Source organism: Martes martes, assembly GCF_963455335.1.
Source record: "Martes martes genome assembly, chromosome: 4".
Taxonomy (NCBI): Eukaryota; Metazoa; Chordata; class Mammalia; order Carnivora; family Mustelidae; genus Martes; species Martes martes.
Genome location: NC_137891.1, coordinates 157,987,574 through 158,099,146, shown reverse-complemented (window position 1 = coordinate 158,099,146; position 111,573 = coordinate 157,987,574). Strand labels below are relative to the sequence as shown.

The following is a 111,573-nucleotide window of genomic DNA, read 5'->3' as shown; positions in this document are numbered from 1 at the left end:
ATACCACATGATCTCAATTATATGTGGAGTCTAAAAAAACAAAACAAATGAACAAACAAAAAAAGAAACTCATAAATCTAGAGAACAAACTAGTGGTTGCCAAGCCCCCACACTTGGGCAAAATCGGTGAAGATTAAGAGGTACAAGAGGTTATAAACTTCCAGTTACACAATAAATAAATCCCAGGGATGAAAACAGCATAAGGAATATAGTCACTAATACCATACTAACTTTGTGTGGTGACAGATGGTGACTGTCAGATGGCTATGTTGTACACCTGAAACTAATATGATATATGTCAACTACACTTCAATGAAAAATTTTTTAAAAGAAGAAAAACCCTTCTGTCTAACAATGTGTCAATGGGCTCTCACCCGAACCCCCAGTTTTGGTCTGTTCTCACTGCAGAGGGCCGCCCTTGGCCATGGGGTCATCTTGAGTCTAAATCAGTGTCTCTTCAAGTAGGGCTGCCATATTGGAAGCCAGGGAGCTCCAGGCCACAGGCGCCCCCACCCCAGGCCCGCACTAAAGCCTCTTCTGTCCCCCAGGCCTATGTGAACATGTCGCTGTTTGAGAACTTCACTTACGCGGGCATCGACGCCACAGCCGAGGAGGCCTGAGCGGCTGTCAGGCCAGAACCAGGCTCTGCGGGCCAGAGCAAACTCTACTCTCCAACCTGTGCCTTCTGATCCTTGCGGCCTCTGGCCTAAGCTGCCTCGAGGAATTTTTTTTTTTTTCTTAACTTAAGAAAAGAGGGGATCCGGGCCACCTGGCTGGCTCTGTTGGTTGAGCATCCAACTCTTGGTTTCGGCTCAGGTCGTGATCTCAGGGTCATAAGATCGAATCCCACATCGGGCTCCATGCTCTGCGTGGAGTCTGCTTCTCCCTCTTCCTCTGCTCCTCCCCCCTCACCTCTCTCTCTCTCTCAAATAAGTAAATAAATAAATAAATAAAATCTTAAAAGAAAAAAAAAAAGAGGGGATCCGGGGGGGTGGGCTTAGGGGACTCGGGTCCTCACCCTTTGCTATTGCCCCCACGCCTTCTGCATCTACTCCTAGAGTGACTCTTCCCATTTCTCCTTCTAGTTCAGCTGCTCCAGGTTTGTACCCTCTTCTGCAACTCCCCACACTCAAGCCCTCTTCAGCTCCTCCACCCAAGCCAGCGCCCACACCACTAACATTCCCACTACTCCCCACTTTTGGCTTTATCATCCAAAAAAAATAAATGTTATGAGAAGCTCCATCCAATGTATTCCTTTCACTGTCAGCCAATCCCAAGGAAAAGTTGAACCAAAGAGGGACTGGATTTTCCAAGAAAAGAAACAGTGTCCCCAGTGACCCAGTCGTAAGCTCAAGCCTCTGTTGGGGTTGGCTCTCCATGCCGGGGATGTTCTGGAAGACCCAGTTTACACAGACACCACCACCTACCTCCCTGTTCTATGAGAGGTCCAGTTTCCTGTGGTCTCCTCCCTGTTCTCCAGCCCTGGTCACCAGCAGCTCTCCCTACATCTCTGCGTAACTGCCAGTCCAGGGGTCCGCTCTGTCCAAACAGTCCATGCCAGGATCAGCAATAGCCTGACCTCACTCAGACTGACGCCTCAGCTCCAGACAGATTCTGGCCTGTCTTGAGCTCCCGCTTCTCCTAATGTCTCTAGGTAGCCTGGCTTGGGAGCCACCTTACTGGCTGGCCTGTGGGCCCCCAAGGAGGAAGACAGAGGTCACTTCTGACTTCAGCCAGCTACGGCGGAATCCTTCACCTTTCCCAGGACCTATCTCAGTGTTCTGGGAGGTGCTCCTGTCCTGAACATTAGTCCCCTATCACTACCTCAGGCTGTGTGGCTGTCCTCAGACTTCTCTCCCACCCGTCCTTAAGAAACAAGGCTTGTCTTGCTTCACACATTTCTTCAGTGAATCAGATGGAATCAAAGAAGGTATAACACAGTATGGTTTTGTAATAACATGGATTCCGGAATCACATGGATCCATGTCCAAGTTCCTGCTATATCATTTACCGTCTGTGTGACCTTGATCAAGTCACTTAACCGGTCTGAGCTTCAGTTTTCTCCTCTGCAAAATGGGGATCATAATGGCTACTTCACTGTTGTTAGCACTAAATGAGATCACACAGGCAGGGGCCGAGCGGAACCTGGTACCTAGTGGGTGCTGTGTAAGTATCAGCTGATAGTATCTACAAACGCACGGAGTTTGGAGGGAGTGGTGATTATCAGAATCTGTATTCCAAAGAGACTGGAATGGTTGGAGTGTGGGGCTGAATTTAAGGAGAAATGAACTGGAGTAATGGGGAGGTTATGTAGGACAGGGGAGATAGAATTTGCTAGAATGAAATTTCAGATCAACTACAGGGATATTTGGACGTCCGAGATGTGGAAACTAAAAATTTGTCTTTGGAGGCCGGGCGCCTGGGTGGCTCAGTCGATTAGGCACCCGGCTCTTGGTTTCAGCTCAAGTCATGATCTCAGGAGTCATGAGATCAAGCCCCAGCTTGGGGTCCACACTCAGCACAGAGTCTGCTTGTCCCTCTCCCTCTGCTCCTCTCCTTGCTCTCTCTCTCTCAAATAAATAAAATATTTAAAAAACAAAACATAAAACATACCATTTGTGGGGAAAAAAACACTTTGGAATACATTTAACGAAGAGCGCAAAACTCGTACCCTGAGGACTATAAGACACCACTGGAAGAAATTAAAGCAGGACTAAATAAATGGACAAGACTCTCGTGTTCATGATTTGGAAAACTTCCCATTATTAAGATGATGATGCTACCCAAAGTGATCCACAGACACAATGAAATCCTTATCAGAATCTCAACTGGCTTCTTAGTAGAAAGTGACAAGTCAATTCTAAAATCCATCTAAGGGCGCCCGGGTGGCTCAGTCAGTTAAGTGACTCCCTTCAGTTCAGGTCATGATCCCAGGGTCCTGGGATCGAGTCCTGCATTGGGCTTCCTGCCCCAGAGGGAGCCTGCCTCTGCCTCTGCCTCTGTCTTTGCCTCTGCCTTCCTCCCTCTGTCTCTATCTCTCATGAATAAATAAATAATAAATCTTTAAAAAGATAATAAAATCCATATAGAATAGCAAGGAACCCGGAATAACCAAAACAATCTTGAAAAAGAATGACAAAGTTGCAGGACCCAGACTTCTGAATTTCAAAATTAACTACAAAGCAACAAATGTCTAATAAATGAATAGAATAGAATCTACGGTCCAGCAGTAAACCCATGTGTCTAAAGTCAACTGATTTTTTTTATTTATTTATTTGAAAGACAGAGATCACCAGTAGGCAGAGAGGCAGGCAGAGAGAGAGGGGGATGCAGTCTCCCTGCTGAGCAGAGAGCCCAATGCAGGGCTCGATCCCAGGACCCTGAGATCATGACCTGAGCTGAAGGCAGAGGCTTTAACCCACTGAGCCACCCAGGCACCCCAGGTCTTTGATTTTTAACAAAGACACCAGCACCATTCAATGGGAAAAGAATGGTCCTCAGCAAATGATGCTGGAACAACTGAATAACCACATGCAAAAGGATGAAGCTGGACTTTTACCCAAACACTATGTATGGAATCAACTCAATATGGATCAAAGGCCTAAATGTAAGAGCCAAAACTATAAAACCCTTAAAAGAAAAACACAGATTTCATGACATCAGATTTGGTAATGGAATCTATGGACAACAAAAGAACAAGTAACAAAATAAAAAAATCGATAAAATAGACGTCATCAGAATAGAAAACTTGTACATCCAAGGAGACTATCAAGAAGGTGAAAAGAAAACCTACAAAATGGGGGAAATGTTTGCAAATCATGTATCTGATCAGGGACTGTGTCCAGAATATATTAAGTAGATTTACAACTCAATAATAAAGAGACAACCCAATTTTTAGCCAAGCAAAGGATTTGAAGAGCTTGTTCTCCAAAGAACCCCTCAAACAGCCAATAAGCTCATGAAAAGATGTTTGACATGATTAATCATCGGGGAAATGCAAATCAAAACCACAAGGAGATACAAATTCTCACCCCCTGGGGATGGGTATGATCAATAAGTCAGATAATAACAAATGTTGGCAAGGAGAAATCAGAACCCTCATACACTACCGGTGGGAATGTAAAACTGTGTAACCTGTTCAGAAAATAATCTGACAGTTCATCGATTAAACATAAGTTTCCACAAGAGTTCCCGTAAGACCCAACAGTTCCATTCCTACGTATCTACCCAAGAGACATCAAAACGTACGTCCACGTAAAAACTTTTACACGGAAGTTTATAGAAATGTCGTTCGTAATGTCAAAACATGGAAACATGGAAAGAATTCAAATGCTGAATGATAGATAAACGAAATGTGGTCTGCGCACACAACGGAGTATTATTCCGTCATTAAAAGGGAGTAAAGTACTGATCTGTGCCACTACGGACATGGACCTTGGGATACCAGGCCAAGTGAAAGAAGCCAGTCACAAAAGACCACCTATTGCATCTGCTTGTATTTCATTTATACGAAATGTCCAGAATAGGCCCATCTGTAGAGAGAAAAGTAGATTGCGAGTCTGTAGAAGAAAATTGTGTTTTGTGTGTCAGTTTCAATGTCCCGCAGCCTTGCTGAACTCAGTTATGAGTTCTCAGTGGTTCCTTGGGGCTGGGAGGAAGATGAGGGGTAGGGGCGGATAGGAGGGCAAGAGCTGAAAGTTTCAGATTTCTTTCTGAGGCGATAAAAAAAGATCTAGAATTGACTGTGGCTGCCCATATCTGTGAATACTAAATTCACAATTTAAGTGGGTGGCTGGTGTGGCACGTGAATTATATATATCTCCTTATAAGTGTTAGAGAAAGAAGGCGTGAACGCAGGGAGATCAGCCCCAGGTCTGGGCTAAGGGCCGGCTCCGAGGGTCCCCGTCCCCAGCAGAAGATGCCCACTTTTCCACTCTGGGCTCGTAGCAGCCAGAGACTTGCTACAGACAAGGCAGCAGACAGTAGGTACAGAGCACCTAGAGTTTCAGCGTCGGTAGTCCCATGCCTGTCTAGCTTCATTCCTCCCCACTTTTAGATTCTACTGCCCAGGGGACAGCCTGGGTTGGGCAGGGGTAGAGCAAGAGACCAGCCCTGCCCACTTGTTTCTAGAGAAAAGGTGGAAAAGGGAAAGAGGAAAGGCCAAAGCACACCTCTCCAAGGCCCATTAGGCAGAAGACTGGGGAAGGCGACCCTGAGCACGTTATCCAAGGGGCCTCACTGCAGCCCGTCCTGGCCACAAAAACGGAACCCCCGCCAGTCAGCCCTGAGTCATTCCCTCTCGGCCCCCCAAGGAAGGGGTGATTTCCTGCCTGGCCTCTGGCTGGCTCAGGCTCCTCCCATGGACTCTGCATCCTCTTATCTCACCCCAGGCCCTCTCCCAGGGCGGCAGACCAGCCAGCGTGGGACTGTCCTGGGCTGGTCCCCCTGTTTCCTCAGCAGGAAACATGGATTCAGGGGTCAAAGAGAGCCCAGCAGCTGAGTAAGAACAGTTCAGGGGCCCGGCTGGCTCTCGGAGGACGGAGGACAGAGGCCTGACCGGATCGGGTCCCTGCAGCTCTCCTGCTGGGGGCCACTACTGGACGCATCTTGGTGGTCCTTTTCCCATTTACTTGAAGCAGGCCTCTCTTGATGCTTGTCTTGAACTCAGCCTCCTACTGTGGGAGAGACACAGCAGGCCCTGTGCCGGGCGCATACCGTTGAGTGAATAAAAAGGACGGAACAGTAAGAGGTGTCTATGTAGTGGTTAAAAGAGCAGGCTTTGGTATGAAATGGACCTGAATTCGAATCTCAGCTGTGCCCCTTAACAGTGACCTTGGACGACTCATTTAATCCATTGCAACCTGCATTTTCGCTTCCCTAGAGGAAGGACAGGGCAAGTGAGAGAGTCATTGTGGGAAGAAATGAGACTGTGCCTTAGCATCATGGCGGCAAATAGCCAGTGTCCATCGGTGGTAGCTGCTACGATACTCGGACGGGGTAGGGGAGGAAGAGGCCGGCCCGCTCCCACCCGACTTTTGACCCAGGAGGACTGAGTTAGGATGACAGCTCCCCTCTGGCAGGGTTCTCGGCTTATCTAGCTCAGGCTGAGGCTAGCCTCCCTGTTTCCATAGAAAAACACCCCAACAGAGGCACAAAATTCTGGGGGGTGGGGGTCTGAGAGGAAGGAAAGATTATGTGTGTGCAACCCAAAAGTCCTCAGGGCAGCCCTTCGGGACCAACTTTTCCAATATTATCCCATCAGAACAACTCAGTCCCTATTCCACATCCTCAGGAAGTCCACACCCTCCTCTGTTCCTACTGGGCTTTCCCTCCCATAGTTCACACCCTCGGGATCACCTCTCAACCTGAATTCTGTGGCTGCCATCCTCTCTCCACTCCACAGGTATCATTACTCTTCTGCCTTTGTTCCATAAACACCACGAACGAAGGTTGTGTCGAGGACACCCCCGGGGCGGGGGACGGTTCTGGGGCAACTGAACTTTCACAGAGTAGTCAGACCGGGCATGAGGCATCCCTGTGCTGAAACTTCCCTCCGCTAGTCTTACTGGAATTTCTCACTCGTGAGGCTTTCTTCTCCTCAGGTTGCCGTCTTTCACTTACCAGCCCTCCTCCTTTTTCTCTGGAGTTACCACAGTATACTCCCAAATACCCACCGATTTTGTACTCAACAAATTTAGCCCTCTCACTCCTTACTAAGGCCATGCCCAAAGACTCGCCATGTTTTTCGTAATCACAAAAGAGCTACAAGTCCTCTGGAAGGAATGTAAAATAGCCTCTCTCTTTTTAAATTAGCCTTTCTGCTCTGTGACGTGTAGTTGGGGGATAAGAAAAGCTAGAGTCAGGGCTTGAACCACAAAGAAAGTTCCAAAAGACTGAGAGATTGGAGAGTCCTGTGCCTGGGGAAACAAAGGGACCAAAGCCCTGTGGCAGAAAGGGGATTGGGTTTGGGGATAGTGAAAGGAGCATCTTGGGGAAGAGATTCTAGGAAGGGAAAGCGGAAAGGTATAAGGGCCTTGTGTTCCAGCATCCAGAGATGAGTCTTGGTCTAAAGAATCCTATGGAGCCATGAAAGGATGTTAAGCAGGGAAAGAATAAAAGCAAATTTGAGCTTCAGAAAAAGCACCGACTGAGGAGATTGAGCCATTCGTCAACATCAGAATAGCAAACTTAAAACAACATTGACAAAGGTGTGGGGCAAAGACGGGGCTCTGACCCCCTGCCAGAACCATCCAACAAGTGGAACGACCCTTCTGGAGAGGAGTTTGACAACGCTGGGGAAGTAAGTGTTGGGGAGATGGAGAATCCAGGGGCCTAGAGTTACCTATCCCCGACTGTCTGACTGGTGTTGGAAATCTGGGGAAATGGGGAGGCAGGCATGGGCTCAGGAGAGTGACTTCTCTTCCCAATTCATTGTTCAGCAACGTCATCTTAGCAGCGTGAAATAGGCTGTGGTGGTGTATTTGCACCAAAAACCTGCAAATGCTACGAAACAGGGCTCCCTCCTGCCCCCAGAGAGTAGTTTAACAGTAGACTTAGTGCCTGAGTCAAGCCTCATCCAGCAACCCCCTACATTCTCCGAGCAACGACTGCACAGAGATCAAATACAGGTTTCTCTGAGCTGGGGCTTTGATCTTATAGCCCAACAGAAATGCCTAGGCCTGCTGATCTGAGCTGACCTTAAGGAGTCTACTGGACTCCCTGACCAAAGAATGGGCATACCTAAGTGGTCTCTTTTCCCCTAGATCTCTTCTAATACCCCCTTGATGTTCTAAAGAAGCAAAGGACTGGGGAAAGCACCTCTTCCCCGCTGTGTGGAAACAGAAAAATGGGAAAGTGACAGGGACAGGTAGCTGCACCTCCTTTCACTCAGGCATGCAGAGCCCCCATCTCAACTCTGGACAGACAAAGCCCCTTGACTTGCAGGTTCTGCATCCTTCGCACTATTACACTGTCTCCCTGTAGAAGTCACAGACTTGGTAAGGCTTGGGTGCAGGAGTGGAGGGAGAATGATTTGAGGATAACTTTCAGCTTCCAGGCCTAGATGCCGAGGAACCTAGGGGGAGATGCAGAAAACCCTGGAAGAGAAAAATCGGGAAGGGTGTATGGGAGTCAGTGATAGTTGCATTTGGGACTTGGTGCATTTAAGCAAGGTGTCTATGGAACAACAAATAGAGATCCAATAAGTAGCTGAGAATCTGAAGTTCAAGAGAGCGGTACAGCCTTGGGAGTTACTGGTCTATAGGTGGAACTGAAGCCATGAGATCTCTCGGGGATGGGGGGTGATAAAGGGCAAAGCAAGGACACCTGGGGAACAACAACATTTGAGAGAAAGAGTAAAGAAAGAAAGAAACTGGGAGGGAATGTTACAGGGGGTAGGAGGAAACCAGGAGAATGTGATACTTTGTAGAAGCCAAGGAAGGAGGAGAATATCAAATGTTGCAGAAAGGTTGAGCATGATAAGGATTGAGATGAGAGACACAATGAGGTTATTGTGGCTGGTTGAGAGTGAAGACAGCGGTAGGAGACGAGATTTAAGAAAGCAGGGGCCACATCACGCAGAAGGGTATTTGGATGTTATTCTAAATGCAGTAGGAAACAATTAGCGGGTTTTGAGCAGGGGAGTGAAGAAGTTGGATTTGCATTTTATACAGCTCCCTCTGTCCTGCAGTGGACTGGAGGGCGGGCTGAGGGGGGGTGGGGGGACAGCTAGGAAGCTGCTGCAGTAGTCCAGACTTGGACTAGGATGGGGGGAGGTGGTAAACATTGCTCTCATTCAGGGTACATTTTGAAAGAATGTCGAATAGGACTTCCTAGTGAATTGAATGTAGGGTAAGAGAAAGATAGGAATCAAGGAGGACTGAGGTTTCGGGTTTGATCACTTGAGTAGATGGCGGTGCCATTTACAGAGGAAGGTAAGACTAGAGGAAAAAGAAAATCACAAGCTTCGGGGTGGGAACCAGAATCAAGAGTTTGACTTTGGGGCACCTGGGTGGCTCGGTGGGTTAAGCCTCTGCCTTCGGCTCAGGTCATGATCTCAGGGTCCTGGGATCGAGCCCCGCATCGGGCTCTCTGCTCAGCGGGGGAGCCTGCTTCCCCCTCTCTCTCCACCTGCCTCTCTGCCTACTTGTGATCTCTCTGTCAAATAAATAAATAAAATCTTTTAAAAAAAGAGAGAGAGAGTTTGACTTTGGCCATCTTAAGTATAAGTTGCCCATTAGAAGTGCACATGGAGATGCCAAGCTGATGGGTGGTGATCCCAGTGTGGACCCCAGGACAAGCCATAGCTAGAGATACTAATTTTGAAGTCATCCGCATAGACAGAGCATCAAAGCATTGGGAGTGTGTGAACATTAATGTGTTTCCCCTCTCACTTGACCTGGAGGTTGGGTGGCCCTTGATAGGGGGCTGAGGGGGGGCTCCAAAGTCATCCCCATTGGACAGAGGAAGTTGGTCCCTATAACCCAAGAGCTGGACATGAATCAGGATGACCCTGGCCTCAGGCTCTTCTTGCAGAGAAATAGAGCCAGAGAAACTAAGACGTCCCAGGAAGGTTGAAGCATTTCCATTTACTCCCTGCCCACCCAGCTCCCCCTAATCTCTCTGTAAGTAACATTAATTCAGGAGGAGGAGAACAGGTTGACATGGAAGCCACTTAGCCTGTAGAGCCAGCGATAGTAGCCCCAGCTGAGGCCGGAGGGGCTCGTTAGAGGAGTTCATACACATCCCTCTATCCCTGCAAGAGTTGGGGCTTGTGAGAGATGACATAAAAGCCACCCACAGGTACAGCACCAGGAGGCAGCCCAGGCTTCAGACAAGGCATCATGCCTACTTTTTTGCTACTGATGTGAAGAAGATGAGCACAGCTAAGCCACAAGACCAGTGCTTCTCCAACTTAAATGTGTGTTCGAATCACCTGGGGATTTGGTCAAGTGCAGATTCTGTTTTAGTAGGTCTGGGGTGGGGCCTAAGATCCTGCATTTTTAAAAAATTTTATTTATTTATGTATTTGACAGAGAGGAAGAGCTCAAGTAGGCAGAGGGAGAGGGAGAGGGTAAAGCAGGCTCCCTGCTGAGCAGGGAGCCCAGTGCGGGGTTCGATCCCAGGACCCTGGGACCATGATCTGAGCCGAAGGCAGATGCCCAACTGACTGAGCCACCCAGGCACCCCAGATTCGGCATTTCTAACAAGCACCCAGGCAATGCTGTTGCTGTTAGTCTACAGGCCATACTTTGAGTAGTAAAGGACAAGAGGCAGCCCTGGAGGCTCCACACGAGGGAGGGTGCACATCCAGTTCCAGAGAGAATGTGTTTGTGCACAAAGTTACAGAAGCCATTCAAGTGGAAACAGTCACCATTTTGTTATGGCTGTGAGGCAGTCCTTTCCCGATGGACTACACCTTCCAGCAGCATGGCGTAGCTGCTTGGCGCTCAGGCTCTGAAGCTTGACCTCCTGAGCTTGACCTCTCAGTAGGTCTGTGATCTTGGGCAAATCTTGTAATGGCTCCGCTTCTAAGTCTCCCCCGCTCTCTAGTGGAAATAATACTAATGGGAGGCTGAGCTGAGTGAATAGATATGAAGTCCTTAGTAAGTGCTCAGTAAATGTTGTTACTCTTGTTGATAATACACCCTTCTATAATAGTTGACATGGTCACACACAGAGGCTCCATCTCCTGGTTCACGGTCAAAAAGATGACCCCCATCTCCCTCCCACCAAAAGGCCTATATCTTCTCTTTCAAATCCCTCCTCCCCTCCTGCCCACTCCCACTCCCCCTCCCCTGGCCTCTGGCCCCAGTGTGGTCTGAATGGGCCCCAAAGGGGCAGGGACAGGGACAGGACGTGGGGCTGTATCTGACAGGAACCTGAGGGGCTGGCCTGGGAGGGGATTGGGGCCCGGCTTCCTGAGGGGAGGATGGGCTAAGCCAGGCACACAGTGCCGGAGAAGATGCCCTCCTGGGCCCTCTTGACGGTCACCTCCTGCCTCCTCCTGGCCCCCCAAAATCTGGCACAAGTCACCAGCCAAGGTGAGGTGTGTGGAGGGTGGAGATCACCTATTCCCAGGAAGAGGGAGTCCTGGGAGGGGTGCAAGGTAGGAGGTTCCCACCAGCCCCTTTACTCTTGCCCATAAACATGCGTGGGAGCACCCTGAGCTCAACTCACCAGCTGTTCCTCAGATGCCTCCTTTCTGGCCTCGGATTCAGAGCCCTTGAACTGTTTCTCTCGAACATTTGAGGACCTCACTTGCTTCTGGGATGAGGAAGAGGCAGCACCCAACGGAACATACCAGCTGCTGTATGCCTACCCAGGGTATGTGCTGGGCTGTGTCATGCTCCCCTGTGTCTGTCCTGTCCTTACCTCAGCTGAGCCCAGCTCCTGTAGCTTCCCTGCCTTTGGCCCTATCAGAGACTATTCCAAGTACATGCCCTCAGTAACCATTTAATGAACAGACGCGCTTTGGATGGCCCCAGTGCCGGTCCCTGCATAATCCCTAAGCCCACCTACACCAGGCACTGAGCTGAAAAATGGCAGTAATGGAAATCGAAGTTGGGCTTGGGCCCATGATGTCATGGTGGCAGTGTGGATGGAGCAGACTTCTCCTATGCCCACAGGGAGAAGCCCCGTGCTTGCCCCCTGAGTTTCAAGAGCGTTCCCCCCTTTGGAACCCGATACGTGTGTCAGTTTCCAGCCCAGGATGAAGTTCGCCTCTTCTTTCCACTGCACCTCTGGGTGAAGAACGTGTTTCTGAACCAGACTCTGACCCAGCGTGTGCTCTTTGTGGATAGTGTGGGTAAGGGCCATCCTCCTGCTACCCTGGCCCCTCTATTTGCTGTCCTCAGTCCAGCTCCTAGGATCAGACTGGTCTGTGCTCTTTTAGGGCAATGTGGATGCCCTTCATTACCAGACCACCAGAGGAACCTCGAGACCCCCTTACCATTCTTTGCATCCAGAGCTAGATTTCATTTCACACCAGAGACAAACCTATGCTCCTGTCCCATCATTAACCTATTCATTGAGTAATTCAACAGTTACAGAATACCTACTATGTGTCAGGCACTGTGCGAGGTGACAAGGATACAGAGATGAAGAGATCCCTGTTCTTGAAAGCACTGAGTCTAACAAAGCCGCAGTGAGGTCACTGTTCTCATGAGGAAAGGAAAACAGGACAAGGAGCCTCCTTGCCCTGGCATACAAGAGAGCAGTGGCCTGTGATCTTCTAGAATCCAGGGGCTGCCCCCAACCCAGCTGCAGCTCCCCTCTCTACAGTCCATGGTTTGAACCATTGGCTATGGCACTCAGAGAGTTCTGGTGTACCCTGTCTTGCCCCCAGGCTTGCCAGCTCCCCCAGATATCATTAAGGCTTCAGGCGGGATCCAGCCAGGGGAACTTCAGATCAGCTGGGAGACCCCAGCTCCCGAAATCAGTGATTTCCTGATGCATGAACTTCGCTATGGCCCCAAGGATCCCAGGAATTCCATTGGTCCCACAGTCATGCAGCTGCTGCCCACAGAAACCTGCTGTCCAGTTCTGCAGAGACTAAACCTGGTCCCAGCTCTGCACCAGCCTCCATGTGCTCAGCCCATGATGCCCCAACAGGATGGACCAGAGCAGATGTCCCCAACTAGAGAAGTATCCTGGCCTTCTGCCCCACCTCCTATCTCCTATCCTAAAATTTGCCCAGGGGATTCCATACTTTGGGGATTCCAGACTGGGTTGGTCCTTGGAAAGTTAGTATGGGCTTGGGAGTGATGTCTATTTAGGTATCTCCCACTTTGGGTCATTCACACCAACAAAACTGAGTGTTTCAGGCCTAAAAAGTTCTGGACACCACCTGAAACCCACTGACCTGGCCCCTAGTCTGTGTGCATTATCTATCCAGTGAGGAACTGGGCATCTTTCCACAGGTATGCTGTGGGGCTTCAAATATAAGAGATGGAGGCTGTCTTGGTTAAGGCAGACCTAGATTCTGAGGCTGGGATTCTTCTCCCAAGGCTTCATCTCTAACAGTGAGGAGTGGAAGCTGCCTCATCTCAGGGCTCGAGCCTGGTAAATCCTACTGGCTCCAGCTGCGCAGCCAACCCGATGGGGTCTCCCTCCTTGGTTCCTGGGGTTCCTGGTCCCTCCCTGCAACCGTGGACCTACCCGGAGATGCAGGTACGTCAACAAAAGAATGGGAAGATGGGGAGGAGATAGAAAAGAACTCTAGAGAGATCTGGACTGGATATGGAAGCTCTGAGAACCATGGTCCTTCCTAATACCCCCAAACTTGCCACTAGACAGACACAGTGAACTCTATTCAGAGAGAGAACAAAGAATGGGGGTAAATATTCCCAGTTACGTATGTAAAGATAGTCTGGCTACCCTACAGAGTGGGAATGTGTTGGCCCTGATGGGACTTTCTTCTGTTAATTCAGTGGAAATTGGACTGCAGTGCTTTACCTTGAACCTGAAGAATGTTACCTGTCAGTGGCAGCCACAGGACCATGCTAGCTCCCAAGGCTTCTTCTTCCACAGCAGGGCACGGTGCTGCCCCAGAGACAGGTGAGAGCTGAACTTATGATTGAGCTTGATGTCATGGGAGAGAGGCATGATCATGCAGAAAGGGAGTGATTGTTCTTGATCCTCTTCACTCCCCTCCCTTGCCCCCAAACCAACTGGCCTCCATGCTCATGTCCTCCAATAGGTATTTTACCTTCTCAACTTCTTTCCATCCCCATTGGGATGCCTTGGTTTAGTCCAGATTTAATCATATCACCTAGACCTAGACTATATCACCTAGACCACTGTAACAACCTACATTCTCATTCACCCACAATTTATCCCCCATGATTCTGACAAACACCTTTGTTAAAAACTCAAACATTGAATGGTCTTCCCCTACTCAAATACATACTGCACCTCTCCACTATCAAATCCAATCCAAACTTTGCCTTCAAGAATTACCACCAAGCACCTCACTAATCTGTCACTCCCCACATGTCCAATCTAAAACCAAGTCTTAGGGATTTTTTTTTTCAAATTTTTATTTAAGTTCTAGACAGTTAACATATAGTATAATATTGATTTCAGGAGTAGAATTTAGTGATTCATCACTTACATATAACATTCAGTGCTCATCATAACAAGTGCCCTCCTTAATCCCCATCACCCATCTAGCCCATCCTCTGCCCAGCTCCCTCTATCAACCCTCAGTTTGTTCTCTATCATTAAGAGTCTCTTATGGTTTGCTTCCCTCTCTTTTGTTCCTCCCCATATGTTCATCTGTTTTGTTCCTTAAATTCCACATATGAGTGAAATTATATGGCATTTGTCTTTGACTTATTTTGCTTAGCATAATACACTGTAGCCCCATCCACATCATTGCAAATGGCAAGATTTCATTATTTTTGATGGCTGAGCAATATTCCATATATATGGAACATATATACACATATATACACACACACCATGTCTTCTTTTTTTTTTTTTTTTTTTTTTTTTACACCATGTCTTCTTTATCCATTCATCGGTCAATGGACATTTGGGCTCTTTCCATAGCTTGGCTATTGTTGATAGTGCTGCTTCTGTAAATATTGGGGTGCATATACTCCTTCAAATCTGTATTTTTGCATCCTTTGGGTAAATACCTAGTAATGTAACTGCTGGGTTGCAGGATACTTCTATTTCTAACTTTTTCAGGAAACTCCATACTCTTTTTCAGAGTGGCTGCACCACTTTCCATTCCTACCAACAGTGTAAGAGAGTTCCCCTTTCTCTGCAACCTCGCCGACACCTGTTGTTTCTTGTGTTATTAATTCTGACAGGTATAAGGTGGTATCTCATTGTGGTTTTGACTTGCATTTCCCTGATGATGAGTGATGTTGAACATCTTTTCATGTGCCTGTTAGCCATCTGTATGTCTTCTTTGGAGAAGTGTCTGTTCATGTCTTCTGCCCATTTCTTGACTGGCTTATTTGTTTTTTGGGTGTTGAGTTTGATAAGTTCTTTGTAGATTTTGGATACTAGCTTTTTATCTGATAAGCCATCAGCAAATATCTTCTCCCATTCTGAAGGCTGCCTTTTAGTTTTGTTGACTGTTTCCTTTGCTGTGCAGTTTTTATCTTGATGAAGTCCCAATAGTTTATTTTTGCTTTTGTTTCCCTTGCCTCTGGCAATGAGTCTAGTAAGAAGTTGCTGCAGCTGAGGTCAAAGAGGTTGGTGCCTGTGTTCTCTTCTAGGATTTTGATGGTTTCCTACCTCACTTTTAGGTCTCTCAAGCATTTTGAATTTATTTCTGTGTATGGTGTAAGAAAGTTACGGAGTCTCATTGATTTTACCTATTAAATATCTCTAGAATCTGTCTACTTCTGTTCATCACTGCCATTCCCCTAGTGCGAGCCATCATGGTGTCTCACTTGGGCTACTGAGGAGACTTATTATAAGATCACCTCTTAAATCCTCCAAATCATTCTCCACATAGGAGCCAGAGTAGTGATCTTTAAAAGTGCAAAAATGAACATAACACTCTCTGCTCAAAAATCTGCAATAGCGGGGTGCCTGGGTGGCTCAGTGGGTTAAAGCCTCTGCCTTCGGCTCAGGTCATGATCCCATGGTCCTGGGATCGAGCCCCCTATCCGGCTCTCTGCTCAGCAGGGAGCCTGCTTCCTCCCTCTCTCTCTTTCTGCCTGCCTCTCTGCATACTTGTGATCTCTGCCTGTCAAATAAATAAATAAAATCTTTTTTAAAACTGCAATAGCTTCCAACTCTTCCTAGCTCTTAGGATTAAAAAGAAGAAGAAGAAGAAGAAGAAGAAGAAGAACCCTATTGTAGCATTATAGAGTACTAACAAACTCAGCCCCTGAATACCTTCAGCTTCATCTTACACTATGCTGCCTTTTCCTCTCTATGACTCTTTGGTCCCTTTCTATCTGCCATATTATCTCCTGCTTCTGGGTCTTTGTGCATGCTGTCCACCCAGCCCTCCTTCAGATCTCAACTCAAATATCACCTTCTCAGGGAACCCTCCCCGATCTTCCTCATCAGGTCCAATGGCACTATTACACATACTTATTGTACCATTGACCTCTCCTTCATAAGTACTTATCATAGTTACAATTTTACATTTATATTTTATGTGGTTATTTCATTGATACCATTCTGTCTCAGAACTCCAGTAAAGAGGGGCTGATCTTGAATATACATGATCCCTAAGAGCAAAGTCAATGTCTGCTTTTACTCACTAATGTATTCTTACCTACCACAGTGCCTGGAACTTAGCAGTTAGTCAGTAAAAAAAAAAAAAAAAAAAAAAAAGCTAAATTAATGAATAATGAAAAAACCACCATTAACAGTTTTAATGTGCTCTTCCAGTTTTTCTATGTACTTACTCATGTCTATACACAACATTTCATTTTCAGTATGAATTAGAACACATTATATATATAATTTGCCAACTTATCTTTTTTTACTTAAAAATGTGTCTTGGAGCCCATTACAAAAAGGCGTAACTGATTCCTTTTAAAAACTGCACAGGTGGGGCACCTGGGTGGCTCAGTGGGTTAAGCCTCTGCCTTCGGCTCCGGTCATGATCCCAGGGTCCTGGGATCGAGCCCTGCATCGGGCTCTCTGCTCAGCAGGGAGCCTGCTTCCCCTTCTCTCTCTGCCTGCCTCTCTGCCTACTTGTGATCTATGTCTGTCAAATAAATAAACAAAATCTTAAAAAAAAAAAAACTGCACAGGTTTCCATAGTCTAGAGGTGCCATGAATGGATTAAAGGGGAACAAAACTGACATCATTTCTTCTACCAAAACCTGCTCTTCCTCCTATTGTCCTCCATCCTACCATCAGCTCAATTTTCCAGGGCTGACATAGTGATTTCCATGGGCTTCTGCCTTTTCCACACATCTAGGTCCAATCAGGAACAGTCTTATCATCTCTATCTCTTCAGTATCCTCTACCTCTTCAGTATCCCTTGAATCCTTTTTCTCCACCTCCATTGTCACCACCCCATTTCTGGGACTTCATCCATAAAAGTGTCCTATTGGATCTCCCTGCTTCTTTTATGTCCTCACAAATTCTTTCCTACAAATTGTGGTTACAGTGATCTTCCCAAAGTACAATGCTAATTATGACAAGTTTCTGTTTAAAATCCCTAAATGTTTCCGTGATTACTACAAGATTAAGTTCAAGCTCCTCGGAAAGGCCATAAGATCATACATGATCTTAGTCTGCCCTCTCGCCTTTACCACTCACCACCAGGCCCTCTAAGCTAAGGGCATTCTGTTCCACTTAGAATTTCCCCCAAAGCACCCTATCTCTTATCTATGCACAAGCATGTGCCTGGGTTGCCTGATTGTCCCTTTTGCCTATCCTATTTATAGTCCAAGACCCAGTCTAAGCACTGCCTTGTCCAGGAAGTATTCTCTGACCCTCCCCATCTGGGTTAAATTATCCTCCTGATACCCGCCCCTCCCCAAAGGAGCCCGAACACACCACAGAAAAATACCATCTATATGTTTTTCTGCCTCTCCCACTGGAATGAGAGCTCCTTGATTATTCCTCTATGTATTCATGCTGCCTAGCATAGTGTTTGCCACATAGTATCAATTATTTGTTGACTAAAGAAGTAAATACATAAATACATTAATAAATAATTTTTGTAAGAGCTAGCCATTTAGGAATTATAATCAGGAAGGAGACATGATTCATCTGTTCAATAAACAATCATTGAGGGTGACCATGTGCCAGGCATTGGGGCTAGAGTGACAGATAAGAAAGTTTCCACATTGTTGGGGCTTCCATTTTATTTGGGGGGAAAAAGAGGGGTGACAAAGAAGTAAGGCGACCGCAGAACAGGTTATATGATAGAGATTAAGTGGGAGGATGGGGGGTGGGTGCTAATCTAGACTCTGTGGTCGGAGAACGCCTCACCAGGAGCCCTAAATGGCAAAAAAAAAGAATGAGTCACATGGAGATCTAGATTCAGAGCAGTCAAGGGCAAGGTGTAGTGCAAAGGCAGTGCGTGGGGCATATTTACAACACAGCAAGAAGGCCCATGTGGATGAGAAGCGGCGAACTGGAGTAAGAATTGTAGGAGAGAGAATGGCCAGGTAGGGAAGAAGTAAACCATATCGGGCCCTGCATGGAGCTTAGATTTCATTCAAGGGGGAACAGGGAGCCACTGAAGGATCTCAAGCAGAAGAGTGATGTGATGTGACTTTTCTTTCAAAAAGGTGTGTTTCTCTGTGAAAAGATGAAGAAGGAAAGGTGGCAGAGTCACCAGTTAGAAGCTGGCCTTACTCCAGGCTGGAGACAGAGGTGGCTCATGGAATGTGGCCGTGGGAAAGGGTCAAACAAATGGACAGATTTGTGATCTCTTCTGGACATTATCAGATTAAAATTTTGGAAGCAAATTCTGGTGGCCATGTGGAGAACAAACTCCACAAGGGAGTGGTGAAAATGAAGGCTGAAAAGCCAGTTGGGAGGCTGTTGTAATCATCTAATAGTAGAATAACCCAGAGAGGTGACTAACAGGCCTGCTGTATGAGATTAAAAGTGTGAGGACCTTTGCACCAGAAAGATGAAGTCTCTTTGAAACAATCCTGTGAAGTAAGGATTTTTAACCCATTTTACAGATGAGGAAGTGGGAGCAGAGATCAATCATGTACCAGAGTTGTAGATCAAGCCAAGACATGAGCTCTAGAGCCCAGGCTGTGTCCATGAATCATCTAGCTCTTTCCTCAAGAGGAAGAGGCTGGACACCAAAGTCAGCTTCAGAAAACAAAACATCATGGCAGGAAGACAGAGAGAAAGCCTTGGAAGCCCATCCATGGGAGGAGTTAGATTATAATCCCTACAGGTCATATCCCTTGTGGGATGGGAATTATCAGGAGTAGGCTCAACTGAGTGACTCTATGGGCATGATTCTTAGGGACCCCATCTGGGAGAAGTGTGAAGAGGAGAAAAATCCAGGATTACAGCCCTCCCAGTTCTCCCGCTGCCACTTCAAGTCACGAAACGACAGCGTTATTCACATCCTTGTGGAGGTGACCACAGCCCAGGGTGCTGTTCACAGCTACCTGGGCTCCCCTTTCTGGATCCACCAGGCCGGTAAGAACTTCCTTCCCTTCTCCTCCCACGTACTTCCTGCCCCTCCTTCCACTGATCCCACGCCCAGGATCACCGGCTCTGGCACTTTTGACCCATGGCCCTGGTGGCATGATGTCACACGCACTGAAGAGCTTAGGCCAGTCCCTGCTGGCATCCCTGTAGTGCTCATCCCCACTCCAAACTTGCACTGGAGGGAGGTCTCCAGTGGGCAGCTGGAAGTGGAATGGCAACACCCATCATCCTGGGGAGCCCAAGAGACCTGCTATCAGCTCCGCTACACAGGAGAAGGCCATCAAGACTGGAAGGTACGATCGAGGAAAAAATGCCCACAGACCCCACTACACAGAGTACCCCTGAGATTCATCCGGTCTGGTATCAAGAGTGAAGGTATCCATTTATCTGTGTCTGGGTTTCTATATCTGTGTTGATCTGACTCAACTGGCATCTTAATCTTTCTTTGGCATTTGACACTGCTGACTATTTCCATTTAAATTTTTCTCTTTCTTTTGCCTTTGGGTTATCAATCTCCCAATTCTTATACTATTTGTCTGGCTGAACCTTCTCCCTTTTTCCTGGCTCCTCTTTTTTCCACCCTTCCTTAATATGTTGTTCTTCCTAGAGTCCCATGCTAGACTCCCTTCTCTTCTCGATAAATATACATGCTCATCCTAGGTAAGTACTTAGAGTTTTGATGACTATGCATTTACCAGCCCAAACTTACCATTCCAACACCCAAAAGGAAAGAAACTTCTGTGGCCTAGGTAAATTACCTAAACTTTGGAAGTCTCCATTTTGTCAAATGGAGATACAACTATCTATCTTCCAGAGTTGTGACAAAAATTAAGTATATAAATATCTAGCATGTTGCTAGCAGATAGAAGGTACTCAATATACACTCGTTAAATATTACTTTCTCTACTTTATTCTCGTTAACCACGTGTATATACAACTTCTTACCAGACAGTGTGCATAAAAGCCCTCGGGGGCATTTCAGACCCAGTATATCCAAAATTAAACTAAACTCATCTTCCTCCCCAAGTTTATTTTACCTTTTCATTGGGGCATGTTCCATTCAAGAAAATACATAGATCTTAAATATACAATTGATCAATTTGTACATGTATACACCCATTTAACCACTACCCAGATCAAGATATAGGTTATTTCTACACCTCAGAAGTTCCTCCTGCCCCTTACAGCCACCCATACCCCCAAGGTAAGCACTGTTCTGACATCACCATTGATACGTTCTGACTGTTGTTGAACCTAATAAAGTAAAACCATACAGTATTTCATCCTCAAACTTCTCTGTTCTCTGTCAGTGGCTCTACCACTTACCAGTTATCCAAACCTGGAATCACCCTTAACTCTTCTTCCTTTTCCCTTGTTCCTTCCCTCCATTCGCCAACACTGAAGTTCCGTTTACTGTACTAGCAGTCCTCAAATCCCTCCTACCACTGCCTTAGCTCATCGTTGACCACCCCACCTGCCCATCCATGCTTTTAGCACACTGAACTACTCTCTAAGCCCCAACCAAGCAGCCCAGGCAGCATGCCATGCTTCCTCCTGCTCCTATCCTGCCTTACTTAAATCATCATTACAGCATTAATGACTTGTAATTATTTACTGGTTTGCATGTGGTCCTCCTTGGACTTGTGAGGAACCATGTTTCATCTATCCTTTTCCCCAGTGTTTGGCATATCACCAGCACGTCGTAAATGTTTGCTACCTGGTGGCTAGTCTCCCTGCTTGTCCACACGATGCTTGTTCCCTCTGCTTGGAATCTGTCCTTGCACCCTCAGCACCTAGCATCCGCAGCTGAATGCATGTTACTTGTGAACAGTCCTTTTGGCCCTGAGTATCTGAATGTGCCCGGGGTTTCCGTCGCCTGACCTGGATCGTGGGGAACACTTCTGGCGGGATGTCCGCGTGCCCCGGTCAGTGTGCGAATGCATTTGTGTCCGGATGAGTGGTCAGTTCTCTGTGCAGATGAGGTCCGCGTGCCAGTGTGTGTGTGCGTGTGTGTGTGTGTGTGTGTGTGTGTGTCGGGGCGCGTTTCTCTAAGGTCAGCATGCCTCTCTGTCGGGCTCTATCTTGCCAGTTTTCGCTGGGATGCATGTATTTATTCCGTCGGGGCGGCTCTCTGGGAGGGATCCCCGGAGATTCAGAGCGGTAGGCCTTTGGCCAAAAGGATGCCAGGCTGTAGAGGCTCTGACGCCGGCGCCGCGCCGCCCGGAGCCTGCCCACCGGCTCGCTCCCGCTCTGCGCAGGTGCTGGAGCCGCCTCTCGGGGCCCAGCGGGAGACCTTGGAGCTGCGCCCGCGCTCTCGCTACCGCCTACAGCTGCGCGCCAGGCTCCACGGCCCCACCTACCAAGGGCCCTGGAGCGCCTGGTCCGAGCCGGTGCGAGCAGAAACCACCTCCGACTCCGGTGAGCGCCCGGCGGGGAGCAAGGCGCTCTGCGGCTGCGCGAGTGGAGGGGCGCCGGCGCCGCGAAGGGGGGGGCGGGGAGGGGCGGGGTCTGGCGGGCCTGGGGGCGGGGCTCCGGCCAGGGGCTCCAGAAGTCTGACTGGTTTTGTCCCTTAGCTTGGATCTCCTTGGTGACCGCTCTGCTCGTGGTGCTGGGCCTCAGCGCCCTCCTGGGCCTTCTGCTGCTGAGGTGGCAGTTTCCTGCGCACTACAGGTACCCGCCCCGGTCACTCAGGAGACGGGTGGGGCTGGAGGCCTCTGAACAAGCATCCCAGGGTTACCCTACGACACCCGCTCTCCCGAGGACCGAGGACCGCATGTCCACACCTGTGGCTTCAGCCACTTCCTGCACGTCTCCCCTGGGAGTCGCACCGCTTCCTTACACGCTAACATGCCCGCTCTACCGGACACCTCAAACAACCCCACCTCCTGGCTCCTCATCTCAGTAACAGGGCTGCTGTCCACCCATTATCCAAATCCGGACTCTAGGCACCTCCCTTCTCTTTTACGCAGGCCCGCCTGGTCTGCTCTTTCCACCTCCTAAATGTCACTCGAACAATGGTCCCCTTTTTTAGCCCTATAAACACTACCCGGCTCGCTGAAACAGATCCTCTTCACCCTCCAATCTGGCCTCACAACAGCCACCCAAATCATCTTCCTAAAAAGCACACATGAACTTGTCACTCCCCTCTTTAAGTCTCATTACTAGCTCCGAGGATAGAGTCCAGACTCTGGAATGACAGGCAAGACTCTGTAAAATCTGGCCCCTGCCAGCCTTTCCACCCCCTCCCTGTGCATCAGCCTTGCCAAACTCTTGGTGATTCCTCCATAAGGCCCCTGGTTTTACTTCTCAGTGCCTTTGCATAGGATGTTCCCTTTGCTGGGGATATGTTCCCTCCATGACTTCTATCCCTTTATCTTTAACTAACCTTCTCCACCAACTCCTAGAAACCTTTCCTAAACTCTCCCCTATTGGCAACTCTCTTTGTGCCCCAGTACAGACTTCTATCACAGTACCAGTAGCATTTCATGGTATTTCTTTCTTTTTTTTTTTAAGATTTTATTTATTTATTTGACAGAGAAAGAGAGATCACAAGCAGGCAGAGAGGCAGGCAGAGGGGAGGGGGAAGCAGGCTCCCTGCTGAGCAGAGAGCCGGATGCAGGGCTCGATCCCAGGACCCTGAGATCATGACCTGAGCTGAAGACAGAGGCTTAACCCACTGAGCCACCCAGGCACCCCCGTATTTATTTCTTTATATGTCTTCCCTATACCTTACATGATCATCTTTAAATCCTCAGCACTTAGCACAGTGCTTGCCAAATAGCACACCCTTAAAAAATGTTATTAATGACTTGTTTATGTGGGAAGACTAAGGCTGAAGAGAAATGTTATTGGAAGTTATAAACATGAGGATAAAAAGTAAAACAAAACAAAGGATACAAGGATACAATCCATACCACCTCAGTCCTTCAGTTGCTAACATCTCTTGGTTCTTAAAGACTCATCTCAGAAGGCAACTCCTCCAGGCAGCCTCCCTTGGTGATCCTAGACTAGGTTAGATGTCCCTCCTTTATGCTCCCATCTCTCCTTGAACATGTCTTTCTTTGAATTTTTAATTCACTCCTCTGTATGAGCAGACCACATTGTAGCCTCTGTGCAGGTAGTCAGAGCCAACAAAAAAGTTGGGGTAGAAGAGGAAGATGATGAACCAGGTGACAGGGATGAACTAGGGACAGTTCCTTGTCCCCAATTTGCCAGATAAATCACTCCTCCCCTGGAGAGATATGAGTGAGGTCACAGAAGAACCCTGAAATGTTGTTCAACTGAAGTCTTTCCACGTGGAAATATGAGCCTAAAGAATTGCAGGATCCCCCAACCTACCTTAATCTATACTCTTCCCAGAGAGACCACCTTCCCCAGTAACTTAGTAATGAGCCCCTCTGGTTCTCTTCATTTACCCACTCAACTAATTTTTTGAGGACCTACTATGAGCCAGACAGTATTCTATCCCCCAGAGATAGAGGACTGAGCAAATAAAGTCTTTGTTCTCATGGAGTTGATATTCTAGTGGATTGATACCGACAAACACAAACCTGTGGGATAATATAATGTGTATACAATAAGTCAAGTGCTATAAAGAAAAATAAAGCAGAGCAGGAAACGGACTGGGAAGGGAGGTGGTAATATTTTAGACATGGCAGTCGGGGAAGGCTTCTCTCTTAGGATGACATTTGAGCAGAGACCTAAATGAAATGAGGGAATGAATCAAGAGGTGCAGAAAATAGCAAGCACAAAGACCCTGAAGCAGGGATATTTGAGGACACTCAAACTGCTTTTTGAACCCCTCACCCCTGACTCCCCTTTCCCTCCTTTTCACCTATGCCCCCCTACCTTATCTTATTGCCTTGACTGCAGTCTTACTTCTCCAAGCCTATTCCCTAACCTCAGGCTCAACCCTTCATCACCTCAGTGGTTTCCTCCTCCCTCCCAATTCACTCCTGTAACTCAGTCTCCTCTTCCTTCTCCCCAAGGATCCTGAAGCATGCCCTGTGGCCCTCCCTTCCAGACCTGCACCGGGTCCTAGGCCAGTACCTTAGGGATACTGCAGCGCTGAGTCCGGTGAGTGAATTCCCTTCTCCAGTGTCCAGCATCAGCCCTGCCTGGAGTTGGATCCTTGCCCCATTGCCCACGTTTCCAAGGCCCTTGCCCACCAGCCTACCATCCCTGGGCCCTATGCCCAGCTAACCCTCCTTCCTGTATAGTCCAGGTCCCCCTCCCCACTGCACCTGCTCTAATCCAGAATCCTTTCCCCCCATTTCTCCCAGCCCAAGGCTGCAGTCTCGGATGCCTTTGAGGAGGTGGAACCCAGCCCCCTTGAAATTCTACCCAAGTCCTCAGAGAAGATCTCCATGGCCCTGTGTTCCTCCCAGGCCCAGATGGACTACCGAGGATTGCCCCCTTCTTGCCTGGGGACCATGCCCCTGTGTGTGTGCCCACCCATGGCGGAGTCGGGGTCCTACTGCACCACCCACATCGCCAACCATTCCTACTTACCTCTGAGCTGCTGGCAGGGCCCTCTCTCCCCGTACCCTGGGCAGATCCAAACTGGCCAGACCTCTTTTCCCAACCTCCCTACCCACCCCATCCCCTCAACACAAACATCTCGGACCTCACGTCCATCCCCCTCTGTCTGTCCTCATACTTGGACTCCCTGACACTGACAATATTTGGTACTGCTGCAGACGTAAAGCCAAGACTCTCCCTCCTCACGCCAGGTTCATTTGACTAAGCTCCTCTAACTCACCTGCTTTCTCTCTCCTCCCTAATGCTCCGCTCCTTGAAAAGACATCTCCACATCCCCACTTCCCGTTTGATCTTCAGACGGCTTCGTTTCATTCCTCTGCTTTGCTAAGGAAACTACCCAGGCAGGGTTCACATCAAATATTGTGATTGCAAGGTCCGGTAGGATCTTGTCAATCCTCAATTTATTTGATCTTTCTGTGGCATCTGTCATCGTGACTACTCATTCCTCCTTTAAATTCTCTCCTACCTTGGCTTTGATAGTATTGCCCTCTCTCCTGGCTCTGAGTATACGAGTAGTTAAAAGCATAAACTCTAGAGTCAGAGCTGGGTTCAATTCCTCTCTTACCCACTTGCTAGCTGTGTGACCTTGGGCATATAACTTAAAGTCTTTGCACCCTGATTTTCTCATCTATAAAACAGGGATAATGCCAGAAGCTAACAGAGTTGTGAAAAGGATAAGTGAGCTAGTCTAAGTGCCTAGGACGTAGTATGTTTATATCTGAACTACCGTAATTATTCCTTCCTGTTCTCTTATCCTGGCATCTCTCCCACCCCTTAATTACTGTAGTTCCTCAAGAGTCCACTGCCTTTCCTGTAAGCTGACCACCGCAAAGTTCTTATCTCCAGCCCTGACTTCTGTCATCCCTGTGCTTCTTTATGCAAATAACCGTTTACTTGTCTGTCTCCTATTACTAGGCTGTGAGCTCCTTGAGGGCCAGGGCTGTGATTTAGTTGTCTTTCCCCACCACCAAGATCAGTGCTTGGTGCATGATAGTAGGCTTTCAATAAATGTTTTCTAAATGAAGGAAATCTTTCTGGATAGTGCTACCTTCACTCCATGCCAAGCGCCCTCATCCTCTAGGCCATTCATTTGCAGCAGTAAATGTGTTTAGGCTGGGGGAAATTGGATGGCTCCATCAGTTAAGTGTCTGCCTTCCACTCAGGTCCTGATCTCAGGGTTCTGGGATCAAGCCCCGCACTGAGCCCCATATTGGGCTCCCTACTTGGTGAGGAGTCTATTTCTCTTTCTCCCTTTGCCTCCCCTCCTTGTGCATGCATACACACACACACTCTCTCTCTCTCTCTCTCTCTCTCTCTCAGATAAATAAATAAAATCTTTAAAAAAGAATGTGCTTAGGCCATTCAGGTTATGGATTCCCCTTACTCATTCAAATTCTCAAAAATATGGTATTTTGTGTTTGCTCCAGACATACCCACTGTATTAATCAGGGTCTTGGCAGAAATTGATGGCACACTCAAACTGGGCATCTTGATGAGAGTTTAATAAAAGGCATATTTGTAAAGATAAGGCAGGTTTTAGGAAAACCCTCAAGAAAGAGTGCAGTACCAGCTAACCAGAGCTGGGAGTTGGTACCACCCCTAGGCATCCAGGGGTAAGGGGCGATTGTGGTTACTAGATCTAGAGAGTCACTCTAAGAGAAGGTTGCCTGGGGCGCCTGGGTGCCTCAGTGGGTTGAGGCCTCTGCTTTCAGCTCAGGTCACGATCCCGGGGTCCTGGGATCAAGCCCTGCATCGGGCTCTCTGTCTGCGGGGAGCCTGCTTCCCCCTGCCCCTCTCTGCCTGCTTGTGATCTCTGTCTGTCAAATAAATAAATAAAATCTTTAAAAAAAAAAGAGAGAGAGAGAGAGAAGGTCGCCTCACTGGAGTGGTGACCTTTGATAGAGAGCCAAACTGTGAGGACATGGTAGCGAGGGATTCAGGGGAATACATAGCTTAGACCCCCTCACCCTCTGCCCTCTGTTCTCCTCTGTATTAGTTTGCCAGCACTGCCCTAACAAAGGACCACAAAGCTGGTGGCTTAAACAACAGAAATGTACTATCTCACAGTTCTAGAGGCTAGAAGTTCAAGGTGTCATTAGGGTTGGTTCCTTCTGAGAGCTGTGAGGAAGAGTCTGTTCATACCTCTCCACTAGCTTCTGGTGGTTCCCTGGCAGTCTTGGTATTCCTTGGCTTGTAGATGTATCACCCTCATCTCTGTCTTTATCTTCACATGGCATTTTCCTTGTGTGTCTGTGTTTAAGCTTCCCCATTTTATAAAGACACCAGTTTCACTAGATTGAATGACCCAAATGACCTCACCCAAATGACCTCATCTTCACTAATTACATCTGCAATGATCTTATTTTCCAAATAAGGTTCCACTGTGGAGTACTGGAGCTTAGGAATTCAACATATGAATTGGGGGGGGGGATTTAATCCATAGTATCCTTCCTTTGGTGGAATCCAAAAAGAAACCAAAGCCCAAGGGAATCCATTGATATAAGCCCTATATACCTCAGCCTCACAAGGCACAGGCCATGGTAGAGATGGATGTAAGAGTAGGTCTGAGTGGGACAGATGGAGGATATCCAATATATTCATTTTCCATATTTCCTTCCCCTAGCCATGGTCAAGGCTCCGACTGTAGGGCTAGGGACTCAAGACAAGGACTGAGATCCAAACCACTGAACTTCTCATCTTGTTACTCACTCAGCCCTCATGTCCTGACCACTTTTACTTCCTAGGGTCTATCTCCTCTGTCTCCACCGAACTATTGCTACAGCCTTCTAACTAATATCTTTGCCTCCAGTATTTCTCTTTAAACCCAACCTGTATGCTGCTTCCAGATCGATCTTCCTATTCATCCCACTCCATACCCCTAAATCTCCAGCTTCACTCTGCAGCAGCTGATCTCTTCTTCATCTAGTCTTTCCCTCTGTTAGAATTAAAAGTATCAAAATAATACCAAGCGCATAGTCAATACTCAATGTTTATTGAGCTATTTTTATTATCATCCCAACTGTGCTGGTCTACCATCTAGATGTCACCTATATTTTATTCCTTCCATGCCCTTTGCTTTCCTAGACTCAAGTCCTTTCGGTGGGAGTTCTTCCATCTAACCAGTTCCTTGGCTTCTAATTACACATCTCTAAAGCCTTGTTCTCCTTCCCTTCTTTCTTTCCTAGACCGGAAAGCTCCCCGTGTTTTCTATCCCATTTCTTCCTGGGTAAGGTAACCCAGGCACCTTGTTCTATCAGCGGGCCTTTGCTCACCTTCATTCATTTCCCTCGGCTCTTTTGCCTTCACCTTCAAACATGCATCAGCCTCTTGGTACTGGTTCCCTTAGGTTCCCATGCACTGCCCCTTTCTCAGTCCCAAATTTCTCACGCAAGTATCCCATGTTTGCTGCCTCTACACTCTCCCCATCCCCAGCCTTTTTTCTGCAGCCCTTTCCCCCAAGCACACACTTTTCTGATCCAGCTCTCTCTCCAAGGTCACTGATGATTTATTTGTCGGTGGCCAAATCTGACCTTTTCTGTCATCAGTCTTCTTGACCATTTTGCATATCTTAGAATTCTTCCCTCTTCAAGGTCCTTGTCAGGATAATCTCCACTGGCTTCTTTCATTCCTTTATTTTAAAATGTACGAATTCCCTGAGGTCATCCCCTTATTTATAACCCTATCCTTCTTTTCCTCTAGTTACCCTTACTCCAGAAGCTTATTGACCACGTCCTACGTTCAGGCATGTTTTGCTTGGCTCCTCTCTACGCAGAAACTCACTGATTCCACAGTGCCTAGCAGATAAAGTCCAAACTCCTTAGCTTAACATTTAAGGCCCTGACCAGCCTTACTCTAAAAAACCTCTTCTGTGTTCTCTGAGGTTCAGGGTCCCCCTGTTGCCAACCCTAAGTCATCCAGGTAATTGGAAATAAAAAAGTAATAATACTTCAAAATCAAAAATAATAACAATAATAAGTTTGGGCTAAAAGCCCTAGATTTTTCTCTGTCATCATCAGAGTTGATAAGGTAGTGAATGAAAACGTGATTTTTCCAGTCTCTCTCTGGGACAGCATAGCATTTGGTTAGACATGCAGGCGTAAGCCAGATAGTTTGGCTCCACTATTTATTTTTGGCTGTATGCCTTTGGGCAAGTTTCTAACCTTTTTCTGACCCAGTTTCTTTTTCTATAAAAAGGGAATGGAATATCTGCCTTATGGGACTAAGGATTAAAGTCAATAATGTGTGTAAAATGTTTAAACACAGTAGTTAATAGATGGCCAATAAATGGTACCCATTATTATCTTTATTATTGCTGCTTCACCTCTAAGCATATTCACACAACTCATTCAAGTCCTTATTAGAGCACTGGATTGACCGGGAATCAGACCTGGCTTCCCACCAACTGTGGTCTCAGGCAAATCCCTTCCCTGGGCCTTGGCTTTTTCATCTGTAAAATATGGCTATGGTGCCAGGATGGGGAGTATGCACCACGTACAGATTAGACTGGTGGATCTACAAAATTCCTGACACCTCTAAAGCCCCATGGAGATAAGCCACAATGTCTCTCCGAAGGCAGTCCAGTCTTAGCTCCAGATAGGCAGGTCTGAGTCCTGATCTTTTTTTCTTGACCTTAAGGAATTCAGCCCTTTTCCAGCCTCTTTTTCCCTGTTTGTAAAACAACATTTTCCCTCTTTCCAAAAACAAACACACTTGCTACTTCCTTTCTAACAGTGCTCCTACAGGCACTGAGCTAACTAGCTCTGGCCTTCTTCCTGTTCCTAAGCTTCTCAGCTCCTTCCCCACCCCTGCCCTCCTGCTGCCTTCCCCTTCTTTGAACAGCTCAAGTGCATTTGGTCACTCCACTGAGATCTGCACTTCTGTATCATCGATAGGATCAACATGCAGTGTTTTTTTAATATTTATTTTTGAAGTATAGTTGACATGCAGTGTTACAATAGTTTCAGGTATACAACACTGTGATTTGACAATTCTATGTATTACTCAGTGCTCACCATGATAAATGTGATCACCCTCTGTCATCATACATTATTCAATATTATTGACTATATTCCCTATGCTGTGCTTTTCATCTCTGTGACTTATTTTATTTACTTTTTTAAAAGATTTTATTTGAGAGAGAGCACAAGCACAAGCGAGGGGTGGGGGGGCGGTGGCAGAGACAGAGGGAAAGGGAAAAGTAGACTCCCCACTGAGCAGGGAGCCAGATCTGAGGCTCAGTCCCAGGACCCTGAGATCATGACCTGAGCTGAAGGCAGACACTTAACCAACTGAATCACCCGCCACCCTCTGTGACTGTTCTATAACTAGAAGTTTGTACGTCTTAATCCCCTTCACCTATCTTACCCATCATCCCACCCACCTCATCTCTGGCAATCACAGTTTGTTCTCTGCATTATCTTTTCTGTTTTTTTTTTTTTCACTTGTCTGTGTTTTGTTTTTTGGATTTCATTGTAAGTGAAATGACATGGTATTTTTCTTTCTTTGACAATTTCACTTAGCATAATACCTTCTAGGTCCATCCATGTTGTTGCAAATGGCAAGCTCCCATTCTTTTTTATGGCTGAGTAATATTCCACTGTATGTGTTTTATGTATCTTTTTTTTTTAAAGTTTTTATTTTAATTCCGTTAATGAACATACAGTGTTATATTGGCTTCAGGGGTACAAAAAAAGTAATCCGACAGTTCCGCAGGTCACAACAAATGCACTCCTGGCGCACATCACATGCAGTTTTATGCGTGAAGGGCTGATGAGGGGAAGCTGAGAAATGAATGGAAGAGGCTGGGGAATGCGGCTGCAGCGCAGGTCCCGCCCCCAGGCGCGCCCCGCCCCTCTCCGCCCCTCTCCGCCCCTCTCCGCCCCTCTCCGCCCCTCTCCGCCCCTCTCCGCCCCTCTCCGCCCCTCTCCGCCCCTCTCCGCCCCGCCCCTCTCGCTTTCAGACATCTGTTCCCCTGGGGACGGGCCCTCACACTCTTCAAATCACGCTGCAGGGCTGGATTCTCGTGAGATCTGTGACTTGCACCGGAAGACCCGCCTCCTATGCCGTAAAAGGCCAATGGGCGAAGGCGACGGTTGCGACGGTTGGGTTTTGAAGGAGCCAATGAGTGTTCGGAGCGGAGAGTTTAAGAAGCGTAGGTCGGCACTGCTGAAGCCGGTCCGGGATTGGAGCTTGCTGCGGGCTGAAGGTGAGAGGTGGCCGGGGGGCCTGGGTCGGGTGGGGCTGCGGCCGGGGTGCCCCTGAACGAGTGGCCACCGTCCCAGATCGAGCACGGTCACCTTTTCCTCCAGGACTCGGCGGGCACCCACTCCAAGGACCCCTCCCCTTGCGGACTCTCCCATGGCGCAGTTCGTGTTCGAGAGCGACCTGCACTCGCTGCTGCAGCTGGACGCACCTATCCCCAATGCACCCCCCGCGCGCTGGCAGCGCAAAGCTAAGGAAGCCGCGGGGCCGGCCCCCTCGCCCATGCGGGCGGCCAACCGATCCCACAGCGCCGGCAGGACCCCAGGCCGAACTCCCGGTCAGTGGGGTGCGGCGGGACATCGGGGAGGGAGAGGGGAAGCGGCCTTCGTGCCTCCTCCCCCAGGAGCCTGGTCAGACTCTCTGGCTTCCCTCCTTCTACCCCAGGCAAATCCAGCTCCAAGGCTCAGACCACTCCCAGCAAACCTGGCGGTGACCGCTACATCCCCCATCGCAGTGCTTCCCAGATGGAGGTGGCCAGTTTCCTCCTGAGCAAGGAAAACCAGCCTGAAGATAGCCAGACGCCCACCAAGAAGGTATGTGTCCCAGAGGGGCTACAGGCACAAGACCCGCCTGTGTAACCTGGATCATGCCTCACCCTCACCCTTTGTGCCAGGAACATCAGAAAGCCTGGGCTTTGAACCTGAACGGTTTTGATGTGGAGGAAGCCAAGATCCTTCGGCTCAGTGGAAAACCACAAAATGCCCCAGAGGGTAAGACCCCAAGTTCTAGAATTGAGGGGTGATGCCTGTCTGCCATTCCCACCTAAGACTGAAGAGAGGGGAGGTGCTTGTCTGGCCTTCCAGGCTAGGGGCAGGGGGAGGAGTCAGTTGTCCCACTGTGTGGACCCACTTGGTTGCCACAGGTTACCAGAACAGACTGAAAGTGCTTTACAGCCAGAAGGCCACGCCTGGCTCCAGCCGGAAGACCTGCCGTTACATTCCTTCCCTGCCAGACCGAATCCTGGATGCCCCTGAAATCCGGAATGACTACTGTAAGTGCAGTCTTCTCTTTGCCCATCGGATGGAGGAAGAGGGCCTGGGGACCAGGCAAACAAGGAAGCTCATGCTCTTCCCTTTCCCTGCTCTGGCAAGACCTGAACCTTGTGGACTGGAGCTCTGGAAATGTACTGGCTGTGGCATTGGACAACAGCGTGTACTTGTGGAGTGCTAGCTCTGGGGACATCTTGCAGCTGCTGCAAATGGAGCAGCCTGGGGACTATATATCTTCTGTGGCCTGGATCAAAGAGGGCAACTACCTGGCAGTGGGCACCAGCAGTGCCGAGGTGCAGGTGAGCCTTGTCCTCTGTGCTGCAGTTCTGCGGCACCCAGACCCAGGGGACTTGTCGGGCAGGAGGGTGTTGGTGGCAGGTCACGATCTGGTCCTAGCAGCCTTGTCTCTCTAGCTATGGGATGTGCAGCAGCAGAAGCGCCTTCGAAACATGACTAGTCATTCTGCCCGTGTGAGCTCCCTGTGTTGGAACAGCTACATCGTATCCAGGTTTGTGGCTGTCGCTAGTCTGTTGCAAAATCCGTCTGTGATTTTTGCCAGCTCTCCCCAGAGGTACACCTCTGAACTGAAGCAACTCGGTGCTGCTGGCAGTGTTTGGCATTACCACTGAACCTCATTCCCCTCCCCTCTGCAGTGGCTCACGTTCTGGCCAGATCCACCACCATGATGTTCGGGTGGCAGAACACCATGTGGCCACCCTGAGTGGCCACAGCCAGGAGGTGTGTGGGCTGCGCTGGGCCCCAGATGGACGACATTTGGCCAGCGGCGGCAACGATAACTTGGTCAATGTGTGGCCTAGTGCTCCTGGAGAGGGTGGCTGGGTTCCCCTGCAGACATTCACCCAGCATCAGGGGGCTGTCAAGGTGAGAGTGGGGCTGGGTTGGGGGCTCTGCAGACCCTCCCCCAGAACCTGGGGACCGTTAAGGGGAGATGGGATGGTAGGATTGGACAGGATTACCCTGTGACCCCTGTAGCTCCTTGTCTAGTTCTATGGCAGGTGACCCCATCTTTATCCTACCTAGGCTGTAGCTTGGTGTCCCTGGCAGTCCAATGTCCTGGCGACCGGAGGGGGTACCAGTGACCGACACATTCGCATCTGGAATGTCTGCTCTGGGGCCTGTCTGAGTGCTGTGGATGCTCAATCCCAGGTAGTCTTTTACCTGTTACGTTCCAGCCTCTCCCTCTCAGAAATATTCTTACTCTGTCTTGGTTAACTGTCCCCTTGGGCAACTGTCCCCTTCAGTGGCTTTACCAACTCTATATGCTGATGATTTCCAAAACGCTAACTCAGCTCTTGTTCAAGAGGTCCAGACCATACTAATGTCCATTACTTAACCCCAACCTCCTGTCCTGTAGGTGGCAACACCCTAGTATGTCCTAAATTAAATTTGTCACTTCTTGTCTCCCTGAAATGTATTTCTCCTCCTCTTACTTTGTTTGAGAGTGATAGAACTTATTCAGAAACCTGCACAACTTCCTAAAATCTTTAGGATTTTCCTCTTCACCCAGTCCCCAAAACACATCATTTTTCCTTCAGTATCATTCACGTGTCCCCCCTCCCCTCATGGTCACTCTTCTTCCGAGTGGAGGCCTATTTTACTGGTCTCTCAGCATTCTTTACTTATCCCCTCCAATCTGTCCTCTGCACTGGGTCTGGGAGGTCTGTCCCTGTCCTAAAACCCTGCAGTAGCTCCCTATCACCTACAGCCCTTAATCCATATTAGGTAGAATGACATTGGAGGCCCTTGCTGGTGAGTCTCCTTGCATCTGTTCCAGCTTTCTCTCCTTCCACCTTCACCTCCCCTGTGCAGCCTTCATTCTATTCTAAACTTGGGCTCTGGAGCCAGAGTTCAAATTCTGCCGCTGTCACCTACTAAACTTGCATGTGGTCTTAGGCAACTTGCTGAACTTTCTTCTGCTTGATTCTTTATCTCTTAAAATGGATAATAATTCTAACTCTCAAAGTTTTTATAAGAACTGTGGTGATTCAAGTCTGAGTCTGGCACCTGGCAGGGTGCCTAACACTCAAATGTACTTAGTTCTCATTTGAGTAGTGCCGGCTGTGTGTTGTGCCCACACCCCAACCCCTCTCCACAGGTGTGCTCCATCCTCTGGTCTCCCCACTACAAGGAACTCATCTCGGGCCATGGCTTTGCCCAGAACCAGTTGGTTATTTGGAAGTACCCAACCATGGCCAAGGTTGCTGAGCTTAAAGGTAGGTGCTTACCAGGTATTTACCCCAAAGATACAAAGGTAGTGATCTGAAGGGCTACCCGCACCTCAGTGTTCATAGCAGCAATGTTTGCCATAGCCAAACTATGGAAAGCGCCCAGATGTCCATCAACAGATGAATGGATAAAAAAGATGTGGTATACATATACAATGGAATACTATGCAGCCATCAAAAATGAAACCTTGCCATTTGCAGTGACGTGGATGGAACTAGAGGTATCATGCTAAGCAAAATAAGTCAAAGATAATTATATGATCTCATGTGGAATTTAAGAAACAAAACAAGATCATAGCAGCAGAGAGGAAAAATAAAACAAGACAAAATCAGAGAGGGAGACAAACCATGAGAGACTCTTTCTTAATCATAGGAAACAAACTGAGGGTTGCTGGAGGGGAGGGAGGTGGGGGGATGGGGCAACTAGGTGACGGGTATTAAGGAGGGCATGTGATGTAATGAGCACTAGGTGTTATACACATCTGATGAATCACTAAATTCTACCTCTGAAAACGGGGGGGGGGGACCCATGAGGGGAACAGGTTTGGAGTGAATGGTGGTGAGTTTCCTTTTGCACATGTTAAATTTGAGTTGCCTCTGAGATATTAAGTTGGGGTGTCAATTAAGCAGTCTTATATAAGACTGATGAGTCACTGACCTCTACCTCTGAAACTAGTAATAGATTATATATTAATTAATTGAATTTAAATTTTAAAAAATGGTTCAACATAAAAAAAAATAAAGGTAGATGCTAAGTGACCAAAGCCAGACACAGAAGGCCACATACTGTATATGACTGTTTACATGAAGTGTCCAAAAGAGGCAAATGCAAAGAAATAAAACAGATTGATGGTTGCCAGGGGCTGGGGGGAGAAGGTGATGAGGAGAGGAGAGACTTTATGGGGCAATGAAAATGCTCTGGAATTGTTGTTCACAACATTTGTCGTTCGCAACAATTCACAACTTTGTGAATATACTAAAAACCAACGAACTGTATACTTTAAAAGGATGCATTCTATGGTGTGTGAGTTATTTTCTTGGGGGTATTCAATAAAAAAGGTAGGTGGTTCTCAACACTGGTGGCTGGGGGCTGTGTCTGCATTCATATGCTCTGCTCTCACTGTCTCCCTCCTCATGCCTCAGGTCACACGGCCCGAGTCCTGAGTCTGACCATGAGCCCAGACGGGGCCACCGTGGCCTCAGCAGCAGCAGATGAGACCCTGCGGCTGTGGCGCTGCTTTGAGCTGGACCCTGCGCGGCGGCGGGAGCGGGAGAAGGCCAGCACAGCCAAGAGCAGCCTCATCCACCAGGGCATCCGTTGAGGACCAACTCATCACCTCAGTTGTTTTGTTTGTTTTTTTATTTTTCTAATAAAGTCACGTCTCCCTCTCTTCTCTTTGCATCACCTTTGTCCCAGCAGCCTTCCCAGAGGCTCCTCTCCACCATGGTCCTCCAAGAGCCAGAACCATCCCTCCTGTTGGCAGACAGGGCTGGCACACCTCTTCCATTCCCACATGTACACACACAGCCTCAGTGGTTTCCTCTGTCACTTTTAATGAAGACCTAAGCGAGTGAGCCCAAGCCCCCCAGTCACCCTGACCTTTGGCCAAGAAGCTTCTGCTTCAGTGTGGGGGAGAGAAGGAGGGATCATGGGTGCACAGTGACAGATTATTGCTGACCTCTTCAGTGTGAGGAAAAAGGCCACAAGACCCTGGTGGGGGCCAGTCCTGAGTGCTCCTCTCCCAAGTTTAAGGCAGGGAGGGGGAAATGTGTCCAGCCCTTTCGGCCCCCCAGCTCTGGCGTAGCAGAGGGCAATGAGGCCATGTCCTTGGTGCCGGCCGGGAGAAGTGGGTGAGGAACGGAAGCCATGGTCCCTGTGTACCAGCTGTGGGGAGGGGAGGGCCTGTCCCCTGCTCAGTCCTGACCACGTAAGCCCTGGTCACAGGTCACCGGTGTAGGTGGGGAGAAGTCAGATGCTGCCCAAGGCGCAGTCCTGAGGCACTTAGGTGGGCACCTAGCTAGGCCACACTTCTCAGTTGGCCTTGACTTTGGTGGTACCTGGAGCTCCATTCTGCTGAAGCACACGGGGCAGCCGCTTGCCTTTGGTGTAGGAGTGATACCAGAAATTGGAGAAGAGCACAAAGAAGATGGTGCCGTACATCCAGATGAGGTGGATGATGATGGGGTACTGGTAGTTGCAGCTGGGCATGAAGTAGTACTGGGAGATGTGCAGTGAGACCAGGACGAACTGGATCTGGAACGGAGACAGGCAAGGGTGAGAGGGAACAGTGAGAGGTGGTGGAGACTGGCGGGACGTTGAATGCAGAGGCATGCGGTCAGAGGTGAGGCCAGCTGGATAAAGGGAGGATCCAGACCAGGGAGGTGGGGGGTGTGGCTACGGGCCAGGCCCCTCACCAGCTGGATGGCTGTCATATGCTTTTTCCACCACAGGTAGGGCTGAGCCACAGGGCCGAGGGCAGACAACCCATAGTACAGGTACATGATGACATGCACAGAGGAGTTGATCATGGCGTGGAAAGAGCCCATTCCTCCTGTCGGTACAATGAACAGGGTCAGGAGAGTTGAACTGCTGGTCCTTAGTGTCTATCCCTCTTCCCCCAGTGGCCTTCACCACTCACCTGGGGCAATTTGTACCCCCCACCACCAGCTCCAGGGAAGCACTGAGTGGTGGAAGACATGTAGGAAGGTCACCTGTCCATCTTTTTTCCGGAGAATGAAGATCACCTGAGAAGAGTGGGGAAATGGGTTTCCAAGCCAGGGCCTCTTCTCTCTCTCCCCAGGGTCCCCATATCTCCTTATAACCACTCACCGTGTCCATCAGCTCGATGAACTTGGAGAAGAGGAAGAGCCAGGCCACTCGAACCATCTGCAAGAAGTCAGGCAGACTTAAGACACCCATGCTATTCCAGAAACTTCCCTGAACTGACCCATGAGGCCACGGCATGGCCAAACTGCTATCCCCAGAGTGCTTCTATGCTAGCTCCCCACCCTTGACCCCCACTTACCCTTAGTGCCTCCGGGCTGTTGGAATAGTCCACAGGATCGCACCGCCAGGTGTAGGTACTCAACCAGCCAGACATCAAGAACTAGGGAGGAGAGTGGATTAGGCCACCAGAGATCCAACCACCCAGCCCAACCCCTCCTGCTATCTAGCTGAAGAAAAGAATCTGAGCCTCTCTGGAAAGGAGATGCCATGTCTGACCCCAAGGCCTGCCCCTTATCCTGCTGGCAGAAATTAAAACCTAGGCACCCCAGAGGCCTACCTCATAGACAATGTAGAGGGAGAGAGCCACCAGTGAGAAGTTGTAGACAATCATAAAGCCCCGGAGCTGGAAGGGCTTCCGATTGGCCATGATGCGAGGCCCAAGTGAAAGAACGAAGTACACGTAGGTCAGGAGGATAGAGGTCATTAGCAGGGGGGACCCCATCAGAGGGTAGCCCTGGATCCGAGGATCTGTGGATAAGGGTCAAGGAGTCAGAGTCACAGGGGTACAAAGGGTCCCCACCAGGTGTACAGGCATGGGGTCAGGTCACAGAGAGTCAAGGGGTTCGTAGGGACTCTCCAGTAGGAGACAGCCCTAGGTTCAGGGATCCTGGAGCAGGAGGGAGGACAGCGTCTTACCTGAATACTTCATCATCTCCTGGTACAAGTTCACAACCGCCTCCATCCTGGCTAAGGATTCTGGGGAGGTATGGGGGGTGCGTGTCAGGGCTGGCTGTGCCCACATCCCACCCCTGACCCACAGACAGCACACAGACCAGGTGGGACAGCTCACGACACCTCTTTGCAGAAAGGACAGAAGAGTGAGAGGAAGGAACTGCGGGGTACTGGGGGTAGGAGGCACACCGCTTTCACACCGCTTCCGCACATCCTGCCTGCCTGCTGGGAAGGGCTGTTCTGCCCTCCCCTCTGCACCTCACTCACCTCCCTCACCCCCTGCTCCACCGCAGAGATTCTTACCACTGGACCTCACCTTCCCTCTTCCTCCACAGGAGGACTCTCCATTTCTGGTCTCTTTCCGGAGAATCTTACCTCTCCGCTCCAGAATGACCGCCTCTCCCTTCCCTGCCAGTCTCCCACCTCTCCAGCCTCGAGAGGGTCCTTTTTCCTCCCCACCAGGGATCCTCCCGTTCAACCGCTGCTCAGGATGCTCCTCTCCCAAAATGATTCCCCCCACCCCTGCCCCTTCCTCCTCTCCCCTGCCCTCCCGGGCTCTCACCCCAGCGACTCTCTCCGCTCCCCGCTCCCCTCTTCTCTGGCACTCCCCTCCAGCCCTTCCTCTCCGGAGCCCGGCTCTTTGAGACTCCTGCCCCGGCGGCTCCACCTGTCTAACTAGATCTGGGAGCGCCCCGCCCTCCACCCGCCCCCGCTGCACTGCGCACGGGGTGGAGGGTGGGTCCAGGCCACAGGTCAGGGCCTGGAGGAGCAGGACCCACCAGGATTGAGAAAGCCAAGAGTATACAATGGGATTCACCACCCACCCACCCTGGATGGCCAGATGAGCAAAGGCTCTAGCTTAGTTTTGAGCCAGAAACCTCACAGGGCTCCAGCCAAGCCCTAGCCTTGGCCCCAAGAGGACTGCTGAAAACCTACACCCAGCATCCTCTCCTAAACTCGCCATAAATTCTCAGTCTGTCCTGCTTCAGAATGGGTACAGCACCCTTCTCTCCCTGGGAGGGGCAGGGAGGCCAGTGGCATGTGAGGAGGTGGGGGGGTGGGGGAGGTCTCAGGAATCTTCCCCTCCCTTAGGGAGGGTCCTAATGAGCTAGGCCCTCTCCCCCTCAGAACCTGAAGGAATGTCGGGGGAGGGCACCCTGGGACACAAAAGCCTCGAGCCAGACCCAGGAGAGCCTGGGATGCCAAGGCTGTCCCAGAGGGGCAAGGCATTCCCCAGCCAGGGAGGGAAGCAGATGCCCACCAGCTTCCCTCTTTCCGGAGAACAAGCCATGCACAGGCACTAAGCGAAGAATAGCCACCTTCTGACACCTCCAGCGAGGCCATCCACGTGCCCCTCACACACTGAACTGGGCACACATCCCCAGGAGCTCCTGCAGCCTCCATGGGGACCCCCATCTGCCCACACCATGGTCAGGCCCCAAGTCCTCCCTCTCGCGCAGCTCTCCCCAGCACCAACGACAGGCTGACCCAGGGCTGACACACCTATGTACACGCAGGGCCCACATACCTCCTACTGGCACTAGCCACCCCCCTCTGACACACCACCCAAACAGCCTCCATGGACTTTGACATGCAGAGCTTCTGATACTCAGACCCACTCCTAACTCCATTCATACTCGCAACACACCCAAAACACTCACCCTGCCACCTTCTCTGGTCCTGCTAGTATTACCATGTGCAAATGCTCGCGCTCGCACCCCCGGGGCCCACACGCAGCTTTACTCACAGGTACGTTGAGTCACAGATAAATGTGGTCACAGACATAAACTCAGACACCCCACTTAGAGATGAATGAACATAAAATCCCCCTCACCACACTCAGACACACCTGCCTTCGGTTGTGCACACAGATCACTTTCACGGACCACAATGACCATTCATTCATTCACAGGCGGACCTTGCTGGCTGCCTCTTCTGTGGCGCGGCCCACCTGGCGGAGGCCTGTGCTCACACACACAGTTCCTCCCTGACCCAGGGGAGCCTGCCAGCTGGTTATCTCTCCCGCTCTCTCTCCACCACCACCTCGAGTTCACCCCCTCACAAACACTCATGCGCCCTGGAGGTCAGGAGTGGCTCCAGGCTCTGGAAAGGACCTCTCCCCTGGCTTGAGGAGCGCTGGGTGTGTCCCTGGTAAGGAACTCAGGCGGGTGCTTCCTTCCTTTAAGATGGATGGAAGGGAAAGGGAGACAGGCAAAGGAGGGGGAGGGGAAGGGAGGAGAGAAGAACTGGGAGCCAAGGAGAGGGAAGGGAAGAGGCGGCCAGGGACTAGAGCAGGAGGTGGTGGAAGATGGCCTAGGTTTAAACAAATGGGGGCCGGGATCGGAGGGAGGCTACCGGCAAGGCCCGGCCCCAGAGAGCTAGGACCTCCCACCCACGGTCCCCGGGAACAGCCTCGCCCACAGGCTGGGCAGGGCAGGGCAGGGCAGGGCTAAGCAGGCAGGGTGCCCGGGCACGTGGACAGCCCGCCCGTGGAAGGTCCAGACTCACCAGTGGGGGGCCAGGCGGGCAGCGGTGAAGGGCTCGGAGGGAGCAGGGCCAGAGAAAAGTCCCCAGGGCCAGCCTGCCTACCACTTCCTCATCTGCTGGGCCGACTTTCTGTCACCAGAGGGGGACGGGGCGGGACGGGCGGGGGGCGCCTGCTGATTGGCCCCGACTCGGCTCGGCCCGAGGGGCGGGCGCAGGGGCGGGCCGCCAGATTCCGGGGCAGGAAGCAAGCCCAGCCCGGGCTCCCCACCCCTTCCCTCGGCATCGCGCTGCCCGCCTCCAGCGGGTCTCCCTGGGCCGACCCCGGCCCACCAGAGGTGCACCTGGCTGCTTCCTGACACTCGGTCTCATTCTGGGGCCTCCGGTGACGGTCCACCAACGTGACCGACACATCTTCAGCTTGTGGCAGGCCCACCCAGTTTGGGACCCGGCGGAAAGTTCCAGCCCTTTCCTACCGCGCTTTCTCCCCAGGGGTTGGTGGGAGAGTTGGGCGGGAGGTAGCACCTGTGTGCGAGGGTCTGACCTAGGGTGGCCGGGAGGTCTCAGCCGGAGGGAGCTGCTGGGCAAGGAAGCCTTCTCCACCGGCCCATAAACTTGGCTGAGCCCTAGCATTAGGAACTAAGAGGACTTCGCAGTGGGAGAGAATACAAGTGGCCCGGGGCAGGAACAGTGAATCATTGGCTAAACTGGCCTTGAAGGTACTGAAAGGAAATAAAGGGAAGGGAGGCCAACTGTGGCCGAATGTAGTAGGGCTTGAAGGCCAACCCGGCCAGTTTGGTTTTATTCTGGAAGCAGAGAAGAAACTGAAGAATCGTGAGGAGCCTGCGATCGGGCTTGTATGATCAAATACCGACTGAGTGCCTACCATGGGCAAGACTGCGGTAAGTGCTAGGGACACACAGGTAAAGGAGGCAGGTGCTGCTGTCGCAGCACGGGGTTTAGGGCTGGCTGAGTCACATCACTCTGGCGGCTGGGGCCATAGGCTGATTGAGGCAGACCAGGTGAGAGCTAACAGGCTGACCTAAGCTTTGGAAACTGATGGGATGGGTGTGGCAGACACTGGAGATGTCCCTGAGACAGGGGGATTGACTCTGTGCTGAGCTGTCCATCTGGCTTCTTGCACTCCCCTTCCAGCTCCACACACACACCCACTCTGCTCAACAGGGGTAAGGACTAAGTTGGAACAGAATGAACTCTGCAGCTCCAGCGGCTCCCAACTGGTTCTTGGCATCAAGTGGCCGGATGCCTTCTTGTCGGATTGGTGTAAATGTGGACAGGAGAATTCAGAAGAGAGGGTGGTCTGGGAGAAACAATATGCTGGTAAATGGTGGGATGTAGCCATGTAAGAGTTCAGTCTTCAAGGTAAGAGGTCAGAGCCACACTAGAGCTATGATCCAGCCTGAGAGCAGCTACCCTTGAAAGGAAACGGCAGGAGAATTCAAAAGGCTCAAATTTCTTTGAGTTAGAACACTAAGGCCTCCCTGAGCTGGCCCCTGGCCTCCCATTCTACCTGTGTTACTCTCCTGTGCTACGCTTTACCTGTTCCCCAAGAATGTTCACATCTTGCACACACTCCCACCCTTCCAAGCCTTAGTCCCTTGGCTCGATACAGGGTCCACACAGCTCCCCACCCCAGCTCCGGTGATCCTACAGGAATGCAATTATCTACAACCTCCCCCACTCTAAGTTCCTCTCAGCCAGAGGCATGTGTTAGTTGTCTCCATATCTCTTGTACCTGGCCCACTGGCTGGCTCATCTGATCCTTCGTGATGTTTGTGGAGTGAATATGAGAATAAATGAGACTGTGAGAAAGGCCAGAGAGGTCACGGGACCCAGAGTCAGGCGTGGAGGACGCTGAGAATTCAGGCTTTTTGCTTCCCTGGGGGTGGGAGTCTCCCTTGAGTCAATAAATATTTGTTGAAAGCCTAATGTGTCCCAGGTATAATCTGGTGGCTTTGGGATCAGCCCTGACTCCATAGGCCTGAGTTTAAGTCTTCCAGCGCGTACCTGCATGTCCTTCTGCAAGTTGCCAAACCTCTATAAGACGGGAACAGCAGAGCCTCCCTCATCGTCGGGAAGAGTGAAGGAGCTGGCCCCCGTGCAATGCTCAACATTTCAGACAGGACAGGAACCAACCAATATGTCAAGAACATACCACTGCCGACAACCAGTAGGTCAGTCTTGCATGTGGACTCATGAGCATTGGTTCGGCAGATACTTCCTAAGCGCCTGCTGTGTGCACGCACTGCTCTTAGAGCTCTACTGAGCAGTTCTGGATTCAGTATCCAGCTAGAGACAAATGAGAGACGAATCAAGCAGACAACCAGAGAGGATGTACAGTGGCAGAGGTCAAGTGTAGTAGAGGCAGGGAACTTAAGCTACCCATTCATTGGGCCCCAGTGGTCAGTGAGCACCGCAAGCCCCCAGCCCACGTTGATCACATGAATGAACAGGCACCCAGACTCACTTCGCTCAGTTCCTGTTCCAGTCCTGGGAGAACTCATCTCTGATAGAGATCACCTGGCCCCATGTCCTACCAAATGGCATCTCTATAGCCCTGGGTTTTCCTGCAAAGCACTCGCTATCTAGAGGAGGAGACAGATATCGAGGAGACCAATCGTAGTCAGCATGTGGCGAGTGTTCCCACAGAGATAAACACAGAGGCTTATGGAAGCACCAAGGAGGGGCACCCTGCCCCAGGGTGGGGGTGAATTCTTGAAGGCTTCACAGAAGGACACCACACTGAACGTTGAAGGGCACTTTCCAGAAAGCAGCGAAATGCATTCCAGGCAGAGGGAAGGATGTGTGTGAAGGCACAGAAGCAAGGGATGTGGCAGGTTGGGGGAGCTCTAGGAAGTTCGATGTGGCTCCAGCTCAGATGGCAGAGAGGTCAGGGTAGGAAACACGGGCAGGAACCAGTTTCTACAGAGCCCTGAATGCCACGGTGAGAAGTGTGCATTTTGTTCTGTTTATGGTTTTCAGCCCTGGCTGCACACGATCACCTAGGGAGCTTTTAAAATATCAGTGTCTGGCTCTCGCCTTCAGATTGATTCCAATGGCTGTTTTTAACAGGAAGAGGCCCAGTCATGTTTATGTGCAGTGTGGAAGGAGACCACAGGAGCCAGCATACACATGGAGGGATTAGCCTTTGGCTAAGGAGAGCACCTCACAGACTGACATGTATGGAAAAGAAGAGTCAGTTTGTCAGGGGACTGGGGGAGAAGGAGGTCGTTTGGGGCCTGCAGAGAAGCTGGGTGGAAGGGGCAGGCTGATAAAACGGGGAAACCGAAGGGGTCCAGGAACTCACAGGCTTGATAAGGATGAAAGCCAGGTGTTGGGGAGGGGGGTGCAGGGGGAGACTTCCCCAACCCAACGGCTAAAACTCCCCCTCCTTCATGGAAGCTTCCTGACTAACTGGAAGTGAGGTGACTCCCCTTCGGGGTCCCACCCTGTCTGACTCACTGCTCACTCACTGCTCTCTCAGGGGCCCTTCTCCATCCTCATTCCCCAGAAGATAGGCCACTGATGTACTTTCAGCAAGGGTTCAGTCTGAAAACCACCATCCATGTGAATGCAAACAACTCCGTTCTCATGATTATCTGAGGCTTTACATGTTTCAGCAGAAAAAAGGAACTGGATCAAAGAAGCAGGAATGGTAGTGAGGAATAAACGGAAAAAGGCATGCCTGTGTGTGAATGAGCAGGTGGGTGACAGGTGAAGGGGACACAGCATGGGAGCTGCAGGGAGTCAGCTAAAAGGGATAGGAACTGAGGGTCTAGGCTAACGGCCCCCAGGAGTGGCAGGGAGAGATGGAAGCAGTCTCCCGGGGGCTGTGTCAGGCTCCTCCCTTCCCCATCCTGTAAAGGACAAAAGGCACTTTCTACATAGTTGCCATGCAGAGGAGTTGGGGGCTGACTCTGTGAGGACAGGGGAGTGAAGAGAGGGCGAAGGGGTTGTCAGTTAATCGTTCTGCATATCCCTGGGTCTTGGTCAGCTAGCTAGTGTCCTCTGCCTAAGGCTGATCCCTCTGCAGAAGGAACCGGAGCTAGAAAGACATCCAGCTGGCAGAAGGGAGAGACCGTGTGCGAACACTCATCACATCTGGCCGTGGGTAACATACAGTGTTCACTGAATGGAACTAAAGAAACTCAGGTAGGGGGGAAGAGGGTTGTGACAGATCTGGAAGATGTGTTGAGAAGGGCCAAAAGGGGAAAGAGAAAGCGTAGCTTATTATTCAATACTTTCTCTGGCAAGAGTGGGGCCCTAAGAGCTCCTTTCCATATGTTCTTACAGTCCAGTCCTATAACTACTATTATGCACTTCATGGATGGGAAGAACTGAATGAGAAAGGGTGATGGATTTTTCTCAAGGTCACATGGCAAGTAAGGCAGAAGCAATGCAGGTGTTCCAGGCTGAGGAAAAAGTGTGCATAAAGGGATGGAAGGAGGAAAGCACAGCACACGTGATTCTGCTTGGCCAAACCATCCACTGAATAAGAGACCTTCATATGTAAGAAGGTGAAAAAGTTGGTTGGTCCCAAATTATTAAGTGGTTTGAATGAAAGAATAAGGAGTTTTGTTTGTATTGGGGCATCCCAAAGAATTTTTAAGAAAGGGATTTGTGTGATCCCCATTGTTCTTCAGAAAGGCAGACATGGGGACAATATGTCACCAGGAGGAAAGGAGAGGGAGGGGAGCCAGGTGGGAGACCAGCTACAGTGCACAGGTGTGACGTGCAGGTGTATACACACACACACACACTCAGCTGTGACACACGGAAGGCCTGAGAGCATAGAGCAGAGAGAGGACACAGAACTGACAGGAAGGTGGTTGTGCTGGGTAACTCAGGTGGAGCAGAGTAGAAGAAATGCATGCGTTTGGGGACATCTGCAGTGTGCAGTAAGATGGCACATGCCACAGGCAATCCTGAACACAGTTCTGTAAGTTTGGAAGAATAGATAGGGCTCGGGGTGGGGGGGACCCCGAGGATTCTCCGAAATCACATCATGTGGACCATGAGAGCTCACTTTCCCAGCTCCTTGCTTTCATTTCCTTTAAGGAATTCCTGCCACCACTCCACTGGCCTGTTTCCCCCAATCCGAGCTCCTAGGAGGCTAGAATCCAAGCCAGAACAATCAGAGTTCCCGCACGAGGTGAGCCCTACTGCTGCAGAGTACAGAAATACAGAGACAGAGCACTTCGGACCCCCCAGCCCGAGCCCACCTGCAGCCAGTGACCCTTCAACCCCCCATCCGAGTAATCTAAATACAATTGGGTCCCCCTTTCTTTGTTTTTGGCTAGGCTAGTTTGATTGTAATGTGCTACAATCAAAGCAGTCTAATATATCAGGATGCAATAAAAAATGAAATTGCTCAGGAGAGAGTAGGGGAAGAGAACAGTAGTTAGCATCTGAGTGCTGACTCTACCTCCAGGGCCTTTTATGCCCTTCTGAGAAGTTTGGACTTTGCCCTATAGAAAATTAATGAGCTACTTACGGGTTTCACTTTAATTTTAAATATGTTCAATTGAAGGTACCCTTCTGAGGTCTGGGCTATAACGCCATTTCACAGAGAGGGAAACTGAGGTTCTTGGAAGGGAGGTAACTCGCCTCAGGTCACACAGTGGATGTGGCCAGATCAGGTATAACTGAAGAACGGTCGGGTGTAAAAGACCCGACAGGAGTAGGTGACACTGGCAGGATGAGTTATTCATTAGATGAACAAGGGAGCTGGGAGCAGGAAAAAGAGAGGGCAGACAGTCCAAGTAGAGGGCAGAGCCTCTGTCAGCATTGGTGGCGTGACACAGCACCTGACTCCCAGGTCCTGGCTCCAGCTGAGAGTACTTATGGCTTAGCGGCAAGGACAGCGGAGTAGCGGGGACACAGCAAGGCCTACAGGACTGGTGGGAGTGTGAAGAGAGGCAAGCATAGGCTCTGGTCGGTGATACCCGGGGAATCCCAACAGCAGCCCATGATGACCTGCACCCAGACCTAGTAAGCATGGACAAATGCAGAGAGGACTATGCGTGGTGCAGGGCCCCCTTTAGGGAGAGAACTGTAGGCAGACTGGAACTCAGCCTTCAACTGGTTGGGACAGGAGATACAGTTTAGGAGGGAGGACAAAGAACACTTCAGGTGAGGGAGCTTGTCATTTGGTCTCAAAGCAAAATGACATGATTTAAGAGACGGAACTGGGCTTTAATGGAAGAGCATGGGTGTCAACTAAGAGGGAGAAAAAAAATTCACAAAACTAGATTCGAAAATGACTTATCACACCAGGTAAACCAATGTGAAAATGCTCTGCATTGGGGGCTGGAGAGACACCGTGGGGGATGAGATGCGCGCCAAGGAGCTCTCCGGAGGCCAAGTCCTAAGGCTGAGCATTACGTCAGCATAGACAAGCTGCAGAGGGAGGAAGAGGTGATCTTCTCAGAAAGGGACTGATTGATCATTGGCTTAAGCAACAATTATGGACAGCAGAGTTCTAGATGCTGCCCCGAGGATAGCGAATATTTATCAAGCTTTCATTGTAAAGCACTATTCTGAGCACTTTACTGTATTAATCTCTTTAAACATCATAGCAACCCTAGGATATAGCTGCTAATATCATCATCCCCAGGAATGAGGAAACAGGCACAGAGTAAATGAGCTTTCCCAAGCCACACAGCTAGTAAGTGGCACAGCTAGGATTTGAACCTAGGCAGTCTGAACCTGCTCATTTAACCAAAATGCTAGTTTATTCTAGCTCCCCCAAGTCAACTAAATCACACTACTACTGCTAATGTAGCAGCTAGCATTTACCGTGTTTATGACGGGCCCGATGCTATAGGACACCAGACAAAAAGATCACCGAGCTCCCAGGTAGATGAACTGCAATTCAAACCCTGACAGTTCAGGGTGCTTGAACTTGGGGGACAATAAAGAGCATAAAAGAAGAGGTAATTGACCTTACTTAGAGTGGTACTGAGTTGTGCCTGCACTGGGTCGTTGGTTTCACAGAGGACTGGCTTGTGGGCTGAATTTTGAAAGATGATTAGGTATTCATCAGACAGAATGATAGGGCAAATGTTACTTGCAGAGGGAATGGTAGGACTAAAGGAACAGAGGCTAGAAAGTTTGTTCCTTTCAGGAAACTTCAAGCAGCTTGTATGGCTCGGGAGCAGTGTGGGCAGCAGAACAATAGAGAAACTAAGTCAGGAGAAGTCAGGGGGCCAGATCACACAGAATCTTACTTGCCTTTCCAGGAAATGTGAGAGGTTTTCAAACTTTTTCAATGAAGTAAATATAATGTAGTAAATGAAGTAAATATAATGGCAGAAAAGACAGAAAGAAATATCCCCAGGAAATCTGGTGGCTTACTCTGAACCCCTTCAGATTAGTAGGAATTCCCTGAAGTCTATTTTCTCCATATAATGTATACTTGGTAATTTTGTGTTCTCTGTTTAAATTACTTACCCTCAAGAAAATGAGTGTTCCAGGGTGATTTGATCCTAGGACTTTCAGCATGCCTGGCACACCAACCTGCCAGGTGCGTGGACGAAGAGGGAACTACCAAAAGGATTTTAATCAGAGAAGCAATGTGATCCGATCAGCTGTTCAGAAAGACCTGACAGCCACAGCAAAGATGGGTCGGGAGTGAGAGACAGGGAGCCTGAACAACACTTTCAGGGAAAGAGGCCCAGGGCCTAAATGCAGGGCAGGATGGACAGGTATCAGGGAGCAAGAACAGATAGGATTTAGCACCTGACTGGGTCATGAAGGGCTGGGACACAGAGAGGGAAGGGTTTAGGATGGCTTCCATAGACATGGCTTAGGTCACACCGAGGAAACTAGGGGAAAAAAAATTAGGTTCAGAGGGAAGGATGACTGGACTTGAACATTCAGAATCTGAGGACCCCATGGATCCTAGGGGCAAAGAGCTCTGAGCTGAAAATAAAAGCGGTAGTCACAGAGACAGCAGGCAGATGGACAGAAGGCCAAAGCTGCAGAAATGGAATGATCAGAGACAAAGGGGCCAAGTGGGGAGAAAGAGATGAGAAGGAAGTGGTCAGTTCGAGGAAATGCCATGGAGATCAAGTAAAATGGACCCTGAAAAAATTCTGGATTTAGCCAGTAGGTCAACGTACATCCCTTAGTGATTTCTCTGGACAATAATCAGGAGTTGACCCAGGGTGGGCGTTTGGAAGGGTTCAGCCTCCCGTCCTGCCTGGTGCTGGGATCAGCTCACACGGCTCCTATGTCCACAGGGCACAGAGAATACATTGTCCGTAAGGAGGATTATTCTGTACAAGAAGCTCAGACAAAGGGAGAGGTTGTTCCCAGCTGCCTGGGGGAGGTGAGAATGGGGTGGGAAAAGGGACCAGCCTTGCACTAGGGCATTCCTGCAGAGTTCAGCTTCCTGCCTGACAGCAGGACAGGAGGTGGGCAATCAACACCTACAGCTCGGTCCCCAAGCCAGAACCCATTACAGAGCTGGAAGGAGCGCTCAACTACAATCAATCGATTTGGGCTGTTTCACAAGAAAGTACAAGGTTAAGTAAAGTTGGCTGGGTAGGGCAGCAGTAGACCTCAGAAGGGGTAGAGAACAGGGTGACTGGGGTAATGAGTAAAAGGGAGGGTCAACAATGACAGAATTCTAGCTACAGGGCAGAGCTGGGGACAGAGTGGTCCTAGGCAGTGGCTTTCATGCAGATATGGATTAAGCTGCCTTCAGCGGGATGAACTGTGCACTGTAGAAAGCTCTCACGGTTTCACAGTGCTGCTTTCTCCACCCTAGGCACAATCCCGATTAGGAGATGGCCTAATCTCCTTCTCCAGGGGCCCCGAGATTAGGAGAAAGCACAGTACCCAGGCAAAACCGAGTAGTCAGAAACAGGAATACCACCAAAGAAGAGCAAGAGAGCCATCTTTTACAAATCCTAAATCTGAACAAGTAAGCACGCCACTTCATCTTCTTCGAAGAGGGCGCCATATATATTCGCTCCTGAGGGAATGGAGGAAATGCGTGTGAGGGGAGGGAGATACTTTCCATTGGGGCATTCACTGGGTTGTATAGGTCCCAAAGTTGGTGATGCTACACAGGTGTGTGTACTCCAGAGGATGTGGGGGTGTGAGGGGGTTAGAAATAACGTGTTTCCAGAGTGAAAAATATAGGGATGTGAGTGCCTCCAGAGTACGGCTTGTTTGCATAAGGGCCCAAGATGTGAGGTCCCGCTCATGCTTCTATTGGGGCAGGAGGCCACTTCCACCCTGGGAGGACAAGGAACCCATTTCAAATATTATGGTGGGAATGAAGGTACTATTGGTCTGAGACAACAAAGAAACTTAGGGTTGGTGCCTCTCAATAGAAGGGAATCTTCTGGTAGAATTAAGGACATCAGTCACCAAAAGCTGCTTCAGGGGTTTCAGAGATGTACAACTTGAACTTTATCCAATATGACAGTTAGCTTTGACACTTCCAGTGGCAGGGGTGGGGGTAAGAACCCAAGGAACACTTGAGCAGGCAGGCAGAGCAATAAGGCAGTATTGCTGAAGTGGGGGAAAGGTCTGGCATTGCCTCAGCGCTGAAAACAGGATGCCCCCATGCTGCTGTATGCTATGACCACTGAACTCTGCGGATCCCATCTCTTGTCTTGATGGGGCAGGAAGGGATGACATCAGGGACCACTTTCCCAGTCCTTTGCTGCCACAGCCTGGCAGAATTCTGCCCGGCACAAAACAAATGCCAATGCCCCGCTGTGTGACAGGAGAGAACAGAAGAAAGGCAGCTGGCAGGTATGAGCAGGCCCTCCTCATACCGCTCAGGATTTTCAGATCAAAGCTAATTGAAGCTAAGAAAACATTTTACGGAGAACAAATGAGAATTGCCTTGCAGCGACTCTGGAAGTCTCTGACACTGGGTCTCTGATCCCTACATAGCTCTCTCATAAATTGCTGTCTGCTAACCCTGACACGGTGGCCTCCAGTTTAAATAACTTTATTCAGAGAAACCCTTCTGTCCCGAAAGGCAGCTTAGCAGCAGACCCAACTCACGCCTCTCTTTAGCTTGATGCAAAGCAAGCAAAGGTCCTGGTGGCTGTCCCCACCCACCAGCAATCTGGCTCTTAGTTGAGTTTCAGCGGACTGGAGGAAAGCCATCCTGGCTAGAGTCCAGGCACCACACACTGTTATGAGGACAACTAAACCCTGAAGAAAGATAGTGTGAAGTGGAATTCCCCTCTTCCTCTAAAATAAGGAAAATGAGTCCAGGAAGAAGGGGCTTCTTCATGTGCAAAGAAAATCCCTTTCTCACATAGTCCTACCTGGTATAGCCCGATCCTGGGAAGCCCCCACCCATAGGACCTGCCAACATCTTCTTTCCTGTGTATGGGATGAGGTAAAGGGTAAGCGACTTTGTGATTATTGCCCGGGTAAGAGCTGAACTAGCTTCTTAAAGGAGAGGAGGAGAGCAGACCCACACTTCACCAGAGCCGCAGGTGGACCATTTGACCCAGCCCAGAAGCTTCGCCGCCCACAGCTTCGAGAGATGGCCAGGATGGAACCTGGGCAGGGGGTACTGCTGAGCCGGCATGCCCCTAAGGACACACAGAGGCTACGGACAGTTTCTGGCTGCACAAAATAAGCACAGGCTTTCAAACAGAACGAGGCAGCCCGTGACCCTGAGTCCGTCAGCTCACCACTGAGGCGAAGTAGTGTCAGATCCCGCTAAGTTCCGGATCCAGGACTGAGGAGGGCAGCGGGGAGAAGTGGCTGTAGAAACTATCATTTATTGAATACCCGTCATTTCACAGACTGTACTAAGTATTTTACATTCATTTCTCTTTTTAATCCTTACAACATCCCTATGAGGTAGGTGTCATCGCCATTTACAAACAAGAAAACAGGCTGAGAAAAATTAAGTCACTTGCCCAAGGCCACTCAGCTAGTCAGTGGTGGAGCTGGGATCTGTCTGGTGCCGAAAGCCCATGTTCTCTTTATTGCACCCATCTAGTTCAGCTTAGGGAAGAAGGCAATTTCACCGCCCAGCTCTGCAAGGGGCACCGGGGAGTGGAGGTTGCCAGCCACACTCACCGCTGGTAGGGATGCATTGAAGCTGACTTGATGTTGGTTTTTATTCCACTTGGCATTTTCCCTAAAAGAAACATGAAGAAAGACACTTGCAGCATGGTGAGACTTTCATGATATACCGGAGCAGTGGTCTCCCGGGTTCCCTTCCCTTCTGCCACCCCTTCACTCTATCGTCTCAGAACCTCTGTGGCCTCTGACCCTGGGTAGTAAAGATCAGAGGTGTGGGTCTTAACCAGCCCTCTCCCTGAAGGTGTCCGGGAGGAGAGGGCTGATAGCAGGAGGGGCTGAAACACACCCGTCAGTCTCCTACTCAGCTACCCCCGGAAGAGACAGCTAGTCCCCATTTAATGCCACAGGTTAAAAAAAAATATATATATATATATATACACGAGATATATATATATATATATATATATGAGATATATATATATATATATCTTTTCTCTTATTATAATTGTTCCTTTTCCTGGACAGCTTTGAAAAAAAAAAAATAACTCTTTCAACCACGTACATCTAAACTCGTCCAGACTGTTCTCGTAACTATTAACGGTAAGCAGAAGAGACAGGATACAGAGAAGAATACATGGAGCTTGCCTGTTTGTCAGTTCCCAGCGCACCTACTGAATGGTCTTAAGACTGTTGGTCTCTCTAAGAAAAGACCCTGACAGCACACCTAGTATCCAGAGTAAATGGGACAGAATAGTAGCTGAGGCAGCTTCTAAGACGGGGGTGGGGGGGAGGCGCAGTTTCTGTTGTTCGAAGTTCTTCCTTTCTCTGGAAAGGACTCTTGCTGCTACAGACTCTCAGGAGATTTTTACTTCTAAAAAATTGTTTTATGGGTCATGGTCCAAGAAGAAAAGGAGAAAATCTACAGCTCTGGGATGCTGGGGGCTCAGACAATGCAGCTTATTCCTGTTTCCATTCTCAACGTCTGCTACCATGTCATTCCCTGCCCCCTCACCTGTTTGACCTGCTTGAGCCATCTGTACGCCACTGAGCAGAGGCTGCTGCTGGCTTGGAGCTCCTGCCATCTGCACCTGCTGCAGTCCTGAGGCTCCGGCAAGGATGGTCCCAGCTCCGGGCTGGCCCGGCTGGCCAGGACCACTGCTGCCTGAAGGTCTCCAGTTAGACAGCCCCTTCCCAAAGGCCACGGCGGCTACTAAAGCATTGGTGTCTGCAGGGTTAAAGGTCTGCTTGTTTGGCCGGAGACCTGAAGAAAAAGGTGAAGTGAGGAGGCTGCGGTATGCCTCTGACCCTGGACTGAAGCTAGTGGCAGGAAGATCAGCCTGAGCCCCAAGGCTCGAAGCACCAGAGTTCAGTAGCATCCACACTCACCAGCAGCCCACAGGGAGAGCCCCCAAAGACCCTCACAGCTATCTCAGAATTCCCTCCTCTCATTTTGCCCATTTCTGCCACCTGCTCCGGGGCTAGCCCTAAGTACACATGCCAAACAAAATGGACATGTCCCTTTACGAAGCAGTTGGGTCTCCTGTCCTCACTCCACCATCACCGAAACCACCACTCCTATTCCAGAGAGTCCCTCACTCTTTTCCTTCCCCATTTCGCCACCCATCCCTCCGTACCTCCACTCTCCGATTCCCGTTCCTCTTTGCTGATTTTCTCCAGAAGGTTTGAGCACATTTTATTTAAGCTCTGGATCTGCTTCTGTAACACACACACGTTTGTGCAGAGATCAGGGAAAACAAGAAATGAGTGTGGTGAAGTTTCTTGCTTGTGCTCTTCCAGGAGCAACTTATGGGTAACCGACTGTGCATCCCCATCAGATACAGATGCTAATGCCTAGATTCTTGTGATGGGATTCGGGGTATGGGGCAGGGGGGGTGGGGTAGCTGTCCAACCTGAGCTGCATCAGCACCAATGCGGGCCGCATCTGTGGTTAGCTGCTTTTCTTGTTCTTCGACCTCAGGGTCGGGCTTGGTTCTCAGATGGTCAGGGACCACCTCATGGCTGAAAACAGGCACTCGTCCTTCAGTCTGCCGCTGTAACACAGATTTTATTGATCCTCCTATGCAACTCAAGTAGACTCAGTCTAGCGTGATAGATACAGTTCCTTCCAAAGGCAAATGATACATTCTCAAGGAAAACATCACCTGACACTTATAATATCTAACTTCCAGGGACACTACTGCCCTTACTCCCTACTTCATTTCTGTCTCCTCATACTTCTCTTTCTACCAGACCTAGGGGCAAGTTTCTCTTTGCTACATTTTAATATAATACCAAAATGGACAAACTCACAAAAGAACATACTTTTCGCTCAAGGTAGGAATTGGAGGAGAAAGGTCTTTGCCTTAGTCACAAAGGCCTCAGGTTTACTTGGCACTATTTGGGAGTGGCTCCCCAACTCCAGAAGGAAAAAAAGCAAGGTCTCCAAAATGCAGCCCTTGCTTTCTACCACCACATGCTACGCATTCAGAACTTCTAAAATAACCCAGCAACAATTGTGCTCTAAGTCCTCATCTAAGAATCTAATTTTCCATGTCGTACCCTTCTCCTTCTCTTACCATAAGATCTTCATCACGGTCCGGGGACAGCACCAGAGGGATGATGACCTGGTTACGGAACAGTGGTGTCTTTTCATGCTTCAAGACCTTGTTCAAAGTGTTCAGCTGTCCGGAGAGCAAAGCAAAGCTGTCCAGGACAGAGGGCCTGGTGGTGATAAAAAGGTGTCAGACTGTTCTCAGTAAAGTAGCCCTGAAGCGGTCCTTCAGACTAGGAATACCCAGGCTCACCCCAGAAAGGCTCCTAGCACTTCACCTGGACTGGGCAGAAATCAGACTGGCTCCCAGGGATTGTGGGGTTAGGAAAGAGGGACACACTTTAAGTTTCTGACACAGGTGTTAAGATAAGGCAGTTCATTCTCTGAATGGGGTGAGGACCAGTGGCAAAATAAAAACCACGGCTATACCTATCACTAAACATTCAGAAACTGGGTAAAGGCCTCCTTTCAGGCCTAAAAATAGGATCCACACTTCCAGAGTAGACTGGACCTAAAAGACTCAGCAATATCTCTGGTAAGAGATCCAGGATGAACACTGGATTCTTACTGTAGTAGGAGGACCCACTGAGGGGATACCTCCTCCCAGAGAAGTCAAAGGGTGAGAATCAAAAGCTAGAAAGAACTTAGGTTAGGAAATTGGACATTTCTCTACTTCCTTGCCATGGTGACCCTAAGACAAACTTCACTTGTTATATATTGGGAAACCCAGCTCTTTCCAAATCAAAAGATGTTTGCCAAGTGCTAAGTTGTGACATCACTGGAGATGTCCTATCCACCAGGAGACCTGCCCCCACCCCCCTGCAACACACGCACCCATGGAGCCCTCCTCAGCTTGCCCTGGCAACTCTTACCAGGTCAGCCGGTCATACTCGTTCTCCAACTTGTAAATGAAACTCCCCAGTGAGTTCTTCAGATCAGCCACTTGACTCAGCAGTGCATCTAATGATGCCTCAAGCTGCTTCTCCTCCCTCTGCACCAATAGGAACAGGTTGGTTACCCAGATAGCCGTGAGCATGACACATACAGAGGAAGGCTGAAAACCCAGGATGACAGTATGCAAAACTAGTCAAGTAACACAGGATCTCCCTGGCGCAGGAGAGCCAGACTGTTTTCTATCTTTGGTATTTGGGTTACAGACAGCATCAACCCTTAGACCTTTCAATCCATTCCCCTAACCTCAATTCCTCCTTTCTCTCATCATCTCCTAATTCATGTCTGGCTTTTCTCTGCATGGAAACACTCTGTACTCACTCACTGAGACATTTTCACAAGACCTAATGCCTGGCCTTTATTATCTTTTGTGCACGTCTGCAGCACATGTATTTCACCTTCTTCTGTACTAGAACCTGCCTCGTGAGTCTGGCAGTTCTTGCCAATAACAATCTCTAGGAAAACCTACCCACATATCAAGGTTTCCCTGAATACCAGGCTTGTACCACCACTGCTCCCCACTCTCTCCCACTCTTCCTTTGGCCTTAGCATTTGATGTTTTCAAACTTCTTCTTGCCGAATTAATCGGCACTCATTTTATCTCTGTGCCGATATTCCTGTGTCCCTTTCACAAGTTTAGTCAACTTATAAACATTTACTGACAGAGAACCAGGTGAAAGAAAGTAAGTGGCAAGTGACAAACAAAACAAAATAAAGGCACACACTCCTAAGCACCAGAGAAACAATTTTAAATGCTGGGGTGTCTGCAAGCATTTCCTTTCCATCTGCTGTCTCCAGTTTTACTTCATTTCTTCATCCTTAACAACTAACGGGCTCAGGCTGGGAAGAATGATGCAAAATCGTCTTCCAAACTCACCAATGTGTATGACATGAGCCTCGATCCTGGGTTCCACCCACAGCCTCAGATTATAATTAGCTCAGCTTTCTGCCACCCCACCCTGCAATTCCTTCACCACCACCACCCCCCCCCCCCCCCCCGCCTCGCCCCAACCCCGGCTTCTCTCCAATTCCAGTTCCCTTGTTATGTCTGCATCCAACAGCGTCCATCCAACAGTCTAGGCCGGGGCCTGAGCCAACCCGCCACTTTCTTGAGCCGTCTTCCTTGGACTGCATTTCAACCTTTCTAGGTTACAGCAGCCTGATCCCTACGTGCACCCCAGCAAGTCCGCGGGGCCTCCTTCCTCGAAACTCGGCCAGTCTCCTGCTAGATGAGCCCCACCCCCACCTCTGCAGTCGGCCGCGCCTCCCCATCCCGCGGACCCATACCCGTCAGCTCTGGGCTCTGCCCTCTCCTGCCAGCCCCAACTCCTCACTCTCTTTGGCCAACCCACTCTCAGTCCAGCTGCCTGAAGCTAGCTTACTAGCTAGCGGTCGACAGTCCCAAACCCGCTCCCACCTGCATCGCGGCGGCAGCAACGGCGGCAACGACTTCCCCTTCCGGTTTCCAAGTCAGCGAGCCACTCTGAGAGGGCTTCGTCCCCCAATCAGAAAGTTCAGAGCTCGGCCCTCCCACTTACTTCCGGCTCCTGCGAGTCTCCAGTAGCCGGGTCAGGGGTCACCAGTGGAGCATCTTCTCTGGCCCGGGCCGGCGGGGGAGGGCTGTGTGATGGCCTCGGAGCGCCCGGAGCCGGAGGTGAGGGGCGGGCGGGCGCAACGCTGGGCGCTGGGCCCCGAGCCCCGAGGGGGAGGGTCCGGCAGCCCGGCGCGGCGGCGGCCTCCTCTGGGCCTGGGGGCGGCCGGGTCTAGTTGTCTGGGCAGAGATGGGCCCAGCCCGGAAGGCCCGACAATTGAACCTTCGCCCCGCGACCCTCAGTTTTCTCCGTGGGGGAAAGGGGGGGTTGCTAGAGCAAAAACCCATAGCTTTTTGTTTATTAAAATTTCACATACGTCGCCGACTCTAGAGCTCTCGGATTCTTCGGTTTTAATAATATATTAGCAAAACCTGTGGTTTGATTTTCTGCTGCAGTTTCCATGGGCAAAACGGCACTAGACCTACTTTGCTGGTTTATGCATTTCTCCAAACATTGGAATGCCATAAACAGCATGAATTAATTTAGTTGTAGCGCTTGTGGACTTAGGGAGCAGCTTTGGTTTCGTGAAAAAACATTTGACTCAGAGTGATACCTCGTCCCGATACTGGCTCTGCTATTTAGCTATCTGTGCAACTTTGGGCAAGTCTTGACTATCCTGTTTTCTTCTTCATAGAATACCTGTTTTATGGTGTGTTATGAGGACCTGATGTATTAAACCAGAAAATGTATATGAGGCATCCATCAGGTGCTAATGCAAGGAACTTATACCCACATGATGTTATTCAAACTTGTGCAAGGAAGGGAAGGTGGCAGTATCCTTTCTCATTTACAGATAAGGAAACTGAAAAGTGAAGGAGGTTAAGTACCTTACCCAAGTGCTACTCAGCGGGGGAGTGGCAGAGTTTTGAAGCTAAAAGATCTGAGCATAAAACCTATCAGATTTGGAAAGAAGAACATCACTAGAAGAGGTGCCCAGTGTTCTAAGAGAGTATATGAGTAGGTGGGAAGGGCGAAGGATGTGTATAATGACATAAATAGTAGTCATTATGTAGCGAATGCTTACTGCGTGCTGGGCACCAACCACTGCACTTCACCAATATCAATTAGTGCTCTCATCCCTAGACACTTTCATCATCTCCATCTTTCGGTTGGGGAAATTGAAGCGCACAGCTCACCAGAGTCACATGGTTACACAGCTAGTAAGTAGTAGAGCCAGGACTCTCAATCAGGTGGCCGGGCTCCAGATCTTACGTTTTTAACCATCGTGATTATAGTATAATAATACTGTAGCCACAGGATGGTAAATCTCCAGTTTGTTGGGATTTGATGTGTTGAGACCCAAGTTTAAGTAGGAAACCTTGTGCTGTTTAAAAGAATCAGATGGGGCGCCTGGGTGGCTCAGTGAGTTGAGCTCTCGCATTCAGCCCGGGTCATGATCTCGGGGTCATGAGATCGAGACCCATGTTGGGAAGGGAGTCTGCTTGAGATTCTCTCTCCCCCTTCCCCTTCACCTCTCAAATAAATAAATAAATCTTCAGAAAAAAAATAAAGGAATCAGATATGTTCCACAGGGAATGGTGGAATAGCCCATGCTTCGGAAATATCAATGTTGAAAAAGACTGAAAGAATTTGAAGTACATCTTAAGGATTAAGATGAGAGGAAATGGGAGGATGTTATAGTGAAATACAACATACTTTTTAGGCAGATAATGTGAAACAGCATTGTCCAGGGCACCTGGGTGGCTCTGTCGGTTAAGCATCTGGCATCTGATTTCAGCGCATGTCCTGATGTCAGGGTTGTGAGATCATGATGTCAGGGTCATGAGATCAGCCCCAGGTCATGCTCCGCATTTAGCAGGGAGCCTGCTTGAGGTTCTTTCTCTCCCTCTCTGTCCCTTCCCCCAATAAGTAAATAATTCTTTAAAAAAAAATAAAATAGCACTGTCCAGTAGAAATCTAATGGAAGCCATATATGTAAATTTTTAGTAGCCACGTTTAAAAGAATAAGAAAACAAATGAAATCAATTCTAGTAATGTGTTTTATTTAACTTTACATTTGCAAAATATTACCATTTTATCATGTGATAGATATTAAAAATTATGAGATATTTATCATTCTTTTTTTTTTAAACATCACAAATAAGATTTTTTATTTGTCACCATTAAATGTCTGAATTATAAACAGATTTTTGGACTGGTGGCTCATATCCATCAGCTCGTTCAGCTTTAGTACCGGTCTCATCCCCAGTAGCTTTTCCGGAACTACTACCTTCACCATGAATCTCCATGAGCTTTCCCAGTTCAAACTTGGGCTTCTTCAGCATTTTTACTTTTCTAACGAAGACATCATAGAGTGGATAAATAGACTGACAAGCTTTTTCTGTATCTTTTCCAATGCTGTATGGAATCAATTTATTGACCACTTCTTTCAAGTCATTTGTCTGAATCTCTCGGGTCATAATCTCCATCATCTTTTTCCGAATTTGGCGGACCTTTGGTGCTGAGCATAAGAGGTCTTCCGAATCTGATTATTGCGTTTTTTAGTAAAACCAACACAAAACAGACAAAGCAAAAAACTAGTAGTCTTTTTTTTTTTTTTAAGATTTTATTTATTTGACAGACAGAGATCACAAGTAGGCAGAGAGGCAGGCAGAGAGAGGGGGAAGCATGCTCCCCACCCAGCAGAGAGCCCGATGTGGGGCTCTATCCCAGGACCCCGGGATCACGACCCAAGCCGAAGGCAGAGGCTTTAACCCACTGAGCCACCCAGGCGCCCCCCCATCAGTAGTCTTGACATCAACATGAGCTTCAGTCATGGTCTGGCATTTTTTGACCATGGAGCACACTTTGTCACGGGTAAGAGCCAGGCCATGGATATTAGTCAGGCAGTTTTTGCCCTGAACATCCTCAGTAATTAGCTTGAATTTTCTTCTCTCTCTCTCTCTCTTTTTTTTAAGATTTTATTTATTTATTTATTTGACAGACAAAGATCACAAGTAGGCAGAGAGGCAGGCAGAGAGAGAGGAGGAAACAGGCTCCCTGCCAAGCAGAGAGCCCGATGCGGGGCTCGATCCCAGGACCCTGGGACCATGACCTGAGCTGAAGGCAGAGGCTTTAACCCACTGAGCCACCCAGGTGCCCTTAGCTTGAATTTTCTAAATGCAGCTTCATTCTGCAAATCAGCAAGTCTCACTTGAAAAACACGACCCCTGAGGCCATCAGATACAATTTTGGTTCCTTGAGTTCTTGAGACTAATGTTTTCCCAATATTTCTTTTTTTTTCTTTTAAGATTTTATTTATTTATTTGACAGAAATCACAAGTAGGCAGAGAGGCAAGCAGAGAGAGAGGGGGAAGCAGGCTCCCTGCTGAGCAGAGAGCCCGATGCAGGGCTCGATCCCAGGACCCTGGGATCATGACCTGAGCTCAAGGCAGAGGCTTAACCCACTGAGCCACCCAGGCGCCCCCCCAATACTTCTTAAATTGAACATAGCCGGTGCTTTCACATTATACCAATATTTCTTAGCTCCCTTTCTTGGCTCCCTTTTTGCCGCCTTTTGTAAGTGCTTGTTCTTGCTGACCACCCTTGCACTGCTCAGGGAGCCAAAAGGTATCATTCTTTTTTGTACCAAATTTTTAAAAATCCAGGATGTGTTTTACACTTAGCAGTACATCTCATTTTGGACCATTGGAGTAGCCACATTTTACTCAGTAGCCCCATTTGGTAGTGGCTACTGTATTGATCAGTGCAGATCTGTAGTAACTTGGAGTGAAGACACATACTGGTGGAAGTCTCATTCAGCCCAAAGTTAAGCTATGTGTTAAGTTCTTGATTTGCATTTCTGAAAATTTTATCTCAGAGAGTCAGGGGAGTGAAGAGGTCTGCCCCTAGGCAGAATAGTGACTTTTAGAGGTTGTTGCAATCCTAAGAGAAAAAAAAAAATTGGGCATAGTCAGATTTAAGAAGTCATTCATTCATCAAATACTGAAAATACTTTATGAGTGCTACTATGGACTCAGAATTGTGCTAAGTATCAGGGTGGATGCCAAGCAGTGTAAGACAGACATGTCCCCTGTTTTAATGGAGTAAACAAACGTTGACTTATAATGAGGGCTGTAAAGGAAAACTACAGAGTGAATGAGTGTTTGAAAGGAGTTCTTAACCGACTCTCTTAAGAAGTATGAGGGGAGAGGTGAGTTGGGATGCCTTTTCAGAGAAATGACATTTCAGTCTGAAGAATGAGTAAAAGTTGGCCGTGAGCAGAGGCAATAGTGAAAATCCTGGGGTGAGAAGGATCTAGAGCCTTTAGAGAACAGGAGAAGCAGCTGCTAATGTGGGTGCAATGGGACAGGGAGAATAGCTAACACCGAGAATAGCTAACACTTCAGGAGGGCTTACCAAGTATCACCTAATCCTTGTAGAATCTCCATGACATAGGCATTATTATTTTCCCAGTGTCACAGATGAGGAAACTAAGGCACAAAGAGTTTAAGTAACTTCACCACCAAGGCCTTACACTAATAAGCAGTAGCAGAACCAGTGTTTAAAAGATCCTAGGTGCTCTAACTCTGTGGGAGATTGGGGAGAGATGAGAAAAGGAGTGAGGCTGAGCCTGTGCTAGAGGTTCCGGACTTTGGCGTGTACACAGTAGTTAGGAGCCTTCAGGCAGTTCAAGGGGGGAAAGTATTGAAATTATTTCATGGGATTCTGTTAACAGAGAATAGCATTAGGGTTGGAAAAGTCTTCTAAGATTATTTATACCCTAACCACAAAGGGGCAGGTGCAAAGAACAAACAGAACCAACAAATTGAGGCAGGCGATGTTTCCTTCATCCTGGTATACGTGGTATGCAGCACAGTGCCTAATAATGTGTTATTCATCTTGTTAGACATGGTATGTAGGCCTCAATAAGTGTTCCAAAGAATGCTAGGCTTCTTCTATCATTGTTTGGATTCTCATGTTTAATAGCAACAACATCCGTATGAAGTAGACATTCTCACCTACATGTTATCAATGAAGAAACTGAGGCCTGGAAAAATTAAGTAACTTGTCCAAGCTCACATAGATAGCAAGTAGTAGAACCAGATTTGAATCCAGGTCTCTGACTCCGGAACCCTGTTGTGTCTTTGCCAGACTACTCCAAGAGTAATGCACATGAGACTTGGGGATTAAATATCAGGGAACTGAAGCTCCGTGTGAGTGTGGATGCTGGGAGAACACAACCATTTCAGAGATTGTCAGACATTAAAGTGGAAGAATCCCTTGGGGAAGCTTGTTAAATTTAGGTTCCTGAGTCCTGTCAACTCAAATTCAGTTGGTCTGGGTCATGCCCAGAAATCTGCTTTTTTTTTTTTTTTTTTAAGATTTTATTTATTTGACAGACAGAGATCTCAAGTAGGCAGAGAGGCAGGCAAAGAGAGAGAGAGAGGAGGAAACAGCCTCCCTGATGCAAGGATCCATCCCAGGACCCTGGGATCATGACCTGAGCCAAAGGCAGAGGCTTTAACCCACAGAGCCACCCAGGCGCCCCCAGAAATCTGCATTTTAATAAGCACTTCAGGCCATTCTAATGCACCTGGTCCTTGGATCACACTTTGAAAACTACTGTTTTAGCTGTTTGGATTAATTCTTTATTTTTCTGGTTCTGATCAGTTATATCTTGAATATGAGGAACTCTTCAAGATGATGGTTTGAACACATAGCTGTTGACTTTGAAGGATCGTGGATGAGGGAGAATGTTGTGAAAAAGCTCACATTGAACAACCGTCCCTGGTTTCAAGAGGTGGATTCTGTAAGAACTAGTTGATGACCTAGGTAGGCTTCAGCTTGGCCTTGAGCAGTCAGTCCATAGTTCAAAATAACTTTCAAGACAAGGTGGAGAAATTGAAGCAATACAGTGGTGGAATTAAGCAGCCTACTAACTACTACTAATCTAAAGAACATTTCTAATACCACAGCCCCCCAGTGTGACCTCCATCTGGTTTATCGCCCCTTTCTCCTCACCTAGCAAACCCTACTCAACCCTCAGTGTCACTTTCTCCTAAGATCTAGCCTGGGTCAAGTTACTTTGTTATATGCTGCCATAGAACCACATTCTTCTCCATTGGTGCACTTACTCAGTTTGTAATAATACAGTAAGTAGAATGGTTACATGATTAGGGTTTTTTTTTTTTTCTTTATTATAGGGTGAATTTTGTGAGAGCAGAGAATGCCAACTTTTGCTTTCCATGGTATCCTTAGGACCTAGCCCGGTGCTGGCATGTAGCTGGCTCTCCCATCAATTTGTTGACCAATGAATGAATGCACACTCATCTTGTCTTTGTCCTCTTTGGACCAGGTTGAGTTTTTGATGGCATCGTGATGAAATTAGCAGGGACATTAAGCTAGAAAGAGATTTGCTAGAGGGCAAAACAGCACTTTGAGCCTCACAATATAGTAATAGACTGAATTTATCCAATGTAACAGGACTAATTGAATAATTGTACGTGTCGAAAAAACCTGCATGAGGACAGAATGGAGGGTGCGTCTTAACAGCAACACAAGTGAGAAAGTCATGAAGGTTCCCTGCGCCAACAGGATGGTGAAGCTTCCAAACAGAGCTTAGGAGACTGAATCTGTGGCCACACCTAGGTATTGTGTTCCATTCTGGCCCCTACATTTTAAGTTGAAAAAGAGACCGGCCAGTGTTCCTAGGCATATCATCAAAGATATAAAATAGTGAAGAAACTGGAGACCACGCCGATCTATCTAAAGAATTTGAGATCTATCTAAAGAATTTGGGAGATGCTTACTATGGAGAGGCAGAGACTTGGGCCTGCCCTCAGATGTTTGATAGAGTCTCCTTAACCAAAAGTGGTTTAGATGTTTTCAAGAGAACAGATCTCAAGGATGGGTTAAGATGATATCAAGAAGAGGGACGCCTGGGTGGCTCAGTTGGTTAAGCGGCTGCCTTCGGCTCAGGTCATGATCTCAGCGTCCTGGGATCGAGTCCCACATCGGGCTCCTTGCTCGGCGGGGAGCCTGCTTCTCCCTCTGCCTCTGCCTGCCACTCTGTCTGTCTGTGCTCCCTCGCGCTCTCTCTCTAACAAATAAATAAATTTAAAAAAAAAAAAAAAGATGATATCAAGAAGACATTTTGGCTCAGTATAAGGAAACACCCAGCTATGCCACGTAACTGGAGAAGAGCAAAAAAAGCTGGTGAATGGCTGTGTGGGACTCCTTTCAGACTTAGAGAAGCACCTTTTCGGTGAATTATTTGTTATTACTTGTTATGCTAGTATGCGCATTTATCCTTTTACATGCTGTTGGGGTAGGTGATCATACTTTATAGAGGAGGAAACTAAAACTCAAGCCCAGAGGCTCAGCTGTCAAAGCACACATTGGAGCCCACACCAGCATCCCCTCCCCAGATTCCAAGAACAGTTAAAAAAACGAGAGAGAATATTTAAAAAGCACATATTAGTGAAAACCTGGTAAAAACAACTTTCGTGGAAGCAAAGGAAAAACCTGAACAATAAAATAGGCTAGTTTTTCCATAAAGTAGATGAGGAAGGATGGGAACTCTTGGACAACAAAGAGCAGGTATTTTCACTGATAACAGTGAAAAATTAGAAATCACTGGTAAGAAATTCAGAACATAACTTGACACAGGGAAGAAAATAAATAAAGCTTGTGAGAGCAATTTCCTTCATTTATACATTCATTCAACAAATATTTGAGCACCTAGTGTGTCTTGGCACTGTGCTAGTTGCTCGGGATACAGCAAAGAACAATATATAGACACAATTTCTACCTCCCTGGAGCTTTCAGGCTTTTAGGGGAAATAGACATTACGAAATACACAAATACTTCATTATAAACTGGTGGGTGCTGTAAAGAGTTACAGACTGCCTCCTGAATGCCTGATAGAAATACCTAACTTAGTGTAGGGAATCATAGAAAGATCCATTCATTAAAACCAGAATCTCCAATATTTTAGTGCTAGAAGATGGAGTGAGCAAGTATTCCTGGTTGTTCTTATGGTGCTGACCCACGGACATGTGTTCTCCCCTGTTTAACCCAGCTCAGATGGGACCCAAACTCCTTTTGGTGTTTCCTTGCATTTCCTCGTTTCTTTCTTTGGAAAGGAAAAAAAAAAGTCTTTACTAACTACCAAAGAAGAACAAGAGGAAAATAGTACCGAGATTAGTGTTAAGATTATCTCACCTTGAGAAGAGTTGTGCTGAGTATTAGTTTTAATTTTTTTTTTTTTTTTAAGTAGGCGCCATGCCCAGTGTGGAGCCCAACATGGGGCTTGAACTCACAACCCTGAGGTCAAGACCTGAGCTGAGATCAAGAGTTGGACACTTAGGGGCGCCTGTGGCTTAGTCGATTAAGCCGCTGCCTTCGGCTCAGGTCACGATCCCAGGGTTCTGGGGTGGAGCCCTGCATCGGGCTCTCTGCTTGGCGGAGAGCCTGCTTCTCCCTCTTCTTCTGTCTGCCACTCTGCCTACTTGTACTCTCTATCTCTCTGTCAAATAAATAAAATCTCTTAAAAAAAAAAAAAAAGTTGGACACTTAACCAACTGAGCCACCCAGGCTTCTGCTGATTATTAGTTTTAAACATCAACCTTGTGCTTGGCTTAGGACATATGGTGAATTCACTTATTGAGCAAAATCATATGGAGCATCTGATGTGCTAGGCACTGCTGTAGGCTTTGAGGATAGAGTGATAAACAGGACTGCTGAATTTGGGTATCCTTCCTATTCTGATAACACTCTGAGCCCCAGACCATCCTTTTCTAGATAACCTTGGCCCAGATCCAGCATCAGCAGTTAGACAAGAGTGGGCACCCATCTCACACCCACACCAGCTCAGCCAGTCCTGAAAGAGAGCTTGACTAGTTTATGAGAGCATCCTACCCTGAAACCAAGGGCCAGGCAGAGGACAGGTAACTGCTACATTTTTCTTCTTTGCCAATAAATCCCTTTTCCGTTTCTAGCATCTTGGCAATGAGGGTATACAATCTGACAGGACCTTTGGTGGGGAATGGTGGTTAGAAGTGATGGTAAATACCTATATTTGATTTTTCTAGTTAACTTGGGAATCATTCCGCAGCTTACTGGTTTCCAGAGCTATCTTGGCTGTCCTTGACACCTTTTTGTTACTTTCCAATTAATCACCAATTTTTGTCTTGTTTCAAAGATTCCTTAAAATGTCAGCTAAGCTCAGTTGTCTTGAAAGTTAGTTCAGCTGAGTGTGTGTGTGTGTGTGTATGTGTGTGTATATAAAACCAGGCTTTCTCAATGAAAGGCATTGCTGGCTTTACATTCTGGCACAGCTGCTGTCTCATGGGGGACCAGTCTCAGTTTATAGAATGGCTACTTTGAGTAGCTCTGGTCTAGGCCACTGTCATCTCCCCTGGTCATTAGGGGATCTTTCCGAATCATATGGTAGCCAGAGGGAATTTTTTTTTAATGCAGATATAACATTACTGCTCTGCTAAAAAAAAAAACAAAGTTCAGTAGTTTGCCCTATAATATTGAATTACATCATATTGATGTTTTAATTTTTTTTTTATCTTTCTAATTATGCCAGAGCATCCTTTCTGCCTGTAGAGACCCATCACGTTCCTTTGTTTTTTTTTTTTTTTTAATATTTTAGGGGTACCTGGGTGGCTCGGTCAGTAAGTATCTACTTTTCGGCTCATGTCATGATCCAAGGGTCCTAGGACTGAGTTCCACACTGGGCTCCTTGCTCAGTGGGGAGCCTGCTTCTGACTCTGCCTGCCACTCCCCCTGCTTGTGCCCTCTCTCTCTCTGACAAATAAATAAATAAAATCCTTTTTAAAAAAGACTTTGAGGGATGCCTAGGTGACTCAGTGGGTTAAAGCCAATGCCTTTGGCTCAGGTCATGATCCCAGGGTCCTGGGATCGAGCCCCACATCGGGCTCTCTGCTTGGCAGGGAGCCTGCTTCCTCCTCTCTCTCTGCCTGCTTCTCTGCCTACTTGTGATCTCTGTCAAATAAATAAGTAAAACCTTTAAAAAAATAAAAAAGACTTTGAGAGCAAGAAAGAGAGGATGGGATGGGGGGAGAGGGAGAAGCAGACTCCCCGCTGAGCAGGGAGCCCAAAATACGGCGCTCGATCCCAGTACCCCGAGAGCATGACCTGAACTGAAGGCACACGCTCAACAAACCGATCCATCCAGGCACCCCTAATCTTTCCTGCTCTTTCCCCAGTTTTATCCATTTGTCATGCTCAGTCATTGGGCATTATGGTTCATGAGGACTGAGTTTGATTTCTGATCCTCTTCCTACTAATTGTGTTAAATCATTTCACTTTTTTGGACAAGTTTTTTTCTATTAATGTTTTATGTGCCAACTGAATGAGCATACTTGTGTGAAGAGCCTTGTGTTGTGCCTGGTAATAACCTGTAGTAGTTAATTTATTTTATTTTATTTTATTTTATTTTATTTTATTTTATTTTATTTTATTTGACAGAGAGAGAGAGAGAGAGAGAGAGGGAACACAAGCAGGGGGAGTGAAGAGGGAGAAGCAGGTTCCCTGCTGAGCTGGAAGCCCAGAGAGGGAACACAAGCAGGGGGAGTGGGAGAGGGAGAAGAAGGCTTCCCACCAAACAGGGAGCCTGATGTGGGGCTCCATCCCAGGGCCCTGGGATCATGACCTGAGCTGAAGGCAGATGCTTAACGACTGAGCCACCCAGGCGCCCCTGTAATAGTTCATTTTTATCATATTTTTTCTAAGTGTGAGGCACAGTGCTGAGCACTTCATGTACCTGATTTCACTTAACCCACTTAACAACACTAGATCCGTATTAGGATTAGATCCATTTTATGTATGCCGGCACTGAGGCTTGGGGAGGTTAATTACCCTTTCCCCAACCTCACAGGCAACTAAGAGGCCAAATTGGGATTTATGCCAGGCTGTCTGAGTCTGAAGTTCTTGCACTTAGCTTCTCCAGGGGGCCATCAGATATGTTACAGGTACTCAAGGAATGGGAGTGCCTTCCCTCTTGCCTTCTGCTCTCACCCATGCCACTTCCCGGAGGCTGTTTCTGCATCTTTTGCTACATGCCTTCTGTCCTGGAGAAGAAAGGCTTTTTTCGTCTTTAGTCCTCGAATCTCTGCTCTCCGTGCTCCTCTCTGCCCCCAGGCACCCTTCCTTAGTGTTTTTCCAGGGCTTTTTCTATTTCTTCTCCCCATTACCCCATTTAGGGGAAGAAAATAAAAACCTTCCCTTCCTTTCCATACCACATTTCTTAACAGGCAGTCACTGGCTTCTGCTCATTTCTCTTCTACCACTCTCTTCAGTCCTGGCAGCCTGGCATCTCCCCCTCCCCTGCCAAGGACCCAGGATGAGCAATTTGCAATTTGTCTAAACTGGGAGGACAGTAATCTTTTCATCAGAGGCTAGGGTAAGGGACTAAAGGAATTTCAGATAAACCTTGCTCAGGAAGAAACTTTGGGGGAGTTCAGACCAGCAGACCCTTGTTTTCTGCCCGAGACAGTAGGTGAGTTTATCTGCTAGGACCCAAGGGGTTGAGAGAGCAGGAAACGTTCTAGGGGGAACAGAAGAGGTTGCTCACCAGGGAGAGGTAAAAGGATGGGTACAAGCCTCCCAGAGGTGGCAAGGCAAAGTGACAAGTTTCTTCGTGTCAAAGTGCAACTGGCGTGGTATTTGTGTGGATAAGAGAGAATGGCAAATCCATCCTGAGTCAGGATTTGGCAGGGCTTGTGTGTGGAAAGGCAAGGACAGGGATAAGGCAGCTGGTGCTTGGCAGGACACAGTTGCATCGATGACTGTGAGGCAGTGGTGGGAAGGATCTAGAGTGCTGACCATTAAAAGGTGTGGAGGGCGGGAAGAGTGTGGGTTGTGACCTGAAGAAGTTGAATCTTGAGGCACTTGGCAGGCTGGCTTGTCACCCAGTGAAGAGTCCCTTAGTGGCTGCTCTAGTCAAGGCTTCGTAGGAGGAGGCATCTGGCATCATTGAGTATCTGCTCTGTCGTAAGCAATTTGCCATGCGGAGGGACGAAAAAATAGGGCAAGACGGAGTCCCTGCCCTCAACGAGCTCTTGGCTTATAGGAGAAACCCCTAAATGTTCAATAACTTGAAAACGTTACTTCATCAACCTAGAAGTCCACATAGGGGGAGTGGGAGCAGAGACTCGAGTCCTTGGGAAAACCTTGCACGGAGGTGGGAGTTAACTTTTCACCTCTGCGGCTTTGCCTCTCACATATTGTGAACTCCTTGGACAAGTTTCTTGTGAGGTGATCTGTGGATACTAGGAACTCAGTGAACTGTTACAGATTTTTAAATGTCTCTTTGTCTCCAGGTAGAAGAAGCTGGGCAGGTGTTCCTGTTGATGAAAAAGGATTATCGAATCTCCCGAAATGTCCGCCTGGCTTGGTTCCTCAATCACTTGCATCAGACGGTGCAGGCCACACCCCAGGAGATGCTGGTGAGGCCCAGAAACGTAGAGGCTGTGAGGGGCTGGCTCAAAAGGATCTGCTCTTTTCAGAGGGTCCTAGAAACCGGAGGGGAGATTAACTCCAAGGGGTCCGATTCTAGGATGGGCAAGTGACTTTGCCCACAGGATGATTCCACAGGGGAAATGTTGAATTTTCCAGACAAGGAGAATATATGCTTGGGTTGCGGGAGGTGGAGCTAATGGTTTGCCATTTTTGGATATAGAAGTTCAGGTCCTGGAAATAAAGGGGTGACTCTTCCCGGACCCTTTTCTTTTCTCTCTGTCCTGATTGTCAGCTCCAGTCTGAGCAGGAGTTGGAAGTCCTCAGTGTCCTGCCCCCTGGGTGGCAGCCAGATGAACCAGTGGTTCCAAGGCCATTCCTCCTTGTACCTTCCACCCGGGTCACCTTCCTCGCTTGGCAGTATCGATTTGTCATTGAGCTCGACCTTAGCCCATCTACTGGCATTGTGGTAAGGGGTTGGGGGGAGGAAAGTGGGGGGAAAGGAGGGAGTAGGGGGTGAGAGAGAGAGGGAGAGGCCTGAGAGAAGTGAGAAGGGATCCCAGCCTACCATTGGAGGAAGGAGACAGGCTTTTAAATGGTGAGCATTGAAAGACAGATCCCCTTCCGTCCATGGCACCGTATTTGGGGGTGTGATCAACTTTCAGGAAAGAATTCTCGTGGAAGTTGCTCGTTTCTGCCCTCTGCTCAGGGCTGCTTATGGTCACACCTGAGAGATCTTTCTCTGCATTGCCCTCAGGATGATTCCACAGGAGAGATCTTATTTGATGAAGTTTTCCATGCCCTCTCCCGCTGCCTAGGCGGGCTGCTTCGACCCTTCCGCGTACCCGGATCTTGCATCGACTTCCAGCCTGAGATCTATATAACCATCCAGGCCTACTCCTCGATCATTGGCCTGCAGGCCCACCAGGTACCGCATCTCTTCCCCAATTCTGTGCCCTCAGACCTCACTTCTGGGAGTCTGCTGACCAAGTCCTTGCGCCCAGAGTCCCCAGCTCCGCCAGTTTCTTGAACCACTTTACTAGTCGTCTCTGAGTCTCTGTCCTCGTAAGAAGAATCTGTTCCTCTGCTCCACGGGAGCCTTCTCGTGAGCTTTAGGTCAGGTGGCCTTGATGAGACACATACCTCCCTCGCTCCTTCTGTAAGTCTGTAGTTCTGGCCCCTGGATGTCTGTTTTTTGCCTTTACCACCACCCTCCTAGTTTGATTGGAAGGTTTCCTTGTACCCTGACACCTGGCACTACCTGTGGGAGACGATCTTTAGAATAATTTTATGATTTTGAAATATAACCAATAACCCAGAAACATCACTTCTCCCAAGGACAGAGGAGGGTCATTTTCTGTGAGGACCCTGTGAACTGCTGCATGTTCTACTGACCACGTAGATAATGACAGGGCTTATCCACCACCCAAGCAGGCCAGCACAAGACACTCCTTTTGGACAATGGCCAAGTCTGTTACTGGAATATTCTATTTGGGGCTTAGATAAGCAGTGGCCCAATTTTCCCTCATCTGTTCTTAACCACCCTCAACTCATGGGTAGGGGCTTCCCCTGAAACTCCCTGATGGCCATGTTGTCACCTTAGCTGTCCAACTGGCACCTGAGGGTCTGAAATCTACAGGGCAGTTGGCACATGTCTGGATCCCAGCTGTGGTTTAAGGTGCTCTCCTAGTACAGCTGTTAGAGGACTGTTGGTTGTAGGCTGTGTCGCCAGGCAGAGGCTGGGCTTCGCAGGCACTGATAGCCAGGACAGGGAAGGCACAGGTGTTAGGTAATCGCTCAATGCTCGGTTCATTTTGGCAGGTGCTTACCGAAGTGAAGCCCAATCTATGCAAGACCTGGGCTACGTCCTGGAGTCACAGATGAATCAGACACTGTCCCTGTCCTGATGGGAGGAGTTGAGAATTGGGGGAGGGGGGGAGATGGATATTGAAGGAGGTGACTCCAGTTGAATGTGATAAGGACACTGATAAGTAATGACTCAGGTGCTGTGGGAGCACCAAGAAGGAGCACCCAGCCAAGCTTGGGGCTGCAACAGAAAGACTTTTGCACAAAGAGGCATTTGAACTGAGGCTTGAAGGAAGGTTTGAGGTGAACCCTTCAAAGAAGGGGAAATGGGCTTTCTAGACAGAGGGGCCCAAGAACAAAGCCACAGAGCTATGAAATGGTGCTTCCAATCACAGGTGTCCCTTGACACAGTAATTTTGTAATTCTGCTAGACACAGTAACATTGAATGTGGGAGTTGGAGTAGTAGGAAAGAGGAGACGAGAGAGATAAGTGGAGGGACACCACTGGCTCAGTCAGTGGAGTGTGCAACTCTTGATCTCAGGGTTCTGAGCTCAAGCTCTACGTTGGGTATAGAGATTACTTAAAAATAAAATCTTTAAAATAAAAGAGGGGCGCCTGGGTGGCTCAATGGGTTAAAGCCTCTGCCTTTGGCCCAGGTCATGATCCCAGGGTCCTGGGATCGAGCCCTGTATCATGAGAGGCTTTGAATGTCATAGCTAAGAACTTGTCCTTTATTCTATAGAAGAGTTTAGCATGGTGATGACAAGCGCTGAACCAGGTTCACACACCCGTGTATTTGCTTGCTGGCTGCAGGCCCTTATGCAATACTTATCCTTTCTACACATCTGTGTCTTTTCTAACAGGACCAATATCATATGGTGACTGAGTTCATATATATCAAGCACTTAGAACAGTGCCTGCCACACAGAAAACATACAAAAATGTTAGCTATTAAAACTATTCCCTGTTCTTAAAACTATTAAAAATGGAAGGTTTTTAAGTGGACAGTAGCGGGCTCAGATTTGTCCATGGGGAAGATGGATCGGAGGACAGATTCTGTACTGGGGAGAGTGGGCAGAAGGTGATTACAGCCCCAGAAAAGAGGCAGGCCCTGAACCAGGGCAGCAGCTGTGGAGAAGGAGGAGGCTTACTCAGGTTACCACCCCACCCCCACCCCACCCCAGGGTCAGCCACAGGCTAGCTTCCTTCCCCCACCCGGTCTCTAAAGCTCCCCAAGATGTATCCTGCTGTTCCAGACAACAAAACAAAAGATCACAAGAATAATGGATGTCCCTTGAAGGAAATTTGAAAAATACATAAAATGCAAAGAAAAACAGAACTCTTCCATAAGACACCACTCAGAACTAAGTACTATGATGGAATTTCCTTCTTGGCTTTGAGTTCTTGTTTATCCTCCCTCACTACCACCCCTCCAGTCCGAAGAGAGGAGAAACATCAGGGCATTCGCACAGTCTGACATCCTGCTTTTGTAATGTATAATCTGGGCCTTTTCCCTTGGCAGTACGTATTCTTTGAAAATACGATTTTTGATTGTTGCCCAGCTTGATATTTTATCACATTTTATTATTCCGCATTTAGCCAAACCCTTTTGTTGGACTCTGGGTTGACCCACTTTTCATTCCTATAAACAGTACCGCTGTGAACATCTCCCACCTTAGAGCCCCAGTTCCTCCTATTCTCCTGATTCTGTTTTTCTTCTCATGGTCAGGCCTACAGTGGATATACAGAACCCCCTTCTCCCCTCTTCCGGCTGTGACCACCCACTTCCCCAGCCCCGAGTAGGGAGTGAAGAGGCAGGGAGGAGGGCAGGGGCAGGGGGGTAGTGCGCATGTGAGAAGGTGGTGGAGAGGCGAGATCTCAGGGGCCTCTGGGCCTATTTGAAATTTCTAGGGTGGGGGCACTTACTTATGTTGGAAGGAGGAGGAAGGGAACCCCAGGGAGAAAGAATGAAGGTATTAGACAAAAGGTCCAAGATTAGTTGGAGAGATTAGCTTAAGGGGAAAAAAGCGGAGGAGGAGTCTTTTCTTGCCTTGGAAGAACAATAAAAACAGGTAGATGTAAACATTGGGCAGACATTGTGAGTATGTCCAGTGCTCTGGAGAGTAGTACACGCTTGGGGTTAAAGTAAGCCCAGAGTTCCCGTTGGCTGGTTTCCTTTCTCCGTGGAGAGAGGGGTGAGAGTTACCTGCTGAGGATAAAGGGAACCAGCACTCACTGCGAAGATTATTTTGAAACTAAAAGAGAAAAGGTCCAGAGCTGCCTCTGTGTGCCATGCTTAGAAATCAACAAGAATTTAAAAAGTAGGGGTGCCTGGGAGGCTCAGTCAGTTAAGCGTCTGCCTCTGGCTCAGGTCATGATTCCAGGGTCCTGGGATCAAGCCCCATGTCGGGCTCCCTGCTCAGCGGGAAGCCTGCTTCTCCCTCTCCTACTCCCTCTGCTTGTGTTCCCTCTCTTGCGCTCTCTCTCTCTTCTCTCTGTCAAATAAAGAAATAAAATCTTAAGAGAAAAAAAAGGAATAAAAAAAGTATGAGTCAGAATGAGAAAGGCTTATTAGCCAGGCTGAGGTGGGGCAGCCTGGTGACCTGAGATGGCAAATCTTAGGGCACCCCCATGTGGGAGTTTGGGGAAACCCAGTGCGGGACTGAAAGCAAAGGAAGATTGTGAACCCAGATTAAGGTCACGAATGGCCCCAATTCCCTGATGAAGTAGATGATCTGATAAGAGAGGAACTGGCTATGGATTTAGCCAACTGGAGATCCTGGGTGAAAAGTCAGGACCGCCTAGTGGGAGCTATGGAAAATAAACAGGCCAGAGGGGAACTTTCCTGTGTCCCCCTGACCCTCACATCTTGTCTTTCCCTTGTGCTTCTCAGGTGCTGGTGCAGGGCTGCCTTTTGGACCCTTCCCAGAGGGAGGCATTCCTGCAGCAGGTGTACGAGCAGCTCTGTCTCTTTGAGGACAAGGTGGCCACCATGCTGCAGCTGCAGTATGACCCCCAGAGTCAGGTATGCATGAGAGAAGGCTGCTGGAGGCCCCCTAGAAAGAGGAGCTCTGAGGGGACAGAAGGGAGCTGGGAGGGACAGGCCCTAATACAGAGGGAAGAGAGGGCAGGAAAAGGGGCTAGGAGGCAGAGGGAGCCAAGGAGAGGATTGCTGGCAAGTGCACACAACAGGTTCCCTGCTGGAGAAGGGCTCAAATACACTGCCCAAGACACAGACTTTGCTGGGGGAAAATGTGAAAGCCATTTGCCGGTGTGTTTTCAGTCCTAGATCTCCTCCCCCGCTGGATCTGACAAGGTGATTGTGGGGGGCTCAGTTCCCTAGGACTTTGTACAGTTAGGAATAAAGCTGCTTGGACTCACTTGAACACACTTGCTCATTCCTTTGGATATCCTAGAAGTAGCCAAGGAAGTTGAGTCCTACCTTTGTGAAGACTTAATTTGATTGATGTAGAGAATATTTCATCAGAGTGATGGGAAACTCTGGGTCAAGGGCCTCCTTGACAAAAGGCGGGGAACCGTGCTCCTGGACAATCCAGTGTTCCTGCCGATGCTGGACTCCCTGACCATCTGCGGGCCAGCATGTGAGCACACTCCAGGGGAGCAAGCACAGTCAGGCCTTGGCTGCAGAGCGGGGGGTTGGGGTCTGCACAGGATTGGGCTTGTCTGGCCTGGCCGGTGCTGGGCTGTAAATTCTGGCTTGGCTGTGGGTGGGATAGTAATGCCGTCTGTCCAATTCTTTCTTTTCTGTAATTTGGGCCAGGCAGAGGACCAGTCCCCAGACTCAGGGGAGGCCCTGGGCCGGAAGGTGGGAGTCTCCATGGTGACAGCTGACCTTGGGCTGGTCAGTATGATTCGTCAGGGCATCTTGGCACTGCAGTTGCTCCCCTCAAACTCTAGTGCAGGTCAGTAGAAGGAACGCTGGTGGGCTGGGGAAATAGGATGGTATAAGAAGGGGACATTGAGGTTCCAAGGCACCAGTGCATCCCCGGGAAGAGGATGTGTCCTTGTTTCAGGAAGGGCAGTGTGCATTGGTGTCTCTCTCGAGTACTCAGCTCTGACAACCATCAGGGACCCTAGTGGGAAGGAGTTGTGCTCCAAGGCCATCACCTAGGACACTGGGATCCAGCATTCAGGAGGGAGAAGCAGGGTGGAAGGGAAGAAGGAAGGGTGTTTGCAGATCATAAAATGCATCGGCTGGGGGGCACCCAAGTCTTTAGGGCCCCATCAGTTGGATGCCCCCCTGCGACTTTGGTCTGGTCAGCGTCCCCAGGTTTGTCCGCTGTTTCCTGTTCCAGGTATCATCGTGATTACAGATGGGGTGACCAGTGTCCCTGATGTTGCTGTCTGTGAGACGTTGCTGAACCAGCTTCGAAGTGGCACCGTGGCTTGTTCCTTTGTGCAGGTGAGGATTTTTTCAGAAAAGAGAAGAGGGAAGTGTGGTATGTCACAAAGTTGGACACGGCTGGTTCCTTTCTTACAGGTGATGATTTCCCACATAAAGCCAATAATGTAGTTGCCTGTGTGTTAGTGGGGAGAATAGGTGTCATGTCTAGAGCAGGGTAGGTGGCAGTGGTGGGAGAGGATGTGAGGAGACAGCATGTCACAGGATAAAGAGTGCTGAATTTGAAATCTGACAGTCACACCCAGCCTCATCTCCCCTGTTAGATTAATTAGTTATCACTGTTTTGATTGTAAGGATCAGAAAACCTGACTCAAACTAGCTTGAGCAAAGGAAAGAATAGGAATATTGAGCAAACCACAGCCAATTTGGATTGATGGGCCAGAGGGTGGGAAGCAAAATGGTCTGGGAAATAAGGCCGCTGGGTAGGCATTGGCTGGAACATGAAAAGCTGGTTCTGCTGTGTTAAGACGCTTTGGGATAATTCTGTGGGTGCTGCAGATAAGCACAAGGAAAGTCACTAGTTGGGCTTATGTTTTATAAAGGTCATTCTTGCTGCTGCACGAAGGCAGGAGTGGAGGCAGGGGTTATTAATTGCGGTGCTCAAGGTGAGAGAGGAACAGGGCTTAAATTAGGGGAATAAAGGGTAAGAAACAAGCGGATAGAATTGCGAAAATGAAGAGGTAGTTAACGTGACTTAAATTAGCAGGGTGTGAGGGGTGAGTAAGAAGGAGAGGTCAAGGATGTCTCCAGATTTGTCCGTCGGTGGTGACTGGGTAGCTGGCAGGGCATGCAGGAAGAGAAGCAGCTGGTGTGGAGTGAGGACAAGATGATGAAACCAGGCTTGTGGATGTCGAGTTTGAGGCACCTGTGGGTCTACAGGATAGCAGATGAAGGCATCACCTTTGGAGTTTGGCATGCTTGGCCTGAATCCTGGCTCCAAGTACCAGCCGTGTGACATTGGGCACCTCACTTGATTCTTGGCCGGATTCATTTGTAAGTGGAAATCATAGCAGTGCCTCCCTCATCGGGTGAGACAATGCATGTAAAGGGCCCAGCAGAGTGCATAATTATGTCGTAGATGGCTCCTGTTCAGAGAGGCTAGCACTGGATATGCAGATCTGGTACTCGGGAGACAGCACTGGTTGAGAGAGGATTTGTCAGCCTGCAGATGGTAATTGAGCAGAGAAGAGGACCCTGAAGAACCTTGGGGAATACCAGTGTTGAGAGGTCTTTCATAGGAAGGGGGCCTAGCAAAGAATGAAGGGAAGGAATCAGACCAGAACCGGGAGATTCTCATGTCAGGGAAGTCGGAGTTTGGGGAAGAAAGGAGCAGTCTGCAGTGTGAGATGCAGCGGACAGCAGGTCAAAGGAGGAATGAAAAGCCACCTCTTGATTTGGTGGTGAAGAGGTCGCCGATCCTTTTCAGGTCATGTCGGTGACAAGGTGGCAAGGGAAGTGATTGCAGGAGGTGGGAGAGAAGGAAGCAGAGACAAGCAGACCGGAGGACTGTAGCTGTTCGGGTTGAGTGGAGACAGGAGAGAATGGAAGCTGGAGGAAAGGGCAGGGCGGAAGAGGCGGGGGCTTTGTTCTGTCCGTTTGTTTTCTAAGCTAGATCTCAGCTTGTTTCTAAGAACCCATGAGGAAGCTGAGTTTGAAAATGAAGGAAAGAAAAGGAAGCCTGAGGGAGTAAAGTCTCTCCATTGACAAGAGGACACTGTCTCAAAGAAGTAGATCAAGGGACTCTTTGGGAGTGGAGAGGAGTCATTCTCCCTCTGAAACTAGAAGGATAGAAGTGACGGTGGGAATAAATTTGGCCAAGGGCCTCCAGTCCCTCTCTGAAGGAAAAGGTAGGGGTGAGTACTGTGAGGAGGGGTGGTGAGCATGGGGGAGAACTTGTTGAGGACAGCCCTGAAGGACTTGCTGGGCTCGGTGTCACGTGTTCCCAGGTGGCACCAACCTAGGCAGCCATACAGCTTTCTCCATTTGGGATCCCATGGAAAGGTTGTGCTCCTCACTGGGGTTTGGAGGTCAAAGCAAAGTCAAGAGGGCTAGGGATAGACTTGGAGGTTCAAGGGCTGGCAGCCTTAATTAGGTCAAAGAGCAGGAGGAGGAGGAGGATGGAAGGAATCCAAAGGGGTATAGTTGTATGTAATCGGTAAGATGTGGCAATTGAAATTGCAAAAATGAAATGGTTCCAAGAGAAGCCAAGGGACAGCGCGTAGGCAGTGGGCAGGCAAGTAGAATAGAGAGAGTTCCTGGAGGTGAGGGTTCAGGAATGGAGAAGTCAAGGAATTGAGTGAAACATCTCAAGGTGGTCTTTCCCCATCTTCTGTCAAGGCCAACTAGTAAATATTTTAAGCTTTACTGGCCATATGGTTGTCACAGCTACTCAGCTTTGCTCTTGTAGTGTCCAAGCAGTCATAGATAAGATGAATGGGCATGGCTGTGTTCCAACCAAACTTTATTTAAAAAACAGGTGATGTGCTAGATTTGGCCCACAGGTCATATGTAGTTGGCCGATCTCTGATCTACAGGCTTAGTATGGTCCATGGACCAGCAGCGCTGGCATCATCAGGGAGCTCATTAGAAATGGAAAATCTGAGGCCCACCCCAGACCTATTGCGTTTTAACAAAACCCCCAGATGTTTTGTATATACCCTAAGGTTTGAGAAGCACTTTTTTTTAGAAATGCCTAAGTCTCTCCAATGGTAATAGGAAGCCAGTGAACCAGTTTTCAGAATCTTTAGTGAGTGGTGCCGTCTGGCATTTGATGTTCCGCCGAAGGGTGTGGCTTCAGTTAAGGGCTCAGGGGAGGAAAGTTGCAGAGCAGTGGTCCGTCCCGGGAGAACACTGGCCCACTTCCTCCTCTGTGGTCCTGGTCCTTGGAGCAGGGAGGACCACAGTCACCAGCTCAGTCTCTTCCACTCTTTTTGTACTTCTTTCTCCTGTGCCACTTTTGGAGCTAGGCCTCTAATTGCTCATTTTCTCTAGGTGGGAGGAGTTTACTCTTATGACTGCAGTTTTGGCCACGTGCCCAACGTGGAACTGATGAAGTTTATCGCAATGGCCACATTTGGTTCTTACCTGTCCACTTGTCCGGAGCCAGAACCAGGCAGCCCGGGTCTGACTGTCTACCACCGGGCATTTCTCCTCTACTCCTTCCTGCGCAGTGGGGAAGCCCTGAACCCTGAGTATTATTGCGGTGAGGGGCAGACTGGGGGGGCCAGGGGTGGGGGCCAGGAAGTATATCATGGACCCGGAGGTGATGCAGGTCCCCGGGGGCCCTGAGCTCGGGCTGGGGCTGACTGTTGTGGCACGGTTCCCTCCCCTGGGATGTCAGCATAGCCACCCCCATTCCCCCGCCCATCTCTCTGTCAGCTCACAGAGAGCCGCCCACCCCTCCCCAACCTCGCTGGTCTTCTAGGCTCTCAGCACCGCCTGTTTAATGAGCACCTGGTCTCAGCCAGCAGCAACCCTGCCCTCGCCCTGCGCCGGAAGAAACACACGGAGAAAGAGGTGCCTGCTGACTTGGTCAGCACAGTGTCTGTACGGCTCCGAGAGGGCTACAGTGTCCGAGAGGTCACGCTGGCCAAAGGTGAGGGTCACCAGGCCCTGCCCCGTCACACAAGTCTCAGACCTGCCAGACAAAGCAGAAGGCGCCTAGGTGTCACCCATGAGATACTGCTCGTCATTGCAGACAAGCGGGTTCCGAGCCACCTTCAGGGCCTTGTTCTCTTAGCATTTAGCCTCCCGGTGCCATCTGCCAGGGGTGGGTCAGCAGCGGGTGGTGTAGCAAACTCTGTTTTCACATCACTCCTATAAACTTCTGTTCGTGGCAGTTGACAGGCCCTAGGCCTGAAATCTCTGGAAGCATGCTTGGAACCTTTTGCCAGGCTAGAGTTGCAGGAGGCCGGTGGGAGTTTCGGATAGAGCTCAGTCCCAGGCTGGAGTGCTGTGCCTTCTTCCTGTAACCAGCCTCCCGCTTCCCCTGAAGGAGGGTCTCAGCTGGAGGTGAAGCTGGTGCTGTTGTGGAAACACAACATGCGCATCGAGTATGTGGCCGTGGCACCGTGGCCCCTGGAGCCTGAGGGCCCTCGAGGAACACGGGTGGAAGTGACAATGGAAGGGGGCTATGACATTCTGCATGATGTGTCCTGTGCACTAAGGCAACCCATCCGCTCACTGTATCGTACCCACGTCATCCGACGATTCTGGAACACGCTGCAGAGGTGAGTGAGGTCCCACCGCTCACTGAGCAATGCCCCGTTTGTTGTGTGGGTTGACAGAGGTGTGAAACTGGGAACTGGTGAGAGCGCCCTTGAGGCCCAGGCTTGCGTCCAGAGTCCCACGTCCCCCTGGGACTCCCTTCCTCTGTGCCCACCGGAGTCAGGGGTAGCTCAGGGTTGGCCCTTGCTCTGCAGCATTAACCAGACGGACCAGATGCTAGCCCACCTTCAGTCCTTCTCTTCGGTTCCGGAACACTTCACGCTTCCTGACAGCACCAAGAGCGGAGTGCCGCTCTTCTATATCCCGCCCGGCTCCACCACCCCGGTGAGTGACTCTGAGGCTTGTCAGCCCCACTCCACGCCCACCCAGGCTCGGAGTGGCACAGCTTCTGGAGCCCAGAGCCGCCCCCTTTTCCCTTCCCTCTCAAGTCTGAGGCACCTAAGCCAGAATTCCTTAGCTTTAGCCTTGAGAGCAGTTCTCCTCCCTCCTTCCAAGTTGCTGACAGAGAAGGATCTGTAGAGAGGCTGTCCTCAGCAGATCACGGGTGTCAGGGATAAAGACTTAGAGAATGCAGAGGTGCCCAGGAGCCCCTTCACCCCTTCTCCACATGGCGTGTTCTGCCCCCTCCCCCCGGCATCTTTACCTGTGCCCACTGCCATGAGCTATGCACTTCCAGAAGACCATAGCTTCCTTTGTACCGTGCTGACTTCACCCTTGGCCCATGCTGGCACATGGCCTGTTCACCCTGAGTTCCTGCCGTCACTCAGCTGCTTTCCCCAGGCAGTGATGGAGACATGGTAAGCTCTATCCTTCGCCTGGATGCAGCTTCAAGGGCCGCCCAGTCTGTCTCTGGGCTCCTCCCAATCTGGCCTTTGTCCTAGGCTCCCGTCCCAGGCTGGGCTGTGAGCTCCTCTCTGACCCCTGGACCCCATGGTCCTGTTTGCCGATTGGCGCTTGTGCCGTGTTTCTCCATGAAGGCTCCTACAGGGCCGTCCTTCCTGTCCCCAGGTGCTCTCACTTCAGCATAGTGGGTCCGACTCCTCCCACGCCCAGTTTGCGGCCTACTGGAAGCCGGTGCTGTCCATGGATGCCAACTCCTGGCAGCGCTGGCTGCACATGCATCGGCTGGTGCTCATCCTGGAGCACGACACGTGGGTACCCGCTACGGGCTGGGGGCCTGGGAGGTGGTGGGGGGACAGCAGACAAGCCCTCACCCCCCTCAGCCAAGGGAAGACGATGACGCTTCCCCAGTCTTTCCCAGTTACCCACACCCACATCCTCAGACAGGACCTGGCAGAGAGCAATAACAGTCTGTGTTTGGCCCCCACGCTTGGGACCGTGAGGCCTCACCTCAGCCCACCCCACTCTTCCAGACCCATCCCCAAGCACTTGCATACCCCCGGCAGCAATGGGCGCTACAGCACCGTGCAGTGCAGGATCTCGCACTCCTCCCTGACCTCCCTGCTTCGGGACTGGAGCAGCTTCGTGCTGGTCGAGGGCTACTCCTACGTGAAGCTGCTCTCCAGGTATACAGAACAGTGAGCCCCCGCTCCTCCCTGTCCCCCACATCCTGCATCTCTTCCCCTAAGCCCAGACCTCACCATTCCTTCTTCTCCACCCACTGCTCCCCACGTAGAGCTGCTCACTGATCCCCCGTTTCTCCCTAGTGCCCCCGACCAGCCCCCTTCCTCCTTCTACATGGTCCGCATCATTTCCAAAGCCCCGTGCATGGTCCTTCGCCTGGGTTTTCCCATCGGCACGCCGGCCCAGGCCCGACACAAGGTGAGCTGTGCCCTGAGTGACTCCCAGACCCAGGAGCCCTGGAGGATGGACTGGCTCTTTTTCTCCCCCACCATACAGGGCCAGGGCCAGTGGAGAGAGGAGCCCCCAGACCAAGGAATGCTTGGAATAGAGGGTTCTCTCACCTTGTCTGGGGGCCCCTTCTTCTGGACCTAGAAAGGATGGAGTTAGGGAGATCTGATCACCTTTATCCCCCAGATTGTGTCGGGTTTGCGGGAAGAGATCCTGCGGTTGCGTTTCCCCCACCGCGTGCAAAGCAAGGAGCCAACACCCAAGGTCAAACGGAAAGGGCTGGGGGGCATTGGTGGGGGCAGTTCTCCCTCCAAGTCCCCCCCCATGCTGGGCCCGCAGCAGGCGCTGTCTGACCGGCCATGCCTTGTGGTCCTGCATAAGCCCCTGGACAAGCTACTCATCAGGTTGGTGTAGAGTCTGGGGCCCAGGCCGGGTCCCGTGGGAAGGCTGGGGCTCAGCTGGGTCTGAGTGGTGATCGAGGGGTTGCCTCTGTTGCCCAGGTATGAGAAGCTACCCCTGGACTACCGGGCGCCCTTCTTACTGACACTGGAGCCACCGGGACCACTGCCGTTGGTGTCGGGCCGCTCAGCCTCTTCTAGCCTAGCGTCGCTGTCTCGCTACCTATACCATCAGCGGTGGCTCTGGAGTGTCCCATCGGGCCTGGCACCTGCACTGCCACTCAGTGCCATTGCACAGCTCCTGTCCATCCTCACTGAGTATGTCATCTGGGCCAGGCCAGGCAGTTCAGGGAGGGGAGAGAGTGAGTGTAGACTCTGGCTTTGGCCCTGGCAGAAAGCCTAAGTCAGACCCTGCCCCTCTCTGGGCCCCGCCGCCCCCACTCTTATGCACAGTACTGAGTGCAGAGTAGCGCCTGCCACTGCCCTCTCTGCCAACCCCCTACCTACCACAGCCGGCTTACTTTGGCCTGTGCAGCTATAGCTTGCTGCACCTGAGGCCCCAATAGTCTGATTACGGCTGCCAGCAGACAAGTCTGCCAGGACAGCTGCTGGAAGTGGCCACATAAGTGGCATGTGGGGCAGGAGCATGGACTCAGTGTCTCTCCTCCATCTCATCCCGTCCCCACCCCCACCTTTATGGGGTTTCAGAGTCCGACTCTCCGAAGGCTTCCACTTCGCTTGCAGTGGGGAAGGAATCATCAACATGGTCCTGGAGCTTCCAATTCAGGTACCTGCCGTCCCTCATGACACCTCCCCACCAGGGCCCATCATCAGAGGGACGCTTGCCTCTCAGCTGGGTTGGGATTGCTGTAAACGACCTCATGGGGACCCTGTGGCCAGAGGACCCAAAGCCTGAGGCCAGTCGCAGGACAGTGTGCTGGGGGCTAGGGTCTGAGGGCCCGAACTGGCCTGGCTGAGGTTTGCCCAAGATCTGCCGTTGTGCCCGCAGAATGAGCCCCTGGGGCAGGCTGCCAGCGAAGAGAAGCACACCTGTGTCGTCCAGTACATCCTCTTCCCCCCGCACTCTGCCTCCACCAAAGACAGGTGAGTCCCTGAGTCCTCTCTGGGAGCCGCCTCTCTCCACGTTCCCCCTTGTCGCTGTGGCGCCCAAAGTGCTGTTCCTGGGCTGTTGGAGAGTTGGGGTAGGGGATGCTGTTTGCAGTTGCTTCATCAGTCAGATGCTGGTCCGGAAAGGCCCCGTGGGAGTTCCATCCGTCCTGTGCACCCTCCGTGAACTGACCCCCTGCCACTCGCCTGTGGATTGGACTCTCCTCTCCGCCAGGCTCAGGGTTCCTCCTCCTTTAGCTTCTCGACAGATGATGACAACGATGTGGAGGTGGAGGCCCTGGAAGGAGATTCTGAGCTCAACCTGGTCACCGAGGTGTGGGTGGAGCCTCAGTATGGGCGGGTGGCACCGGGCCCCGAGAGCTGGAAGCACCTCCGGGATCTGACGTACTCCGAGATCCCTCGAGCTGTGAGTGGCCTCTGAAGGACCCCCCAACCTTACCGGGGGCGGCGCCGTCCCCTCCAGAGCAGCCCGTGCGCTTCCTGGGCCCTCTGAGTCTCTGTGCTCTGCCCGTCTCTGACTATGCGGGCTTCCTGCAGAGCTGGCCATCCGAGTACTCTGGCCGAGGGCAGGCTGACCCCTGACCTCTGCTCTTTGTGCCCCAGCTCCACCCTCGGGATGCTGCCTGCATAGGCTCCATGCTGAGCTTTGAATACCTGATACAGCTGTGCCAGAGCAAGGAGTGGAGTCCCCTGCCCCCAGAGCCGAGGGTCTCTGCTGGTCAGTGGGGAAGGGGCCCCCGGGATGGATCAGGAGAGTTGGGTGGGGGGAACCATAGCTGGGGCATCTGGGTCTCATCAAGGCTCTTGTCTTCCCTTCCTCCCTCCTAGCATTGGACCAGGGAGGAGATACCTGTGTCCACGAGATCCCTTTCCATTTTGACCTAATGGGGTTGTTGCCCCAGTGTCAGCAGCTGCAGATGTTCTTCCTTCTGCTTTCCAGAGGTAGGTGAGCTTCCTCCTTACAGACCCACGGGGCCCGTGGGCGTGGGAGTGAGCAAGCCGAGAGAACAGAAGAGCGCTGGGGCAGGAGGTGGCTGGGAGGCCACACGAGGGCCACCACGGCCAGGGCGGAGCCAGGGTGCCGGGGAGCAGGAGGCCCTCGGTGCTGAGCGGAGTGTGTGTCGGGCAGAGCCAGAGGGCGTCCCTCTCGCCGAGGGGCCCTGTCCCGCCAACGACACAGTGCTGTGCCTGCTGCACAGCTGCCTGGGGCAGGAGCTGAGTGACCGGGAGATCCCGCTTACCGCCGCTGAGCAGGCCACCTTCTTGAGTGAGGTGCTGCGACGGGCCTGCCACAGTCCAGGTGAGCTTCTGCCTCTTTCTTAGACAGCACCCTCTGGCCCAGCCCCTTTCTCCCCATCTCTCGGCAGCATGGCAGGGTTCTGTCTCGCTTTTGGCCTCCCTGTCTCGTCCCCTCAGAGCCCTGCCTCTCTGCCGGCCCTACCCTTGCCCACCCACCTCTACCCTCATCATAGGTCCGGTGGAGCCACCGGCGGGGGGCCACGGGATCCTAAAGGATGGAGCAGTCAGCAGCACCCAGGCCACTGGAGACACAGCTCCTCCTCCCCTGGTCAGCACCACTTTGTTTCCTTGGGCCTGTTTTCCCACTGAGCTTCTGTTAGCATGGATCCATGCCCCAGCTGTCTGTCACCAGGGATGCTAAGTGCCTCCTGCTAGAGACAGGATGCCATCCCTGCCTTTTGTCCTGGATCTCACAGCTCTACCTAGGGCTGCCCTCCAGGGTGGGGGAAGGGAGCTGAGCTTGGGTGGCCCTGCAGATCGCTCTGAGGTTGTTTTTCTCTTACAGGGTGGAGGTCCTCCTGAGACACTCAAGCCTCTTATCTCTGCTCAGCCCCCTCAGTGGCGCTGCTATGCAAGGCTTGTGACTCCCCAGCATGTGTTTCTGACTTTCCTCCCCGCGACCTTCTCAGGTACTGCCCCCTCACCTTCATCACTGACCCCTAGACTCCCTCACCAGGCCAGCCGGGCTGCTGACCTCTGTCTCTCTTTTCCTCTTCAGACGTCCAGCACCTGGCTGCCTATGACCTGGAGGGACCCTCTCAAGAGGAGACAAAGCCGAAGTTTGGGGATTGGAGCGGGGCCGCCAGCCTGAAAGATCTGGGAGGACCTGGGGCGAGGGCTGCAAAGGCCCAGGTCCCCACACTCAGTGTCACCCCAGCCAGTGGTAAGGCTGCCGGCTCTGAGTCAGTTAAGCAGGAGCAGAAACGGGAAGAAATAGAAGGCTTGGGCATCACGTGACACCTCTTCCCACAGATGCTGCCCGGAACCCAGAAGACCTCAGCCCACCGTGCCGTCGGGACTTACAAGCTTATGCTGGGCGTCAGGCCCCGCAGACAGAGAGTGCAGATGCTCCCCGAACCCGGTGTCCTGTTTATGTCTATAGCTGCGCGCTGGAAGCACTGAGGGAGCAGATGGTTGGCCTGCAGCCCCCTCAAGCACCCCGAGACCTCATCTTCCGGTGAATACCCTCAGTGCTGATCTAGGTTCTGCTTCCCACCACGGCCCCCAGCCAAGGCTCATGACCACCACGCTCAGGCGGATGGACTGACAGTCCGATCGATGATCAGTGGCAGGAACTCAGTCCGTGTCTTGCCAGCTCCTGGCTTAGCTTCCTTCAGCAAATCACTTGAACTTGCTGGGCCATGAATATTTTCAGTAGAGATGTATGGGCAGTCCACGGGAGCATGGGTGGTTGGGGAGTGTGAGATACCCCTCAGGAGAGTTGACCAAGCTAGCTCCTCCCTCCCATTCCTAGGACACCATTCCTTGACCAACCCTCCTCGTCCTCAGCCTGGATGGAGCCCAGGTTCAAGGAGGCAGCCAACCATTGTGCCTTGCTGCAGGAGCACGCACAGCGGTGCTACGTCCGTGGTGAGCAGGAGGCCACGTGAGGGAGCGTCAGGAAGGAGATGGGGGGCTTTGCGGGATTCCAGGCATGGGGGCTGGAGGGGCTGTTTCCAGGGCTTGACCCTCATGGCGCCTTCCCCTTCCTCCTCTTCCTCAGGGCTGTTCGGGAGTTTGCAGCAAGCACAGAGTGTCTCCTCGCAGGACTTGCTGATCGCGGTTGATGCCTGTGAGGAGCTGCTGCAGGAAGTAGACATCACCCCTTTCCTGCTTGCACTGTGCGGCCACACTCGGGGTTTGCCTCAGGCACCCCCAAGCCCTGGGCCTCTCAGCCCTGGGCCCTTCAGCAGCAGCATCGAGGAGGGCCCGGAGCCTCGGGAACGAGCTATCCTGGCTTCTGAGTCCAGGTTAGGGTGGTCCCAGAGGGACGCATCAGGGCTGCACCAGATCCCCGTAAACAGACTTTCCGAGCCGAGGGTTGGGCTGCGCGAGGTCATGCCCCCACATCAGGGAGGCAGTTGCTTTGTCACTGGCTTCTTGCTCCCATATTTCCATCTCCTCTCTGTCTCTCCTGTTCCGGCACAGAGTGTGCAGCTGGGTGAGGGGTGGAGAGTTGCCAGCTGCCATCAGTGAAAGGGGAATCTTGTTCTGAGGACACTCGTGCAATAGTAGTAATCCCTGCAACCACTCCGTGGGTTTCAGAGTGTGTTGCTCTCTGCTGGGTCCCTAGCTCACCTGAGGGCCCAGCAGGTCCCTGATGAAGGGAGGGAGAAAGGCAAGCAAGCAGACAGCTGTGTGTCTGGCCTCCACGGTGTGTTAGCATCAGGGAAGGAGAAGAAGCAGAGGGAAGAGGGTCCTGATGACACCCAGGTCCAAACTCCAGCCCAGTTCCCTGTCTGGAGCTCTAGAGCCTCTACCCTCCGTGCCCCCATATCCGTGCGTTTTCATCCCACCAAACCTTGCTTCTCCACCTGTGTTCTTCCCCAGTGAAAGAGGTCACCCTCCACCCTAGTCAGAAAACTGGGAGTCCTCCTTACTCATACCTCTGTGTCACAGAAATGTCCAACCGTTAAGAAACGTGGGGGTCCGAGCCAAAAGGGGTGGGGTGGTGGTTGCCTCTCCCATTTGCCGTGCCATTGTACTAAGCACCCTTGCTAGAGCCAAAGACTGTGTGAGCCACTCCCAGTAGGGACACAGCCTCCTCTGGGACTTGATGACTCTTAACGCCTCAACTCCCCTCACTCCCACCCTGACCACTCAGCATAGAGACTGAGGACCTCAGCGAGCCTGAGTTTCAGAGCAGCCGTGTCCCTGGCCACCCGGACCCCAGCCTGGAGATCTCTCTGACAGACGTCTGCCAGCTCAGAGGAGAGGCGCATGACGCCCTTCATGGCCTCATCCAGGTGGGTGCAGGTGGATGGGGGAAGAGGAGGGTGGAGTCCCACCTGCCCTCGGCCTTGGTGGGCTGTCCTGGGACAGCCTGTGTAGGTGTCTGCTCTATGCTGGGGGGAGTGTTCTGCTGAGGGCGGGCTGCCATAGTAGCCTCCTTCTAACCCCAAACAGGAGAAGTTCCTGGAGATCAGCAGTCTCCACTTCCGCACGGTGCCCTCCAATCCACACTACTTCTTCTACTGCCCTCCATCCAGCCGGAGAGAGGTCAGTGGCTTCCTCCCTTCTTCCCTCAGACCCTTGAGCCACAACCCCACATACCCACCCACCCGGATCCTCTTGACTCTTGGCTCCCTGAGGCCCCAGTGTGGCTCTTGTCCGGCCTTGGCTAAAGCTGTCTCTTTCTTTTGCTCAGGATGAGGGCCCTCGGGACACAGTGGACAGAAAAGTCAGTGACCTGGAGTTCTCAGAGGCTGAGCTCATAGGAGAAGAAGGTGTGTGGGCAAGTGGGGAGAGACGGTAAGGCTGCTTCAAGCTGGGATTTGGGGCCCTCTGCTATCAGCCTGTCCCAGTAAGCACACGACATGCACCCCTGTCTAGGAGACACGGCAGCCTGCTGTGTGGTCACTGAGAGTGACCCAGAGCTCGAGGTGGAATACCGCGAGAGCCGTGAGCCAGAGCTGGGGCCAGCAGGGCTCGACTCCGCCTCACTGTCTGATGCTGACACCATGAACCCTGATGAAGACTCCTTCAGCATCCTGGGGGGCGACTCACCGACGGGGCCGGAGAGCCTGGTGCGCGACCTGCCGCCTCTCTTCTTGCACCTCACGTGCTCAGTGCGGCTGCGTGGGCAGCACAGCTCAGTACCCGTGTGTAGCCTACCCACCTGCCTGGGTGAGTGCGGGGTACCTGGGGGCAGGCCACGCCTACCGATCGGGGCCTATGGATGTAACTCATTAGCATGGGGACTTGAAGTCTGTGCTTATCCCCGGGCTCCAGCAACCCCTGACGTTCCCCCTCTCCCAGGCCAGGTGCTTTCCAGCCTGGAGGGCCCCCCCGTTGGAGGCCGAGTGCCCCTGAGGGACCTCAGTGTTACCCTGGACGTCTTCGTGCTGACCTTGCCTCTGGAAGTGGAGCTTCCCCCGACCTCGGACCCTCAGCACCACCGGTGTGGCAACAAGTTTGGTGGGGAGAGGGGAGGCCTGGGCCTTGCTGGGGTGGGGGCCCATTAAAGGAATCTAAAGGCACTTGGGGACTCAGGATCCCTTAAGGATTCCGAGAAAGGAGTGCTGAGGAGGCCTAGGAAGAAAGTAGCTGCTGATGGTTGACCTTCGCTCCTACCCTGTTCAGGTCCACGTCTGAAAGCAGTGCTTCATTCCCACGATCCCCAGGGCAGCCATCATCTTTAAGGTCGGATGATGGCCTGGGGCCCCCTCTGCCACCCCCAGAAGAAGACAGGTACTTCTCCTTCCGCCTCTCAGGGTTCCTCACGTATGTCAGTTTTGTTCTCTGGAAGCCAGCATCTAACCCTTTCTTCCACTTAGGCACCCAGGACTGTCCAATTTGGCCACACCCCACAGACTGGCTATTGAGACCACCATGAGTGAGGTGAGGGCCTTCCCTCCCCCAGGCTAAGTGACAGCCCCTCAGCACTAACTGATACCCTTGCCAGCATATGAGGAAGGTGAGGCGCCCCTTTATTCTGGGATCAAAGTAAGGCCTCCCTAATCTGTGAGGCAAGGTGTCTTCTAGTCTGCAAGTGAGGTGATGCCCCAGGTGGCAAGGAGGTGCCCTTGGCCACTTCCTGGATTGTTCTCTGACTATAGATCCACTGGTTGCTGGAGGATGAGATGGTGGGGGCCCTGCGAAGAGGGGGCATCCCTCAGAGCCCTGCCCTGCACCGTGCAGCTGCCCATATCCACAGCTCTCCTGGACGCTCCACCTGCCTTCGCCAAACCCTGCCACTGAGTTTTGTGTTTGGGCCAGAACGTTCCCTCACACAATTCAAGGAGGTACGCTGCCCTCAGAACACCCGCTGATGGTTCTGGGGCCCATTCTCCAGACTCCAGATACGGAAGTAGAAGGGCCTCTCCTGGTTTCAGTCCATAGCGTTCCCCTCCAAACAGCCTCCTCACCGCATTGTCCCCTGCCCCATGGCTGGCAGTCCAACTCAGCAGGAAGAGACCCAGCCCCTTTCCTTGCCACTAGGCCTGTTGAAGTTTAGGCAACTTCCTGACTCTTTGCATACCAGGTAGTTGTGAGGGTCTGATGAGGAAGTGTGGGGTGCTGTGAACAGGGAGGGCTGCTTCTGCCTTAACTGTGGCCTTGGCTCCTGCTCCCCAGGAATTCCGCCGCCTTCACCTCCCTGGCCATGTTCTTCTTGAGGATCCTGACAGTGGCTTCTTCTTTGTGGCAGTTGGCCAACAGCCAGGTGGGTCCCAGGGGGAGCCCCCTTCAGCAGCCTGGGCTTGGCACAGCCATGAGGACAGGGCCGAAGGCATCGAAGGGGAGGTGAGCCTTTCCTGGGATGACCTGGGAATGGAGGGGGGGTGGAGGTAGGTGTGTGGGGCCTGTATTCAGCTCTGACTTCCTGCCCCTCAGGCCCTGACAGCCAGCCCCCAAGCCCCTGGCTCCCCAGAGGGTTCCGAGGGCACCCCCCTCCTCAGCCTGCCACAGGGAGGTAAGAGAGGACTTGGGCAACAAAGTCTGGGGGCTAGGACCAGGGACTTACAGAACCCTGGCCGTGCTTCTATCCTCGGGAGGTCCTAAGCAAGTTCAGTAGAGGTTCCAGACCTTCCCCTTCTCTTCCCAGGGAGCCAGCCTGGGCCCAGCCGGGGGCTGAGCCTTATGTCCAGTCAGGGCAGTGTGGACTCTGACCACCTGGGTAAGCCGGGACAGTTCCGGGAGGACTCTAAGCTAATGGGAGGCAGACACTGGGCTGTGCGGCAGAAGGACTGGGCAGGGGCCATCAGAAGGGACTGACATGAAGGGGCTGGGCCCATCAAGCCTGACACCCTTGGAGAATCAGATAAGCCAAAGGTTGGGGCTGAACCTCAGCTCATTTGACACAGGTTACGATGGTGGCAGCAGTGGCTCAGACAGCGAGGGCCCCAATGAGACCCTGGGGGAGAAGGCTCCCTTCATGTTGCGGACCCCACCGGGGCCAACACCTCCACAGCCTTCGCTCTCAGGCCTCCCTGGGCCCTGCCTGCCTGACTTCTGGCTCATCGTTCGGGTGCTACAGGATCGTGTAGAAGTGTACGCCCACGCACAGTAAGTAGGGGCCTGCACTGTGCCGCTTTTCCCTGGTCCCACAACACTCCTCGCCAGGGCATCCCAAAGTAAGACATGGGACTGAGGGTTTGGGTCGGGGTCTGACTGTGTTCTGGGGCTGGAGGGTCCTGACCACTTCCCACAGCCTGTAGCAAAGCAGGTCACTCTTTGCTTCCTAGTGAAGTTCAGAGCTGGTGGGATTTTGGGCTCCTAGCCTCGCGTTAAGAGCTTTTCCGATTCAGTGCAGCTTCAGAAGTTGATGTGGGACTAATAGGTGATATTTAACAAGCACTTAGTACATGGCAGACACTGTTTGGAGCGTTCCGCCTGAACCAGCTCCTTTTGTGACCGGGGGAAGAAACTCAAGCACAGTTAAGTTAAATACTTGCCCAAGGTCACAGGAAAGGGCAGAGCCAGGACTCACAGCAAGGCTCCTGGTTAAAGATGGCTCCCATCACGGGGTGGTCTGGGTTTGAGAAGGTAAGACCACCATTCTGCTCAAGGTCTGAGAATGGAGAAGAAGGAAGCTTACATGTCCTGCCCACGTGGAAGCTGGTAAAGCAAGCCTAGAGCTTGTGCTTCTGTAACTGCTATGGAGAATTCTGCTTTTCCCAGTTTCCCCCATGTTTGCTTCCCTTGGTCCAGTCCTATTCCCTTCTCATGGCTTCTCTTGGCCCCAGCTGCCAAACCCCACCCCCACCAACTGCGTCCATTCCATCCCTCCCCTCCAGGAGCCTGATTCGGGAGGATGGGGGGCCAGGCACCGAGTGTCGCCACCTACAGCAGCTCCTGGTGAGGCGAGTTGGGGAGATCTGCAGGGAAGTCAACCAGGTAAGGGACAGCAGGGAGCAGGGCTCTCTAAGCATGGGACACTGCTCAGATGAGGAAGGAATTTCTAGGAACTTGACCTTCAGAGGCTGTTGATCCATCACGGACATTTTCTTTGACACCTGGTTACTGGGGTACTCTTACTCCCTGGGCACTACAAACTGGGGAACACTCCCCCACCCACTCCCAGTAACGTGGGTTACTCTTCCAGACCCTGACTGTGAGCTGTTCCATCTTGTGGCCTTGCGCTGGTGTTAGGGATTCAATAGTGAATAAGACAGGAAACCCTGACTCTGGAGCTTGTGTCGAGTGAGGGAGATAGACATTGAACAACTAAATTACACAAATTGTTTCCATTACAATTGTGAAAAATCATACAGAGGAAAAGTAGAAACTGATGAGAGCATATGACGGTGTCTGACCTTCTGAAGTGTCAGGGAAAGAATTGATCTTTTTAAGCTGAGACCTGAAGGGTGGAGAACAGATTCTGGTAAAGAGGAGGATCGAGTGTTCCTAACCCGGGGTTCGGATCCTTGAGCCCGGTGACTGTAGGACGCATCTCTGACCCCCCAGTGATTACTGATGCTCTCTTGATCGCTGACCGCCTGTGATAACGGGCATCTTCTCTGGCCTTTGATCACCCCTGACCACTGCCACAAATTCTTTGAGAAATATTTCAGTTCCCTGATACCCAGCTCCTCCTCCCAGCGGCTGCTTCTGCAGGACCTCCATGACAGTCACGTGTGTAACTCTCTTCTGGTGGCCGAGAGCGAAGAAGATCTGTGGCGCAGCGAGACCCCCTTCCACTCCCGTCAGCGGGCACCACTGCCCAGTGATGGTGAGACCCCACCCAGGAGCCTCCCTCCCAGGCTGCTGCCGCCCTTCCTGTGTCCGTGCTTGGGTGAGAAGACCAGGGCAGAGTCACCGTGACTTGGTCACCGGTGCCAGGAGAGCAGGGAGGATAGGACAGAAAAGGGTCACTGGGTTTGGCCATTGATTGAGAGTTCCTGTGTGTCGTTAGTGAAAGTAGTTTTGGCAGAGAAGTGGGACTAGGAGCCAGAGGAGACAGAAGTGAGAGGATCTTACACAGGTGGAGCAGAGAAGAACCACTCATTTATGTAGTGTGGCAAGCACACAAGGAAGGAATTTGACAACAAGGCAGACTCAGCACATCTGTGTTCCACAGGGAAGGAGCCAGGAGGCAAGGAAGGGTTAAAGAACACAGGAGAAAAGGGACCGTGGAAGGGGCACCGGATGTGACCTGTCTTCCTAAGGCCGTGCCTCTGCCTCGCCCCACCTTCCTTTTCAAAATGACCATCTTTCCCTTTTGGGTAATAGGGCCAAGGAACGGTGTGGGGGTGGGAGGTAGGCGAGTAGGCCAGGTCACAGGTGGGAGAAGGTCAGAGGGGAGGAGCCTAAGGCCTGGTAGGAGGATCTGCCTTCCGATCAGCTGTCCCTCCTGATAGGCAGGCACAGGACCCCTCTGGGCTTCCTGAGATTTCTGGTCGTGATGAGGAAGCCCCATATTCTACTCGAGATGCTAATTGAAGTCTTGACACTTCCACTCTCTTCTTTGACTCCTGATGACCCCTCAGCCCAGCTCAGAGGGGAAAGCCAAATTATGTCATTCCTTTGCAGTTCTCCTGTCTGGTTGAAAAGGAAAATCAGAGCACTTCTTGTTTTTAAATAGTCTCAGCAAGTCTGTAGGTGAACATTCCTACCAATCCCGGACATCACGTCTCAGCACATCCTGAGACGTGCTCCCTATCAAAGCACCATTCCCCTAATTAGCGGACTTCCCAGGGTCTGGTGGCGTCTTCTGCACATTGAGCATGAGATAGGACGGCCACACACCTTTTTGCCAATGCCTTTAGCAGCGTGTAACGGAAGGCCGGTCGGAGCCTGGAGACAACCCTTCCTCATTATAGTCTCTCCACGTGATTTTGCTGGAGCCTTCGGCAACGAGCATTCTATTCCAGACAATCTCCTGTGTGCTCTGTACACGGCTCACATCTGGCAGCAGCTTCTCTGGGAAACCAGCTGGCTGCCTCTGCCATGTTGGGGGGCTCCTCTTCAACCTGGGAAGTTGGAAAGGGTCAGACCAGGCTCTGGACTGTGCCCTTGGGCTCTTGCATTCTGCCCTGCTGCCCTGTGAGTCCTTTTGGGTCAGCTGTCCTCCAGAGCGCAGCGTTTGCCCTGACTCTGCAGGTGTGTATCAGCTCTCCTATCCTCTTGATCCCGACGGGGTTCTCATTGCCCCTCCCTGTGAGTACGCAGATGGGGTGTGCGTTATGTATATTAGTACGCAGCCGGAGTGTCTTGTCATTATCTTCAGGATTTTCTCATGCTCTGCCTTACCGGACATTTCTTAGCTCCTTCTCCACAACTGCCTGAGAGCCTTTGTGCTGTGACCTGGTTTCCGAAGAGTATGGTCCTGCCTTGTTACCTGAAATGACCGTCTTCCCCCTGCAGGGTGATAGGGCCAAGGAGTCCCGGGTAGTAAGGACAAGTAGGCCAGTTCATAAGTGAGAAGTAGCAAAGGCAGAGGGCCGTGTCCCGCCTCTCATCCGCTGTCTCCCTTCTCTCCAGATTACGCTGCTGATGAGAGCTGTGCACCCCGAGGGTACCTAGCCGCCACAATGCAGTTTGTCCCCGGCCATTTCTCCTGTGACGTTGTGTGGGGAACTGTGATTCGAGTCCATTCGCGCCTGAAAATGGGGCCCAGCATGGGAGTCTCTCGGGGTGTGTGACGGGCATGAGAGGCAAGTGGAGGGGGAGGGAATCTGGAGAAGGGGCTGTCCTGAGCCCCCATTACTCCCACAGCCATCCAGGCCCTGCGCTCCGTGCTCAATGCCTTCTCTGTGGTGAACCGGAAGAATATGTTTGTCTATCAGGAACGAGCAACGAAGGCTGTGTACTACCTGCGGTACATGGGCCCTGGGAAGAGAGGGTAGAGCAGGGATCGAGGATGGTAGCCAAAGAGCTATGTGCAAAGTCTGTTTCACTCTCTCCCAGGCTCCTGGAGACGTCTTGCAGCGACCGGCCATGGGAAGGCGATGCGCTGCCCCCCTCCCTAGCTCTGTCCCGAAGCCAGGAGCCCATCTACTCTGAGGAAGCCTCGGCACGTATCACCCCCACCCCGAGGCCCTTGTGCTCCCCTCATACTTTGCCCACTGGATCCAGGCCCTTACCCGAGTTTCCCTGTAGGGCCCTCGTTCTCCCCTGGACATGGCTTCTAGCCGCAGTTCTGATGCTGCTCGTCCTGTGGGCCAGGTGGACAGGCATATCCAGCTTCTGGTGCATGGTGTAGGACAGGCAGGTAAGCACTGCTCGGAGGGGCCTGGGGAGTGACCAGAGGAGGTTCCAGAATCCTCCCGAGACTTCTCTTGGCACCTTCCTACTCTAGCTCATGCTGTGCTCTGGGTTTCCCTCAAGCAGGAGCTGGGTGGGACAGACAGATGTTTAGAGGGTAGGTCCTCTAGCTGATTGAAATGCAGCTTGGGGAAGAGGAGCCATGAAAGCTGACACCGGGTGTCTAGCCTGCATGACTGGGTGCTTGGTAGCTCCACTGGCTGGAGATCAAGGGTGAGTTTGGGTTGAAGGTCATGGGTTCGGTTTGGGAGATGGTGAGCGTGAGGTATCCAGCAGGCAACTGGATGTTGCTGTCCATGTTTACAGTTGCTTTAACATGTACGGGTCTTGGGTTAAGGTTGTTACGTACGAGGTAGATGTTATTATTACTCCCACCTTAGAGATGAGGACACTGAGGCTTTGAGAGGTGACACTCACCTGTCCACAGTTAAACAGTGAACTAGAACTTGGCAGAACTAGAACCTAGTGCTGGCTGTCTCCAGTGTGTGGGGGAATGTTCGAGTCTAGGGATCAAGGGCCAGGCTGGGGGGAGTTGCTGCATCCTCTGCCAGGGTCTCCACTTTCCTGCCATGGCCGTGTCAAGGTCCTGAGATTACTGACGAGCTAGTACGGGTGCTGCGTCGGCGCCTGGACGAGGCCACGCTGGATGTCATCACGGTCATGCTTGTTCGGAACTGCAAGCTGACACCCGCTGATGTGGAGGTCAGCTCCCTCCCAGCCTCCGATGGCCCTCCAGGGCTTGGGTGTGGGGACCGTCTGCTCTCTGCCCTCTCTGCGAAGCTCTGACACCCCTTTCCCTCTCTGCAGTTCATCCAGCCGCCTGGCAGTCTCCCCTCCGAGGTGCTGCACCTGGCCCTCCCTGCCTCCTGCAGGCCCTGGCTTCCTGCCCTGGCCTGGTACCTGCGGCAGAACCTGCTCATCTTCCTGCACTCGCCCAAGTACACGGACAGCAACAGCCGCAATCACTTCCAGGTGAGGGTGGGCCCCTCTCCATACTCCCCCCGACTGTGGAACTGTTCGTTGCGGGCACTGCAGGTGACCTTGGCCTGTGGACCTGTATATACCGCTGCCTCCCCCACCCCCTCCACCTTTATTGTCTGCCTGTGTCTTCCTGCGCTCCCAGCTGTGCCCGTCCGCCATTCCCCACTGTGGACACCATCCCCTGATGCTTTCTGTCTGTCCGCCCGCTTGGGCTTAGTTCTCTGGTGCTTCCTTCCTCAGCACCCGCTGCCACCACAGGGCAGCCTCCCCGACTTGGACATCTACTTGTATAACAAGCCTGGCGGACAGGGCACCGGCGGCAAAGGTACGCTGCAGGGCGCAGCCCCATGCCGCTGCTGAGCGTGCAAGAGCATCTTCCTGCCTCATGGCTGGGGGGGCCTCGCCCAGCCTGGCCGCTCAGGGAGATCTGGAGGTCTCGGACCGAGCCCTTCTCTGGATTTCTACCCAGGGGTCGCCTGCATCACTCTAGCCTTCGTGGATGAAGCGGGGAGCCCCATCTCACTGGCCTCTTGGCCCCCCTCCTCTCCGGGGCCCCTAGACCCACTGCAAGAGGAGGAATTTGAGCAACTGACCCAGGTCACTCGCTGCCCGACTGTGCCAGATGGTTCTTCAGGTGGGTCAGTAGCAGGGGTGCTGAGTTAATGCTCTGGGAACCAGAGGCCCCCTCATGTCACCCCCGTTCTTTCTCCCAGCTCAGAACGGGGCCCCACGGCTTCGACTGGACGTGTGGGAGAAGGGGAACATCAGCATCGTGCAGCTGGAGGAGAAGCTCCGGGGAGCAGCCCGCCAGGCCCTGGCTGACGCCGTCATGGAGTTGCGGCTGCTGCCAGCCTCCCTGTGTACTGAGGACGCATCTCCAGGTACACAGGCTCCAGAGAATGTGCCAGGCCCAGGCAAGACCGGGTCTCTGGTGAGCTTGCAAAGGAGGGGCTCCGGGAAGGCATTGCAGAGGCTCCCTCCAAAGTACACATTCAGTACACAGTTGTCCTGTATCTTCTCTGCGTCAGCAAGGCAACATGCCAGCCGAAGGGTCCACACCCAGTTGGTCCCCCAATTCGAGAGGGATACCACCCAAGGAACTCCCTTCACACAAACACATAGCTCTCAGATGCATATGCCACCATTGCCTGACAGGTGGGATAAGGGGCAAGTCACTGTCATACCTGTTGTGGGGCTGGGCTGTCTGAAATAGGCACACTGACAGGAGTCTGTAATGTCTGATGTCACAGGAAATCTCCGGAGCGGGTCGTTGGAAACCAAGAGCCCTGCAGGCCGAGCTAGCACCTTTCCCCCTGGCCCTGGCCCTGGGGAGCCCGTGACTCCCCCCAGCAAAGCTGGCCGGCGTAGCTTCTGGGATATGCTGGTAATGAGAGGATGGGAAGAGGTGATGCATTTGGCATCCGCCTTCTTGCCTGTCTCCTGGCTCCCCTACTGCCCCCATAGACCTTACCCCGGATGGCCTATCACATAAAGCAACTCTGTCCCTTTTGGGTATGCAGCGGGGCAGGGTCTCTCTGACACAGAGACCCTCAGCTGAGCAAGTGCCTTCACTTCCCTTTTCTCATGAAGTGCCCACAGGAGAAGTCAGGCTTGCACCAGTGAGGGTGCCAGGGCTCGGGAAAGCCGAGTGCTGCCCGAGGCTGGGCCTGCCCCAGGCCTCCAAGGCCCCCAGGCTCTCATTACTGGTTCACAATGCCCCCATCCTCCACACCATCCCCCTTCCCAGCAGCACTTCCTCATTCACTGCCTTGCCCCCAGAGTAAAACAGAATGTGGGGACTTGGGTTCCCCCAAAACAACCGATGACATTGTCCTGGATCGGCCAGAAGACACCCGGGGCCGGAGGCGTCACAAAACCGAAAGTGTTCGGACTCCGGGTGGCACTGATCGGGCACCAGGCTCAGATTCTGGAGCCCAGAGACAAAGGTGTGTGTGTGTCTGTTTGTCTGTCTGTGTCTGTGTATGTGTGTTTCTGTGTTATGGTGTTGCATCATTGGGTGGGGGGTGAACTCACAGGTAGGTGTTGGGTTTGTGTAAGCACACACACGTCACGTGTGGAGGTGAGGCTCACTCCCATTGTGTCTTCAGACGCAGGACCACACAGCTAGAAGAGGGTGAGGTAGGGACCCTGCAGCCTGTGTTTGCTCGCGTGACTCAGCGCTGGATGGAGTTTATGGTTCAGATCGGTGAGACCCCCAGCCCCTCCTCCCCTGTACTCAACCCCATGGTCCCCAACCTACAGCCCCATCGTGACCTCTCTCCCCCGGTTCCAGGTTGTGCCTCAGTGTCCAGGAGCTCCACCCACATGGTGTCCCGATTCCTCCTTCCGTCTGTCCTCTCTGAGTTCACAACTCTGGTCACCTCCATGGCCGGAGATACCAGCGTCCGTATCTTTGAGCAGCATTTGTGAGTTTGGGTCTGCTGGAGGCTAAGCTCGGCTGGGCCTGGGAGGTGATAGCCAGGGAATGGGGCTGTGCATGGATGGTCTGCTTTCTGTCCCTCGATTCCTCCCTCCAGGGGTTCAGAGCCAGAGATCTTCAGTCCCTGCTCCCTTGGACAGCTATGCCCAACGCCGCGCCCAGCAACGGAGCGGCACCTGCTGCTTCTGGGAAGGAACTTCTTGCAATGGAGGAGACCAACCCAGCAGGGTGAGGGCATGGCCCAGAGGGAGTGAATTCAGGGTTCTGGGGAGCAGGGTGGGCTCACGGGGATCTGCGTCTGGACCTCAACTGAGCATTCCTCCCATAGCTGCCAAAGCTGTGCAGCGCTTTGAGCCAGGAGGCGACGGGAGCTGTGGGCGAAGCGCTCCCCGGCAGAGGTTCTTGCTGCTGGAGGTCGTGGACAAGAAGGTAGATGGGGGGCCAGGGGCTGGGTGGGAGAAGGAGTTCAGTGAGGTCACTGACCCTGACCCCTGACTTCCAGCTACAGCTGCTGACCTACAACTGGGCTCCAGACCTGGGAGCGGCCTTGGGCCGGGCACTGGTTCGCCTCGTGCAGTGGCAGAACTCGCGCGCCCACCTCATCTTCTGCCTCCTCAGCCAGAAGCTGGGGCTTTTCCATCATTGTGGCCAGTTGGACTTCCCAGTGCGAGACGAAAAGGTGCCTGTTCCTCGGGCTCCCTCCTCTAGTTCTGATTCCTAAGGGATTAGTTCAGGGAAGTGCCAGCCAGGAAGCAGGGGAGAGGGACAGACTGAGGGCAGAGATAGTGGGGAGGGAGCACCTGAGAGAGGAGGCCATGGGGTGGGAGAGAGGATCTGAAGGCAAAGGCCATGAACCCATCGTGACACTCCATCTCTCTCAGGAGCCAAACCCATTCCTCCTGCCAACCATGGAAGCAGAGACCCTCATCCGGAGTGCAAGCCCCCCGCTGAGCCGCGAACAGGGCCGGCTGAGTGCCTCCTCTCGGGGTGGGGGCTCCCTTCCCCTTGACACATTCCCTTTCGATGAGGCCCTGAGGGATATCACAGCTGCCCGCCCCAGCTCCTCACTCGGCCCTGTGCCCAGACCCCCTGATCCCGTCACCTACCATGGACAACAGTTCTTGGAGATCAAGATGGCGGAGCGCAGAGGTGAGGGCCCTGGGCCAGGTGGGGGCAGTCTATGGAGTGTGGGAGGAGAGGAGTGACAGCTCCTGGGGGCCATTACTAATGCCTGTACCCCCCAGAGCTTGAGCGCCAGATGAAGATGGAGAACCTGTTTGTGACATGGCAGCAGCGTTCTGCCCCAGCCAGCATGCCCATCAGTGTGAGTGGCTCGAGCCTGTGTCCTCCCTGAGCATCCTGGGACCCCGTCCCTGGCCACCGTTCCCGTGCTCACCACCTCGTCTCCCCAGGCTGCAGAGCTAGAGACCCTGAAGCAGTCGTCCCGCCTGGTGCATTACTGTGCAACGGCCCTGCTCTTCGACCCAGCTGCCTGGCTACATGGGCCCCCCGATACCTCTGGGCCCCCCGAGGGCCAGGTGAGGCTCCAGACTCCTGGGTCTCTCCCGCGGGACCTCCCTCCACCCCCGTGGTGCGGTTGACCGAGGCTAGAGCCTGCCTTAATCTTCACTCCCCCAGCGGCGCCATCGCCCTGAGTCCAGCGCTGGGAGCCGGGAGGCCCCCACCAGCTGCGAGTCCTCAGATGCGCCCCTGCCAGGGGCCCGGGAGGAGCCGTGGCTGAAGGAGCTGAGCCTGGCCTTCCTGCAGCAGTACGTGCAGTATCTGCAGAGCATGGGCTTCGTGCTGGTCCCGCTGCGGCCCCCCTCCCCGGCCCGCAGGTGAGCACCCCTTACCCTCCCCCTCCTCCCCTCTGCTGCTGCTGCGGGCACGGCCCCACACACCCTGGCTGCCTTCGCCCCGGCTCCCTCTGAGCCCCATGGGCCTTGTTGCACGTCCCTCCCCCCAGGCCAAGCATACCCACAAGGGTCAGGGTCGCCTTCCCACGGGCCCCAGGCACAGCCTATAAACCTCCCAGCCGCCCAGGTGTGCACATGGCTGTGCACACGTATGGCTTACACACTGATGGGCTGTGTACCTCCATGCCCTGGATCTGGGCCTTAAGGATTCCTGGCCTGGTCACCGCAGGGCCCTCTCCAGGTATTTCATGTGCTTCGTGGCCCAGGAAGCCCTGTCCTTGCTGAGTTAGCCTCTCTCACCAGGGACCCCTGCGCCAGGCCCACCTGCGTCATTGTCCTCCAGCCCATTCTGGGACAGTTGTGACAGGTCTCAGTGTTGGGAAGCAGGCAGCTCATCTCTCACCACCTTGCAGCTCCGTGGAGCACAGTGACGCAGCCACGGCCACTCTTCCTGTCCTGTGTCAAATCTCAGATTCCCGTTTCTGTGGCTCCTGCTTTATGTTGTTCTCAACACCTGAGCTTCCAGAGTCTGTGTTCCCAGCCCCTTCCCAGTGGCTATGGGAACCTCCCTCTTTGTGTTGCACACAGTTACTTTTGAGTACGAGTTGTACTTCCTGAGTTGGGACACCACCTGGCCCAGAGAGCCAATTCCAACTCCTGAGCGTTTCTGAAACCAGCTCTCCAGCTCCCAGGCCTCCCACCCTCTCCCGGGCACTAGGAAGAGAGGACAGGCCTGACCTTTGGGACCCCACCCCTCTCATTTCTGGGCATCAGGACCCGAGAAGGAACTCTACTTGCTTCCCCAGTGGGTCCCCCTACAGGAGCGTCTCTGAGAGACTTCAGTTTCCATACTTTCCATTCAGTTTGAAGCTCTTCCCAAAAATCTGGGTTCCTTTTTAAAACAAAAGACAGTAGGGGCACCTAGGTGGCTCAGTCACTTGGATGTCCAGCTCTTGATCTCAGCTCAGGTTTTGATTTTCAGATCATGAGTTCAAGCTCCACACTTGGTATGGAGCCTACTTTTAAAAAAATAAATTTTTTTAAAAAGACACTGGGATGAAAAATATGTTTCCAGAGCCAAATTTACAGTCAGGCCTTCCTCTCTCACCAGTCTCACCAATCACTGTCAAAGTCTTGTTCCAATTTCCTTGAGGATCAAATGAGACATTTCTTTTCTCCAGAGGCTTTCACACACCCCACCTCACCGTCCAACCCGATTGCCAGCAAACGCTCTGGCGGTTTATAGCTGCTGATGTAATGAGTGCATCTTACTGGCCCTTGCTGTTTTCCTGGTTCACAGTACCTTTCCTGCTTCTCTTCTCCCCTTACCATTGAGTTGAGTAGGCCTATGGGACCCTGAAACAGTCCCAGCAGCCTCTTGTGCCCTAACCTGTCCCCTTTCCTCTCACCAGTGGAAAGGGGCCTCTCAACACCCCCGTGGAGCACTTCTCCGGCTTCCCCTTAGAGCAGCAGCCGCCGTGGAGCCCTGCTGCCCTGCGGTGTACACCTGGACTCCAGTCCCAGCCGCTTCCCCAACACGGTACCCCAAGCAGGTCCTTCCCCTCTCCAGTCTCATTTCCACTCCTGCAGGTCGCTTGCCCGTGAAAGTGATTGTGGGGCTGCTAGCCAGACCACTTCCCCCGCTGGCCTGCCTCATCCTCTTCCCCCCTCTTTTCTGCAGCACCAGCCGGCTACGGGCCATGGCCATCCTTGGAACGGAAGGTCGAGGCTCCTTCTCTTGCCCTAAAACCAAGACTGATGGGAGCCCCAAGGTAGTGCATCGTCGTGTACCTTCCCCGGTAGTATAATCAGCGGTGCCCCTGCCCCAGGTGTCACTGAGCCGGAATCACTGACCCAAATCCTTATCTCGGGAACAAAATGAAAGGCACAAAGAAGGCACAGGCTCTCACGTGACATGCCTGGTGACCGGAGAAGCTGAACTAACTCAAGTCTAGAGGGCTTCAGGTCCCTGACCTCACTCAATCCTGACTCATTCTCAGCAGTCCTGGGAGCTGGCCCTGCCCCGAGGCAGACAGACAGGAACATAAATAACCACCAAATGCCAGGGGTATGCTGGTACCCAAAGGACTCCCCTGCTGGTTCGAAGCTGGTGAATCCCCAACCCTTGCCCCTGAACCCTAGTGTTTCTCCTTTCTTTAGAGCACCGGCTCTCCAGTCACCACTTACCACCTGCAGCGTGCACTGCCTGGGGGCATCATCCTCATGGAGCTGGCTTTTCAGGTGAGCAGGAGGAACAGTGAGTGGGGAGAGCTGGACCCACCTGTCTCTTACCCTCCTGATCTCATCTTCACCTTCTCTCCAGGGCTGTTACTTCTGTGTCAAACAGTTTGCCCTAGAATGTTCCCGGATCCCCATGGGGCAAGCTGTCAACTCTCAGGTATGTGGTGGGGACGGAGAAATACAAGGTCTCAGGCATAGTGCGTCCCCAGTGCGCTGTGGCCAGTAAGAGGATGGGTTAGTCTGGGCCAGTGGGGATCTAGTGCTGTGGGGTGGCCAAGTTATGGCCATTCCGGCATCATGACTGGGTCATCCACCCCTCAGCCTCGCTCTGTAAGTGGGCCAGACCATATTCCACCACAGCGCTGGAGGCAGAAGCCAGTCCAGCACAGTGGCTGCTCTGGTCCTGTGGTCACTGTGGGACTGACAGGAGCCTAGTACCATGGTCAGTTAATAACTATAGATGGCCAGTGAGGACCTTTGAACATAGTGGGTAATCTGACACATGGGGACGTCAGTGCCGTGGGCAGTCCTGGCCTGATCTAGAGCTGGAGATAGCCAGGCTTTGTCAGGATTGCCACTAACACTTAGAACGAGGACCAGAGTTCCCAGCCACACAGCGTACCCCTGGCATTTGGTGGTTATTTATGTTCCTGTCTGTCTGCCTTGGGGCAGGGCCAGCTCCCAGGACTGCTGAGAATGAGTCAGGATTGAGTGAGGTCAGGGACCTGAAGCCCTCTAGACTTGAGTTAGTTCAGCTCCTTCGGTCACCAGGCATGTCACGTGAGAGCCTGTGCCTTCTTTGTGCCTCTTATTTTGTTCCCGAGATAAGGATCCGACTGGGCCTAGTCTGCCTGACTCCTCATACCTGGATAGCTCACATCCAGCCCATGGATGGTTGCCTTTGATTTGAGTGTGGACACCTAGAAAGCCATCACAGGATAAGATGACCCAGAAAAGCATGGTGACCTTACGTTCAGAAACCTGCCTGGGCCACAGTGCTCCAAAGGAGCTCTGGACAGGCAGGTACACTTCCTCACTTTGCTTTCGTGCTGGCGGAAATGACCCAGCCCCATGACTCTCTAGAGCTCCTTGAAGTCCTTGTGGCTGCCTGCCCCGATCTCCATCCAGCTAGCCTCTCTCTGCCCCTACTTGTGTAATTGCCGGTCCTGTGTACATACCTAAATTGCTGCACTGTTGCTGTTGTTGCCAAGTGCACAGTATGCAGGCTCAGCAGAGAGGAGAGCTTTCCTCTGCCTGTACACCTAAGGGGACCTGCATGCATGGAGGTAAGTGCATGCCCCCTACAACGTGCTAGTCGGTGGCAGGACTGAGGCTGAAATCTAGTTCTGTGGCCGGGAGCCCTCAGCTAACATGCCATCATGCACCATCACCGACAGTGAAGTCATCAATGTCCCTGAGCCTGAATTACGTCCCCCCGGCCTTCCTCTCTTCCTCTTCCCTCCTTCACAATCATCCCAAGCCCTTTCCACCCTAGTGCTCATGATCATCATAATCCATGGGCTGTTCAGTTTACCACACGATCTCTAACTTTACGAAGACCTCTACTTCGTATGAGGATAAGGGAGCTTATATGTCCCACACGAGACACTGTGACTCAGCCAAGACCACACAGCTACTCTGACCCCTAGGCCGTGGTTTCTTTGACAGCCAGTTCTTTCCTTTCCTAATAAGTCCTGCACCCAGTGCTTCCGTGGGCCTGGGCCTGTAGATCCTGCCAGCCCGGCACCACGGGTCCAGCAGCTGACACACTCTCAGTGATGGTGGCTTCCATCAGGAGAAGCACCAGTTCCGTGTCTCCACCTTCCTTTCTTTCTCCATCCATGGTTCATTCATTCATTCATAGATCAGTTAAAAGAGGCCCACCCTAGCCTAGCCTTGGTATGGTGTCCCAGAGGACACTTTACGAACGAGTAGAAGTTAGCCAGATTTGGGAAGCTGGGGGAACAGCATTCCAGGCAGACAGAACAAGCAGGTACAAAAGTGTGAAGAGAACATACAGTGTCCCGGGAAGAGCAGGTAGTTGAATGGGAAGGTAAAGCTGGAGACATGGGAGGAACCAGGAGAGACTTTCCGATAGTGCATTCCACACCTGGCCTCCCCTGGCCGCCTGCACAAAACTGGCACTTGGCTAGATTCTGCATAACATCATCTTCTAACGTCCTACATCCTCCCGTCTGCGGCCTAACGTTGGCCGTCCTCTCTGCCCACCACTAGAACGTACACTCCTTGAGGGCCAGGTCCGCCCCCCTCCCAGTGTATCCCCAGCGCCTCGAAAAGTATCTGGCGGGCACTAAGCAAGTATGTTTTGCATCAGTGATCTGGGCCAGACTTTAGCGGACTCGGGTAGAGTCAAAAGGCCCGTCTGTCAAAACGGTTGTAGTTTTCAGGTATGAAAAAGGGAGTACGCAGAGGGGGGCTTCCCACGGAGGGGGCTTCCCAGGGAAGAGGGAGAGAAATGGGAATGTGCCAAGCGGCCTGCCAGGTCCTGACCCGTGCCCCACCCCACCCCCCCAGCTGTCCATGCTGTTCACGGAGGAGTGCGACAAGGTTCGCGACCTGATGCACGTGCACTCGTTCAGCTACGATTTCCACCTGCGCCTCGTGCACCAGCACGTGCTGGGCGCCCATCTGGTGCTGCGGCACGGCTACCACCTGACCACCTTCCTGCGGCACTTCCTGGCTCACCACCCCGACGGGCCCCACTTTGGCCGTAATCACATTTACCAAGGTCGGTGCCAGAGGACAGGCCGGTGAACAAGAGCTAGACCCCAGAGGGTCTCCAAACCTGGGCCGATGGGACCACTTCCTGGGGCCAGACCTCCTCCTCTCCTGTCCCATCCTATCCCATATTGTTAATCGCCTCATGTCACTTGGACCGTATTCCTGTATCTCCGGTTTGTGTCTTTCTCTGAAGTTCTTCACGGTGTTTCCCATCAAAGTTTAGATCCTGAGCCACATTGGGCCCACCTCTATGTTCTCCAGGACCTTAGGAGCCCCCCAGTCCGCCGGCCTGTCAGTGAGAGCTTTAGGGATGTCTGTCTCAGGCTCAGCATCTCCTGTAACTCGCCCCTCAGGGACACTGGAGCTCTCCACTCCACTCATTGCTGCCCACCAGCTGTACAACTACGTAGCTGACCACGCCAGCTCCTACCACATGAAGCCCTTGCGGATGGCCAGGCCAGGAGGCCCAGAGCATAACGAATATGCCCTGGTATCTGCATGGCACAGGTGAACTTGGGTGTGTGGGGAGCACCAGCATGTGCTCTGGCAGAGCTGAGGTCAGGGCCCCACCCCCACCCCAGGGCAGTAGGGAGACGTGTTTTCTCCAGCCAGAGGGATGGGTGTGGTTTCATTAGAACCTCAGGGCTGGCATCTTCCCCACCCCCACCATACAGCTCTGGCTCCTACCTGGACTCCGAGGGGCTTCGTCACCAGGACGACTTCGATGTGTCTCTGCTGGTGTGTCACTGTGCTGCACCCTTTGAAGAGCAAGGAGAAGCCGAGCGGCACGTTCTACGGTCAGCAGATCCCCTACCTCGAATGTGCTCATGGCCCAGCCTTCCCAGTGCCCTTGCTCTCTCTGTGTCCCACTCTGATCACATTCCTACTTCGTCCCCACCCCAGGCTGCAGTTCTTCGTGGTGCTCACCAGCCAACGAGAGCTCTTCCCCAGACTTACCGCAGACATGCGCCGGTTCCGGAAGCCACCCCGACTGCCCCCTGAGCCGGAAGCTCCTGGGAGCTCAGCTGGTAGCCCTGGGGAGGCCTCGGGGCTTGGTCTGGCCTCTGGACCGGCTCCCCTGTTCCCCCCACTGGCTGCAGAGGTGGGGGTGGCGCGGGCACGGCTGGCTCAGCTGGTCCGGCTGGCTGGAGGCCACTGCCGTCGGGACACACTCTGGAAGCGCCTCTTCTTGCTGGAGCCTCCAGGGCCTGACCGGCTACGGCTTGGGGGGCGCCTGGCCCTGGCAGAGCTGGAGGAGCTTCTGGAAGCAGTCCATGCCAAATCCATTGGGGACATTGACCCCCAGCTGGTAAGCGGCTATGCGTTCTAGAAGGGCCTGGTTTGGAAAGTAGGGGTTCTGGCAGCAGCTGGGGTGGAGGGTGCAGAGATCTCAGGTGGCTCTCGGACAGCAGATGCAGCCCCATGGACCTTCCCCTAGGACTGCTTCCTGTCTATGACGGTCTCCTGGTACCAGAGCCTGATCAAGGTTCTCTTAAGCCGTTTTCCTCAGAGCTGTCGCCATTTCCAGAGCCCTGACTTGGGAACTCAATACCTGGTAAGTCTCCCTGAGACTCCTCTGAAGGGGGAGACGTAGCCAAAGGCCTCATCTGAGAGATGACAGGTCCCTGAAGGAGCCCCAACCCAGCTGGGTCTGCTTTGGCGGGAGGCCTAGATGGAACAGGATCCACGTGAAACCCTTCAAGCCCCGAGCACCGAGCCTCGACATAGGATTCGTGAGAGCAGTCTGGAGCTCTGACCTTAAAAGCTCACAAAAACACACGTCTGGCTAGAGATCCTGAGGGCCAAGCTCTGGAACCTCATCAGCCTTAGGGGCTGACTCCCAAGAAGGACCTCTGGGGCTTTAAAGCCTCGTCACCCAAAGCATGGTTGTCACACTGGCGGCGGTGGCAGCACCTGGGAGCTTGCTGGAATGCAGGCTCTCAGGCCCCAGCCCCGACCTGCTGACTGAGCAGGTCTAGCCTAATCCCCAGGGGCACACGAGAGGCTAAAAGCACTACCTGGGCCAGGTAGAGGGAAAAAGGCTCAGGTGTTAGCCGGACAGCATGGGGGGTTAAGAGACTGAAGCCGTGAGCCTGATGAGAGCAGTGGTTGTGGGGAGGAGACATTTGGAAGAAGACTTCCAAAAAAGTAGGCGCTGGTCCATAGGGAGGGGTCCCGCAACAATGCTTGTGAGGAAGTCGAGTTTCAGGGCCTGAAGGGGCATTCCCAGGACACTGAGGTGAGTTGGTAAGGCTGCGGTTGTGGGGGGGGCGGTGAGCAGATGGGGACACTCCTGTGGATGGGGGGAGCGCTGAAGCAGGAGTGGATTTGGGGTGATGAGTGGAGTCAGAGGTCCATGAGGCCCTCCCAGGACCACATTCTAGGTTTATGGAGGCTGGGGACCAGAGCCCAGGAGAGACCTGGGCAACACCTACGTGAACAGGTGGTCTCTGAAGCCTGGAAGTAGAAGGAATCACCTGGAAGAGATCACTGAGCTGAGCAAAGGGACAGCCAGATATAGGGGGTTAGTCCGAGGGGAGGTCAAAGCGTTGCAAGACCAAAGACAGGAGGCAAGGAGGGGTTGTGCCAAGGGTCGAGAACTGTCCGTCACTCTCAGCATGCCAGCTTTGTGCAGGGCCTCTAGACAGACGAGCTCTGAAGCCTTCCAGTCAGGCGCCTCCCCCTCATTCTGAGGAGGCTGATTGGGCTGACGGGGAGCCAGCAAGGATGAGGACGGAGGTTCAGTTTAGAGACGAGGTCCTAGGCGCCTGGAATGCAGGTGGGCTCAGGTGTGGTGATGGGAGCACGCCTTCCTCAGACCGGCCCCACTTCCAGAATGCCCTCAAGGAGGGTGAATGCTGCCTCAGGTGCCACAGACTTCACTCCCCGTGCCACTTTGTCTTTCACTGCAGGTTGTGCTGAATCAGAAGTTCACAGACTGTTTTGTACTGGTGTTTCTGGATTCCCACTTGGGAAAGACGGTAAGAATGGGTGAGGGGCTTTGTGTCAGCCTAGCGGGAGGCTTCCCCTAGAGCCTAGGGAAGTTGGGGAGCCCTGCTCTACGTGCCTGCCCTCCCTCCTCTCACCACTGCACCCCTGCCGTATTCCCCACAGTCTCTGACAGTGGTTTTCCGGGAGCCCTTCCCAGTACAGCCCCAGGACAGCGAGAGCCCCCCTGCCCAGCTGGTGTCCACCTACCACCACCTCGAGTCCGTCATCAACACAGCTTGCTTCACCCTCTGGACCCGCCTCCTCTGAGGACCAGACCACTGAATGGTACCATTCCTTGAACCGTGGGGGTCCGGAAGCTTGCCCACTTGAAGCAGGACTGACCAGCCCTTCTGGGCCCAGACTGAAGGGGACACCAGAAGCTTTGTGACTAGATCTCGAGTCTGCAGCCCCGGCCTCACGGTGGGAGCTGCCCTCCTGAGCACTTGCCACTGTTGACTGGCCCAGGCTCCAGAGGGGTAGCCCAACTCCCTGAGGTGCCCATCTCCTCTCAGTCCCCTGGGCCCTTCCAGGAAGGGACTCCACCTTCCTGCTCACCTGGTGGAGTCCCAGGAATTCACAGCAGTTGGCAAGCACTCAACCCGAGAGCTCCCCTGCCTGAACGCCGCCTCCAAGGCCCTAATGGCCGGCAGCCACCCCGCCCTGCTTTGAGCCCTCTGGTCTTCATTGCCCACTTGAACATCATTGCTGGACGTTGCCACTGAGATACGTCACCTTGGTTCCAATGCCCGCTCTGCCTCTGAAGCCCCTGTGACCACAGGCAAGTCCCTTAGCTCTCGGACCTGTGGTCTGTGGTGTGTAAATGAAGAGGTGGACTCAGAAACCCCCGTGTGCGCAGGAGACTGGAGCACTTGAGTGTGAGCCAGACGTCCCTTCTCTTCCCTTCTCACCAGGCGGGAAGCAGCCCCGGGAGAGTGAGGGTTTAGACACTGTGTGTCCTCCCACTGCCCAATAACACACACATGGGACAATGTTCGGCAGGTGGTCTTTAATGCAGGAGATGCAGGCCACTCGGGGCCCTGTCCCCCAGAGGCACAGGGGGTGCAGGGCGGACCCTCACCGGCCAGCCTGAGGGTGGCCCCGCCTGTCCCAGTATGCACGAAGCCAACTCAAGCCCTCTGCTGTGTCTCCTGAGGAGAGAGGGAGACAGTGGCATCTCGGCCCGTGAGGAGAAGAGCAGCCATGTCCAATACCTGTCAGTCCAGAGCTCCCTTCCCCCAGGGCCCGGCCTGGAGCCCCAGCTCCCCCTCACCTTGAGGCCGGTACTCGCAGCCCACAAAGCCCTTGTAGCCTTCCTCCTCCAGCAGTTGGAACAGATAGGGGAAGTTCAGCTCTCCAGGGCTGTCGGGCTCCCCTCGGCCTGGGACCTGTGCCACCTGCACATGCCCTAGACACAGATGGTGGCAGGTGGGGGGCCCAGGCTGCAGCTGAGGCCTGAGGGGCGGACGCGAGGGGAGGTGGGGGTTGAAGGAGTGGGAGCACAGCACACAAGAAGGAGCAAAAAAAGAAACCCCTCTCACCAACGAGGGGCAGGAACTCCCGTATATTCCCTGTCAGGTTCCCGTCCATGATCTGCCAGTGGAATAGGTCCTGGGTAGAGAATACTAGTCAGAGACCCTGCAGGCCCCCCTGCCCTCACCCCCTTCTCCCCAGATGTGGGGAACACTGGGCCTTCTGAGAAGCATTTCCTTTCTTCCACTTACCATCTGTAACTGGAGGTTGGGTCTTCCGACCTTCTGTAAGATGCCTGCCGCTGGGAGAGAAACCGGGGAGGGCGCCGTGAAACCCAAGGAGAGCGCAAGATTCAGAGGGGACTGGGGGAGGCACAGGGCTGCGGGCCTACCCTGCTGGGGGGTGTCCAGGAAGTACTGGGGGTCGGTGATGCGGGTGTTGATGGGCTCCAGCAGTCCCACGAGGCCCTCCTAGCACCACAGCGGACCCGTGAACAGAGCTCTGCTCGTTTCGTGTCCCCCCTCCGCCAGTCACTGGTGAAACCCATCCCTGTTCCCTCTGAGCTGGGCTAGTGCCCGGCCTCGTGCCTCATTTGCTCCCATTTGCAGGCGTTCATGTAAGTACTCGACTCTGTCTGTCCTTGGTCTCACCTGAGCCAAAACTCCAGCTGCGTGCCTCAGGTTCTCCAGAAAAACTGTCTCCATTTCACTCCTGACTGCTGCTCGGTCAGCCCCCTGGGGTACTCGGCCAGCCATCAGGTGAATCCTGGGGGGAGGTGGCACTGGAGGAGGCTGGGGAGGCCATCCTGACAGCAGCAGGGCCTCATTCCTGTGGCTCCTTGAGCGCCCCTCCAGCTGTCCTCCCTATCCCCCGCTGGCTGGGCTGTCACCTGCCCTCCTGTGGCAGCCTGAGGCCAAGCCCTTTCCCAGGTACCATCCTCCCGCCTGAGAGACCTCTCACTTAGCGCTCCAGTGGCCCCTCTCTTCGGGGCTATAAGCATGCAGGTCAGCCTCACTTTCTAGCAGGTATTTTGACCCTTCCCTTAAGTATCCTGTGCTGCTCGTCTCCACTCCTTGCAGCTGTTCCCTAGATCCTTCCCATCTGTGCTCTGCCCCCACCACTCACCAGTCGTGACCCCTGTTGCCGTTTATTTGATCCGCCCCACTCTGCCTCTTCCACCTCCTGCCATCACCTGATCTCTCTTGGCCACACCCAACTCCAAAGGGCCCCATCTCCAGCCTCAGGAACTCTGCTGAGCGCCCCAAGCCTTCTCTTGGTCTCTGGTCAGTGCACCCTTGCCTCCCGTGCTCCCTACATCAGGCAAACGCGTGTTCATTTCTTTGAGCCCCAGTTCAACATCACTACCTGTAAGAAGCTTCCTCTGATCCCAGACAGTTGCCATAAACTGACCCTCAAATGGATCACTCCCTGTGTTTACTTTGCTATCTCCCTCGTCAGAGTTCCTGGCACGGGATCCCTGCATGAAAGTGTGGCAAACACAATGACACAGGACAAATAAAATACAAAAGGCAATTGACAAAGGACCGGGGCTGGCAGAGTGGAGAAGGGCCAGTGCGCAGACTTCTGAACTTCTCCAACCTGGCGTTCCGTTCTCCTAGACCCCAGACGTGGGGCAGGGGCTTGGGGGAGACAGGGCAAGGTGGGGAGGAGGTGGAGGAGAGGGTAGGATACCTGGGACAGCCCAGAGCCTTGGCGTACAGCACTGCTTGTTCCAGCCCCTCTCGGAAGGCCGCTTGCCTCCCCGGAACAGCCCCCAGCCCCATTTCCCCTTTCTCTCGGTCTCCTGCGGAGAGAACAGGCCTCAGACCCGGCTCGCGTTCCCGGGCCTCCCGGAGCCCCCCGCTCCGGCCCCGCGGCGCACCAGGGGGCGTGTTGATCAGCACCAGCCGCAGCCCCGCTTCCCGCGCCGCGCGCGCCAGTGCATCGGGCGGCTCCGCGTACGGCCAGGCCACCTCGGCGGCCTCGAAGCCCGAGCCGCCGGCCGCCCGGAGCCGCGCGGGGAGCCCGGGGAGCTCGGGGAACAGCCACGACACGTTGGCCGAGAAACGGAGCGGAGCCATGACCGGCCGAGTACACGCGCGCAGGGCAGAGTCCAGGACCCGCCGGAAGGCGGAAGCAGGCGGGGCGCCGCGAATCGGACCTGACCTGGCCGGGCGGGGAATCGCCGATCCGGGGGAGGGCGCTGCGGGGCCAGGGTGGGCCCGGCTCGGGAGGGCGCGCCTGGGGAACCCGATCCGAGGGGGGGCGCGCTGGCGCCGCGAGCCAAGCCAAGGGACCTCTGTGCCAGCCTTTTTTGGTTAGAAAAGCATTGTAGGGTGAAGACCGAGGACGGTCCAGAAAAGTGACATTTTCGAGACTGGAGAAAGGGAAATGCGG

The 111,573-nt window shown here is 51.8% G+C and overlaps 7 protein-coding genes and 1 pseudogene across 11 annotated transcripts in view; 4 read left to right on the top strand and 4 right to left on the bottom strand.

The window, feature by feature from the left end:
• Positions 1-1,241, top strand: part of TIE1 (tyrosine kinase with immunoglobulin like and EGF like domains 1) — a 19,611-nt gene extending 18,370 nt beyond the window's left edge. The window contains exon 23 of the mRNA XM_080800497.1: positions 549-1,241. Coding sequence (XP_080656623.1) covers positions 549-620 — 72 coding nt within the window. The 3' untranslated portion in view covers positions 621-1,241. The remainder of the gene's footprint in view (positions 1-548) is intronic.
• Positions 1,242-10,963: 9,722 nt separating this feature from the next.
• Positions 10,964-25,683, top strand: MPL (MPL proto-oncogene, thrombopoietin receptor; the record flags this gene model as incomplete). Of its 2 annotated transcripts, none has more annotated exons than XM_080800503.1 (12): positions 10,964-11,042; positions 11,193-11,325; positions 11,628-11,806; positions 12,347-12,621; positions 13,008-13,170; positions 13,431-13,557; positions 18,926-19,104; positions 19,267-19,409; positions 21,375-21,534; positions 21,690-21,786; positions 24,105-24,192; positions 24,399-25,683. In XM_080800503.1, the coding sequence occupies 12 exons, from the start codon at positions 10,964-10,966 to the stop codon at positions 24,786-24,788; spliced, it is 2,013 nt and encodes a 670-aa protein (XP_080656629.1). In that variant the 3' UTR covers positions 24,789-25,683. The 2 variants fall into 2 exon arrangements, with proteins under 2 accessions (XP_080656629.1, XP_080656628.1); XM_080800502.1 differs by having other exon boundaries at positions 12,347-12,645.
• Positions 25,684-30,779: 5,096 nt separating this feature from the next.
• On the top strand, positions 30,780-35,607 carry CDC20 (cell division cycle 20). Its single transcript, XM_080800508.1, has 11 exons — positions 30,780-30,862; positions 30,966-31,195; positions 31,303-31,451; positions 31,532-31,628; positions 31,781-31,909; positions 32,010-32,206; positions 32,321-32,415; positions 32,561-32,789; positions 32,949-33,074; positions 34,024-34,141; positions 35,297-35,607. The coding sequence occupies exons 2-11, from the start codon at positions 31,015-31,017 to the stop codon at positions 35,473-35,475; spliced, it is 1,500 nt and encodes a 499-aa protein (XP_080656634.1). The 5' UTR covers positions 30,780-30,862; positions 30,966-31,014; the 3' UTR covers positions 35,476-35,607.
• An 80-nt stretch (positions 35,608-35,687) lies between these two features.
• ELOVL1 (ELOVL fatty acid elongase 1) lies at positions 35,688-40,469 on the bottom strand. Of its 2 annotated transcripts, none has more exons than XM_080800519.1 (8): positions 40,341-40,469; positions 37,797-37,856; positions 37,438-37,628; positions 37,180-37,260; positions 36,984-37,040; positions 36,793-36,898; positions 36,569-36,705; positions 35,688-36,407 (listed from the first exon to the last, which is right to left on the bottom strand). In XM_080800519.1, the coding sequence occupies exons 2-8, from the start codon at positions 37,840-37,842 to the stop codon at positions 36,186-36,188; spliced, it is 840 nt and encodes a 279-aa protein (XP_080656645.1). In that variant the 5' UTR covers positions 37,843-37,856; positions 40,341-40,469; the 3' UTR covers positions 35,688-36,185. The 2 variants fall into 2 exon arrangements, with proteins under 2 accessions (XP_080656645.1, XP_080656646.1); XM_080800520.1 differs by lacking the exon at positions 40,341-40,469 and adding an exon at positions 38,395-38,476.
• A 10,615-nt stretch (positions 40,470-51,084) lies between these two features.
• Positions 51,085-56,318, bottom strand: MED8 (mediator complex subunit 8). Of its 2 annotated transcripts, none has more exons than XM_080800522.1 (7): positions 56,270-56,318; positions 54,774-54,892; positions 53,927-54,071; positions 53,261-53,401; positions 52,985-53,066; positions 52,363-52,611; positions 51,085-51,465 (listed from the first exon to the last, which is right to left on the bottom strand). In XM_080800522.1, the coding sequence occupies exons 1-7, from the start codon at positions 56,273-56,275 to the stop codon at positions 51,401-51,403; spliced, it is 807 nt and encodes a 268-aa protein (XP_080656648.1). In that variant the 5' UTR covers positions 56,276-56,318; the 3' UTR covers positions 51,085-51,400. The 2 variants fall into 2 exon arrangements, with proteins under 2 accessions (XP_080656648.1, XP_080656649.1); XM_080800523.1 differs by having other exon boundaries at positions 56,140-56,276.
• A 147-nt stretch (positions 56,319-56,465) lies between these two features.
• Positions 56,466-108,699, top strand: SZT2 (SZT2 subunit of KICSTOR complex). The gene is given in 72 exon segments (XM_080800538.1): positions 56,466-56,506; positions 68,741-68,866; positions 69,172-69,345; positions 69,634-69,804; positions 73,577-73,708; positions 74,465-74,606; positions 75,000-75,106; positions 78,098-78,308; positions 78,531-78,701; positions 79,101-79,335; positions 79,528-79,657; positions 80,342-80,484; positions 80,707-80,859; positions 81,001-81,115; positions 81,332-81,549; positions 81,646-81,861; positions 82,252-82,330; positions 82,553-82,647; positions 82,909-83,077; positions 83,275-83,389; positions 83,500-83,613; positions 83,801-83,971; positions 84,144-84,238; positions 84,476-84,599; positions 84,689-84,879; positions 84,882-85,147; positions 85,445-85,560; positions 85,694-85,940; positions 86,795-86,936; positions 87,097-87,189; positions 87,338-87,416; positions 87,523-87,816; positions 87,949-88,090; positions 88,273-88,380; positions 88,467-88,530; positions 88,749-88,934; positions 89,266-89,433; positions 89,524-89,602; positions 89,735-89,806; positions 89,994-90,195; positions 90,927-91,026; positions 91,732-91,861; positions 93,613-93,765; positions 93,847-93,949; positions 94,039-94,144; positions 94,231-94,342; positions 94,979-95,097; positions 95,203-95,367; positions 95,617-95,701; positions 95,846-96,010; positions 96,090-96,257; positions 96,627-96,760; positions 97,156-97,322; positions 97,485-97,582; positions 97,670-97,802; positions 97,914-98,044; positions 98,145-98,245; positions 98,319-98,495; positions 98,698-98,965; positions 99,061-99,140; positions 99,229-99,354; positions 99,455-99,654; positions 101,414-101,504; positions 101,893-101,973; positions 102,056-102,130; positions 104,509-104,722; positions 105,069-105,222; positions 105,390-105,512; positions 105,619-106,024; positions 106,154-106,270; positions 107,628-107,696; positions 107,830-108,699. Coding segments are annotated over 72 exon segments (10,377 nt in total). The 5' UTR covers positions 56,466-56,479; the 3' UTR covers positions 107,974-108,699.
• On the bottom strand, positions 58,568-59,332 carry LOC308340735 (small ribosomal subunit protein eS1-like; annotated as a pseudogene). The gene is made up of 2 exons: positions 59,172-59,332; positions 58,568-58,981 (listed from the first exon to the last, which is right to left on the bottom strand). The product of its transcript is annotated as a small ribosomal subunit protein eS1-like (transcript).
• A 16-nt stretch (positions 108,700-108,715) lies between the features above and the next one.
• On the bottom strand, positions 108,716-111,372 carry HYI (hydroxypyruvate isomerase (putative)). The gene is made up of 8 exons (XM_080800521.1): positions 111,059-111,372; positions 110,869-110,980; positions 109,827-109,941; positions 109,568-109,646; positions 109,428-109,477; positions 109,245-109,314; positions 108,977-109,111; positions 108,716-108,854 (listed from the first exon to the last, which is right to left on the bottom strand). The coding sequence occupies exons 1-8, from the start codon at positions 111,255-111,257 to the stop codon at positions 108,781-108,783; spliced, it is 834 nt and encodes a 277-aa protein (XP_080656647.1). The 5' UTR covers positions 111,258-111,372; the 3' UTR covers positions 108,716-108,780.
• Positions 111,373-111,573: the final 201 nt, after the last annotated feature.

Coding starts and splice junctions, on each gene's coding strand:
- CDC20 (XM_080800508.1), top strand. CDS start 31,015: ATGGCGCAGTTCGTGTTCGAGAGCGACCTGCACTCGCTGCTGCAGCTG. Junction 31,910..32,009: donor TGAAATCCGGAATGACTACT/GTAAGTGCAGTC, acceptor TGCTCTGGCAAG/ACCTGAACCTTGTGGACTGG. Junction 32,790..32,948: donor AGCATCAGGGGGCTGTCAAG/GTGAGAGTGGGG, acceptor TATCCTACCTAG/GCTGTAGCTTGGTGTCCCTG.
- HYI (XM_080800521.1), bottom strand. CDS start 111,257: ATGGCTCCGCTCCGTTTCTCGGCCAACGTGTCGTGGCTGTTCCCCGAG. Junction 110,981..111,058: donor GCTGATCAACACGCCCCCTG/GTGCGCCGCGGG, acceptor TTCTCTCCGCAG/GAGACCGAGAGAAAGGGGAA. Junction 109,647..109,826: donor CAGCTGGAGTTTTGGCTCAG/GTGAGACCAAGG, acceptor CTGTGGTGCTAG/GAGGGCCTCGTGGGACTGCT.
- MED8 (XM_080800522.1), bottom strand. Junction 54,072..54,773: donor GAGTATGACCGGCTGACCTG/GTAAGAGTTGCC, acceptor TATCACCACCAG/GCCCTCTGTCCTGGACAGCT. Junction 51,466..52,362: donor GGCTCAAGCAGGTCAAACAG/GTGAGGGGGCAG, acceptor TGTTTCTTTTAG/GGAAAATGCCAAGTGGAATA.
- ELOVL1 (XM_080800519.1), bottom strand. CDS start 37,842: ATGGAGGCGGTTGTGAACTTGTACCAGGAGATGATGAAGTATTCAG. Junction 37,629..37,796: donor GGAGATGATGAAGTATTCAG/GTAAGACGCTGT, acceptor CCTTATCCACAG/ATCCTCGGATCCAGGGCTAC. Junction 36,706..36,792: donor GGGGGTACAAATTGCCCCAG/GTGAGTGGTGAA, acceptor TTGTACCGACAG/GAGGAATGGGCTCTTTCCAC.